This window comes from Pan troglodytes, chromosome 11 (genome assembly GCF_028858775.2).
Source record: "Pan troglodytes isolate AG18354 chromosome 11, NHGRI_mPanTro3-v2.0_pri, whole genome shotgun sequence".
Lineage (NCBI taxonomy): Eukaryota > Metazoa > Chordata > Mammalia > Primates > Hominidae > Pan > Pan troglodytes.
The window spans coordinates 113,192,397-113,336,575 of NC_072409.2; the positions used below are offsets into that span (position 1 = coordinate 113,192,397).

Genomic DNA, 144,179 nt, shown 5'->3' on the forward strand with positions numbered 1-144,179 from the left:
TACACCTTCCTCTTTGCTGTTCCTCATTCCTTCAGTGGCCTCCTCACATGCCAGGAGTGCTCCTACTCCAGGACATTTGCACTGGGTGTTTGCTCTTCCCCAGGATACCTCTGGGGTTCAGTCCTTACCTCCTGAAAGGCTTTGCTCCAGTGTCATCCTTCACAGTGAGGCCCACCCCAATCATTTTATTGAACATCGTGCCTCACTCCAGTATTGTTACTCCTTATCCTCCTCCTATGATTTATTTTCCTCCATTGTACTTAGCAGTAAAATATTATATATTCCTCTTTCTATTTATTCCTCTACAATGGAAGGTTTATGAAGGCAGGGAAGTTTGTTCACTGTAACTCAGTGCCTAGAACAGTGCTTGGCACACATATGGTTATCAATAAGTATTAGTTGAATGAAAACAATGGGCTGGGCTAGGGCTGTATTTTGAACCCAAGTTAGTTGAACTAGAAAGTTCCTCCTTCCCACTACCCCATGTCATTTCAAGAAGAACCACAGATATAAACTAGACTCGTGGGAACCATTGAGTTAGAGGCTTTTCTAGGGGTATGAGTGGGAGTTCAAGGAAGGGATTCCATAAAACACTCCAAATGTGGGTGATTGACAAAATAGTACCAATTAAAATAAAAAAAAAATCAAATGGTTGCTGATATAATGAAGACGCAGAGCCAATCTCATTGCTACTCTGTTCTTTCTATATCCTGCATACACACGCACATGCACACACATACATACATACACATATACATACGTATGCACATATATACATATATATGCATGCACATACATATATATATATGTCTTTCTTTTTTTTTTTTTTTTTTTTTTTAGACAGACTCTCACTCTGTTACCCAGGCTGAAGTGTAGTGGCACAATCAAAGCTCAATGCAACCTCCATCTCCTGGACTCAAGCAATCCTCCCACCTCACCCTCCTGAGTAGCTAGGACCACAGGTGCATGCCACCACACCTGGCTAATTTTCGAAAAATTTTTGTAGGGACAGGGTCTCACTATGTTGCCCAGGCTGGTCTAAAACTCCTGGTTTCAAGCAATCCTCCTGCATTGTTGACCTCCCAAAGTGCTGGGATTATAGGTGTGAGCCACTGCTATATGTCTTTCTATTATCTCTCTCTCCCTCACTCCCTTTCTGCCTCTCATTTTTTTACCTCTTACTCCTTTGACCTCTTTTCTCTTCTCCTCAGCTTTCTTGAAGAACAAAGCACATTATTTTTTGGAAATAATTTTAATTTCCAAAGTGTAGGAAAAATGAAATTGTCCCCCTCCCTGAGTTCTCTTGAGCATCCTGTGCTATAATGAAATAAATGGCCTGGAGGCAGATGTGGTGAGTGGAGGTTGGTTGGTATGTCTGTGCGTGTTTGGGTTCTCTCTCTCTGCCTCCCTGTGTGGACTCTGTAGCTCTAGGAGGATGAGCAGGGAAGGAAAAACTTGTCACTGGCCCTTTGTCTCATGCTACTTATGAAACAGAAATAAGTGACAGACAAGGCTAGAGATTTTGAGGAAAATGAAGGAAGGAGAGGGCAATCCCTTTGGTAGTGAATCTTGAAGCTGGTAGAAAAATATAAATCCTCTTTCTGAGTGCCAAGTTTTAATTTCCATGAAGGGATTAGCCTGAAGGAATCCAATTTTTCTCTCCCTCAGTGAATTAGTCTACAACAGCTCCAAGTGGTAAAACCAGGGCGACGATTCTGAGGTTGGGGCACCTGCCACACCAGTGGGAAGCAGAAATTGTCTGAGGAAAATCTATTGCATGGAATTTGGCAGTCTTTAATGGGTAGTATATGGAGCATTATGGAAAAGACAAGAACTTTGGTTTCAGACATACTTGGGCCCAAACCCTTGTGGCATTATTTTCAGCTTCTGAAACCTTCAGCATATTACTTAATGACTTTGTGCCTTGGCTTCCTCTTCTGTCAAGTGGAGATAATAATAGTCCCTACCTCCCTGGGCTGTCATAAGGACTGGAGATGGTGCATAGTAATGATGGCAGTGATGGTAGTGATGATTAGAATAAATTTGGACATTTACCATGTGCCAGACATGGTACTAAAATGTATACATTAGCTTGCTTGAAGTGCTCAGAAAGAATGCTTGGCATGTAATGGGCATTGGATACATTTTAAGCAGCATTATTATCAAGTACTATGTAGAAGAGTGAGAAAATTACTTTGGGGGACATGAATATTCAAGACATATAAATGTTTCATGTTACCTCTCTGTTATGATGGAAACTTGATGCAAAAAGAGGCATTCATCAAGGTGAATTAGAAACGATTGCAGAATCTCAGTGACTTTACCCAACAGAGGTGTATTTCTCACTTACATGACATGTCCAACAGGGGTCAGCCTGGGGTTCTGTTCATCAAGGTACTCTGCCTTTGGCTGATGGATGCTCCATCTTGACATGTGTTTCCACAGTTACAAAAACATAGAAAAGGAAGACTGGAAGAGAGAAGTAGCAATTAAATGGTTCTACTCAGAAGTAATATCTCTTGCTCTTATTTTTTTGGCCAAAACAAGCCATTTGTCACACATAACTTGAATGTGGTGGAGAAATGCAATTAGAATGCACATATTTCAGGAAAATTAATAAAATACTTGTGAACAGCCTAATGGCTGGGGACCCTGAAGACCACCACAGAAGAGCACACTGTGGATGGTGGACATTCTGTTGATAAAATATGAATAATAAGAGCTACCATGATCCGGGCACCCATTATATAATAGATATTATGCCAGGTACTTTGCATTTATGTATCAGTTAACCCTCCCAATAAGGAAATCTTAATCTCCATGTTATAAGGTGGAAACTGAGGCTTGAAGAGGCTCACTTGGCCAGGCATGGTGGCTCATGCATGTAATCCTCTTGCTTTGGGAGGCTGAGGTGGGCAGATCACTTGAGCCCAGAAGTTGGAGACCAGCCTGGGCAACATGCAAAACCCTGTCTCAACAACAACAACAACAACAACAAATTTTAAAGTACAAAAATTAGCCAGGTGTGGTGGTGGGTACCTGTAGTCCCAGCTACTAGGGAGGCTGAGGTGGATGATCACCTGAGCCTGGGAGGTTGAGGCTGAGGTGAGCCATGATTGCGCCACTGCATGCCAGCCTGGGTGACAGAGTGAGACCCTGTCTGGAAAAAAAAAAAAAAAAAAGAAGGAGGCAAAGAGGCTTACTTAACAAAACATACTAGGTATTAAGGATAACTGAGCGTAGTCTGCACAGGTTTTCTGAATTTACAGGGAAATCCTTCAAAAAGAACAGTGCACTAGGAGACTATAGAGACTGATTTCTAGTTCTTTTTTCTGGTTTTTAACACTCAAGCACATGCTAGGATGACAAACAGGTCTTGAGTGTCAACTCTGAGAGATTTGCATTGGTTGCTAGAGAACTGCAACAAGAAGGCCTTCCAATGGGAATGAGTAATGTGATTGATTAACAATATCTGCTGTGGACATAGGGAGCGGGTGGCAGCATGGGAAACAGATCCATCTCTGGGCATTTCTCTTAAATTCTCTGGGTCTCAGTTATACCACCTGCCAAACAAGGTAAATAAACCTTACCTGAATCAAGGTAAGAGCCTGGTTGAGATGATTTCTTGATGTCCTCAGAGGGCACCAAAACTTCTGTTTCTAGGTGCATATATTTGAACAGATTTTATGCACACGATTCCATCATATATTCACAAAAATCCATTTGTATATTGGGATGAGGTTGTGTAAGGGAACTCAACAGATTTAGTCACAGAAAACTTCTCCTAAAGATGGTGGAGCCGGAAGCCTTTGACAGGAGAGATGAATCATTTATTGGCACTGAGATATGCCGATTATCATTTCCTATCAATCATCTGTGAGTTGGATATGGCATTTTTTTTTTTTTTTTTTTTTAAAGACCAGGTCTCACTCTGTCACCCAGGCTGGAGTGCAGTGGTGCGATGTCAGCTCACTACAACCTCTGCCTCCCAGGTTCAAGAGATCCTCCTGCCTCACCCTCCTGAGTAGCTGGGATTACAGGCATGCATCACCACGCCCGGCTAATTTTTTTGTATTTTTAATAGAGACGGGGTTTCACCATGTTGGCCAGGCTGGTCTCCAACTCCTGGCCTCAAGTGATCTGCCTATATTGGTCTCTCAAAGTGCTGGGATTACAGGCATGAGCCACTGTGCCCGCAGACATGCCTCTTTGTTGATAAATCTGAAGACTGTCTTTCTCAGTCTGGGGTGGTGACTGTCAGACAAACATGCCTCATCTATTTGGTGGCTAGTTGGGGAATATGCACGATATATTTTTCTTAAACAATACAAGATGTATTAAGGTTCCAGCAGGAAATAGATGGCACACTCAAGCAGTTTAATTGAAGAGATTTTAATAAAGATTCCATTTACACACACAGGTATGATCTGGATGAAGAGAACCAACAAGACTCGGTAAGATATTCAAGAGTTAGCAACAGTGGGAGGCCATTACTACTCATAGGCCTGAGGGAACAACAGGAGGGAAAGGTGTTTCTAGGACCTGTGAATGCTGTGGTTAAACAAGGCTACTCAACTGAGCCACGGCTGTAGGAACTCAACTGCTGCTTAGACTAGACAGTGGATAGAGAGAGGGTGAGGAGTACACACCCAGAACATTCTCTCCAAGACCCCTTGGTCATGCTGCAGGGCAGAAAAGGGTAAATAATGGCTGTGGGAGGACACAGGGAGAAGGCCCAGCACACCAGAATAGACATAGAAGGTAGAATACAAAATTCACATGAGTTTTAAAAGCATCACATCAGAGGAAACCAGGGAGGGAAAGGAAAGCTGGAGTGTAGGGACCACCTTCCCCTCGACTTGGGGAACCAGGACATCAGCCTGGGAGGAGGGAACTGGGAGCTCAACAAAATGCAGACTATTTTCTTGAACCTGGAATCTTTGGAGGCAGGTGATAACTAACGCATTCCCCTTAAATTTGAGAAAAGTTTCTTGTGAACATGTCAACTTATTTTTTGAAGCTAAGGTGAAACAGGGGAAGTGTTTTTGGCCCAGTCTGGGTTAGAAGATTAAGAAGATAATGTGTATGGCCTTGGGCAGGCACAAGTGAGGGAGCCCCAAAGCCCCTCGGGATGAAGGTTGGGACCCATTTGAATAATGGAGATGGTCTTTTCACAGCTCTTTTTTGTTGTTGCTTATACTTTGGAAGATTTTCTTTTCTTTTCTCTTTAACAAAGGAGGCCATCCCAGTCCACCAATCACATCAACGCTATCTATTTACAATGCTGCACCTGTTGGCCTAGAAACCCATTCCAGCGGCTGGGCCAGAACAGGGGTACTGTCATGTTTTCTTGTTCTTTTCTTGGTTCTACTCCTTCACAAAAAGCCAAACACTCCTCCTGAGATCCCACCATGAGGGCAGAAGAAGAGGCTACATTGCACTGTACATCTGCATTGTCTAATTTGGTAGCCTCCAGCCACACAAGGACGTTTGAATCTAAAATAAAATTAATTAAAATTAAGTAATAAAAAATTTAGTTCCAGAGTTATGTTAGCTGCATTTCATGTGCTCCCTAGCCACACATGGCTGATGGCTACTGCATCAGACAGCGCATAATAAAATTTCCATCATTACAGAAAGTTCTATTAGGCAGACTCATCTAGATCCTTGTGCATACCACTGGTTGGGCTAGGGGGCTGGCAACAGGATTCAAAAGCTGTCTTCACCCACAGAATCCTCTCTTCGATGACAGGTGACTCTGTCTGGACTTGTATAGTTTTCCTATGCAGCTAGCAAAATAGTGATGATGATGGTGATAATAGTGACCTAAATTTATTGAGCAGTAAATATGTGTCAAATAGTACATTAAGAGATCTATGATATCATTTTATTACCACCACAACCCTGAGAAAGACATCGTTATCATCTCCATTTAAATGAAGCAGAAACTGAGGCTGAGGGAAATTGTGGTCACACAACTATTCAGTTATGCCATGTGAAATTACACTATTCAGACATTTTAAAATGCAAATGGAAACGTCATATGGCTTAACCTCTTAGTCAATGGCAGAGCCAGGTTTCAAACCCAGACCCAAAGACCGTGTCAAGTTAAAGGAAGCTAAGCCTTTGTAAATGACCACCTTGAAACCCATGTCATAGGAGTGTTGAAGGATTAAGTGACATAATGTTGGTTTTGTGCCTGGTACACAGTGAGGCTTATGAAACATTCTTTTTGTTTTAACTTCCTTCGATCTGTCAGTCTTACTTGCTGGGAAGGCCGTGCTGAGCAGATGTGGCCAGTGAGATTGGGAGGAGTGGGCCATTGTCGTTTCCAAGATTCCCTCCCAGGGATCTGGAAAAGTCCATCTCTTTCATCAGACCTCTCTTGACCCTTCCTCCACAGGTCCCTACTCCTTTCTCTCAGGCAGTCTCTTCTGCTGGGAAGGTCTGGACCATTCTGTCTGGGCTTCAAGCAGGGATGGGGTGATGGACATTGGCCCTTCGTAACAGCCCCAGCAGATGCATTTCATCAGTAAATCCCTCCCCTTGGAGACTGCAGAAGGAGCAGGAAGGCTGGAGGTCGACAAGAAGAGGCGGCTGCTGCAGTGAGGGTGTTAGGTGGTTATGTAAGCTGTGCTCCAGACCTGCACGTTGTAACTTTGTTTGCGTGACTGTATCTGGCAAAGAAACTAATTAGAAATTTATCTCTTTTATATTTGGCAAGAGGGGAGAGAAGTCTCCCTTGGCTGAGAGGCCTGTTGTTTGGGTGGGTTTTTTAGGACTTGGGGGTAATTTTCATCCATCAGAGGAAACTCAAAAGCAATAGTGCAGGATTGCCAGATTTAGCAAATGAAAGTACAGGACACCTTAAATTTGAATTTTAAATAAACAGTTTTTTAGTAGAAGTATACGCCATGCAATATTTGCAAAATGCTTCTACTAAAAATTATTTATCTTGAAATTTAACTGGTGCTATGGTTGGGATGTGTCTCCTCCAAAATTCAGCTGTTGCCAATGTGATAGTTTTCAGAGGTGGATCCTTTAAGAGGTGATTAAGCCATGAGAGCTCCTCCCTCCTGAAAGCACGTAAGGTCCTTATAAAAAGGGATTCATGTAGTGTTTGGTAAGCTTGCTCTTCTACCGCCTGAGGATGGAGTAGTCCTCCCGTCAGGAGGATGCAGCAATAAGGAACCATCTTGGAAACAGAAAGCAGCTCTCATCAGACAAGTGAACCTGCACATGCCTTGATTTTGGGATTCCCAGACTCCAGAACTGTGAGCAGTGTCTGTTCTTTGAAAATTACCCAGCTTGTAGTATTCTGTTTTAGCAGTACAGAGTAAGACACTCCAGGCATCCTGTATTTTATCTGGCAACGTTAGGACAGTAGGGCTTCTGTTCACCCTTCAGAGGCCAGGTCACTGCTGATGATAAGAACACTTGGGAGTAAGGGGGAGTGGGATCTAAATAGAGTTTTCCAGTTAGAGCCTCCTTTCATAATCATAGCTCCTTATGGGAGGGCAGAGCAAAGTGATTTAGACCCCTGGCTCTCAACATGTGTTCCCTCGCTCAAGCGCCATCAGCATCACCTGGAACTTGTCAGAAATGCAAATCCTTGAGCTCCATCCCAAGCCTACTGATTCATACCCCAGGGACAGGGCCCAGCATGCTCGGCTTTAACAAGCCCTCCAGGTGATGCTGATGACACAAGTTTAGCCCTCCATCAAGAGCCTTGGGGATCAGACAGACCTGGGCTTGAACCCCAGTCCCACTGTTTACTGGCTGTGTGAACGTAGTGGAATTACTTAACTTCTCCAAGCTTCCATTTCTTCCTAAATTAAAGAGTAATCCAATACCTTATTTAGGGTTGTATTAAATATTAAAGTTATATACTACATATACAGTCCAAATTGCCTCTCATTGTAGGCAACTATTCTTATTTTTTTCTCTCTCTGTTGCTTGAATCATCAGTTTATTCTTAAGACACAAGTATAGGTCCAGCCATGCCCCGAGACAAATTTGAGGGTCTGCATGGCAAGCTCCAGTTACAGGGCAATCTTTGTGTGCTCAGTTAAAAGGAGTCTTTAATTCTCAACACTTCCATTTCTAACAGTCCCAAGGAAGGACAAAGAAACGAAAAGGAAAAGGTTACAGGGAGAGAAAGGACCAATTTCCTGTGGGCACTGGTTCTCTAATCCACCAACAGTGAGAGTGGCGGGCCACACTGATTTAATTCCTTTTGCCCACAGCAATTGTTCAGGAGGTAGGCTATTTTTTTTTCTTCCTTTTGTGGAAAAGAGAGAGAAAAAGGAGGCCTGAGTTGGTGAAGACAGTATGGGGGCTCCTCCTAATGGGGGAGGATTAGTACATTTAGGCATGTTTCACAAGTCCAAGCTGGGGGCTCCCATATGAAATCTAGACAAGAGTTTCTCCAGTTTGGCACTATTGACATTTTGGGTCAGATAATTCTTTGTTATGGGGGCTGTCCTTTGCCTTGTAGGATGTTTAGCAACATCCTCAGCCCCTAGCTCCTAGATGCCAGAAGTCTCCCTTATTGCCCCTCACAGTATTGGCAGTCAAAACCATCTCTAGGCATTAGCTGGCCTCTGAGGAATGAATTTACCTTTGAGAACCACTGGTCTAGAGATTTCACTAGATAACATCCACTTAAACAATTTTAATACCTATCATTTATTGAGCATTTACACATATCTATTATCCCCAGACTCATTTTACAAGGCAGGTGGTTTTATTTATTTATTTATTTATTTATTTATTTATTTATGTATTTGAGGCAGGGTCTTACTCTGCCATCTAGATTGGAGTGCAGTAATGTGGTTATAGCTTACTCTAACCTCAAACTCCTGGGCTCAAGTGATCTCACCTCAGTCTTCCAAGTATCTGGGACTACAGGTGTGGGCCAGCACACCCAGATAATTCTGAATAAGTTTTTGTAGAGGCAGGGTCTCACTATTATTGCTCAGCCTGGCAGGGTAAGTATTGCCTACATTTTACAGTTGAAGAAACTGAGGCTTAAAGGGTTAGAGTCGCTTGCCTAAAAGCATACAGCTGGTAGCTCTGGGATTCTGACTAAGGTTGGTCTAACTCCAAAGCTTGTATAATTTCTGCTGTAACCCTCCCTCCCTCTGGAAAGTTAAGAATTTTAGAAAAATTTAAAGTAAAAAAAATTTTCTCAAGTCAACTCAAGTCCAAAAATATTTATTGAGCTACATGCCACGAGAAGCTACAAGAAAAATCTAAGCTGTTGCTCCCCTCAGGTTTTCAATATCAACGTCATTGAGAAGGTCAGATGTTTCACACAACACAGTCAAAGAGCAACTATGAGACATTCTGAGTTTGGGCCAAAATGAGTATTTCTAGAGGCAGAACTTTGTGAACGAAATGGCCTTTGTGTATGTCTGCTTCACGTTTCCTTTTGCTGCCAATCATAATGATTAAAAAAAGAGCAATGAAGCCTTGAAGTTCATGGAATCTACCAGCCACATGTCCTATAAAATACTAATTCTCTTGTCTTGGGGTGGGCTGTGGGTTGCTTCCAACCAAACACTCAGCTATCTTCTTTCTGGCTCTCTGCATGAAGTTCACCTCTCCCCTCTCCCTACGTATAGCGGTATATTCATAAGCCTTCAGCTTGCTGTAGTAATCAGAAAACTTGTTGTAGAGGATGGAAATGGGCATCCCGTTGAGAATGATCCCAAAAGCAATGCAGAGGAAGGCAAAAAACCTGCCCAGGTGGGTCTCTGGGTACATGTCTCCGTAGCCCACGGTGGAGATGCTCACCTGTAGAGGAAGGAAAGCAGGATGGAATTGTTAGCACTAAGATCGGGGAGGAGAAGAAAGGGAGAGGAGCAAGCAGGGAAGTGTCCTCCCTGTGGGTACACATGGGAAGTGTAATGGCTTCCCATGGAGCCTGCTTTAGGAGGTACCAGGAAGACTCCCTGTAGGACCTGTGTCATGAAAAGAATGGAAGCTATGGATGGAGCTGAAAGACTTTGGCTGAAATCCTGACTACGACTCATGCATATTTGAATGTAAGATATGGGAGGAGGTAATACCTATTTGAAATGGTTGCTGTAAAGAGCATTTAAAATAGTATGTTAAGTACCTGGTGTAGAACGTGCTCAGTAAATGATCTTTGCCTCCCTAACTCAGCGGGCACCAGATTCAGGATAGCAGGTCCCTGGGTTTGCCTGTACACTGTATGTATTGGAAAAATCTTGGGCTTAGAACAGTCAGACCTGGGTTCAAGTCCTGACTCTGAACCTTTCCAGTTGAGTGACCTGGGGCAAAACCTTCAGACTCACTCTCTCTCTTTTTTTCTTTTTCTTTTTTTTTTTTTTTATTTAAAACAGGAGACAACCATCTAACTCTCAGGATTCTTGTGAAGGCTAAATAAGAAAATGAATATAAAGCACTGAACACAGTACCAGGCATACAAAAGCCATGAAACTCCTCCATTGTCTTCCTCTCATCTTTAAAATGAAGACAGTTATAACACTTTTCAAAGTTGTTATGTAGTTCAAATGAGAGACTTTATATGAAGGTGCTTTAATTGCAGATGTCTGGAGAAACACTCTCATTATTTTGTAAAGGGACTTTTGTAAGACATCACTCACCAAAAATATGTTCACCCCTGCATGAAATACTTCCCATTACTCTTGTCATACTGATTTAAATCCCACTAATTGGAGACTTATTTAGGTTAACAAGCTTCTGTTTTAAAATGCAGATACCCATGGGACTAGTTATCAGTTACCACAGAAAACCCTGTGAAAATTCCTTGGGGACTGTTTTTTATGCCTCATGTACTCCCTCTGATCCCCAGAGTACTGGCTAAATTACTAGAAGCCTTTTAAGCAGAGCTGTTGCTCACAGTTGTAAACATTTTTGCGTTGCACTACTCCAGGGGGGCACTCTTTTGCTTTGTGTATTTGGGTAGTTGTTGCCATAATTTTCCAGCAGACGGCAGTAAAGCATATGGTCATCTTGTTGATCCATGCTGAGGTGGCCGTTAGCTTAGCAGTGTAAATATTTTTGTTTTGATGATGTAAGGGTTAGTTTGAACCTGGAATAGTGCAGTTGATTGATTAGAATGAAATGGAGAAGTGAGCCAGCTGGACAGAACTGAGGGCACTGATAAGAACCACAGCTCCATCCAGCCCACGAAAAAAGGAAGGGTATACCTCCTTTTTGGGGCTGATGATGCACCTCCTCTCACTCACTGCCCTGTCTCTTGTGAGAGGTCATGCAGCCTTTTTCTGCAGGCTCAGAATACAAGCAGGCATCCAAGAGAGGTAATGTGGTGTAGATAAGCTGAAGGAAACGGACTACAGTAGACTTATGGGTCTGAATCCACTTCCCAGCTGAATAAGTTGGGCAGATCACCTAAATTCTCTTGGCCTCAGTTTCTACTTTTGAAATGTGTGGTATCTACCTCACAGAGTTGTTATAGGAATTGAAGGAGTGCCTGGCACAGGGTGTGTAAGCAATAATATTATATATATATCATGTATGCAATCCCAGGGTCCCCCATGCTGAAGCTGGCCTCCACTGAGAAGAGGCAAAGACCAACATTTATTGAGTGCATTCTACACCAGCAACTCTATATACGTTGTGCTTATCAGACCCTCAGGCTGTGGAAACAAGCTCCTCCCTGACTCTGCCCTCTGGCTCCAGTAGAGAATCTCCTTCTCCCAACTTCTGGACCAAGGGGTGATGTGAGGCAGTGATAAAGTGAGATTGTGGGTTAATGTCAAAGTCCTCTTGGTTGCATGAGTGGGTGTGTCTTTTTTTTTTTTTTTTATTTAAGTTCTAGGGTACATGTGCACAATGTGCAGGTTAGTTACATATGTATACATGTGCCATGTTGGTGTGCTGCACCCAGTAACTTGTCATTTAACGTTAGGTATATCTCCAAATGCTATCCCTCCCCCCTCCCCTACCCCACAACAGGCCCCGGTGTGTGATGTTCCCCTTCCTGTGTCCGGGTGTTTCTTGTCATTGACCACACCAAAAGTCAAAGAACCCCAGGCTGATCTCTCTCCAGTTGTGTGAGCTGAACAATAGCTTTCATTTGTCACTAACACCATTACTCACACCTCTGGATGAAAGTTTAGTCAACTTTCCCTGGAGGAGGCCTAAAGGGAGTTTGGATTTAGGAGTGAGTGGCAGGAAGGGGTAGTTTAGAACAGCGGTCCCCAACCTTTTTGGCACCAGGGACCGGTTTTGTGGACGACAATTTTTCCCATGGACGGGGTTGGGGGAGGGGATGGTTTCGGGATGAAACTGCTCCATCTCAGGTTGTCAGGTATTAGTTAGATTCTCATAAGGAGCAAGCAACCTAGATCCCTTGATCTGACAGGAGGCAGAACTTAGGCGGTAATGATTGATGGCCCTCCACTCATCTCCTGCTGTGTGGCCGGGTTCCTAACAGGCCACAGACAAGTACCAGTCCACAGCCCCGGGATTGGGAACCCCTGGTTTAGAACATGAGACATCCATGGAAGTCCAATGCAGAGGCCTTGGAGGAAACAAGTCACTTAAGGGTTCAGGATGGCGGGGATGCGAGAGAGTAGGAAGACACTGAGGAAGAAAATAATTAAGATAAACTGCTTATTTTCAACTTTTGATCATTCTGCACACTGGCTTTGCTGGCTTTGCTTCACCCTTAAGCCAAACTTCTTTTTTTTTTTTTTTTTTGGCTGAACTTTGAGTGAAAAGTCAAAAGCAAAGAGAATTGGCTTAAAGAACAATAAATATCTGATGTGTATAATGAGATCCAAATATTTTTGTATATCTTCAATCTCTATTTTTAGAGAACAGATCTCTTCTGCTAGGAGGCTATGTGTGACTGGTCCCCAATAATTTGTTGAAAATGTACAGTTAATTTATATGTTGTCTATTTCGTGAATAATTTGACTCAACAAGTGATCTGTTTCTTGTTCCTTGGCTCCAGGAGGAACTCAGGATTCCTTGGCTTTGGGGAACTTTTTTTCCACATTCCATAGGCCAAGCCATTTCTCCCTAGATGGGAATTAAAAGCTGAAGGCCCCAGACTGACCCAAGTGACCTCACAGAATGAGTTGTCACATTAGCAGGAGTTGGGTTTGGAAATGTGACCAAAATTTCCGCAATCCATCTTAATATACTGAAGAAAACTGGCTAGCTCAGCAACTCTGCAAACTGGAAACTTAACCATTCTGCTGTCAACGTACATACTTTCCTTAGCCTTGGGTCCCAAAGCCAGAATGTGACCTTCCCCTGGCAGTTTACTCACTAAACAACAAATCCTGGCCTGCCATATATTATGAGGATAAGCATCAAATTTTTCTCCAAAACTTCAGAATACTTGGATTTCTCATTTAACAAGACAAGTTTGTTTCCCTCATAAAGAACAAGGAATAGAATCAATCTTGGCACCCAGTAGTCCATGCATTCAGGAATTTATCCTAGGGAATAAAACTTATTTTTCAAAATAACACTCTTTATGTTTTCCAAAGGAATTAGAGGTGGTGAAGATGGATCTTTTTTGGATAAAATTATTATAAGCCTCAATACGTGTTGTCCTTCAAAGGATCCAGCTTCAAAGGCTGTACTTACTCATGCTATTATTGCAACAAGTATATTTGGAATTCCTCTTTTGAATTATAGTCTGCACAGTAGATTCAGTAGCAGCAAGTGGTCATATCCACCTTGATGGTTTACTCTAAGTGTCATTCTTAAACTAAAGTGTCTTAACTATTTTTAAATACTGAATCTAGCCTTAAAAAGACAAAGATTTAACAACATAGAAACAAGTGGATGTGTCAAAAACTCTGAAGGTAATTCCTCAGTGGAATTCAAAGAATGTCTTGATTAGTGGAATCACTGTTAGAATGAGGTCATGGGTGACTACCTTCAGGAGAATAACAACCCTCATCTGTATATTACAGTTCTGACATGTTTGTAAGTGGTACAATAAGCGGTAGGTGTGCACAGCTAAAGCAAAGCCACAAATGTAAGTTTGAGATCTATTAATCTATCCACAGAAAGGTGCGCAATAATGATGCTCTCCACATCCTCAGCTTCCCTGCATTTCTCCCTGCCCTCAATGATGCTGTCGTGTTCCACTCATGTCATATTGGCTAACATGAGGAACATACTTTAAAGACATAAAAGGAGACCACTCCAAAATTGGGAATCCATAAGATCAAACGTAGTAACAATGCCTAAGAGCCTTTACCCCGCCTGTAGCTCCTGTGCTACTTCTGAAGGAGGTAGAACTCTACTAATATTTATATGTTGTCTCTTAGTCCCAAGCCTGACACCCTTCTGTATTTTATTCTATAATTCCAGAACTGGGAGTCTGCAAACTACATTTCCCAGATTCTCTTGCCCACTGTCTTCTAGTTATGTTCTGCCTATGAGAGACTGGAAGATGGTATGAGGACATAAGGGTCTCTAATCCTGCCTCTGGTTTCTGCTGTCATTCCTCCAATTGCAGCCAATAGCTATGGTTCAGGCATTTTTTTTGGCATTCCTGGCATCAGCGTCATGGTGCCAATTTAGGAGTCCTTGCAACAGCTACACAGAGGCCCCTCCTCTGGACTCTTAGCTTCTGGTAGCAACACCTTTTCCCATTTATTCTCCCAATTCTAGGGCCAATAGCTACTCCCTGCAATTACCAATCTCTGGATTATCTCAGTTTTCTCTTTCTGCTTTTCCAGTCTTCTTTTTTTTTCTTCTTCTAGTCTTATAACAACTATCTATTTCCTTGTATTAAATTCCCTGTTTGAAATATTCACCTTGGTATCTATTTTCCTGACTGCAACCTAATTTATTTTTCAAATGGGTTTCCTCAAAGCAATCAATGAACAAAAATAAAATAATTTCAGTGATCTTGTAAGTGCCACCTATTGGCAAGGTAATGAAAACATACCTTAGGGAAACAAAGATGGGAGCAAGGTCTCTGGGACAAAATGATCTGGTGCCTCAACTAGAGATAAATTTTCTTTTTGAGAAGTTAGTTTTTGAAGGAATGAGTTCATGCCATAGTTTCCTGTTTGGTTTCTACAGCTTTAACTTGCCCCGGAAAACTCAGAAGGAAATGGTTCATTCAAAGTCTACTTACTCTTTTCTACTTGAAAACATACCCATGCCCTCCACCCCCCAACCCCCGGCAAAAAAAAAAATAAGAAAAAAAAATGTGGTCATATGTTGAGGCTAAAAAAAAAAAAAGTAAAAGGAAAAAAACCATACCCACACAGGAGGCCAATGATTACAGCTTCATCATAGAGCCCATTGTTCTTGTTTAGCTGTGCCGTGCATTTCCTACCCCCAGGCAATCCAGAGAGCCCCAAGATGGCTGGAGCTGCTTTAGGCGTGGGCCTGTTTATCTGGACTCTCAGAAGTTCTCCCATGAGGGAACAGCTGACTTTCTCGTATGTTTTATAGGTTCTTTCTTTTCCTCAGTAGAAAAAGAATCATTTCTGTTTTATTTTCTTCCCAAATGAATGTAGAGGCAAAGGTTATTGCTTCCATGTGATAAAGACTATCAACTAGTCAGTTATGGTAGCTTCTATTTATTGCAGACTTACTATAGGCTAGCAGTTTACATATGTTTCCTATTACATTAGTGCTCACAAATAACCTCCATTTGACAGATGAAAAAGACAGGTCTATCCTACATCCTAATACATGAGCATTTGTAGACATAAGTGTCCAGGAGGGATTTGTTTTGCAGCTGCAGAAGAATTCACAATAATGAAAATTACTGTATTTTTCTTAAATCCTTGAGTTGAATTACAGAGAAAGTTTGCAGGATCCTTGGCATAGAGAGAAGAAAGATTATTAAAAGCAAGTCAGATTTGGTGTTATCTGAAAGTATTAAAAATACATAAAAGAATGGATAAGAGAAACTCTCTGTAATGTGGGATGAATATTTCACAAAGGATACAGCCCCAGAATGGTGAAATGAAATGCCAATTATATTTTTCTTTATCTCATCTTCAAAGTTTCAATTTGTGAGTGTATACTTTCTGATATGTATAATATATTTGAGCAGTAATATATTACTGCAGGAGAAAGATTGCATTATTGGAACTAATTCTTTACATCTTTCTGTATCTAAGCTGTTTGCCATATAACTTTGCAGTGCCCTCCTATGGTGGGTGGGCTAACCTGCCCTGCCCTTTGACTTGCAGCTTGGCCATGTGACTTACTCTGGCCAATGGGCTGAGCAAATGCCATGAAAAGAAACTTAAGAAGTGTTTGCATGATGGGGCTTGCATTCTCTCTCTTGTTCTTTGCCACAGCCATGGACGTGTGGCTGCTGGAGTCTGCCAGAGGAATGCAGACACGTGGCCTAGTCTTTCCCTTCATGCCCGCTGACCATCAGGCATGTGAATGAGTAACAACAGCCTCATGAAAGAGAAGAACCTTCTAGTTGAAATCATAGTATACGCTGACTTTTAAATTCATGAGCTAAATAAATGCTTGATGTTTTAAGCCATTGAATTTCAGGGTGGTTGGTGATGTATCGTTATTATGGCAATAAATAACTTCTAATTTATTTATAAATAAATAACTTCTAATTTATTTATAAATAAATAACTTCTAATTTATTTATAACTTCTAATTTATTTATAAATAACTTCTAATTTATTTATAACTTCTAATTTATTTATAAATAACTTCTAATTTATTTATAAATAACTTCTAATTTATTTATAAATAAATAACTTCTAATTTATTTATAAATAAATAACTTCTAATTTATTTATAAATAAATAACTTCTAATTTATTTATAAATAAATAACTTCTAATTTATTTATAAATAAATAACTTCTAATTTATTTATAAATAAATAACTTCTAATTTATTTATAAATAAATAACTTCTAATTTATTTATAAATAACTTCTAATTTATTTATAAATAAATAACTTCTAATTTATTTATAAATAACTTCTAATTTATAAATAACTTCTAATTTATTTATAAATAACTTCTAAGTTATTTATAAATAACTTCTAAGTTATTTATAAATAACTTCTAAGTTATTTATAAATAACTTCTAAGTTATTTATAAATAACTTCTAAGTTATTTATAAATAACTTCTAATTTATTTATAAATAACTTCTAATTTATTTATAAATAACTTCTAATTTATTTATAAATAAATAACTTCTAATTTATTTATAAATAAATAACTTCTAATTTATTTATAAATAAATAACTTCTAATTTATTTATAAATAAATAACTTCTAATTTATTTATAAATAAATACACATTTATCATGGGTATGTGCCCCAAATTTTTAAAAATAAGATGCATGATCAATAAAATGCTTAGAAACCACGAGATCAGTTACTTTTAGGAATCCTCTTCTCAGATTGTCATATCTGTTTAGTCAGGTGCATTTAGATGAGTCTCTTTTCATCTTTCAAACTTTATCTCAATGTCGTCTTCTCCAAAAGGGCTTCTCTGACTATCCCACTAAAGACAGACTCTACTACCTGAATCACTCTCAATCTTGTTATCCCACACAAGCTATGCCAATACCTGAAATTATTTATTATCTGTCTTTCTCCATCAGAATGTAAGCTCCACAAGAGAAAAAACTTGATTGTTTTTTCTTCTCCTACCCTGTATCCCTAGTGTTTAGAATACTGCTGGGCACACTGGAGGTGCTCAGAAACTTACTGTTCAGTGAATGAATAAGGTGAATTTTTGTGGGTTACATGACAAATTGGTCCTAATGTTTTGTTTCTTTTCACTTTGCATCTACATACTGGAAACAAGACATTTTGTCCACATCAATTCAAAGTGTTCTTTTCTCTTTGCTCTGTTGAGAATATGAGCCTTTAGTCTGTATTATGGAGTGTAGTTAGAAGCACAGAGAAGAACTGGATTAATAACATAGCAGTCCTGGGGAACAGAGCGGTCTTAGAATATTCAAGGGCAATTGCTCCCATTGTTTTCATAGATTAGTTTAGAAATAAATACAAATGATCAGTCTTTTATCTAATTTGTAACGAATTTTACTGGTATAAATAATTTTCAGAATAAAATGGACAAAGACCATTGATAAAGGGTAAGGTTTGTAAATGGGATGGTTGGAATGTGCAAAATTTGGCCTATGAAAGTAGTGGCTGATAGAGATAATGGCTTCAAAAGGAAATTCATACAGATAAGAGCAATAATTGGTAACATTTATGATTGGTAAAAACTGGTGATTCAATTTTTGTAAAATTTATGAAAAACATTGATTTTGAGTTAAATAGTGCCAGTTAACATAAAAAGAGATAATTTGAAAGGTTTAGACTTCATTGTACATTGAACAGATCAGAAATTTAAGTGAGATCAATGGGTATTCAGTTCAAAAAAATTGACTGGTAAAAATACAACCTGAGTAACATTATTCTTTATGTGTTTTATTTGAATTAAAATTTTTTCTCTAGCCATATCCGTTTGAAAGTAACATAACTTTTATCAAAGTATTTGTTAATATACAAAAGGTTGAAAAAACTTTTGTGGGTTAAAACTGTAGTATCAGAGCGTGTACTAGATCCAGTGCCTTCATGCACTAGCCTTTAAAGATGTTTAGATGAATAGAAATTTGACTCTCAAGTGTTGTATCAGATCATCAGCATGTGGATTTACTCTTCTGCTTTCCTGCTTTAGTCACCCCAAAGTAAATGTCATTTGCTGGGGACAAATCATCAACCATGAGCCTCATCTGTACACATGGTTTATCTACTATACGGATGACCTTTCATCACTTGGAATATGATCAGAGAAGCAGAATTTGCCTAGCTCATTCAGAAGAACATCGTGTCATCCTGCCACTGAAGAAAGCTCACATATCCTCTGTACATATGAGCTCCCTGCTTTCAAGGGAAGGAAGACTCACTGAATTGCAGACTTTTACATGTCCAGCCTCCCCTTTTAGAGGTGAGAAAGCAGGACTGGAAGTGAGGGATTAAGGTTTCACAGTTAATTATTCAGGGTCATGGTTAATTATTGACAGGTCTGGGACTACAATCAGGTTTTCTAAATCTTATATTATGCTGCATTGCACTGTCAGTGGCCTTGGGTTGGTTTGTCTCAGAAGTGCACACCAGACTATGGGTTATAACATACACAATGTTGAAAATATCTACTTTCTGACATGGGAAAACTAGTTATATTTGCTTAATGTCTTTAAAGGTATTACAATCTGCTTTTCAAAAGAAAACTAAGGAAACCAGACATTCAATTCTTTCCTTCATATATGCCAACTTATTCATTGATCCGAGAAGACCTGATTAACATTTATTTCCAGGGATTCAGCTACCACAGCTCAAAATACAGATATTTGAGTAAACAGCACAAGTTATAAAAAGGCAAAGGCCAAAGAAAACAATGACAAAAAATAACTGTCACACTCACTGTACAAATTCAGCAATGCACGCAAAAGAACTAAAACAATGACAAAAAATAACTGTCACACTCACTGTACAAATTCAGCAATGCGTGCAAAAGAACTAAAACTTGAAAGAGACAGTGCTTGGGTGTGGGAAAGGCATGGAGTTTGGAGATGGACAGGCCTGAGTTTCAGTTCTGGCTTTGCCACCTCTAGCTGTGTGTCCACATTCAAACTCTCTGTACTTCAATTTCACTATCTGTAAAATGGGGCAATAATACAGGGTCGTGAAAGAACTTTAGTGAAGTCAGAGCAAGTTTCAGTTTGAGATGCTTCTTTCCACACTCAGATTTAACTGGAACCAGAGGTGGTGGGGATTTCAGTTAGAGTCAACAGGGTTCAGCCAAGTCTCACCTCCTTCTCTGCATAAATCTACAGTTTCTTTCAAAAACTGAAGCCATTTCTGCTTGTCCCCTTAAAAAAAAAAAATGGTGGTCATAACCATCTCAAAGGCTGTGATGCCAAAATGAGAAGCTTTGTCAGGACACTGGATGCTCAATAACTGGTAAATAACAGTAATGATGACGAATCTTCTTTAAAACCTGTTTTTCAAAGGTTTGAAGACTAAATCTAGATTTGGAGATTTCTACGACTAAGTCAAATTCAGTTACTTACTGATCTGCTGAGATTCTCTTTCCAAGACTTTGACATCCATCGCCGTTTTGTTAGCTGTATGCAGCCATTGGGGGTGGCGAGGAAGACGAGGATCAGAAGCCAAAGCCTGGTGGCTGATAACCAGGGGAGGGAGGAGCAGCTCACTGGGCTGGGGAAGAGGATGGGAAAGCCCAGGGCGAAGGTACTCACCGCGGCCCACCACCAGGAGTGGGGGATGGTAGTGAAGTTGGTGCTGGGCACATCGTGCTCCACAGAGTAGACGGCCGCAGAGAAAGTGAAGATGCCCATGGCGATGAAGAGCAGCAGGCAGCCCACCTGCTGGTAGCACTGGCGCAGCGTGAAGCCGAAGGCACGCAGGCCGGTGGAGTGGCGCGCCAGCTTGAGGATGCGGAAGATGCGCATGAGGCGCATGACGCGCAACACCTGACCCACCTTACCCACGCTGCCCACCGTCGGGCCGCGCTGGTGGTCCTCGCCCGTGAAGCACTCAAGCAGCAGCTGAAGGTAGAGCGGCAGGATGGCCACCAGGTCCACCAGGTTGAGGGCGCTGCGCGCGAAGCGCCTCAGGTCGGGCGTGGACACCAGGCGCAGCAGGTACTCGAGTGTGAAGAAGCCCATGCACAGCATCTCCACGTGCTCCAGGACGGGCCGCAGGTCGGGGCCGCCCTCGTCCTGCTCCGGGTGCTGCTGCATCTCCTCCACGGTGTTGAGCGCCAGCGCCACCACGGAGACGAGCACGAAGATGCTGGAGGCCACCCCGATGGCCTTGGCGGCCGCCGAGGAGAATGGCTTCTCCATGAGGTTCCAGAGGCGGCGCCGCTGCGGGCCGTAGAAGCGCATGTCGCGGAAGAGTTCCTCCGCCTCCTCCACCTGCGCCTGGGCGCGCAGCTCGTGCTGGATCTTGAGCCGTTCGCTCAGCTCGTCGCGCCGCTCCTCGAAGCAGATGCGGCAGCAGCGCGGCGTGTACTTGAGCCGCACGCCCCAGTAGCCCAGCTCCTCCAGGAAGCAGCGCGGACACAGCTCGTCGAGCAGCAGCAGCACCCCGGACAGGTAGAAATTGTAGACCAGCTGGAAGACGGCCGGGTCGCGGTCGAAGAAGTACTCGTCCGTCTGCTCCTCGTAGTCGTCGCACAGGCTTAGCTGGCGGCTGCGGCTGGCGGAGGTGGCCAGGCGACCCAGGCGCGTCTTGGGGAAGCTGGCCAGCTCGCAGTAGTCCAGCTGGTAGCTGTGGCCGCCCACGTTCACATTCAGCGTGGACAACAGGGCCGGAGGGTCGCTGGGGCCTTCAGGCTCGGCGGTGGTGACCTCCTGTGCCTGCTGCTCGTCTTCCGCCGGGTCGTCCTTCCACGGGTCCTCCCCCTCCCCATCTTCGTCTTCCTCGATGTAGTAGTTATAGTTGCCGTCTGTCCAGCCTTGGATGCTGGCCTGGGAGCCGGAACGGGCACCCAGGGAGCAAACGCTCCTGCGGTGTTGGCTGCCCTCGCTCTCCGTCGTGTTCCAGGGCTTGTAGCTCCAGGACCGTCTCCTCTCGCTCTGTTTCAGCATGGCTGCGGAACTGCACTCCTTGCTTCTTCCTCCTGGCTGGCGTGGGGGTCCCGAACCTGCTCACTGCCTCTAGGAGGATGGATCACGTGGCCTGCACTGTCTTACAGAGACCAGCACACCTAGGGGCTCAGACATTGCCACCGGCGCTGCCCCTCCTCAGGTCCCGGGCAGGCCAGCCCAGCCTGCAGGGTCTGAACGCAGTCAGCTGTGGACTGCTCTAATCTTGCTGATTTGGAAGAAGCAAGTGTTAGGAGGGATTTAGAACCTCTTAGCCCATTTCCTCCCCCACTCCCTTGACCCTGTGAGGTAGGGGATGATTATGTGGTCTTAAGTCTCTAGGTAATCAGAAGAAGGCAGAGATTGCTGCTAATAAAAATGTCGGTCAACCTTGCTCTTAGGAAGTGCTCAGTGTGTGTGTGCTGAGATGAAATCAACTGAATTAGCTATAGAACACGGATGCCTGTGTCTTCAGCTTCATGGCTGAGATGGTAGCCTCTGCCCTAGGTAAACTCACCATTAGCAGCGATGACACATAGCAACGGAACAAAGCTGACTTCATGACAAGTCAGTTCCCTCTTTGTTTAGAGCATATAAGATCTAAAGCCATCTCCTTCTTGTCCATTCACACGATCATATTTTTTTTTTTTTTTCAGATGAATTCTCCCTGGGGCACTGCTCAGGTCCAGTCAGATCTTTGAGTCAGCTTCAGCTTCTCTCTCTCTCCTTTTTATCTCCTCCCTTTCTCTTAAAGGATAGAGACATGTTTCAAGGTAGAATTCCAGGAATGGTAGGAAGGTGTTTTTAGGGCCTCACAACCCTGCTCAGCAATATTAGGCCATATTTAAAGGGAGCCTGACTTCCACCTAAAAAAAAAAAAAGGGTCTTCTTCATCCTTCAAAACATCACTTAAAAAAAAAAAAAAACCCTTTTCATGATTAAGGCACTGTGCAAATGCTGGTTATGCAAACATGATGGAGACACAGTTGTAGCAGTCAAAGAACTCCTGGTTTTGTTGGGGATATAAACATGCAAGGATAACAAAAGATGCAATAAATACTGGGGAGGAGAGAAGCGGGAGGAATTTGCTTTGAGCAGGGAATTGGTTTTTTGATTCAATTTATTTTGCATAGCTAATACACATTCATGATAAAAAATTTTAAAGGTAAAAAGCCATATTACAGTAGAAAGTTTATGTCTTCCCCAACCATAATTTCAAGACATCAAGTGTACCTCAAGGAAGCAACCACTATTACTACCTTTTGCCTATCCTTCCAGAAAAATTCTAAACATATACAAGCAAAAATATACCTACCTTTATCCATCATCTCAGTACCTCTTCATTATTAATAGAAATCACAGAATGCTATATACTTTGCCTTTTCCAGTTGGCCATATAAAAGATGTTTTCATATTTGAACACAATTATCTACCTTATTTAAAAAATAGCCACTGAGCACTTTCCTAATGACAGACATTCAGGATGTTTCTACCTTTGCTTTTATGGACAATTATGCAACAAATACCTTATATGTACATCACTTTACACATGTTCAAGATATATAAAGGATAAATTCTTAGAGGTGAGATTACTAGGTCAAAGATTGCACATTTGTAATTTTGATTAGTAGTGCTAAATTTCTCTCCATAAAAGTTTTACCAATTTACAATTCACCATCAATGGTTGAAAATGTCTTATCATACTTTTTTAACTCTACCAATTTTGTAAGTGAAAATGATGTGTGGGTTAATTTGTATTTCTTATAAATGTGATTGAACACTTTTTCATGTGATTAAAAGCTATTTCTTTTTCTGGGAACTGTCTGTTCATCTACTTTGCCTATATTTTCCATTGAATTGTTTACATTTTTCTTATTGATTTGTAGGAGAGCTTAATACATTATGAAAAAAGACCCTTGTGATATGGATTGCAAATTTTTTCTGTTTTTCCTTTAATATTTTTTCCATGTAAAAATCTTTATTTTATGATTTCTGGGTGTTGTGTAGTATTAGAAAAGGCTTCACCTCTCTGTAATTAAAACTTTTCTTTTTATAGTTTTAACATCAGAAATTAATTTTGATGTAAAGAGTGAAGTAGGGGCCTAACTTTATTTTCCAAGCTTTTATCCAGATGTTTCAACACATTAATTGCATAATCCATCATTTCCTCACTGATTTGTGGTACTATCTTTGTCATTTAGTTGAGTTTTAACTGTGCTTCAAAGTTGTTGAGACGGGTAACATTATGAGGTCTGCATCTGCTAGTGTGGCATTCACCGATGTTGTTTAGCTTGCAATAGGCCTCAGACCTACAAGCTTATGGTAAAGCTTCTTACCAGGCTTAGCCTTTAAGTTCCTAAATGTATTTCTAGCGTTCCCTTTTTGGTATACAATATTGATGTTGTTTTGCTAGCCACACACTTAATTGCTTTCCAAGTCTATCTTTTCTTTATATTGTGCTGAGTACTGCCATAATAGATTTTGCATGTTGCATAAATTCACCTTTTCTCTTCAGAACCAATTATACTATTATAAAAAGTAAAGACTGGGTGTGGTGGCTCACGCCTGTAATCCTAGCACTTTGGGAGGCCGAGGTAGGTGGATCACTGGAGGTAAGGAGTTTGAGACCAGCCTGGCCAACATGGTGAAACCCCGTCTCTACTAAAAATACAAAAATTAGCTGGGCTGGGCATGCTGGGGGGTGCCTGTAATCCCAGTTACTCAGGAGGCTGACACACAAGAATTGTTTGAACCCGGGAGACAGAAGTTGCAGTGAGCTGAGATCATGCTGCTATACTCCAGCCTGGGTGACAGTGAGACTTGGTCTCAACAACAACAAAAAAGTAAAAATATCACCATTTTCATATTTTTATCTTCTTCTTTTTCAATTGAAATAATATACTACTTTTTTTTTTTTTTTTGAGACAGAGTCTTACTGTGTTGCCCAGGCTGGAGTGCAGTGGCGTGATCTCGGCTCACTGCAACCTCTGCCTCCTGGGTTCAAGCAATTCTTCTGCTTCAGCCTCCCGAGTAGCTGGGATTACAGGCGCCCGCCAGCATGCCTGGCTAATTTTTGTATTTTTAGTAGAGAAGGGGTTTCGTCATGTTGGCCAGGCTGGTCCCGAACTCCTGATCTCAGGTGATCCACCCACCTTGGTCTCCCAAAATGCTGGGATTACAGGTGTCAGCCACCATGCCCAACCCATATACTACCACTTATCCAAACTTTCAACACTTAAAAACTATGGAGTTAGTAATGTTTGTATGGCATCTAGAAGCTAAGCACAAACACCACATCCATACAGTAGATTGAGGAATATTACCTGGGTAGACCACACTTAAGTGACTATTACACCCCCGGTATGAGTAGTTGCTTGGATTTTGCCCTGATGTATATGCATGTAAGTGCAACATTAGATAAGTATAAACATATATAGACACTGTTTCTAATAAAACTGTCCAACAATGGTTGACTCATAATGTGGAAAACACCCTCTTTCTTTTTTTTTAATTTAATTTTACCTTAAGTTCCAGGATACAAGTGCAGAACGTGTAGGATTGTTACATAGGTGTACATGTGCCATGGTGGTTTGCTGCACCTATCAACCCGTCATCTAAGTTTTAAGCCCTGCATGCATTAGCTATTTGTCCTAATGCTCTCCCTCCCCTCACCCCTCATTCTGACTGGCCACGGTGTGTGTGGTTCCCCTCCCTGTGTCCATGTGTTCTCATTGTTCAGCTCCCAATTATGAGTGGGAACATGTGGTGTTTGGTTTTCTATTCCTGTCTTAGGTTGCTAAGGATGATGGCTTCCAGCTTCATCCATGTCCCTGCAAAGGACATAATCTTATTCCTTTTTATGGCTGCACAGTATTGCATGGGAAAGCACCCTCTTTCTGAATGCATTTAAGAATCAGTCGAGCAGGCTGCAAGGGAGACCTGCAGAGGGTGGAAAGTAGGACTGGATGACCTTCATGTCCCCTTCTTGCCTTTAAATTACTAAGATTCTAAGTCTTTGCTTTTGATAATCCATTTATCTTGAATTCTCTTCCAACCTTCTTAAATCTTTGGCTTCCAAAAGTCACCTCAGACATTGTCTTTCTCTTTCAGTGATTCTTCTCTGACATCGCTGTGTTTCTCCAAGGTGAATCAGCTGTCCCATCTCAGTGTCTTCAATTAAGATAGTATATACTACTAGCTTACAACATGAGACACTTGTTTTAACTAAGAGTGATTAAACTTTTTTCTCTAAAAGTTACATAAGTGCATTGTAGAAAAATTTAAAAATAGAAACCAGAATACCAACAATTGATACAATATTAAATAGTAAATAGAATGTCCAGATACTGTTCTGTTAATGTTTATACCAATCCTATAGTATAGGTACTATTATTAATTCTATTTTACAGGTGAGAAAACAGATACAAGTTAAGTGTCTGTTTTACAGTAGCTTGGCCAGAATGTCATTATTATTATTATTATTTGTTAATGGATAGGTGAAAGTTGCATTACATTTTTGCTTTAACCAACTCTATATTAATGATTTATTTACACGTTCCTCATCTCCTCTGAAGTCTTTAAGGGAAAGGATGATCTTGTCTCTGTGGCCCCAGCACTAAGAAGGGGGTCTAGTATGATAGCAGATTTAAAAAAATTATTGAAAGGATATGCAAAATCTTACCATATGACTTCTTACAACTGCATGTGGATCTACCATTATCTTAACATAAAAAGTTAAAGAGTATTACTCTGCATTGACATAGCCCCAGTCCCCACTTTGAAGGAAAGATAATGAATAACCTTTGAGGAACAGTGGCTGGGATTTATAGAGATTTTCCTTGTTGACAGAGATTTACAGGCAGCATAGTACAGTAAAAAGAACACTGGAACGCATACAAACTTGGTTTTGTATTCTAGTTACAAAGTTGGGGCAAATTACTTAGCCTCTTTTAGGTTCTGTTTTCGCATCCATAAAATGGGTTACTGGAACATCTGCTAATATAAAAAGAATACTTCTCTATTTTTCCCTGGTCTATGCCTAAACCTTGGCACATAATAAGTACGCCTCAAAAGATAGTCATCTTTCCCTCATCTAGCCGCCTCCTACCCCAATTCCTGACTCTCCACCTATAACACACAAATAAGTTCATTTTTATTACCTGTAGAGTTTCTTAGCACCGAAGTAATGGTTACATTCTTCCACCATTAACATTAATTCCTTTATGTGAAGGCAGTGCTGACTGATAACATTTTCTATGTGGATGGTAACGTTCTTATGGCTTAAAACATGGCAAGTGCCACAGAGGAATGGAAATTTTAAATTTGATTTAATTTTAATTAATACATATTAAATCAATGTGTATATTAATATAATTAATTAATGTATATATTTTTTGAGACAGGATCTGGCTCTGTCACCCATGCTGGAGTGCAGGGCATGATCTTAGCTCACTGCAACCTCCACCTTCTGAACTCAAGCCATCTTCCCACCTCAGCCTCCCAAGGAGCCAGGACTATAGGTGTGGCCACCATGCCTGGCTAATTTTTTTTTTTTTTTTTTTTGTAGAGATTAGATTTCACCATGTTGTCCAGGCTGATCTCAAACTCTTGAGCTGTAGCGATCTACCTGCTTTGGCCTCCCAGAATGCTGGGACTACAGGCGTAAGCACCCGCACCTGGCCTTAATTAATTTATATTTAAATTTGAACAGTCACATGTGGCTAGTAGCTACCATGTTGGACAGGGCAGTGGTAAGCTATCAGCTGCGTCCAGATCCATCTCTTAAATACACAAGGTTCTTATACCTCTTAATCAAATGAGTTTGCCAGCATAAACTGGCCTGCTACTTCTGAGACTAAAAAGGAATGTGACAGGGAGAAAGGAATTTTGATAAAATGAATAGAATGATGGGACAGGATTGAGAAGCATGAGCAAGTAGAGAGGAGGCTTGGGTTGGGGGCATTTCAGAATGGATTCAGGATGGCTTGGGGAGAATAATATTGAAAGAGTCGAACTAAGGCAAATCGTAGGAATAGCAAGAGTACTGAAAATAAACAACTTTACAAATTTACTGAGACCTATTTCTGAAAGGCAGAGGGAGAGAGGGAGACAGAAGGGAACTTTGGCATTTACTTGGGAAACTACATTTCCTTTAGGGCCTTTGAAAGTAAATGACTAAGATTGTAATTGTAAAATGGGAAGTTGAAATAAATAGCTGGATAATTTGATAGTCAAACAAAAATAAATTATTCTAAAAAACACAACAATCTCCCCACTCTCAATAAAGGAAAAAAGAGTAGGTCTTTCCCCCCCCCCACCCCCCCAAAGCTTGTGTTAAGTCTGGTAAATTTCTTCTAGTAATTGAATTATTTGTTCACTTCCTCTTTACATTTGCCTGTCTCACCATAGGTGAGATGTGGAATGAATGGGAGCAGCAATTGATTACAAAGTGTCCTATTCGGTTGAAATTCTTGCTGACTAAATTAAAGTTGTCTGTGAGTTTAGAAAAAGGAAGAGTAAATGATGGGGAGAAGAGGAGGCTGTAACTAAGCATTCTTTTTATCAATGTCTTGTAATAAAGCTTAAATCTGGAGGGTGCATCCATTTTCCCAAAGCACATCCATCCACTTTAATTCTCTTTTCAAAAGATAAAGAACCTGAGACTTAGAGATGTGGGTTTTCAGCCTGCTGTTGGTCAACAGAGCTGGATCTGGATCTGGGACACATGTATCTGCATCTCTGGGCATCTTTCTGTTCTTTGGACTGTGGTAACTGAACATGAAGCCCCTATTGATATGCCCCTCACTTAGAAAATCTTGACTTTTATTACTGGTCTTTATTTATTGCTCCTCCTAGACATACGTGGACTATCTTTCAACATGGTTCTTTTTCTTCTTTTTGCCCCAGCTGATGCAACAGATCTTGCCATCTGTTTTGGTATCTTGGAAGTGGATGCAAGCTAATTCAACATGAAGTAGGTGTACCTGCTTGTACTGCATGCACGGCGTTGTGCTATTTTCCAGCTGGCAGTGACCCAGGGTTACGTAGTTCCACTGCTCACTTTAGAAATAAGGAAACTGAGGTGTCAGATAGGTCAGGCGACTAGCCCCAAATCTCACAGGTGAGTTAGTACCACCTAACTCACTCTACTCTAGAATCCTTTCTAACTCCAGGTTAGTGCCCTATTCTTCTAACTTGATATTGTTTCTGCTTCCTTGAATGTATTTTTCACTTTGAAGTTGTATCCATGCGGAACAAGCAAGTTATAGATTTAGGGGGAATGTTTTTGAGTAATTTAAATATCAGATCCTGGCATTTAAAAAAGAGCTGAGTTCAGTTATCCAAACTAATTGCCTTCACAGATCTAATTTTGTGGAAGATTTCTGCTCTCCATTTTCTGTTGCCTACATAGTCACGGTTGAATGTCACATACCTTTCTTAAACAATATCTTCTCTTCTGTCCAAACCAGAACTTTGCTTATTTTCTGTTGGGGCACAGCCCCATTGACCTTCAAAAGTTTAGTCTCGTATAATTTAACACTGCTTTACATCTAACCTCCTTTGGTGTCCTTGTGTTCTCTCTTGGTCTCTGGGTCTCGCTGTGTTTCCACTCCCTCTGCTATGAGCAATGAGGTTCTCTCTGACCAAGCCTCCAGAAGAGCAGAAATAAGATGCCTGAGTGCTGCATTTGATGCAGAGAGAAACCATTTGCACATAATGCTTTCACTCAAAGGATTTTTTTTCACCTCAAAATTTGCATTCAAAAGCTCTACCAAGGAAGGCAAATGTGCCAGAGATTATGGAACATCTGCTCTGACACTGGCATTACTGCAGTGACGAGGGCTCCCTGGAGTAGGGGTGACAGGAGCCAGATGATGCTCCTGAGGAGATTTGCCGATTTCAAAAGTGGCATCTGTGAAAACCTAGTAAGAATATAAGGAATGTGCTTGAACAGATGGTATGTGTAGAACATTGGAATAGAATCATTCTCTGAATCTTTTAAGGATTAATAAATGTGATGAAGGAAAAGGATTGCAAATGATTAATGATGACTCAATTATATTATACAAATTTGCTATGCAGTTTTACTCCGAAAGCTGGTTTTTGTTTTTTTTTTTTTTGTACAGGTCAACAGTTATTGGTCATGGCAAAATTATATAGTGTAGATAAATACTTTCCACATAGCTTTCTAAAATATATCTCTGCATTACAGGGGCTACTCATAAAGTCAGAACAGAAGAGTTAGACCTTAAGTGATGAATGTGTGTGTGAGTTACACACACTGAAAAGCATAAATAATATATTTAAATAATTTGTTGTCATATTGTTTTTATGTTGATGTGGATTAAATTTTCAAGCAGTGCAGCTGATTTCAGAGAATGCCATGAGAAAAGTCAGTATTTTGGACTGAAGATCAAACTGGAAATAAATTAGCAAGTAATTGCCTGAAAGGGTTTATGGAGTAAATAAAAATTTTTTACCTAATTGACATAGCAACTATTAGTATGTAACTCTGTGCTGGGTGCTGCGGAAGGGCTTGTGATTAATAAGTAGCTTTTTTTTTTTGAGAAAGGTAATGATTTTCCTTGTCCCCATAATTTCACTCTTGATTTCTTCTAAAATTAATTTGGCAAAAGTCAATTTTAGCTCCTGCTTATATAAGAACATCGCAAACTGTGACTAGATAAAGTCAATTTAAGGACGTTTTATTGCATCCACCTTTTAGGATTATGTTAGGCTGCCTGTAACTGAAAGAATACTAAATATGGCTTCAACATGTAGGCATTATTTCTCTCCTATGACAAGATGCCCAAAGATTGGCAGTCGGGGGCTGGTGGGAGGTGCTAAGGATGTCATCAAGGATCCAGGATCCTTCCATATTTCTGCTTTGCCATCTTTAATACATAGCTTTGATCCTCATGATTGCAAGATGACTTTGGGACCTCTAGGAATTAAGTCTATATTTCAGGCTGCTAAAAAAAAATAAAATAAAATAAAAGAGGGCAGACATGGTAGCCCAGGCCTATAATCCCAGTGCTTTGGGAGGCTGAGATGAAAGGATCACTTTTGCTCAGTAGTTTGAGGCTGCAGTGAGTTATGACTGTACCACTGCACTGTGGCCTAGGTGACACAGTGAGACCCTGTCTCTAAAACCACAAAAAACAAAACAAGAACAACAACAAAGTAATAATTTTAAAAAAGGAATAAGAGGCCCCTTTTAAAAGGATATTGTTTAAGGAAGCCCCACCCAGCAACCTTCACTTATTTCTGATTGGCCAGATCTGAGTTACAAGGGAGTTCAGGAAGGTGATTACTATACTTCCCAGTATTTATAGTATTGTTTTATAGTATGGTTGGGGCTCTAGATGTTTGGGACTGGTTGTTGATACGCCAACTAAGACTAACTGCCACCTTGTGTGTAAATATAAACTCTGAATCTCTTGTATTATTGTGGTGCATACTTACATACAGATAAATCCCAGAATATTTGTAAATTTTAGAAAGGTGCATTTGGTCCTAAATACAAATTCTTTCCCTTATTTCTTTTCTGGATGATTAAGCTCTGCTATAATCTATCCAATCTACATCCTAATATGAACATTTGTTTCAACCCACTGGTTGGTCATGCTTCTGATACCTGGGGTTATTCAGATCAGCCTGTATTTTAATTTTTTTTGCTTTAATAAAGATATGTGATCAATATAAGAAAAAATTAATAGTAGAGAAATGTACAAAGAAAAAATAAAATCCACCTGAAATCTTACAACTTAAAATAACTATATACTGTTTACATCATCATGAACATTCATCCAGAGATCTCTGTGTCTTGCTGTCTCTCTCTATCCATATACACATGTATGTATACACACACACACATATATATTTAATATGTCTAATTTAACACATTTTTTCTTTTTAAGTTCTGGGATACATGTGCTGAACGTGCAGGTTTGTTACACAGGTATACATGTGCCATGGTGGTTTGCTGCACCCATCAACCCGTCATCTAGGTTTTAAGCCCCACATGCATTAGGTATTTGTCCTAATGCTCTCTCTCCCCTGTCCCCCCACCCCCTGACAGGCCATGGTGTATGATGTTCCCCTCCCTGTGTCCATGTGTTCTCACTGTTCAACTCCCACTTATAAGTAAGAACATATGGTGTATGGTTTTCTGTTCCTGTGTTAGTTTGCTGAGGATGATGGTTTCCAGCTTCATCCATGTCCATGCAAAGGACATGAACTCATTTTTCATGGCTGCATAGTATTCCCTGATCACACACATGTATTTAGACATATATAAATGTTACGTCTATGAAATATGGATAAATGTAACATTCTACAACCTTTATTCACTGAACGGTATGTAACAGTCATTTTTCCACGTGTAGATCTGTGTCTAGTTTTCTATCTTTTTAATAGCTGTCTGGTAGTCTCTTGTTTGTAGGTACCTTATTTGTTGCCTAACAAAATATTAATAGACTATGTGCACCATGACAATGCTTAGTTTTTTTCTCCAGCCTGATCCCACTGCTCGTGTGTCGTAACTGTGCAGTAAAATCTCTTTAAGTACTAGATTAGACTATGCTGAGAAGAATAGTTTAAACTCTTCATATTGTAGTTGAGAGGCAGAATGATATGTTGTGGAAGTCACAAGATCTGAGTTGTAGTCCCAGCTCGGCTACTAGCTATGTGAACTTCAATAAAACACATGTACTTTCTGGGCTCAGTTTCTACGTATGTGAAATAATGACATGAGTATAGGTAACATATAAGGTCTCTTCCATCAGACCTTATGTTTTGTGATTTTTAAACGTTATCTTCCATTATTACTCAATTATCAGGTTTTTGGGAACACAGACCAAGTCTAGATTATTATTTATGTGTAGTCCAGAGGCTGGCACTTAGTAAGTGTTAAATATTTGTTGAATGGCCGAATGCAAATGCCAGCTCACATGCATTCTAAATTATTCTGCAAATAGAACAAGACCATTCCCCTGTTTAAAATTTTTACCTGAATATGAATGTAGAGAAACTTTCCAGAGTTGTTTGTCTTTCCATTTGGTCAGATCTTATTTTATGACTTTTGGCAAGATTCGATAGATTATTTATAAAAGTCCTAAGCCTGCCTGTTAAATTTCTCCTGAAATATTTTACTCACTTTGTCTTGTAAATGAAACATCTCCCATTTCCATTTCTTTTCTTTTGAGACAGGATCTCACTCTGTTGCCCACGCTGGAGTGCAGTGGCGCAATCTCAGCTCACCACAACCTCCACCTCCCGAGTTCAAGCGATTCTCCTGCCTCAGCCTCCCAAGCAGCTGGGATTATAGGCACCTGCCACCATGCCTGGCTAGTTTTTGTATTTTTAATAGAGGTGGGGGTTTCACATTGTTGGCCAGGCTGGTCTCAAACTCCTGACCTCAAGTGATCTAACTGCCTCAGTCTCCCAAAGCGTTGGGATTACAGGCCTGAGCCACCATGCCTAGCTGCCCATTTCCATTTCTTGGGCCTTACTGAGAGTATAAAGAAAAGTTATTTATCATTGTATATTTATCTTGCATTTAGCCATCTTATCAAATTTCTTATTAATTCTAGACATTTTTCTTTTTTAACTAGAGTTTTTAGGGCTTCTGGAAATAAAATCTCATCAATCTAGAGTTTTATCTCTACTTTTTAAATGTTTACATAGATTATTTCATTTTCTGGTCTTTTGAATTTCCTCATAACTTTAGGACATTACTGACCAATATGCAGTTAAATTTATCAATCATTTTTATGGCTAGCACTTTTTGTGTCTGCTTAGGAAGCCCTCCCGTAAGGTCACAAAGACATATCCTTTTATTTTCTTTGGCAACTTTTATAATTTTCCATTACATTTAAGTTTAAAATTTATCTGGAATCCATTGATCTGAAAATATGGCCTGAGATATGGATACAATTTTACTTTTTACTTCCATGGATAACCACTTATCTGAGTAGTATTTATTAAATAGTATACTCATCCCCAAGTAATTTGCGATATTATTTCTAGCATATATCAAATTTCTATAGTTGGTCTGTGTCTGGTCCTCTCTTTGCCATTACTTGGTTTGTCTATTGCTGAAGCAATCTCACACTGTTTGAACAGCCATTGATACCAAGCTTTATAAGAAGTCTTGGTATCTGTGGGTCATTTTCTTCAATCTTGTACTGTTTCTCGTGCAAGAGTTTGTTTTCTGTTCTTGGACCTTTGAATTATTTCCATAAAAGCTCTAGAATCTACTATTCTTTTCTACTTTTTGAGACAGTCTTGCTCTGTCACAAAGGCTGGAGTGCAGTGGCATAATCCCTGCTCACTGCAACCTCTGCCTCCTGACCTCAAGTCATCCTTCCACCTCAGCCTCCCCAGTAGCTGGGACTGCAGGTGCATACCACCACACTGGCTAGTATAGTGCCAGGCTGGTCTCAAATTCCTGGCCTCAAGTAATCCGCCCACCTCAGCCTCCCAAAGTACTGGATTACAGGTGTGAGCTACTGCACTCAGCCCGGAATCTACTTTTCAAGTTCCAAACATTTTTTAAAAATCTGTTGGGGCCTTAGATTAGAATTAAATTGAATTATTATATTAATTTGGAATAATTGCTATTAAGACTACTTATCATGTATCTCTGCATTTATTTAGGTCTTCTTTAATGTCTTTCACTAAAGTTTTAAAATTTTTCTCTGTAAGGTTTTAAACATCTTTCATTAGATTTATTTCTAAGTAACTTAAAATTTTTCTGGTTTTGTATATGACATTCCTGATGGCTTTAAAATATGTTCACACATTGTTTGAAATTCTTCCTTTTAATGGGTGGTGGTGCTTCCTTCTTTCAGTCCCTGGCAGGCAAAAAAAAAAAAAAAAGAAAAAAAGGTGGGGCTGAATTCTCCTCCTGTTAGGTGTGGGATAAACTTAGTGACTTGCTGCTGCTAAGGAATAAAATAAAGCAGAGGTAATTTTAAAATGACACCATAAAATGTACTGTGGTTTTGGCTTTCTTCTTTCTCTTTCTCAGAGCACCCTTTGTGCAAGAAGGCAGTGCTATGTCATGAGGATAATCAAGCAGCCCTACAGAGAGGTCCACATGGAGAGAACTGAGGCTTGCTTGAACTCTGTGAGATGTTGTTTTAATTTAAACAACAAAATTTAAACTAAATGTTGGGATAATTTGTTACAGACTAGTATATAAATAATATATCTTTTTAAAAATTATGTTTTCTATTTGTTTCTGGTTTACAGAAATTAAAGTTTTTACATTATTCTCCTAGCCAGTTACCTTATTTAGCTCTCTTCTTAATTTCAGTAATAATACATTTCAATAGATTCTATTGAGTTTTATGTAGACAGTCATCTTCTATGTACTTAATGGCAGCTTTGAGTCTTTCTCTCCAATCCTTATTTATTTTTCTTCTCCATGAAGATGGCTTAGTCTTTGGTATAGTATCGACTAGAAAAAATGATAATGAGTATCCTTGTTCTGTTCTTGATTTTAAGGGGATTTTCTAATATTTTTCCATTTAAGAATACCATCTTATAGGTTTCTGATGGATATCCTTATTAGATTAAGGGAGTTCTTTCTAACTCCTGGTTGCTTCTGTCAACATACATACACACACACACACTCATACTGCTGTAGTTTATATTTCTGTATGGAATTAACAAATCAGAAAGTGCACACACATTTATTAATATTGCTGGATATTGCCAAATCACTCTCTAAAACACTGCACGGATATAAAATCCAACCAATAATATATGTGGTTGCCTACTTTTCCACATTTCACCAACCCATTTTTCTTCAATGCAACTGCACATTTTCTTAATAATAAAAACCAACAGTTATACAGCAGTTACTTTTCCCCAGGCACTGTTCTATGGCTTCATTTATATTAGCTCATTTAATCCTTACAACACCCTTTCAGGTATACTATTGTTATCCTAAATTTATAGTTGAGCAACTGTGGCACAAAAAAACTAAATAACTTGTCCAGGGTCTCCCTACTACTAAGTGACATAGTCAGGATTTGAATACAGACAATCTGACGTCCAAGTTCACACTTATTTATTTATTTTTAGACAGGGTCTCTGTTGCCCAGGCTGGAGTGCAGTGGCATGAACATGGCTCACTGCAGCCTTGACTTTCTGGCTGAAACTATCTTCCTGTCTCAGCCTCCTGGGTAGCTGGGATTACAGATGCATGCTACCATGCTTGGCTATTTTTTTTTCTTTTCATAGAGATGGAGTCCTGCCATTGTGCCCAGGCTGCTCTTGAACTCCTGGACTTCTCCTGTCTCACCCTCCCAAAGTGTCGGGATTACAGGCATGAGCCACCACAAGTTCATTGTGTGAGCCACCAGCCCCAAGTTTATGCTCTTAAACATTGTCCTGAACTGCCTTTTATAGCCAATAGCTATTGGGTGCTTGCTGTGTGGTGAGAGCAATTAATTACAATCAGTACAACTACCTTCTAAGGTACACACTATTATTATTCCAGTACTTTGGATGTTGCAGCACAGGACACACTTTTGCTGCTGAGGGAAAGCATCGGTTTGATGGTGGCTTGACAGAGTGGTTGATCTTCCTATGCCCTTTGATCTCCCAAGAAGTAGTTCCTACAGGTCATCAGGATTTGCCCCTGGGGCTGGAGCTAGGTGTGATATATTGCATGATTAGTGTGGAAGGCGCGCAGTTGTAGTTTGAATTTTATTTATTTGTATTTTTTTTTTTAGAGTTGGGGTTTCTCTCTCTCTCTGTCACTCAGGCTGAAGTATAGTGACATCATCATAGCTCACTGCAGTCTTGAACTCCTGGGCTCAATCAGTCCTCCCACCTCAGCCTCTCAGTAGCTGGGACTACAGGTGCACACCACCGCATGCGGCTAATGTAGTTTGAATTTAGTAAGGATCATATTCATATCCATATTGAACAAGAGACAGTCTGAAAGAGCAAGAGATCGGGGAGAGAAACGCTTACTTTCATCTTGCCTTCATTACTTACCAGCTAGGGTTTATTTAAATCTTAGCCTTAGATTTTTTTCATCTCTAAAATGGGGATAATAATAGCTGCTTGGTGGTGGTGGTGTGAGAATTAAGTAAGATGGTGTGTATAAAGTATCTGGCCTGGTGCCCGGCACGTGGTACTTGCTCTGCAAATGTCCTTCTCTTTTCCCAAGGGCAGTTAACTGTTGAGATAGTAGATCTCTGTGTGTGAAGGGTACCCAACCAGCCCCAACTAAAACCTAAAACCTAGTGAATAATCCACACATAGACAATTGAGAGTAGATTATATACGAGGAACTATTTTCATTAATGTCAAAGAAATGTATGATATCTTATTGTGTGCCAGGCACAGTTCTCAATCCATTAAATATATTTAATTTTCAAAATCCTCAACCAACTCTGTATGTTAGAACATTTATTATTATTACGTTCATTTTGTGGACAAAGAAACTGAGTCAGAATGCAGTTAAGTAATTGCTCTGGGTTGCAAAGCTATTAAGTAGTAGATCTGGGATTCAAACTCAGGCTATGTGGTTTCAGAGTCTTAACGTGATAAGACCAGCTAGCAAATTCACACTTTGGGTTTCGTTTGGCAGTCCATTTCCAGTTTTTATTTAAGTTTGACATCTTCCTTGATTATATCCAACAGTGCATATTAAAGTTAATTTGAATTTTTACCACTGTGTCTGTTTCATAAGAGATCATCCGTCTATCCATCTACTACTTCCCTTATTCATTCAGCAATATTTATTAGGTCCTTAAAAAGGCAGGACAATTGCATAAGAAGACTTGAAGTCAAAAGACCTGGCTCCAAATCATGTCTTTTTCATTTCCTTTCTGTGTGACCTTGGGTAGGTCATTTAACTTGTCTGAGCCTCAGTCTCTTCAGGTTAAATGGAGGAAGTAATACCTACTTCTCTGGGTTATTCTGATGCTTAGGTGAGATAGTAATGAAAAGAAGATCAATTTGGAAAATAAAGTGCTCTGCAAATGTTACTTGATATGACTATTTCACAAAGAGGAGCCAGCCAGAAGCCTCTGCTTACTTAAGCAACAACTTAGCTTTGGGAATTAGATATGAATTAAATTGCTCTCTGTCCTTCTTTTATTGTTGAGTTTGAGCCTCAGCTGTGGCACCCACATGTGAAGAAAAAGAAGAAAAAAGAAGGGAACCCTCTTCTTTGTATGCAAGTGTCTTCATGGGAAAGTGATAGGTTTGTCTGGCAGCAGGGTGTTGCCTCCTCCATGGTCCGGAATGCAAATGGAAATGTTACACTACAAAATGATTAGCATTTCCTTACACAGAAAAGATGTTAAAGGTAAAGAAGGGGCTTGTGGGACTTGGTAGAAGAGGTGAAGCGTACTGAGGAGCTCATGCTGCCGTGCTGCGGAAGACCAGCCTTCTGACCGCCCAGAAGCATTTCAGGCCGCAAGGAACTCCGATTTAAATTGCAGAGGACTTTTTTTTTTCCTTCTCATAAATTGCCTTGTGTGTCGTTGTCCGTTGAGAGAGTTGGTTCCTGGAGTGACTGGCAGCATTGGAATACACTAATTATAAGTGAAAGTTAAATACCAATTCCTAGGCCCACTCCTCAAGGAGACTTATTCTTTGGATCTGATCATCTGCATTTTTAAAAGCTCCTGGGAGGATGCTGATTCACCACGAAATATGGGACTCATGGCTTGAAGATGGGGATGAACTGAAGCATATGGTAATCAGACTAATGAGTTTTGGGGACTAACCAGGTTTTTGGAATGCTTCTGTCCCAGGTCCTGTTCACCTCCATTTTCCATTACCTTCTCTCTATTTTCATGAAAACCAGTTTTCAGAATAGTTTATAGGACAATCGCAGCATGCCAGTTTTAAATCACTTTAATCAATGCCATTCTTTATCAACCATTTCATGAGAGCGGAGGTGAACGATTTTAGGAGGTTTTTTGCCTTATCCTTTCAAATTCACGCCCCCAAGGTACAGCTCTGTGATTGATATTTGAGAACACTGTTTCCATGATAAAATCTCAGTGCTCAGTTCTCTGTTCATCTGCTTTTTTTGTGCTATGGGTGGCAAGTACTGCTGGGTTAGGCTGTGCCTGAACAATGCCAAGAAAGAAAGAGAATAACCTTTGACGTGTTTTATCTTCAAGATCTTTGGAGGTCATGAAATGTAAGGCAAGTTGTTAGTGAAGGCTTTGGAATACACTGTTTCCTAAGAGCTGATGAAAGATGGGGAACATAGCCACACTTGTGACTTAGGAATGCAAGTAAGTGTGTTGACTGTGATGTTGCGATTAAACATAAATTAAAAGATGTGTTCATACACCTGTTTTGGCAGCTTATTTTTTTTTTAGACAGAGTCTTGCTCTGTCATTCAGTTTGGAGTGCAGTGGCACGATCATGGCTCACCCCAGCCTCGGCCTCCCAGGCTCAAGTGATGCTCTCTCCTCAGCGTCCTGAGTAGCTGGGACCACAGGTGCATACCCTACACCTGGCTAATTTTTTCTATTTTTTTGTAAAGATGGAGGTCTCACTTTGTTGCTATTTTGACAGATTACTTCTTAACCAACAAAACCTGTGCATTTGGATTCTGGTTTCTGACATTAACTGTGTGACCAAGTACAAGTGGTGTAACCTCTCTGCTTGCAGTTTCCTCATCTGATGAAAGGATTTAACAATGCCCAATTTGCTTGGCTGTTTTGAAGTTAGGATAAGACAAGGATGTGTCTTGTATATAATAAAAGATAGTTTCCATCCGATCTGGAGCCAGCTTCCACCTTCTCGGTTTGTCCTGGAGTGTAAAGTGGCAGCTACTGCGAGACCAATCAGTCTTGATAGGAGAATCTATTTAGTTGAGCTGATGCGCCTCAGTGTTGCTCTGTACAAAAGATGCTGGGATACATATTGGTGCATATAACTTCATAAAGTACTACGTGACAATGCATAATGTAGCAGCTTGGGAGCTCCAGAAGACAACAAAGGAGATTGTTGAAATGTGCTTTGCAAAATGGCTATGAATCCAGGAGGATGTATTTGTGGTATCCCTACTGGTCCACCCCAGTATTTATTTAATATCAGTGGGTCAGCTGTAGGAAGGTCTCATTATATACTTGGTAACATGATGTCATCATGGTTGGATTCCACTTGCCATATAAGATTCCAGAAGGCAGGGATGTTTAGTTAATAAATTTTGAGCTAAGTAGTAACAGATCAGTTTTTCCTATTTCATGTTGGGGGATGAAGATACAACAAATGACTATTGCTACATGGAAGAAAGCAATCTGAACAGGAGCTGAGAATTTCTGGGTTCCAAATTCAACATCATTTTCTTGGGTGAGGGTCATCAAGATAAGAATAGGCGCTCAACCAAGAAAGAGCACCCAGATAGCAAGTTTTGTGCTGAACACTGAGATCCAGGCTTAGCCCTCTTTGATAAGAACAGAAGCTTAGCAAAGAGGGCTGAAGTCTCATAGTTGCCAAAAGCACTTTTCAAAGCTATTTTCTCATTTAAGCCTTACAACAGCCCTGTGATGTCAGTGTTTGAAATCCTCATTTGGCTTGGGAGGAAGGAAGACACAGGGCCATAAAGTGGCAGGGTTGGGAATGGATTCTTGGGCCCAGGATTTTCCCCATATGAAATGGCCTCTGTCAAAAATAAGGTGAGGTTTTGATGGTAGTATGATAGTATAAAGCCCAGGGGGCCTAGAAATACTGAAATCTTACCTCCCCAATGAGGTGGATACATTTACCTGGTGACACAGGACAACAAGAATAAAAATAATTAAAATTAAAAATTAAAAAACAGCAAAAGATTTTTTTTCTCTTTCTTTCATTCCTTTTTTTTTTTTTTTTTTTTTTTTTTAATTTAGAAATGGAGTCTCACAGTATCAACCAGGCTGGAGTCCAGTGTGTAATCATAGCTCATGGCAACCTTGAATTCCTGGGCTCAAGCAATCCTCCTGTCTCAGCCTCCCAAGTTGCTAGGACTACAGGCATGTGCCACTATATCTGGCTAATTTTTTTTTTAATTTTTGTAAAGTTGGGATCTTGCTATGTTGCCCATCTGGCCTTGAACTCCTGGACTCAAACATTCTTCCCTCCTTGGCCTCCCAAAGTGCTGGGATTACAGCCGTGAGCCACCATACCTAGCCTCAAATCTGAAATTCTGAGTTAGCAGTCCAGGATGGGGCTAGAGAATTTGCATCCTCATGGACCCCAATAGCAAGCAGCACTGACCTACAGGATATAGCCTAGGCTTTTTAACCTCATCGAATAGACTTCCATACCTAATTTTTTACTGTCTCTTTAGCATCATTACATGCCGTCAGGTCACTTTTCACTTCATGTAGCACGTGTAGCATGGTGCTTGGGGAGTACTACAAAAATTTTGTTTCAAGGCTCTATCTGCTGTTTTTCTTACACCTCTTCCTAATTTCTCCCAAAGGAGAGAAAGTTGCTGTGAGTTGAACTGACTCTGGAATAGTTTTTGGGCTATATTTGCCATATATGTGGAAAGATTCATGATTGAAAGTGTCATCTCTCTCTTGTTTATTCTGCACTGATGGGCTAGGACCCACTTCACTGCTCAAGGACCTCTGGCCTGGTTGTTCTGTCTCATTCTCACCTCTCTTCCACCCAAGTGTCAGAAATGGTAGCATAACTATTGGGAAGAGCAGGCCTGACTCCTTCATTATCAGTCTCTCAGTGGCTCTCCATGTTTCTGTGTGTCTCTGTCTTTCTTGTTCACTTCTGAGGCAGGAGGATCAGTTGAGCCAAGCAGGTCAAGGCTGCAGTGAGCTGTGATTGCACCACTGCACCCCAGCCTGTCTCAAAAACAAAACCAAAAAACGAACCTGGGGCCTGGGAAATTGTGTGTTAATTCCCTTGAGGTGACTTTTGCATTGGCTACAGTATGAGAACCACTGGACTGGTTCACCAGAAGGGAACTAAAAGGTTTCAGGGAAGGATAGGGCATATTTGGTATTTTCAGGGTGGTTATACACCCTATCACCCCTTCACCTGATGGCTTCCATCTCCTCAACCCACCAGCCAGGGTTGGGCTTTCAGCCGCTGTTTTAATTTGCCTAATATGGCCTGTACGACTGTAGCTGATTGGGCCATGTGAAGACACCTAACCCAAGCTAGGCCAATCAGATGATCACTCCCACATTCCCTGGTTTGCAGGAAGTCCAGTTTGTTTCATTCACTTACCTCAGAGCCAGTTGGGTTGTCCTTCTATGTCTGCTATGTCTGCTTCTTTCTTTTTCTACTTATGTCTTCCTTACGTGGGTTTCTTCTTTTCCTTGCACCTCTATCTGATCTACCCTTGCCTGGTTTTTCTCTTGTCTCTCTCTCTTGCCTTATTATTCCCTTTTCTGCTTTCACTCAACCCTGTCTTCTTCATTTAGCCTATGAAAATATAAAATGAAATTATTGTATACCTCTAGAAGTTGTATATTTGTGGAATAAAGTTTTATGTTCCTTGCTCTGAATTTAAAAGCAGTGTAACTTCAATTACATAATTGTAATGACCATTCCTATAATAGAATCTATGCAACCTTAAAAATAAAAGGTGAGCCCAATCAATGCCTATTTCCATTTTTCAGATTTTAATTAACATCACCTAAACTGGGGATTAAGTAACTTGTGGCCTTTGAATCTGCTTTTTATACCTGTTACTGCAGTTTTCTTCATTACAGATGATCCCCCAAACACCAATTTCCCATTGGCTCCAGTTGTTCAAGGTAGTAAAACTGCACATAAAAGAGCTTTTAAAAAATAGCCTAAATCTGGAACGTAATCAAGTGTACCACAAACGTACTTGCCTCATCAACAACAAATACTGTTTGTATCCCCTATGGATTGAGAGTCCCTGATACGTGCATCAGGAACCGTCTCTGAGTAGTACATCCTGATTCTTCTCTGCTTCCCTGGTGGTCTATCATCTATTCAATCCAATTTAGTTGAACAAACATTCATTATGCACCTATTAAGTGTTAGGGATTTTCAGATGGTGTGCTACCACTTTTAAATAACAGAGAAGCTTCCCATTAGCGCACACATTGCCCAACTCCGCTAGCTGAGCCTGGTGAGTATAAATAAATGGAGATACAGGTTGAGTATCCCTTATCTGAAATGCTTAGAAGCAGAAGTATTTTGAGTTTTGAATTTTTTTCAGACTTTGGAATATTTACATTATACTTACAGGTTGAGCATCCCAAATCTGCAAATCCCAAATGTGAAATGAGTATTTCCTTGGAGCATCATGTCAGTGCTCAAACAGTTTCAGATTTTGGAACATTTTGGAGTTTTGATTTTTGAATTTGGGGTACTCAAGTTGTATTAGCATTGGGCAAAGGAAAGTTAATGAACGTAGGCTGAGCACCACAATGGGCTCTGTGCCAAACAGTACAGTCATACAGGCCATATTAGGCAAATTAAAACACAGCTGCTGAAAGCCCACCCCTGGCCGGTGGGTTGAGCCGATGGAAGCCATCAGATGAAGGGGTGATAGGCTGTATAACCACTTCCAAAATACCAAGCTAGGTGCTTTTGGTGTATTAGAGTTTAATTATCACAACAATGTTTGAGCTTAGGTGTTATTGTCACCCTTTTTACTAATGGAGAAACGGAGGCTTTAATAAGTTAAATGAATTGCAAAACAAGTAGTAATTACTGTTTATTTTTTGGTGTATTTTTTTATTGTGGTAAAATACATATAATGTAAGCATAATATATAACATAACATAACATTTGGCCAGGTGCGGTGGCTCATGCCTGTAATCCCAGCACTTTGGGAGGTCGAGGCAGGTGGACCCCTTGAGGTTAGGAGTCGGAGACCAGCCTGGCCAACATGGTGAAACTCCGTCTCTACTAAAAATACAAAAATTAGGCGGCGTGGTGGTACATGCTTGTAATCCCAGCTAGTCAGGAGACTGAGGCAGGAGAATTGCTTGAACCTTTTGAACAACAACAACAAATGTAACATTTAACCATTTTTAACTGTACAATGCAGTGGCATTAAATATATCCATGATGTAGTATAATCATTACTACTATTTCCAAAATTTTAAATTATCCTAAACAGAAACTCTATACCCATTAAACAATAATTTCCCACTACTCCCACCTCACCCGCCTTGGTAGCCTCTATTCTACTTTCTGGTCACTATTGTTTCTAATGATACTTAGCTGGCATTACTGGGAAGCAGCAGAATGTGGTGATGTGAATGAGGGCTCTAACACCAGAAGCCAAAGTTCAAAACTTGACTTCTTTAGGCCTAAAATTTATTTTTGTAAATCTAGTACACTAATTGCAATTTCTTTTTCCATTTCAAGCAGAAGAGGCAAGGTCTCAGCTGTATTTTGGTCAGAAAAGCTAGATAACTTCATACATAGGAAATGACTAGTTGGCTTCAGAATATAGAACTCAGGAAGACATTTCTGATGGAAATTACAAGGATATATTAATAGTAGTGCAGTCCGGGCGCGGTGGCTCACGCCTGTAATCCCAGCACTTTGGGAGGCCGAGGCGGGCAGATCACGAGGTCAGGAGATCGAGACCATCCTGGCTAATACGGTGAAACTCCGTCTCTACTAAAAATACAAAAAGTTAGCCAGGCGTGATGGCCGGCATCTGTAGTCCCAGCTACTCGGGAGGCTGAGGCAGGAGAATGGCATGAACCCAGGAGGCGGAGCTTGCAGTGAGCCGAGATGGCGCCACTGCACTCCAGCCTGGGCAATAGAGCCAGACTCCGTCTCAAAAAAAAAAAAAAAAAAAAAAAAAAATAGTGGTGCAAAGAAATTATGAGGGGCCAGGGAACCTTCTGATTTGTGGAAGGATCCCAAAGTATAGGTTATAAGTCTGGTGCTGAAGAAGAAAAATCTTTTTTTTTTTTTTTTAGATGAGGTTTCACTCTGTCGCCCAGGCTGGAGTGTCTCGGCTCACTGCAACCTCTGCCTCCCAGGCTCAAGTGATCCTTCCACCTCACCTCAGCCTCCCAGGTAGCTCGGACCACAGGCATACACCACCACGCCCAGATAATTTTTGTGTTTTTGGTACAGATGGGGTTTCACCATGTTGCCCAGGCTGGTCTCAAACTCCTGAGCCCAAGTGATCCGCCCGCCTCGGCCTCCCAAAGTGTTAGAATTATAGGCATAAGCCACAGCGCCCAGCCTTCAAAAAGAAAAATCTTAACTAGCAACAAAGACACAGACACACAGATACACACATGCATGCACGCACACACACACGTGTATGTGCAACATAAAGGGTTCCAGTGATTACACACACATACATATGTCTGTGTACACACACATCCTTATCTATACATACATCTATCTCTACATCTATTGTGATGGTTAGTATTATCTGTCAACTTGACTGCACCAGGGGAGCCTAGAATAAACATTGCTCCTGGGTGTATCTGTGAGGGCGTTTCCAGGTGAGGTGAGCATTTGAGTCAGTGGACTGAGTAAAGTAAATTGCCCTCCCCAGTGTGGGTGGGTATCATCCAATCCATTGAGGGCCTGAATAGTAGAGGAAGGAGGAATGTGTCTTTTTTCCCGCCTGCCTGCTTGAGCTGTCACGTCGATCTTCTCTTGCACTTGGTTTGGGATTTATGCTATCAGCTTCTGGGCTTCTCAGGCCTTTGGACTCAACTAGAATTACACCACCGGCTTTCCTGAGTCTCTAGCTTGCAGACAGCAGATCATGGGACTTGGTCGCCAAAACCACATGAGCCAATTCCTCGTAATAAATATTCATATGTATATGTGTATGCGCGCGCGCGTACACACACACACACACACACACACACACACGCACAATTGATCCTTTTTATCTGGACAAGCCTGACTAATTATCTACCTATCTATCTATGGACCAATGTGTGGCTTAAAATATTGGTACCCATTCTGCCTTGATCCGAGGGTAAAGAGCTCTCAGAGTTCTCAACAAAACAACTTGAAAGCAGCATTTCACTTGTCAGAGAGCGAGGATAACTGTACCTGATGTAAACACACATCCCGTTCCCTTTGAGGTGCAGCTGAATAAGTGTAGCAACCAAACTACCTCCAAAGTAACAGCTTTACACGACCCAGCAAGTTCACAGCAAAGTCATACAAGTCTAGGGAAATCACAGTGTTCCTTGAGAAGTGTCCCGGCCTGGGTCTTTGAAAGATGGACAAACTTGTCATCTGCTAGAAGAAACCTTGGAGAAAACCAGGTCTCGGTGTGACAGCTGAGGCCAGCCCATATGAGCCAATTAATTTTGGGCTAATAGCTGTACCTGTCTGAACCAGGTTAATAGTATCTATTGCATAAAGCAGATCTGGGGATTAAATGAGGAAACTTATGTCAACAGTGCTCGGCCATTGCCTGGCACAAAGAAAATGGTCAAGAAATACGATTTCTCTTAATGGCAGTAGAAGCTGCTGTTTCTAAAGCATTTCCTATGGTGGCAAAATTATATATTTTTCTTCTTTACATCTTGCAAAGGAAGCATTATCATCTTGGCTTTTTGTTTTTTTTTTTTTTTTTTTTTTGTGTGTGTGTGTGTGTGTGTGTGTGTGTGTGTGTGTGTGTGTACAGATGAGGAAACTCAATCTCAGAGAAGTTAAATAATGGCCCGAGGCGCAGCTGGAAAGTGGTGGGACTAGAATTTAAGGCAGGCCGTGTGGGCTTCCTCAGTCGGCCTGCTCACCAGCCTGCTTTCATCTTTCAACACTCACTGCCCAATCTGACCTTACATAGTGGGCTCTAAAAAATAAAGTCAACCCAGAAGCCAGATATTTATTTCTTAGTAAGGGATGAAGGGAGAATGTCGGGGGAAAATTCTTTAGGATGTGTCCTGGCTTTACCTATTCTCCTCTGGATGGGCAAAGTTATGGACTTTTATTTCTTCAGACTTTTGGCAGTTGTTTGTTCCCACCAACAAGGGCAGTGTCACTACATCAGTGCCACCAACTCAGTGGAGGGAGACAGGTGGTGATGCTGAACAGTTTCAATGACAACATAAATCACAGCTGTTCACCCCATCAGTATCAAAATAGCGATAGGCTAGAAAGCTAATCGGGTTACAGGGTTGTTCAAAGAAAGATATTTGGAGGCAAATAGTTTCTGTGGAGACTATCTTATCCTCCATGACCTTGCTGGTGTATTCCGATGTCCCTCCTAGCAGAGAGGTGTGGAGTTTGGGACCAAAGATTTTGTAACATTTAATTCAACTCTGAAGCATGAATTCGCATTTAAAATAAAAGCAGTTTGGGGCTAGGTGTGGTGGCTCATGCCTGTAATCCCAGCACTTTAGGAGGCTGAGGAGGGCAGATCACTTGAGGTCAGGAGTTTTGAGGCCAGCCTGGCCAACATGGTGGAACCCCATCTCTACTAAAAATAGAAAAATTGGCTGGGAGTGATGAGTCACACTTGTAATCCCAGCTACTTGGGAGGCTGAGGCAGGAGAATCGCTTGTACCTGGGAGGCAGAGGTTGCAGTGAGCTGAGATTGCACCATTGCACTGCAGCCTGAGTGATAGAGTGAGACTCCATCTCAAAAATAAATAAACGAAATTAAATAACATTAAAGCAGTTTGGACTATAAGGTCTTAAAAGTTTTCTGCCTCAAAACTTTGGTGATGCCCTCTTTCCCAGTGGCCCTTGTCTTGTCCTTTTGGCTGACCTATTTTCTTTTCTCCTTTTACTGTGGCCACTCTCTAAGATTCCTTGTTTCTAGGGTCCTTCATTTCTCATAGCTTTGGGGAATTCAAGCCCTTGAAGTGTCACCTCAGGATTGGGTTGCCCTGAATGCCTCCCAACCCATCCTCCTCTCCTCAGTCCTTTCCTAAACTCATCTGCCTTGAATGCAACAACCAGAATTTTCTTACTTTCAACCTTTTACTCAATAGTTTCCAATTATTTTCTCCTTCTCAAGCTTAAGCCTTCTCAAATTGGATCTGACATCCACTTTTATTCAAATAATGTTTTTATCTTATGAACAAAAGAGATCCATTTAGAATAATAATTGGGGCAACCTCAGTCAACTGAACTTGGAATGAGTATAACCTTCAGGGATAGCAGCCAATCATGAAACATTGCATGGATGGGGTAGCACAGAAAAGCAAAAGTCAACTTGAAAGGATTGCAGTAAAGGCAAGAGGGGAATTTACTTGCTAATATAGCAAACTCAATGTTGAAGTGACTATAACATCAGGAGTTATTATTGGAAAGAAGATAATAGGTAGCACTGAAAATGTCATGGGCCCTATGTTTCTTCCTAACCAATGAATCATTTTTCACTGGACTTACAACAGGAAGTAATTCATCCTGTTATAAAGAATGTAACATTTCCTTCCATTCACATAGCAGGCTGGAGTTTGGTGATTTTACTGGAAATGATGTTTTCTTTCCTTGGAGAGAATTCTGTTTCTATGAAGCACATACAGCTGCTGAAACCAATCTGAAACAGGTTAGAGAGGAAGAGAGGCTCAGCGGCATACAGGATAGCATGAGTTTAACTGGGAACATGTCAGAAGCAGCCAGCAACTTTTTTTTTTAAACAGGGAATATTGAGAATAAGCAAAGCCTGCTTTTACAGAATTCAACTGATGCATTCCCAGTTAAAGATATTGAGATGGTATGTTAGCAAAGTCTATGAACTTCTTCTGTTAAGTAACTAGAACAGAGAGGAGAGATTTGGACATGTCAGCCAGACAATGTGGCTCCTATGGAAGAGAGTGAAGGTAAGGTCAGAAGACTATTCCCAGTCCCACTGTGTGTGTTCTTACCTCTGCCTTAGTGATGATGGAATTACATAGCTATTGTGAGTCACTGTGTGCCTGTCCTTTATCACTCATTGTACTGAGGATAAAATCATAAATTGTTCACAGTTTTCATCATAGTCATTGTCAGTAAAATTCTTTTGTCATCTTCATTATGCCCAAAGTTCACCCTTCTCCCTTGCTGCCGTTGATTAGAGGTATTTGGAAAAGATGAGCCCTAGTTGATTTTCAGGTGCCAAGGTAAGTGGAAAGTGCGTCTTCAAAATGCTCATTTCTCCCAACTTCCTTCCATCAGGAGGTGCTGCATCTCACAGAAACAAATTGCATTTTCCATGTGGACTCTCATTGGATATTAGCTGCCATCTGCTTTGTGCCCTCTCCAGAAACTACTACAGGTCCCTGTCATGGGATGAACTGTGTACCTTCAAAATTCATGTGCTGAAGTCCTAATCCCTAATCCCTCAGAATGTGGCTATATTTGGAGAGATAGTCTTTAAAGAAGTCATTAAGGTAAATGAGGTCATTTGGGTGAACCCAAATCCAATCTATGACTGGTATCCTTATAAGAAGAGATTAGGATACAGACACACGGAGAAGGAAGACCATATGAAAACATAGGGAGAAGAGAGCAATCTACAAACAAAGGAGAGAGACCTGAAAAGAAATAAGCTCTGCTGATACCTTGATTCTGGATCTCTAGCCTGCAGAACTGTGAAGAAATACATTTCTGCTGTGTAAGCCACTCAGTCTGTGGTACTTCGTTATAACAGCCCCATATTATACTAATACGGTATCCTTTCTGCCACCTGCATTGCTGACTCCTGAATGTGGGGACATAGGCAATTGTGTTTGTTAGACACACAGAAAGGACAGATGTGATCTACATCAAGCCTAGACTCCTGCTCCTTGTTTTCTAGGTTCTCTCCAATCTTCCTCTCCTCTTCTGCATTCCAAGGCTTATCTCTCTGGCATGAACTTTACAGGACCATCAGACAAGGTTCCTTCCTGTCTTGCTCACTGCACCTCCCGTATACATTGCTAAGTTCCACTCCTCCAGTGTCCTGATGTGGTCCCTTATCCACCCAGCCCCCAAAGCCCAGATTTCAATTGCTCCTCCACTGTTCTCACCTTCTGCTAGACAGGTACCCTGCTTTGTAATTGGTATCACGCCATTTCAGGCTTGAGTTTTCTTTCTTCACAGCCTTTCCAATTTTTTTTAAAAGGTATATTTAGGCTTACACAGGTACATAAAATGAAGCAAGATAGCATACATTTGGCAATGGTGAAAAAGGAAAACAAGGACAGAGATAAATTAAAGGGAGCCAGGAATGAAACAAACATCGGAGAGCACGCTCATCTTGCTACAGATTTGGCTCACTTTTCAAGAAACCAACTTAAAAATGGAAACTTTACAGTTACACAATTCACACTGTATATAAAATGGAAACAAACTGATTGCTCAGAAGTAAAACTGTTCCTGATATTATCGAAAGAAATACATTTCTCCTGAGAGTTCTAAAACTGCTTTATGTAATGAATGGCATTTTCAGCATCTTCACACTGGCCAAGTGATGAGGTTTTTTGAATGCTGTCACAGCATTATACCAAAGTTTAATTCAGTTAGGCTACAGTAAGTCCTCAGTTAATCCAAGGCCTTAGATATTCAAGGTCTTAGAGGAAGAAAGGGATTATGTATGCTGCAGGCAGTTCATCATATTGCTTCTTTTAAATGAGCATCGATCAGTACTGGATAACAATGAGCAATGAATTTAGCAATGGCAAAAGCCTACAAATAGAATTCTGGCTTGCCAAGTAAGTTTTGATTGCTTGTGTTAAAGGCGACAAAAGCCAGGAATAGGCCAGCCATGGTGGCTCATGCATGTAATCCCAGCACTTTGGGAGGCCGAGGCGGGTGGATCCCCTGAGGTCAGGAGTTCAAGACTAGCCTGACCAACATGGCAAAACCCTGTCTCTACTAATAATACAAAAATTAGCTAGGCATGGTGGTTCATGCCTGTAGTCCCAGCTACTTGGGAGGCTGAAGCAGGAGAACCACTTGAACCTGGGGGGTGGAGGTTATGGTGAGCTGAGATCATACCATTGCACTCTAGCCTGGGCGAAAGAGTGAAACTCTGTCTCAAAAGAAAAAAAAAAAAAAAGAGCCAGGAATAAAGATATGATTCCATTTGACAGTGCTCTAAAGCCAAAGACCACCAGGGATGCACGTGAAGTCAAACTGAGTTGGGTTTTTCTTGGCCTGTTGCACTGAGGGAGACTGCATGTCAAGGGGACACATAGGTGGAAGGCACAGAGAGAAGGTGTGAGAGGTTTACATTATGGGATCTGAGGTGGTGTTAGATGATTTTGGAGAGAGTTCAAGGAAGCATGAGTTTGCTGTGGATACGGTGCTGTCAGGAATTGGGCCAATTCTGACTGGGTATCTGAATTTTTATCGAGAAGGCAGGAAGAATAAAGTGTGATTAAAGCTGTGATTATTAAGAAGCTATAGTCTCTCTCATAAGCTGAGAGAAATATTTGGTTATTTTGGTAGTTTTCACAGTGGCCTTATTTTTGTCTGTGCTCAGACATGACTATGGGGTGAATGTATTTCTGTCTCACTTTTTCTCAGTGATAGAATGGCCTTGTCTAGCATTGTTTTCCATAGTAGCAATACCAAGACCTAACTGCTAGTGCCAGCCAGCTCCCAACTATCAGGGGCTGTGTTTCTTTCTCCCACTCTATAGACTGAGGAGCCTAATGAGTAAGTATGGATGAAACGAAGGAAATGCCTTCAGAGAGACAAGATTTTACCCTAAAACTTTGGTTTGAATCGGTGTAAACATACAGGCAAATAAGGAAATTGAGACCTCTCTTATTTCTTCTAATAAATAATTTAATCATCTAAGTCTTAGGGCAAACCCCTCTCCCAGGCAATATCAAGCTTCAACTTTGATTTTGCTCTTGGCATATAGATCCTGGAGCCTTGGATCATCTGGCTTAGCTGCAAGGCATGTGCTATGTATGAACTTCCCTTTAGCATTTACAGATTATAGCTGTGACTTCTTCGTGTTACTTATTAAAAATGTAACTCCTTTTTTGTTTACAAAAGCTGAACTTTATATAAACTATTAACTCAAAAAATTGTTACTAAAATATTACATTATAGAAAGTATGAAACGGGGAATAAAACCTGTAAATCCATCAGCGACGCTAACCCAACTATAGTTATCTTGCTTATTCCTCTAACGACTCTAACCCAACTACTGTAATCTTTGTTTATTCTATCTTTTTCATGAACATTTAAAAATAGTTTTAATTATACTGCATAACATTCTATAATTTGCTATTTTACTTTATAATGTGTTGTTTTTCCTTACATCTGTGCTTTTCCATGTAACTATGGAATCATTTTAATGACTGTTTATGTTGGCTGCATAAAATTTCACATAAATTTACCATTTTCTTACTTATATTTCTGATAGAAATGTGTAATTATTTTCTTTTATTTCTGTTTTACTAGCATTAGGATGAAGATTTTCCAAGTTTATAGAATTATCTTTTTCTTTAAAAAAGATAATTTCTGGGTCCTTTCAACCCAGAACTTTTCAAGATTTTCTCTTCATGCTTGAAGTTTGGGAGTTTTGCCAAAATATGGATAAATGTCTCCCTTCTTTCAATAATAGTGCCTGAAGTTTATTAGGCATTTTCAATTTTAAAAGTCAGTTTTTTTTTTTAAGGGAAGGTTTTTTTTTTAACTTTTGCTTCTTCTCCGTCTCTTCACTTTTTTCTTTTCTTTTTCTTCTAGTGCTGGTTTCCTGGGTCTGCTTATGTTTTTCCTCAAGATTACTAGACCTTTGTATTTTTTTCCTTGAGGATTTACTTATTTTATCCTTTTGATCTTCCAGGCCATTGAATTTGAATATCATCAGTGATCATCATTTCCTTAAATTCATCTAGTGACTTAAAAAAAAAATGAATGCATGTTTTCTAAGAAGTCTTTTGTTATGTGCTGAATTTGAATCGCTTTAAATACTCTTTTTATCATTTACTTTTTCATTTTTTTTTTTTTTAGTACATTGCCCTCTGCCTGTTCCAGTCAGTTTTATTTCATGAGGGACCAGCTAATCCTTGTTTGTTTTTCCTGTCTCTGATTGTTGAGCCCCCTTAGCATCTGGTTATTTTTCTTTGCTGATCATTGGAGTTCAGTGGCTAGGATACCTTAACTGGGATTGAGGGTGGGGTGAGATTGTCTGAGAAACAGAAGGTGTGGTGATCTGACCCTGAGAACTGGCTGGGCTGCAGTGAGAAGTCAGCAACTCCCTATCATGGCATGAGGAAGGGTGGAGAAGGAGGGAGGTTCTCCGTGGCTTTCCCAGCCTCAGGGGGAGCTCTCTGTCCACCCTCACAGCTCCTCATGAGCTTCTCTGGGCCTGGCGAGACTGGCCAATGTCAACTTTGTCAACTTTCCCTACAGAGGTTCAGCGATCTCAGGAGGTCAAGCTATTCCCAGGAGCTGGCTGCTTCAGATCCTTGCTTTGGAACTACCTTCTGCTGCCTCTGCCTCCCAGGCTCCCACTTGGCCCAGAGGGTGGACACACCACACTGGTGTGCAATGTGTGTAACGTGTGTGTGCAGTTTTGCCAATTCACTGCCAGAGTGGATGCTAGGCTGAGGGGAGTGAGAGAAAGCTGAGGAGGAGCTGTGTGTCTAGGAAAGGCAGGAGACACCAATGCACTATCTTTCTAGATTCTCCTGCTGCCATGCTTTCTAGAATTATTTTAAATATTTTAGCTCAGTTATTCTTTCCTATAACTTTAGAAGAATTCATTCTGTGAATTTTTCTTGGGGTGGGGGAAGGAGGTAAGTTAGCATTTTTCAAAATTTACTCATGGAAGATATGGCTCTATATTAATTCAAGCTTTCTTTATTATAAGTTTCATTATTTTTTATGTATAAAGTCACACACTTTTCTCATTAAGGTTTTTTCAGATACTTGGTATGAATCGTATTTCTTTTATTTTTCTCATTATATTTTCTTTTTAAGTATGTTCATATTAATTTCAAGATGCAGGCCGGGTGTGGTGGCTCACACCTGTAATCCTAGCACTTTGGGAGGCCGAGGTGGGCAGATCACTTGGGGTCAGCAGTTAGAGACCAGCGTGAACAACATGGTGAAAACCCATCTCCACTAAAAATACAAAAATTAGCCATGCCTGGCGGTGCGCACCTGTAATCCCAGCTACTTGGAAGGCTGAAGGGAGAATCGCTTGAACCCAGGAGGCAGAGGTTGCAGTGAGCCAAGATCGCGCCACTGCACTCCTGGGAGACAAAGGGAGACTCTGTCTCAAAAAAAAAAAAAAAAAAATATATATATATATATATATATATATAGGTATATGTGTGTATATATATGTTCGTATATATGTATATATACGCACATATATGTATACATGCACACACACACACACACACACAAAAGGGTAGAAAGTAAAAACCTAAGTCTTCTTCCTGCTCTTGTTTTTAAATGCCAGTGCCCTTCCCCAGAGGAAACTATAGCTGTTAGTTGCTATAAATTCTTTTCGACCAGGGGTGGACAAACTTTTTCTGTAAAGCCCCAGGTAATAAATGTTTTACCCTTAGTGGGTCATGAAGTTTTCATCACAACTATTCAATTCTACCATTATTTTGTGGATAGTATGAAGAGTGTGTCGGCCGGACATGGTGGCTGGTGCCTGTACCAACATGGTGAAACCCTGTCTCTACTAAGAATATAAAAATTAGCAGGGCAGAGTGGCACTTGCCACTAAAAAAAAAAAAAAAAAAAAAAGAGTGTGTCTGTGTTCCAGGAAAGTTTCATGGACATTGGCATTTGAATTTCATATATTTCATGCCATTATATTCATCTTTTGAATTTATTCTTCTATTTTTTTTTTCAACCATTAAAAATATTTAAAAAATACAAAAACAGGTAGTGGGCTGGTGTTGGCCTTTGGGCCAGTTTGCTGACTGCTGTTCTACAGGCATTCCCTGCATATTCAAGCACATGTAGATATACTATATTTTTCTTCTGTTTCTTTGTTAATTTGTCTGCAAACAGGCTCCATGTCACATGTATTGTCCTGCACTGAGCTTTTTCTATTAAGGTTTCTTGGTGATCATTCCATGTGGGTTCATAGAATTACTTCTTTTGTTTTATTGGTCATGTGATGTTCAGGCATGTGTCATGATATATTGAGAATTAAGGCTGTTTCTTTTTTGTTGTTTTCTCTTTTTTAAAAAAATCTCTTTCTTTTTTGAGACAGAGTCTTCCACTGTTGCCCAGGTTGGAGTGCAGTGGTGCAGTCTCAGTTCACTGCAGCCTCCACATCCAGGGCTCAAGCGATCCTTACGCCTTAGCCTCTCAAGTAGCTGGAACCACAGGTGCATGCCACCATACCCAGCTAATTTTTTTTTGTTGTTGTTTTAGACCGAGCCTTGCTCTGTCACCAAGCTGGAGTGCAGTGGCGCGATCTCAGCTCACTGCAACCGCTGGCTCCCGGGTTCAAGTGATTCCCCTGCCTCGGCCTCCCTAGTAGCTGGGACTACAGGCACATGCCACCGCACGTGGGTAATTTTTTCATATTTTAGTAGAGACAAGGTTTTGCCATGTTGGCCAGGCTGGTCTCCATCTCCTGGCCTCAAGTGATCTGCCTGCATCAGCCTCCCAAAGTGCTGGGATTACAGGTGTGAGCCACCATGCGGCTGGCCTAAGATTGTTTCTGATGTCTACCTTCTGTAAGTAATGCTGCAACATACATCCTTGTACATTTGCATTTGTGCACCTCTGTGATTCTGTTTGTAGAATAAATTCAAAAAAGTGTAATCAGAACTAACAATTCAGCACAAATATAAGTAAAGTTTCTAACCAGAGACTTGGCTACTTCTGTTACAGTTTTAATGTCCAGATCACAGCAGAACTCTGGGTGATTTTGAATCTTTTAAGCAATCACCTATTAATAGGGATCCCAGAGGATGTGGACAAAATTTGTAGGTACAGGCATGACCTTACTACCAGTGTGCAGAATGGAGAGGAAAAGAGTATACAATGGACCCATCCCTTGTAGGACCCATCCGTTGTAGGACTCTGAAGGCTCCAAATGACCCATCAGGGGTACAGAGTTTCTCTTACCACCCACAGGGGTTGATTGCACTGCACAGATCTGGAGAGGAGAGAGTGATGGGGTTTGAGGTAGGATACAAGTATACAGTTTGAATTTTTGTGATTCACCGAGATTACGTCCAAAAAGATGATGAACTATTTTTATAAATGAAAATGTATTTTAATGGCATAGAGGTACTGTCTAAATGAATCTTATGAATCATTTCATAGAGCAAATAGTTCTCTTGAAACATTAAATGTTTTACAATAAGTCATATTTTGAGTTGGCATGTGACAATTTCTGTTTGCATGTATAAAAAGCCTTTGTACCCAGGATAACAGGTGCCCCAAAAAGTACAAACTGAAGATAATCCAAAATCAGGTGTATCCAGGTCCAGCAAATGGCTTAGTCACTCCAGGCTTGTTTCTTTACCTCAAAAATGAGAGGGTTAAGATATTTGCTCTCTAAGCCCCCTTGCAGCTTTGGGACTATGCACAATGTGGACAGTCAAGAAATGCTCAGTAGACTGAAGTCCATGACAGCAGAGGCAGTATCTACTTTTTCTTGTTATGGTGTCACCTGCTACTTAGAATAGAGTATGGCAGGTTGGGCATGGTAGCTCATGCCTATAATCCCAGCACTTTGGGAGGTTGAGATGGGAGGATCACATTAGCCTAGGAGCTCAAGACCAGCCCGGGCAATATAGTGAGACTCCCATCTCTAAAAAAACGTTTTTTAAAAAAAGCCAGGCATTATGGCATGCACCTATAGTCCCAGCTACCCAGGAGGCTGAGTTGGCTGGATAGCTTGAGCCCAGGAGTTTGGGGCTGCAGTGAGCCATCATCTCACCACTGCACTCCAGCCTGAGCAACAGAGTGAGACCCCATCTCAAAAACAAATAGTGTATGGCACATAGAGAGCACAGGAAACATTGGTTAAATAGATGAAAAAATGACCAGATTGCAGAAACTTTCCTTTTTGCATTTGCCGTAGACTCTTGTCTCATTCAAAAGTCATTCCTCTTTCCTCCTTTGTATCAGAACTCTGTTACTGTCTAAATCATGTCTACCCTCCTCCACCTTGCCATAAGTTTCAGAGGACATGGTCTTCAGACCTAGTGCTAAAAGGTGGCACTAGCCAATTACAGTGGCTTGATTTCTCTTGCTTATGATTGTTGTGAGCATGGTCACATGATTTAATTCTGGCCAATGAGGAACTCTGGCCAATTAGGGAAAAAGTGCTACTGAGGCTGTAGAAAAGTTTCCTCACTGATAAGACAGGACCCCTTGAAGAAAGCAGCCTTCCCATTGCTTGAAAGAAAGCACGTCTACTTCACTCCTGAAGCTATTCAGCCATCCTGCAATCATTAGAGAGTCAGTTTGAGGAAAGCTAAGACCAGAGTGATGGGGCAGAAATATGGAAAGGATCTGAGTCCATGGTGACATGGTGACATGTAGAAGTTCTGAGATAACAAAATCGAAGCAGCTTGTCTTCTAAAATTTTTTATTAAGTGAAATGGTAAATTCTTCATGGTTTAGATAAGTTTATTGTTTTGTTACTTGTAGCCAAAATAATCCTAATAATATATTACCTTTATAGTATTTACGCAGATGGCTGTTGAAAATTAAAGAGCCCTCATTGGCTGTAACATGGAGCTTCCTGGGTAGAAAATAAGGAGGCATTTTTCTTGTCCTTTCTCCTGCTATGGAAAATTTTAAGAAGCAAAAACTTTACTAAAATGGGGAAGAGTCTAGTATTTTATTTTTAAGAAAAGGCATTCCCATTGCCAATTTTATAAACTGCGAAGAAATATTACAGATCCAGGCTGTTTTAAAAATGATTTATGAGGATAGATGTAGTAGAATATTTCCACTTTGAAACAAAGTAACACTGTATTTGGTTAAGAAGTTTCTTTACTTTTATTTTTCTTATGGTTGCAGAGAAAAGGAATCTATTCCAATTTCTTTTTGTGAAATCCATGGCAAGAACAAGATACTGACATCAATAACCAAATCAATAAAATACAGGCAAAGCACTCACATCTGTGTCAGTATCTTCAAAAGAGAGAAATGTCAATTCAGTATTTACTCAGTGTCCCACCCACAGCAGGAAGCTGGGTGCTGAGGCAAGCTTGCTAGAAGTTCAGGCCTGTACATGATTAGCCTATAGTATTATGGGAGCAAATTATAGGATTAGCCAAGGATAAACTATTATTAGACTTGTCAATATTTGTTAATTGCTGGATAATACTGTGGTGAGACAGAGATGAGATGTATGAAACAGTATCTCTCTCTCTATTTCAATCCCAAACACACATAAACACACATAAACACACACACATTTTGGACTTCGGCAGTGGATCATGGTAAGCACTCATCTGAAAGACACTGCAAACTTAATTCTTAGTTACATGGAATTTTCCCAAGATTCTGGTGACAGGTGTCCAAAACTCTGCTCAGATGCTTTTATTTTAAAGCAATCTTTGCTTATCGAAGGCACCATAGAACTCTAAGAATAGACGTCCAAAGCCACACAAAGGAAGGTGTTATAGAAAAACAGAGGCTGGGCACAGTGGCTCAAGCCTGTAATCCCAGCACTTTGGGAGGCCGAGGCGGGTGGATCACGAGGTCAGGAGATCAAGACCATCCTGGCTAACACAGTGAAACCCCGTTTCTACTAAAAATACAAAAAATTAGCCAGGCGCGGTGGCAGGCACCTGTAGTCCCAGCTACTGGGGAGGCTGAGGCAGGAGAATGGCGTGAACCCGGGAGGCGGAGATTGCAGTGAGCCGAGATGGAGCCACTGCACTCTAGCCTGGGAGACAGAGAGAAACTCTGTCTCAAAAAAAAAAAAAGAAAAGAAAAACAGAGCAACGGGTGATTGCATTGAAAGGAAAGGTCTTTGGAACCTTGATTGACAAGTTCTACCAGTTGCAGCAAAGGAGGCTTTCCATCAAGTTATGTGCTCGTGACATTCTTAGTCATGAACTGACTTAGTTTCTTGATCTTAAATAAATAAATCCTTTCTTTTCTCCCTGTTGTGTTTTCTTCCCCACTCATTTGCCCTTCCTCTCTCTTTCTTATAGGTTTGATGGAATGGAGATTTTATATTACCAGAGTACAAAAGTGGGCTTATATCTTTTCACAAATAGAAGGCCTATCTCAATGGTAAAGCTACTGGTTGGAGGTAGTGATACATGGCGTACTCTATTCTGTTAAGGTCTAGAAGTCTTCATAGGAAGGATAAGTCCACATGAGGTTAATCGCATACTTCAGATTCAATATTGAGCTTGGTTCCATGCAGTAGAAGAAGGCTGATGTAGTGAAAAGAGAACGGGGTTTAGGGTCAAGCCAGCCTGAGTTCACAAATCATCTCTGTCATTCATTAATTGTGTGACTGAAATCACATAATTAGCCAATACAAGATAAGCCTTAGTTTCTTCATTTGCCAACAGAGATACTAATACAGACCTTGTGAGGATTAAGAGCAGGCATGGGATGCAGGTGAGCACTTACTCATTCTACAGACATTTACTGAGTACTGCTCTGTTCCAGGCATATTTCAGGACAGGACGTTAAAATCAAATATGGGCTGGACACAGTGGCTCAAGCCTGTAATCCCAGCACTTTGGGAGGCTGAGGCAGGAGGATCACTTGAGGCCAGGAATTTGAGACCAGCCTGGGCAGCATGGTGAAACCTCGTCTCTATTAAAAAATACAAAAATTAGCCATGTGTTTTGGCTCATGCTTGTAATCCCATCTACTCAGGAGGCTGAGATATGAGAACTGCTTGAATCCAGGAGGTGGAGTTTGCAGTGAGCCGAGATTGCTCCACTGTACTCCAGCCTGGGTGACAGAATGGGACTCTGTCTAAAAAAAAAAAAAAAAAAAAAAAAAATACAGCACAGTGCCTGACTCTGAAGAGTTTACAGTCCATTGGGGAAAGCAGATGTGTACATCAATGATTCCAGAAAAGAAACCCAGAGGAGGAGGCGAGAGATAGTGATGATGATGATGGCATAGTGATGGAGAAGGTTTTCTACTGATGGCATCTGAGATGTGTTTCAAAGGACAAGTAGGACAAGGAGAAGTGAGGGAAGTGCAGTTAAGGCTGAAGAAAAAACATGCACAAAAGCTACTAGGGTTTACCAGAGCATGAGCAATGATCACTGGGGCTGTATGGCTGAATTGAATGAAGTGATGGAGGCAGTGATAGGTGGTGGTGAAATAAAAAAAAATTGTCAGGGCTGGGCGCGGTGGCTTATGCCTGTAATCCCAGCATTTTGGGAGGCTGAGGTGGGTGGATCATGAGGTCAAAAGATTGAGACCATCCTGGCCAACATGGTGAAACCCCGTCTCTAGTAAGAATACAAAAATTAGCTGGCTGTGGTAGCGTGCGCCTGTAGTCCCAGCTACTTGGGAGGCTGAGGCAGGAGAATCACTTGAAACCGGGAGGTGGAGGTTGCAGTGAGCCAAGATTGCACCACTGCACTCCAGCCTGGCAACAGAGCGAGACTCAGTTTAAAAAAAAAAAAGTCAGGAATCCCACAGTAAAGGACCTTGTGTGCTAAGAAGTGAAGTTTGAACTTACCAAGTAATATGGTCACATAGCCTGTAAGAGATAGGTAGCTAAGGGTGGAACTCAAGTTATCTAAATCCAAGGTCAGAATGTATTCTCCCATGTAGCTCTCTACTTCCTTTAATGTGGTACGTTAGCACAGTGATCCTAATGTCAGTGCCTGTGGAGGTCACCTATAATAGTATAATCTGGAGTGGAGAACGTTGGATGTGTAGCCTGAGTTTCCCCATGGAGCTGAGAGGCACCCACCTATAAGTCAGTGGCTTGCCTGGGAAAAATAGGCTATAGGTTCTAAAGCAGGGAGAGTCTGAGCTTAGGTACCAAAAGGACCAATAGAAGGAGTAAAGCCCCTCCAAAAGTGAGTGAGGGTGGAATAGAGGATGATACCCATGGGTCAGGCAGCAAGTAAACACAAGAACAGAGGAGGAAGTTAGGAATAAGGATTGCAAGGAGGGAAAGAGGGTTCAGGATCCTCTACATAACCAGGGCTCAGAGGCTGGGAGCCTCTTGTTATTTATTAGGTGCTGGTTGCAGAGGGTGTGCGTGGGTTCGTCACCCTAGTTAAATGCACAGGTTGGCCCAAAGAGCAAGTCATACTTGGCTCCTCCAGTGTAACTGAGATCACCTTGCAGTATACCATGTTTGTACCTCACTGAGGAAGCTTTCTACTTCCTTCCTTCATATCTTAGCTTGTGTTTTTCCTTCTTATGTCCTAAGGCCCTCCAAAGGGAAGGTGTCCGTTGAACATTTTCATTAGAAAATTTTCTTGGGGATAACCCAGGCTTTAAAATTAATTTCAATTATCATTTATTGAAACTTCCTTGCCTGAGGACATTATGCTAACTTGGAAACCTAAAGAACACCACTGTCCCAGAAATACCAGGTTAGATAGAATTTACATTTAGAGATGTTAGATGGCAGAAGAAAAAAAAAAGGGACCCAAGGAAACCCTGTTCCAGCTGCTTCCTGGGCTCAAGAGCAAATCTAATACATGTATTCAGGTAGTGTCATGTTGGTAAACCTGTTTCGGTTTGTTTTGCTGGGGGTTGATTTCCAGTCAAGTTGTTTGGGTATTAGAACATAATGTGCTGACTCTGGCAGCCCTGGTTTGCTTTGGTAGAGGGATTAATGTTGGTATGTGTCACTGAATGTAACCAGTTCTTTGTATTCTGACTCTTCCTGTCCAAACTAAGGAAGCACACTTCTTCAAGATCACTTTTCAGTGTCAGTTTGTAATCTTGATTTTGACCTGGAAAAAATGAAAGTATACTGGTTTGGTTCTCGCCAAATTCTAACTGGTGCCCTAAATATGTCAAGCAACCCCTGCACTGTGTTACCAGCAGGCCAGCTGGGTCTGTAGTCATCCAAGATTCGCTTTTGAGTTGATGTCAGTTACTGGCCCCAAATCGATGCCTTTTGGGGAAAATCTAATGCTCCAGTTTGCAATGGCATTGATGCTTTTTAAGTGGCTTCAGAGCCAAGAAAGACATGGCTCTTTATAAAATCGTTAGCAGATTCAGCAGTGTATCTGCTGTGGCAGGACTTCTTTTTTTTTTTTTTTAATCTTAAAAAAATGTAGGAGGCTGTGCCTTTATATGGAGCAAAGTTGCAAAAGTCTTTTCCAACTTGTTAGAGACTCAAAACTTCCTTTAGAATCCTCAGTGGACTTTGAGTTCAGCAAAAATGTAGTGCCTGCATTCTACTAAGTCATCTAGTGAAACCACTGGGAAATCTCAACTTTCAAACATCATGATGAAAGGATACAGGCACCTTATATCTTGCTCCTGGAAATGGGACTTATCAAAGCAAGTTATGCTAATGCTGGAAGCAAGACTCTTGCTTCATCTTCTTGCTTCTTTCTCCTCCTCTTGCTTTCCTGCTTTCATCTCTTCTCTAGGACAGGGAAGTGAGGGTCAAACAATCACTCACATCCTTCTGAAGGGATCCAAATCTTTTCAGAAGGTTCATGTTTTCTCTTCCATCAGTGCACTCAAACTTGAAACTTGCATTCTTGAATGACTAAGACTCCTTTTCTTCTGTCCTATGAAAATATCCCTGTGATTTGGAAATGTTCTGATAAACTTGAGTCAGAAAAATCAACAGGTAGAATGTAAACTTAACGATCTTCATTTGTAAACTTAATGATCTTTGCAGAAATCTTTGTTTTGTTAATTGAAGTATCCATGCTCTAGGAACAGTGTCAGGCATAAAAGCAGTGCTCAAAATATTTGTCCGATGAATAAATAAAGGAGTAAGTGTGTTGATCATTAATTAAGTAGGTCCAGAGAGTACAAGGAGCTATTGGAAAAGTAGACTTTTCCACTGTTTTTTCCTCATGGGCTGAAGATGTTTGAAGCATGGAGTGGGGGTAGAAGAATGGGTTTGGGAAAAAGTTTGAGAAAAAGTGTAACTTTTAGAGAATAATGTCAAAGGAGAACAAGAGGCTTAAAAATAAATACTATAGAATTGAAAGCAGGTATTTGAATGGTTATTTGTACACCAATGTTCATAGCAGCATTATTCACAATAGCCAAAAAATAAAAATAACCCAAATGTCCATCAACAGATGCATGGATAAAAAAACTGTATTACATACATACAATGGAATATTATTTAGCCTTTGAAAGGAATGACATTCTGTTGCATGTTACAAGGATGAATCTTGAAAACATTATACTTAACAAGCCACATGCAAATTAAGCCGAACACAAAAGCAGGGCACAAAAGGATAAATATTATACAATTCCACTTATATTAGGTAAGTAGACTAGACAAATTCATAGAGTCAGAAAGTAAAATAGAATTTACCAGAAGCTGGGGAAGTGGGGAATAGGGAGTTGTTATTGTTTAATGTACAGAGTTTCTGTTTGGGATGAGGAATAAGTTCTGGAAATAGTGATGACAATTGCAAATATTGTGAATGTACTTAGTGCTGCTGAATTGTATACACTGAAATGGTTAAAATGGTCAATTTTATGTTAAGCATATTTTCCTACAGTTTTAAAAAGCAAACATGCAACAAACCTGACATTTTAATATGCCCAGGAAGCACGGGAAACTTGTTTCTTTGGGTTTCTTTTTCTCTGTCATGGCACAGGAGACTTTGGCATCCGTCAGACTTGGCTCAAATCCAAGCTCCACCGTTCGTTAATGGTGTGGCTTTGGTCAGGCAAGTTCACTCCTCAGAGTTCCAGCTTTCTTATTGGTAAAATGGAGATAATAGAAATGCCTAATTATTGTGATGTGAGAATATATGTTATTGTGGAGGTAATATGCTTAAGCACAGTGACCTGAAACATGGCAGGCAAGCAATAAATGACTAATTCATGATCTCTCCCACTCTTTTCCCTATGCCTATGTCTTCCCTGCATCCTCTTCCATCTCTTCAATTATTTTTTCTTCCATTTTGCAAAATTTGGTTCTCTGATCCAGGCTGTATTAGTCTGTTCTCATGGTACTAATAAAGACATACTGGAGCCTGAGTAATTTATAAAGAAAAGAGATTTAATGGACTCACAATTCCACATGGCTGGGAAGGCCTCAGAATCACGGTGGAAGATGAATGAGGAGTAAAGTTACATCTCACATGCTGGCAGGCAAAGAGAGAGTGTGCAGGGGAACTCCCCTTTATAAAACCATCAGATGTCGTGAGACTTATTCACTATCAGAAGAACAACACAGGAAAGACCTGCCCCTATGATTCAATTACCTCCCACCGGGTCCCTCCCACAACATGTGGGAATTATGGGAGCTACAATTCAAGATGAGTCTTGGGTGGGGACACAGCAAAACCATACCACAGGCCTAGATATCTGACAGATGGTATTCCCTGGCTGGACTCAGGCAAGAGTTCTGGCAGAGAAAGCAGTTTCTGATCCAGGTGAATGTTTTAAAAACTTTCTGTGTAGTTATTTAAACTAGAGTGCATATTCCTTTCTATGTGCCTCTGGCATTGCTGGCACAGCCTACACGTTCCTCAATGCGTCGTGGAATTCAGAGGTCACCCTGTTTCTTGGAATGTCATTTTATCTTCCTTACACCAAAGCATAAAGGAACTTCCTCAACCCTATGTGTTCATGCCATCAAAGCCCTTGCTTAATGCTCTTTTTGAAGTTTTTAAAGAAACAAAATGTAGGCACTGTTTTAAAAATTAAAAAGTTCTACAATGATTATAATGAAAACCTGTGGTCCCTTCTCTCACCTCTTTCCCACCCTTGATCCCAGCTACCCAGAGACAAGTACTGTTAACTTTTACTACCCTTAATGCTAGTATTTCACTTCATTTTCTAAATGATAAAATTTTATTACTAAATCATATTTTTTATTGAGTTAGAGATTATCAATTGACTTGTTACTATCAAACGTGAGAATTTTACTCACTTAAAACTCCTCACAACTCTGCCTCCATATTCTTCTTCTCTATCCTTCTATTACACAATTTTTGATTATAGTAATCGAGTTGTAGATTACTATTATTAATAGTTGTATTTATATTTTTATAACAATGTAAATCTTATTCTTGTTTTTCATAACAATATAAATACGAATTGTGTGTATTTTAATTTTTCTTGTACAATTACTTTTTATTTTCTTGAAAATAATCACCTAACTGGGTTTGGTAAACCTTTCTGAGAGCATGCATGGCTGAAAATGTGTTTATTTCACCCCTCTCTCATTTGATTAATAGTTTGATTGGATACAGAATTCTAGGTTAAACTAATCTTTCTTCAGCATATTAAAGCCATTCCATTTTCTTCTAGTGTCTGGTGTTGTTGAGAAGTCTAGTGACATATGGTTGTCTGATCTATTTGTGGCCTGTTTTTTCTTTCTGGAAATATTTATGATCTCCACTTTGTTCTCAGTTGTCTGAAATGTTGTGGTGATGTATCTTGGGGTATATGCGTTTTATTGTGCTGGACAGTCAGGTGGCGGGAGAGGTCCTTTCAGTCTGAAAACTCATTTTTTTCTCTTCCAGTAAATTCTCATGTTATTACTTCAATGACATTCTTTATCTCATTTTCTACAAACTCTTCCTGGAACTTTGTCTTCGAGTATTGGGCCTCCTAGACTGATCCTCTAGTTATCACGTATTTTGTCTCTTATTTTCTCTTTCTTTGACTTTTGTTCTACTTTTTGGAATTTTTTTTTTTCCGTTTTATTTTAGAATTATTTTACTGACTGGTTTATTTTTGGTTATAGTATTTTTAACTTTCAAAAATTTTTCTTATTTTTGGAATATTACTTTTTTATAAAATCCGATTCTTATACACGCAGTATTTTATGTGTCAAAGCTATGAATTATAGAAAATTTTTAAACATTTTCTTCTGTTTTCTTCATTGACCTGAATTCTTCTGAAGCTATTTTTTCTTGTTCAATTTAGTCTGTCTTTCATGTTGGAAGGCTTTTTAAAAATTTGGGTGATCTTTTGGCTGTTTGTACTTAAGAGTGAGGAACTAAAATGTTGATTAAAACCGTGTGCACGCGTAGGGTTTGCTGACTGGTGATTTTCTCTATACATGGTTTTGTTCAATACCTTGCCATTTTTAGAGGGAATTCTGACCGTCGGCAACTACAGATCCTTTTTCTTGGTCATATCAAAACCTTTAGTCACCTGTCATGTGTGTGCATAGAAGCACGTATAAATCTGGCTGAAATATTCTGGGAATTAAGAAGATTGGGGCTCTGAAAATAGACAATGTTTACTCCCAGTGTGCTCCACCCTATTTTCATCCAAAGTTCTGGTTTATTTCTTCCAGAGTGTAAACTTGGTTATTAAGATAAGAGAGAGAGTGATCTGGGTTATGAGGAAAATCTAATGAGTTTTCTATTTGCTGTGGGGGTGGAGGAGGTGGGAATATTCTTTAAAAACCCAATTTTAGAAAAGTCTGAGGCAAAATCAAATGCTTATAAATAGGGACAAGGTTAAGTAGATGGTGGTAGAGCTATATCATGACATATTATGTAACCTATCCAATAATAATTTAGCCAAACATACATTATGTAGAAAAATGGTCACAATGTATGGCTAAGTGAAAAAATGTAGGCTATAAAATATGCATAATATAATAGCATTTTATTAAAACAAAAAATATTCTCACTGTATAATTCCTATTGCTATAGATATTTCAGTTGTACGACAAAGGATGTGTTAATAAGACAGGCCAGGAAATAGAACTCTGAAAATAAGACCAAACAGTTATAAGAAAAGTTTGTCCCATTTGATGCAGCTATAAGGAAATTATTTTCCCAATAATTTTGACTTTTTATTTTCTACATCATTTAATCTATGTGGCTCACAGAAGCTTTTGCCATAATTATTTGGCCAAATTAGATGTGAAGTATAAGCCCTATGACCCTGAGGTATAAACCCTATGACACCAAGCCCTATTGAGTAACCTACAACAACTGCCTCTGGCATGAACTGAGGAAATTCAAGAGCCCTGGGGCCAGTGGGGACATGTAACATGAAGAATGGAAGTGAGCAAGTTGCAAATATCTTTGGGAAAAAAACCATTTTTTTTTTTTCTTTTTGAGACAGAGTCTTGCTCTGTTACCCAGGCTGGAGTGCAGTGGTGTGATCTTAGCTCACTGCAACCTCTGCCTCCCAGGTTCAAGCAATTCTCCTGCCTCAGCCTCCCAAGTAGCTGGGACTACAGGTGCCCACCACCACACCCAGCTAATTTTTTGTATTTTTAGTAGAGACGGGGTTTCACTGGTTTGCCAGGATGGTCTCGATCTCCTGACCTTGTGATCTACTGGCCTCAGCCTCCCAAAGTGCTGGGATTACAGACATGAGCCACCATGCCCAGCCAAACCCAGCGTTTTTGTTTTATTGAGGCTCTCAGAAGAAATGCTTCTGGTGTATTTTATCATTAAGTATGAAAGTGGCTATTGATTTAAAAGTGCTGTATATTTTTATCATTTTAAAGAAGTGTCTTTGTAATCCTGGTTTTCAGAGAGCTTTTATTTAAAATTGCTTATTCAATTTTACAGAATGCCTTTTGGATGTTTTATATTATAAGGTTTGTCTTATTTGATCCATTGATGTGCCATATTAGATTTCTTAATATTAAATTTTTCTAGCATAGCACAACAATTATGACTTGGTTATGGTGGATTATGCCCTTTATGGTATCTTTGAATTTAATTTGCTAGCATTTTATTTGGAATATTTTCATTTGCATTTGTAAGTGACAACGATTGATAGGTGCCCTCACATGCGTGTGTGTGTGTGCGCATGCGCTTTCACACAAGCTATCATTGTCAGGCACGGACCAGGATTCTTCTTTTTTTTTTTTTCTTTCCAACTTTTATTTTACGTTCAAGGGGTACCTGTGCAGGTTTGTTACACGGGGAAATTGTGTGTTGTAGGGGTTTGGTATACAGATAATTTTGACACTCAGGTAAGCAGAATAATATCTGATACGTTGTTTTTCAGTCCTCACTCTTCTCCCATCCTTCACCCTCAGTTAGGCCCCGATGGCTATTGTTCCCTTCTTTGTGTTCATGTGTACTCAATGTTTAACTCCCACAAGTAAGTGAGAATATGCGGCATTTGGTTTTCTGTTCCTGCGTTAATTTGCTTAGGATTGTGGCCTCCGGCTCCATCCACGTTGCTGCAAAGACTATGATCTCAATTTTTTTTACAGTTGCGTAGTATTCTTTAGTGTATACATACTGCATTTTCTTTATCCAGTCCACTTTTGGTGGCCATCTGGGTTGATTCCACGCCTTTGCTATTGTGAATAGTGCTGCAGTGAACATAGGTGTGCATGTGTCTTCAGGGTAGAACGACTTATATTTCTGTGGGTAAATGGAATTGCTGGGTCAAATGGTGATTCTATTTTAAATTCTTTGAGAAGTCTCCAAACAGAACAGGACTTTTCTGAGTAGGGTGTTAAATATGTGGACAAAAACTGACGAAACTGCAAGAATCAATAGGCAATGCATATTTATAGTTAGAGATTTCAATACCTTTCTCAATAACTGATAAAACAGAAAATCTGTGAGAATATATACAATTTGAACAGCACTACCAACTAATTTGACCTAATTGACATTTGCAGAACACTCCACCCAACAACAGCAGAGTTATATTCTCTTACAATTCATATGTAGCATTTATCAAAATAGGCTACATTCTTACGTTCAGGTCTTCATGTCTTTTGTCAGCTTTATACCTAAAGTTTTTATATTTTTCATGATGTCAAATGTATTGTTAAGTTTCATGTTCTAATTGTTGTTAGTTTATAGAAAGACAGTTGATATTTGTGCACTGCATTTATATCCTGCAACTGCTAAACACATATTAAGTTTAGGACCTTTTTTATAGATTTTGTAACATTATCGGGACAGTTGATAATGTCATTTGTGAATAAAGAAAGTTTACTTCTTCCTTTCAATCTGGATGCATTTTATTTCTTTTTTCTTGTATTATTGAATTGACTAGAATCCCTAATAGAATAGTGAATTGAAGCGGTGAAAGAAAAGACCTTTGCCTTATTCCTGATCTTAGGGTGAGAGTAGTCAGTCAGTCTTTCGCTATTAAGCGTGATGTTAGCTATAAACATTTTGTAAATGCTTTTTGTGAGGTTGAGGAGGTACCCTTCGATTTCTAGTTTGCTGAGATTTTTTTTTTAGGAATAGATGCTGTATTTTGTCAAATGCTATTTCTGTACCTACTGAGATGATCACTTGGTTTCTTTTGTAATCTATTAATATCACAAATTACATTAATTGGGTTTCAATTGTTAAACTAGCCCTGCATCCTTAAGATAAACCCCATATGGTCATGTTGTATTATCCATTTTCTGTGTTGCTGGATTTCATTTCCTAATATAATATTTTGTTAAGAATTTTTTCGTCTGTGCTCATGAGGAATATTGATCTATTTTCTTGTAATGTCTTCATCTGGTTTTGGTATCAGCATAACTTTGATCTCTTAAAATGAGTTGGGAAAGATTCTATTCTCTTCAATTTTCTGGAGAGATTAGGTCATAGTGGTATTATTTCTTTCTTAAATATTTGGTCGAATTTACCAGGAAAGCCATTTGGAAGGCCTTGAATGCCAGGCTCAAGAGCTTCGACTTTGCTCAGAAACCTGAGATAGTTTCTATGGTAAAAAGATGATGTTTGCAAAGTGGGTTTTGGAGAGATGAATCTGGCAGCCATGGGCAGGAAATATGTTGGCAGCGAGGGCAATATAAACACCCAGGAAAACATTATATTCTAATTTCCAAAGTTCCTGCAGAAAAAGCTTTTGTTTAATCATTCACAGGCTGGAAGGAATTTCCTACATAGAAGGGAAAGTGACCCCATTTGATGAAAACTGTGAATAGTCTGAAAGATTTTTCTATATGGGGAGGCAATGAGTGGGCTGCAACCATTGTCACTGAAAAATTAATTCTGCTCCCTCAGGTTTCTAATTCAGCTAAATAAATCCAACCTGGCTTGACACTTACTTTATGAAGTGCCAAGACCAGAGTTAGACTGCAGCATTTTTAAGTGACTAGAATTTTTTAAAGATGATTTTAGACTTTCTTGTCTTTCTAGGTTTAAAGACTCATGAAAGAAAACTGGGGCCGGGCGTGGTGGCTCACGACTGTAATCCCAGCACTTTGGGAGGCTGAGGCAGGTGGATCACTAGGCCAGGAGTTCAAGACCAGCCTGACCAGTATGGTGAAACCCCATCTCTAATAAAAATACAAAAAAATTAGCCCAGGTGGTGGCATGCACCTGTAGTCCCAGCTACTTGGGAGGCTGAGGCAGGAGAATTGCTTGAACCCAGGAGACGGAGGTTGCAGTGAGCTGAGATCGTGCCACTGACTCCAGCCTGGGTGACAGAGCGAGACTCCATCTCAAAAAAAACCAAAACAAATCTGAAGGACCTATTCATAATACAACTCTGTAATATTGCCACCTTCCTTCAATACCAGAGATTTGTCCTTTTGAATAAACATGGTCTCCTGTTCTGGGCATGATATCCAACATATTTCATTCCACACTGTTTATTATTTTTATTAAACAATATTGAAATTCGATTTATCAGATTGCAATGGCCAATCTCAATGAGTTTCACTTTATTGCATTGGCTCTCAGGGTAGGATAGGCCAGGCCAGTGCCAACTTAAAAGTTTAGTAAGTTAAACTAAAAATAATAATATGAAACCATCATATTTTATAAGCCCTTTTCAGCTTATGAAAATATTTCCCCAAATATAAGTTTTATGAAAGCATCTTTCAGCATTTCCTTCTGAACTGCAACCCAAACAATGCCTAAGCACATTTCTAATATAATAAAGTGTTGTTGGGAAAAAACACTGTTAGGGAATGGCTTTCGCTTGGCATTAGTTTGAATGACTTGGCATTGTCACCATGGGCAGTGGTATTTTAAACACAGAACATCCTGCACAGTGATTTTCACTGTAAAGTCTGTGATGTCAAACCTCAATAAAATTTCTTTCTGGAAATTGAACCTGCAAAATGCACCCATGGCAAATGTCTTTTATTCAAGTGCCTTAAAAACAAAACAAAACAAAAAAGCTCACATTTGGGTCGTATACATCTGTCATCCCGTCTGGTCCTCCTAACAACTATGTGAAGCAACTAAGTCAAATTTTATCATTCACTCATTGTACGGATGCAGAAATGGAGGCATGGAGATGGAAGGTAATTGACCACGACTATAATAAGTAAGTGGCAAAACTAAGATCAGAACTCAAATCTCTTAACTCTGGCTTTCATGCTTCTACATATGGCATACTGCCTCTCCAGAGGGACAATACGGAGATGGTGATGAAGTGATTCCTAGTTTGCAAGATTCAAAATATACACACTTGGTATATTCATAGCGTAAGCCAATATTACACTCCTGGAGTTGAATATTTTGTCAATAAGTTTCCAAATGTTACAATTCCGTAAAGAAATGTCTATGTTTTACTTTTAAATAAGATATTTTTTCCACCCATTAATACTCTGTTTTGATGGTATCTCAGAGAACTTACGTGTGGGATTTTAGAAAAAAAAGAGAACAGGCATAGATAATGTGAATTTATTTAAATGTATATAAAACAGAGGTTTCTAACTTCTGATATAGACCTTTTTAGAATCCCCATATACATAGACATCAGGAGATACAGGAATTCCTGAAATTAAATGTAAAATTTTATGAGTTTAAATGTTTTCTGGGAGGATCTTTTGGTTTCATTGGGCTTTTAAAGTGGGGTTTGCTTCTTGAAAAACAATTACTCTGATAGACACAAAAAATAATTCCTCCTGTCCTCCACCAAAGCAGCCCACAAAGATATCTCTATCTCCTGAGCTTTCAGAGAGTGTGCTTTCTGTCTGGCATGTTTATTTGGGACCCACTGAGCTTTGCTTTGCCATTAAACTGTTATACGTAAGAGGGACTTCATCTCAATAATCTGTTTCAGAGTACACAGAACCCTTTTGTGCCTGTAGTAGATGCTTAATAAATCATAGGCTTAAATGTTGACTTTAAACTCTCTGATAACTCAGGTAAGAACCCACGAGGACTGTGGGATCAAGCAATGCTTAATTAAGGTACTTAGTTGGCAAATCAATTCTAAACACACAAAAACTAAGTAACAGGTGTGATTATCAAGCTATAGGATAACTTTAAAAATAACCCCACCAGTGTATAGTAACCTAGATGACTGTTACCATTTCAATGTAATTCCTTTTCCTGGTTATGTGTTTTTTCAAAGATGGTGCTTGTATTAGTCCATTTTCACACTGCTGATGAAGGCATACCCGAGACTGGGAAGAAAAGGAGGTTTAATGGACTTACAGTTCCACGTGGCTGGGGAGGCCTCACAATCATAGCAGAAGGTAAGGAGAAGCAAGTCTTGTCTTACATGGATGGCAGTAGGCAAAAAGAGACCATGTGCTCCCATTTTTGAAGCCATCAGATCTTGTGAGACTTATTCACTATCATGAGAACAGCATGAGAAAGACCTATCCCCATGATTAAATTATCTCCCACCAGGTCCCTTCCACAACATGTGGGAATTATGGGAGCTACAAGATGAGATTTGGGTGGTGACACAGAGCCAAACCATATCATTCCACCCCTGGCCCCTCCCAAATTTCATGTCTTCACATTTCAAAACCAATCATGCCTTCCCAACAGTCCCCCAAAGTCTTAAGTCATTTCATCATTAACTCAAAAGTCCATAGTCCAAAGTCTCATCTGAGACAAAGCAAGTCCCTTCTGCCTATGAGTCTGTAAAATAAAAGCAAGTTAGTTACTTCCTACATATAATGGGGGTACAGGCATTAGGTAAATACAGCCATCCCAAATGGGAGAAATTGACCAAAACAAAGGGGCTACAGGCTCCATGCAAATCCAAAATCCAGTGGGCAGTCAAATCTTAAAGCTCCAAAATGATCTCCTTTAACTCGGTGTTTCACATCTAGGTCACGCTGATGCAAGAGGCAGGCTCCCACAGCCTTGAGCAGCTCTGCCTCTGTGGCTTTGCAGGGTATAGCTCCATTCCTGACTGCTTTCGTGGGCTGGTGTTGCATGTCTGTGGCTTTTCCAGGCACAGAGTGCAAGTTGTTGGAAGATCTACCATTCTAGGGTCTGGAGGATGGTGGCCCTCTTCTCACAGCTCCAGTAGGTGGTGCCCCAGTAGGGACTCTGTGTGGGGGCTCTGACCCTACATTTCCCTTCCGCACTTCCCTAGCAGAGGTTCTCCATGAGCGCCCCACCCTTGCAGCAAACTTCTGCCTGGACATCCAGGCATTTCCGTACATGCTCAAAATTTAGGCGGAGGTTTCCAAACCCCAGTTATTGACTTCTGTGCATGTGCAGGCTCAACACCATGTAGAAGCTGCCAAGGCTTGGGGCTTCCATCCTCTGAAGCAAAAGCCCAAGGTGTACCTTGACTCCTTTTAGTCATAGTTGGAGCAGCTGGGTTGCAGGGGACCAAGTTCCTAGACTGCATACAGCAGAGGGACCCTGGGCCTGGGCCACAAAATCATTTTCTCCCTCTAAGCCTCTGGGCGTGTGATGGCAGTGGCCGGGGGCGGGGTGGGGGCGGCTGCTGCAAAGGTCTCTGACATGCCCTGGAAACATTTACCCCATTGGATTGATGACTAACATTTGGCTCCTTGTTACTTAGGCAAATTTCTGCAGGCAGCTTGAATTTCTCCTCAGAAAATGGAATTTTCCTTTCTGTTGCATTGTCAGGCAGCAAATTTTTGGAACTTCTATGCTTTGTTTCCCCTTTAAATCTGAATGCCTTTAACAGCACCCAAGTCACCTCTTGAACGCTTTGCTGCTTAGAAATTTTTTCTACCAGATACTCTAAATCATCTCTCTTGCCAGACAGCACACTCTCTGAAAGCTCAGGAGATGGAGATATCTTTGTGGGCTGCTTTGGTGGGGGATAGGAGGAATTGTTTTTGTGTCTATCAGAGTAATGATTCCTCAAGAAACAAGTTCAAAGTTCCACAAATCTCTTGGGCAGGGCAAAATGCCACCAGTGTATTTGCTGAAATATAGCAAGAGTCACCTTTACTCTAGTTCCCAAGAAGTTCCTCATCTCTGTCTGAGACCACCTCAACCTGGATTTCACTGTCCGTATCACTATCAACATTTTGGTCAAAGCCATTCAGCAAGTATCTAGGAAGTTCCAAACTCCCCCACATTTTCCTATCTTCTTCTGAGCCCTCCAAATGGTTCCAAACTCTGCCTGCTACCCAGCTCCAAATTCACTTCCACATTTTCTGGTATTTTTTCAGCAGCACCTCACTCTACTGGTACCAATTTGCTCTATTAGTCTGTTTTCATGCTGCTGATAAATACATACTCAAGACTGGGAAGAAAAAGAGGTTTAATTGACTTACAGCTCCACATGGCTGGGGAGGCCTCACAATTATGCAGAGAGGCAAGAAGGAGCAAGTCACATCTCACACAGATGGTGGCAAGCAAAAAGAGAGATTGTGCATGGAAACTCCTGTTTTTAAAACTATCAGATATCGTGAGACTTATTCACAATCAGGAGAACAGCATGGGAAAGACCCACCCTCGTGATTCAATTATCTTCCACCTGGTCCCTCCCACAACACATAGGAATTATGGTAGCTACAAGATGAGATTTGGGTAGAGAAACAGCCAAACCATATCAATGTTATTAGCTCTACATACAGTCTCTAGGACTTCCTCATTAGGACAGCTATGGAGGGTCTCAAAAGGGCATTAACCAGCATGACAAATTACTATGTTCCCTGATGGAAAGTGCAACGATTTTGCTGTTTCAAAATCTTAAGTCTACCTTCAAAGATGTAAGGGTTTTTTTTTTTTAATAACAATATGTATGCAAAAATCAGCTTTGTGCTCCCTGAATATAAATCCACAATAGGACCTGTAACTTGTGCGCTGAGTAGGAAATCACCGGGATAGGCAAACAACCTCTTACGAAAACTTCTTTCAAGAGACAGTGGTTACTTGGAGGCCTAAATACTGGGATGCTTATTTACAAAATAATCTATGGTTTGCAATCATGGGATCAATTTAGTTTTACAATCCAGTATTTGAGCACTTAAAAAGCATTCAACTTTGTGCTATGTACTCAAGGCACAAAGATTGCAAAGACTAAATTCTTATATAAAAGTAGCTTGTGTTTCATTCAGTCAAGAAGTTATATACATATACATAATCTCAACCTGATGATATACATGTTATTGTAGAATTATATGCTGGATATACAAGAGACTCATGACCCAAACTGGGACAACAGGGAAGGCTTCCTGGAAGAAGAGACATCTGAGCCCAGACCTGGAAGAATAAGAGCCAGGTAAGTAAAGGCCAGAAGGGCACTTCAGGCAGAGGGAAGAGGAGGAGCAAAGGCACAGCCTTGTACAGGAAACAGCAGTAAAGGAGAAGGGGAAAGGGGAGCGGTTGCAAAGAGTTGGGCATTACTGAGTTGGGCTGGGGAACTGCAGGGCATAGTGGGGCTGAGCAGCAGGCTCCAGGGTCAGGTCATGGTGATCTTGAGCCTGAGTCTAGGGACCTTGGCCTTCATTCTGTAGGCATCAAGAAGTCATCTTAGATAGGGAGTGACATGGTCATATTCACACTTTGGAAAGATGATTCCATAGTTCAAGATATTCCAAGATCCTACAAGCCATTGCTATACTTAGTTCTGTATCCTGACTAGCAAAATGCTGGGTGTATAGTATTTAAAAGCCACCTGATCCCATCTAACACATTTAATAGCTTGTGACATCATCTGGAGTCATTCTGCCCTTGAATATCCAGATAATACAGGGTTGAACTTCCATTCCACATCCTGCAGAAAGTCCAGTGTCCCAGCCAGAGTTCTAAGAGTCCCTGGGTTGCTTATGTTTTCTGACTCTAAGCTCTTCAGTGACTTAATTCGTTCAGTTAACAAATTGTTCTGAAAGTTCCTTCTCTGTTCTGTTGCCATATCAACCCAGGTCTAGGACTGGGCTCCTATTTATGATTTTCATCAAAAGCCACTCCCACAACGTGTTAGTGTGTGCCACAGACGTTACTGAAGGATCAGGGAAGTGATAGGGCTTACAGTGCCAAAAATGTAAGCCATCCAAAATTGCATATTGGATATTCTTGTTTGTCACCTTGAGCTCCAAATTTCTACGGCACACCATGTGCCTCTGCCCTCTTTTCCACCTTGCTGCTTCACAGCTACTTCCTCATCCCTGACTTGACTTTTCTCTCTGCAGAATACAGAGCAATGCAGCCATCTGTAGCCTACTTTCCAAACTTGGCTCAGGACTTCCTTTGGCAGATCCAGATTTTCCTTCCCTTGTAGCTATAGAGAAATTTCCCTTCCCAGGGGCATTCCTAGCCCTCCTACCAAGGCAAAAGAAGCTACAGTTGGTTTTGGTTTTAGATAATCTTTTTCCACCCCCATTTCGCTGGATTTCTGAGAGACTGGAAGTTGCATACAGACCGGTGTGCCACTTTTGGTGAACTAAAAATATTAAGTAGGCCCATTGAAATATTATCTGTCTCATAATAGAGACAGTTCACAGAGTACTGGGAACACAGTGCCTGCTGCAGGGGAGGGAGAAGAGAGGGAGAATGGTACGTAGTCTCTGTTCTCAGCATAGTACTCCCCGGAGGTTAGTGGATCCTGACGTATGGGAGGTTGGCCTTCTTTTGTGAATGGAAATAGGCACTGGGGCTAATGTCTGGGAAGAGGCTGCTTTCTGTTTCATAAGCTGTTTGTTACTATTTGGCTTCTGTGACATGCATGGATGCATTTCAGAGACTCACCTTACTTCCTAACATAAAAAGAATCCTTTCCTGAAAGTTTTGGCTTTAGGAGGCCTTGTTTTCCCAAACAGCATCCATTCCTGTTTTTTTTTTTGTTTGTTTGTTTGTTTTTTATCTTAAAGAGTCACAAGTTATTGTTGAATTTACAGGCTTACTATGAGAGCAGTTCTTACTCTGTGGGTGACTTAAGACATTGCTGAATGAGGTCTCCTTCCTGGTAATGTTAGGTGGCCACTTTTTGCTTCCTCAATGGGGCCTGTTGCCTCCTGTATCAGACAATTATCAGAGACTCAATGACCTTTGGGTTCCTTTTAACTCAGAAATACCAGGATTCTAAAATGTCTTAGGGAAAGTAGTTTTGATAGTTCTCCAATATTTTTAGAGACCAGACAGGTAACAGGGAAAATATAAAGCAGTTGGATAGATAGGATATGCTGGACCCTGCCTAAAGCCATCATATTTTTTAAAAATGATGCCATTCGTACAAACATTCCTCCAGAGACCATTACTCAAGAGCTAGTATGGAACTCCATATTAAAATGATGCTGCCAAAATATGTCCCTTGGAAGGCCTTTACACTGAAGGTAGAAAAGAACTTCCTTTGAATGGTTGAAGCCTTTGAACTTTTTGGGGGCTGGAATTCATGCTCTGGGCTCTTCTTTTCTTCTGAATCCTGAATTCTTTTGGTTAGAGAAGAGAGGCATGGCTTTTCTCCTGCTTTCCACGCAGGCTTGTTTTTTTCCAGCCTTCCTGGTGTTGAGCCTATCATCCCTGCCCAATCAGGGAGGCAGCCAAACAGATATCCCACAGGCAGAGGGCACAGCTGAGATAGGAACTGGTGAGATTCCCCTGGATTAAGGGACCATCTACAGGCTGAATTCCCCCTACTCTGGGGAGATAGCCTGTGCACACAACCCCTGTGATGGACTGAATCTGGAGTAGAGCTTTCTTTCATCCGCACTGGCTTAGCTCACGTCGTGTCCATCTACCAGGGCCACTACCAGAGTCTTCTGATTTATCTCCCTGTTTTCACCGTTGCCTCCCAGCCGTCCATTCCAAACCAAGCAGCCAGTGTGAGCCTTTTAAAACTGGATGTCATTCTATTGCCCCAAGCCCACTAAAAAAGTTCTGTCACTTAAAAAAAAATTGAGTCCCAACCACAGCTCTTGAAATTGACATCACTTGGTCCTCTTCCTTTCTCTCCTCCCACTCTGCCTCTGCCACCTCCTGCTACCAAGGCCACCTTGCTTCTTCTTAGAGGAATCAGGCATGCTCATGCCTCAGGATTCATTATTCATTATTCATGGCTTCAGTCTTTACTATGCCTCAGTGGGCTCATAACACATTTCCACCAGGTTGTCTGCTAAGTCCTCTCTTTGGAGAGCTTCCTTGACCACTTTATCTAAAATAGCACATTCTGCTATTCTCTAGTCCCTTACTCTGTTTTGTTTATCTTTATAGATTTTATCACTGCCTAACATATAAATGTCTGTTTAGTGCCTAACTCCCAGCTAGAATGAGCACCATGAAGGATGGGGCTCTGGCCTGTCATGTTCTCTCTGGTTCCCCAGAATCCAGAACAATACCTGGTACATAGCAGGCACTAAACAAATGAATGAAGTAAAGACAGCACATATAGGGGATGTCTATGTGTGGCTATAAGGAGGGATACCTTCTGATGTGGCTGATCCATATATCCTTCCTCAATTTTGTTAAAAGTTTAAGAAATGTTTGTGCTTCCCCGTAACTGATGTTTCATCTAGGATGTGCCAATTATAAAACTGTTCTGGAACCTTTTAGAAACTGTTACTTTAAGTCCCTTGAGGTCTGAGGAGGAATGCCAGTTGCTATCTAGTTATTTAAAATTATCTTCCAGCATTTAGAAGTCCTGCTTAGCAAACCACAGGGCTACTTGTTTGGGGTCAGGTCAAAAGGCAAATTTCCCTGAAACTTTAAAGAACAAATCTTTAAAGAACAAATCAGCAAGTCTCACATGTAAGTGAGTAAATTTAAGAAAACATAAACAATGACTAAGGGTATAAAATATACTCTCTGCCCTCAAAACCAGTAGGCAAGAAATGCCTCTGAATTGAACACTATAACATTAAATGTTCATGCCTAAAATCTAGCGTTTCACATTTCCTAGATTGTGGGCCAATCATATTTGATGAGCTTGATAAATCCAAAGAGTGTGCTCTATCTTCTAGAGTGGTATGAGGTATAGTCTGTCTTCTTACCCCCACTAATTAAAAATACATTTCTGAATAATTGGTGAACTTAAACCAATCATCCGTGTTCTTTAATCAGCAGAGGGTCACACACGAGGCTTTCTGCAAACCTAATAGGTGCAGGATGATTAATCATTTTAATTTTTTTGAGTAACAAAAGATCACCAAATGCTAGCATTTCAAGGGGAGATTTAACAAGGAATACTTGCAAATGGAATTTTAATACAAGAGTACAGATCAAAATCAGATCTCCGAATAGACATAAGGATTTTTACTTTAAAAAAGATGAATCATGATTTATTTATTTATTTATTTTTTGGTGCTAGAGAGGGAAAGAGCTGTTGTTTGAATGAAGCACTTTACAGGTGTTGCCTCTCTCTTTTATGAGAACTATGAAAGTAGATGTTGTGATTTTCAGAAAAGAACATAAGCTTGGATGGTAAGCAACTTACTTGCGGCCACAGCTGATTAAGTAGTGGAAAAACATCCAAACTTATATCCACCTCACTGCAAAGCTGGTGAGATCAGCATCTCAAACAAAATGCAACATCTCACTTATTACAGACTCACTGTTGAGCTTTAAAATATTTTTTTGACTGTTTCTCTTTCCTTCGATTTACTTATTTTTCTCCTACTCTTTTGGATCCTCTGAGTCAATTTCAAGGTTTAGTGCCCAACTAATTCAAACAACTGGGGCCGTTGCTTAGAAAAGTTTTAGGTGGAATATATCTATGACTCACAAAAGTTTTAGCCTTATAAACGAATTTCAACACAGACCATCTAAGAACTAACAAGGAGACAGCATCAAAATGATTTTACTTGTAATGTCCTTTCCTGTCCTGCCGCCCTGGGATATGCCCCCCTTTAGCCAGGTGTCGCCTGTTCTCAGTCACCTGCAAGAAGGAAGTGCTAGGCTAACATTCCTAACTAAGTAACAGTAGCTTTGACTTCTGTCTTTTTCATGGGAAGGGTAGAGAGGGGAAATTTGAGAGGATAATATACTGGCTGTCCATGGCGAGGCACTAACTGTACTAAATATGGCAAGAAAGGGAACATCTCTCAGTTTTTCAGCCTGAAGAGTCCAGACCTGGGTGGCCCTACTTGTTTCCTAGAAAGGGGTGACTGAGTCATCTTCAGTGATTCAGTTGAGAAGAGGAAAAAGATTTGAGTAAAAGCTTTTATAAAAGGTCTCTAGAAAAAGGAAAGGCTCACAACAATTATCCCAAAAATAAACTTTTATTTAAATGTACAGTTCATTAGCAAAAAAAAGTTTATTGACAGGTCATCAGGACTCTGCATTCTAACATGTGCCTTTAGAATTCTGAAGATCCTGAGCATGATAATTTGGTTGTATATGCCGGACTCCTGAGGCATTACATGCTTTTAAATCGCATTCTAGTATCAAGTGACATTTAAAAAGAGCAAGATAGTTTTGTCAAAGCCAGTCATTTTGTTCAAAAAACTCTCTTCCTCCTTGCATGTGTGTTAACTGAGAAATACCCAAGTCTGGTAGTTCTACCAATCTGGTATATTCCAGAATACTTAAGATCCAGTCCTGGCGTTATAGCATCATTGAGTTACAAGCCACAGTTCTTCCTGTCTTTTTGGCCATGTTTCTCCCTATAGGAGAGCCTTGAAACTTAAGATTTGTTGTGGTACAGTTTGTTTTCTCCCAATATCTTATACATAGGAATGAAGTTGCCTGCTTATAAATTCCTTTAGGGAATCTTTATCATCTTCTCTGCAATCCAACAATCTACTTCTACTTCACTTGGATGGCCAAGGAGAATAATTCTGGAATGTCTAGCATCTTGAAGGTATAACACGTAACTGAGTTAATCTGTGCTGACCTGATGTAGTAGTGGTAGTGGTACACTTCCATTACACCACCATACTGGATGCCAGCCATAGCTGGCATCTGAGAAACTGTTGAAGGATCCTAACATCAGCAGTGAAGGGGACTCAGCAAACATGCAATGCAACATCCAGCTCAATCTTTGTACAGTACTGCATCCCCTTCTAAGAGAAGACGGCAGTAAGCACATAGGATTTGGAATCATAGATTGTTTGTAGCCTCAGTTTTTACGTATGTAAAATGGAGATACCTATTAGGGTTGCTGTGAAGAGCAAGTAAAAGACTTGGGAGCACTTACTTAGTACAAAAGTAAGCATATGGTAAGAATTTAAAGGAGATTTTAAGTGCTTTGGCAGCCATCTAAAGACTATGCAGGCTCCCAGATATTTGTTTCCATGTCCTAGGAGGTAGTCAAAAGAACTGAGGCAGAAACATTCCATTTATGTTTCCAGGGTTTAAACCATGCAGTCTTTTAAGCCTTCTTAACTATGCAAGATGCTGTCCCTCCTTAAATATCAGACTTAGATCTCTTCAGACAGGTGTAGTGGAGAACACTTCCGTCACCATCTAACACATTACATTCATCATAGATAAAGGTACCTGTGACTTTGACCAGTAAAGTCACTTACCGGTGCCTGTGTGCGAGAGTAAATACAGCCCTAGCATTGATGTGATATTCAGTAGTGACATCTGCCCTGCACATATTAGATGCCAGACACTGTGCTGAGCTTTCTGTGTGCATCTCACTTAAATCTTACCTTGTCACAGTGAGACAGTCCCCATCATCTCTACTTTACAGAGGGAGTTGGTAACTTGCCCAAGGTACCACACACAAGACACGGAAGTCTATGCTGTTAACTGCATTGCCTGCTGCTTCTGAACAGAACCACCCTGCCACCCATCTGACTTTTTCCTTGAGCGCAGTGAAGAAGAAAGCCATTTTTGATATGCCATGAGGTAACCTGCAGAGCAGAAACTCCCCACCCGCAGCTGGTCTCACTCCTGTCTCAGTGTTTTTACATTGAGATTTTTACAGTGACATTTACAGGAGAACACTGGGTCATGCTCCTACTTTGTTCTTTTTCTCATTAGCCAGGCTCAAAAACGTGAAACAGACTCAGGAGACATGATAGAGAGATGGAACACCACTGTTATCAGTTTGTTAGTAGCTTATTTATCTATGGATCCCTAAGTTTCATATCTAGAGCCTCACTGGTAAAATGCATTCAGCTTTCGTGTGTGAAGGTAGATGTGAAAGGGATATGCAAAGATGGCTGATAATCCTTCACATGCAACTGTTTTGGCTAAAAATCCTCCAGGCTGGATTAGAGAGAAATAAGTTCGAAAAACACCATTGTTCCCTCTTCAGATTCATTCCCTCCATATTTGGAAATAAGTACCTTTGAAGATTTTTGTACTTTTATATATTTCTGAACTCTCATAGTTTAGGCCCATGATATGGCTGAAGCATGGATGTACAATTTTTAGTTTTCCCAAGAAAAATCATACTTGTTAGGATATTTACTCGAGTAGTTTTTTAATATTACAATTCTAGAAGAGAAGAGAAGTCATTATAAGCCCCTTCTGGCCTTAGAGACTATATAATACCAAAAATACCTAAAAACCTTTTATTTAAGAGAGTGAAATCACTTGACGTGCCCTCCCACTCTGGTTAGATGCTTAACAGATGACAGCAGACAATGCACCTCAACCAGGGCTAAGTGTGCACACTTGGCCAGCAGCCGCCAACAGAACGGGCAGCAGCAGCAGTTAGCACTGACGCAACTATCGCTGCTATTGCCACTACCATCTCCCCACTAACAGGGCTTGCAGAATATGGAATACCCAGGGGATTATATATATGTGGTTTTTAGGCACCGCCTCATCACCCACAATAAGGGAAGCTTCTTTCTACTCTTTTGCTAGTTGCTACTCCTACTTGTTAGGAGTTTGATGTATCAGACCCTTTTGAGAAATGTCTATGTCACAACTACATTCAGGATAAAACAGTTATGAAACTGAAGGGCTCAGATTTGGGGATCAAGATTAGCAGGTTGTATTCATTGTACTTCAACTTAAATTAGCAAAAGTATATCTGCTTTTTGCGAGTTTTTGCCACCATTGAAAGCAAACAGTATAGCTTTCATTTGGATTCAAAATAATACATTGTTTTACTTGGGTAAGATTTCACTAGTAAGAATTCTAGGAAATTATTCCAGTTAGATTACGTAATAGAGATAAGTGACCCCTAGAATCTTTAGGTTTGGGGTAAAGATTGTTAAAAGGTAGACTTTAAGTTGGTCTACCATTTCTACAGTGTTCTTAACTGAAGAGTTAGTCTTTTAATACCCTATAGTTTGCTATTTAAAGCTTGGCTTCTCATTTTTGAGAAGGGCTACTTGACTTCCACAGATACAAGGAACAGAAGCAAATGCCAAAGTGCAAGCCTCAATTTTTTTTTTTTTTTTTTTTTTGCCTTGTATTCATCAAGAACTAAAGAGGCAGCGATACCTAGGCTTTAAAACACCTACTAGAATGTTTTAAGGGAGCTAGTTGAACAACTGGGACTATTTTTTTGCCAAATAGATTAGCTTGCAAAGGGTACTTAAAAATTTGGACAGAGGAACTTGGCTGGATTTCTTTACCAGAGGCCACAAATCTGTTTATTCATCTATCATCAATCTTTGTGGCAATTCCTAAAATTTCTGGAGGGTCCACTTTGACTTTGTGTGGCAGGCTAATCTAACTCCAAATATTCTCCTTTAGTGTATGATAAGCTTCATATTTTACCTATTCATTATCTTCTACATTGAACTCTAGAGACAGAGCAAACTTATCCTAACACATTTCACATAGAATTCAAGTTATTTTTTGGGTGATAAAGCCGAGGCCTGTTATCATTCATGCACTATTATTGCAAGCTGTATTGACTAGTAGTTTAGTCATATAACTATTTTTTTCTTTTATTTTTATAAATTATTTTTTTGTAGAGACAGGGTCTCACCATGTTGCTCAGGCTGGTCTCGAACTCCTGGCCTCAAGTGATCCTCCTGCCTTGGCCTTCCAAAGTGCTGGGATTATAGGCGTGAGCCACCATGCCTGGCCCACCAGTATATGTATTCTTATTTCAATAGGAATATCTAGTTACTTTGTTTCTACAAATGAGTTTGTACCTCTTAGGTACAATGAGTTGTACCTTGGCTTCTTACTGGGGAGGACGTGGTAAAAAAAAAAAAAATGAGATGTTTTAGACTCTTTGAGGGTTGGAAATTTTACCCAGAACATGAAAGAACATACTAGGGACAGGAATTCAAAAGATGATGATAGAGAATAATACTTTATTTGCCAAAACAAACTTTGGGCCTTATAATTAATTAATACTGTATAATCCTTATAATGGGGAAAGCAATAGTATCGAACTTCAAGCTTCTAAAGGGAATTTGGTATTACTCCAGGTAAAAAAAAAAAAATCCATGTTTTTTATACCACAGCAGGGTCAGAGCAGCAGCCAGACTCTGAAATGGCTTTCAGAGTTCATGATGAATGCTAACCTACTTACCAAACAGGCACTTCAGCTACTCACTGTCAGCAGGCCACATCCTGTTCAGTGTGATGACTAAATGTAGAGTGAGGAAAAGGTGGAGAGCAGACAGTTCTATATTCATGACTACAGCCTTTTCCTTCTACATGCTTGACCTCCAAACCTCCCATGAAAAAAAGGTCCAAGGCTATCTTTTCTTTTTCATTCAGTTGACCAAAATCACAAGGGGGCATCCCTTAAGACAGCAGAACCAACTTCCCCTTCATCTAGTAGGATTAATTTCCTTGCTTAAGCCACAAACAAGATGTTAACTGCCTTATATTTCATATGCAAGTGAAATATGAGTCATCCACTGATTCATGTAGCAACGCAAAACATCTTCTCTTCATCCTCTTGCTACTGTGTTGGTCGGTCATTTAATTCCAGAGGAATTGCTGTACCTTCCACAGCCAACTCTCCACCTCACTTGTGACACACAGCATGCACCCGGTGCTTCAAGTCTTTCGTCTTTCCTTGCTTCCAGACATCCTGAGACTTTAGAGAAAGAAAGTAATGGCCAACCTGATGGAAAAATTCACTAAACTCCCTGTACAATTTTTTCTTTCTTTGTCTCAAACTCCTCATCTGCTCTTCATACTGTAAGTTCCAGAAATTGTCCATAGTAAGAATCTGCCCCAACCCAGCCAGGATAAAAATGTAGGTGATATTGCAATTATATTCTTCATGAAGTCACAGTAAAACGGTGGTTTTTAAGCTTTAGTTTACATCAGTAGCGCCTGAAGGGCTTATGAAAGCAGGTTTAAGCCCTCGCCCCCAGATTTTCTGATTCAGTAGGTCTGGGATGGGGCTGGGAACTTGCATTTCTAATACATTCCCAGGTGATGCAGATGCTTCTGTTCTCAGGACCACACTGAGAAACCTGCCTTAGACTGTTCAAGAATGCCATTGCTTGCTATCCTCCCTGGCCATCTTCACAGTAAGACAGTCTAGACTTTTATTAAGAAGAAAGCCCTTATCCATGCCTTAGAAGGCACTTGTCCTTGACCTATATAAATGACAGAACATGGAAAACAGAGACTTAACTATAAAGAAGCAGAATTCATAGAAATCTTAGCACGTGTTTCTCGATCAGGAAACAAGTTAATGGAAAAGAAACTCACTCCTCTAACCAAGAGGAATTCTAGGTACAGACTAAGCTAGCTTTTTTTCTAGGTACAGACTAAGCTAGCTTCTTTTACACAGTAAGAAATATTTCGGGAGCAAATGTTAAACAGTACCTCATTTTTTAACTGTACTAGGGTGTAAGAGAAACCAGCCCAATTACAGGCTTAGTTATACAACATCAAGAACTACAGCTCACACATTTAGTTAGAACACTTGGTACTACTCAGGATAGGAGTTCATCCTAGAGGAACAGGCACAAACCATGGTTAAGCTGCTTGGTTTAATTTTTTAGCACTTGAAAAAAAATGTACAGTAGTTTGAACACTCAGTCTTTGCAAACCTCCATTGAGGTCAAAGATTTCATTCATACGTACAAAATTAGTTTATAAATTTTTTGGCAATTTCATCTTTGTAACCCGTTTTATCCTATTGCCATTGTCCCAACCATTGAAAAAGTTTACAATAATTTACATAGAAATATTTTCAAAGTGCTTAAGAATAGTGATTGTTCTCTGGGATATTTACAGATGGCCTATACAATGTATGTACAGGTGGTATACACTATAGCACAAGTTTCACTGCTGGAATATGGCTTTCTAGGGAAAGTGCATATTTGGCCAGAGGTGGCAATACTGTCTAGAAATTCAAGGGTTACAGATACTCGGTAACCACATCCAAAGCTGAAGTAGAATGTGGACAAGAATATTTACAAAAGTAATATAAAAACGGTCAAGTACACAAGCTTGATCCACGCAAAGGTATCTTGATGTTCTTCCAGCCGAGAGGAAGAAAAAGAGACTTCAGCTGCTGGCTCGGTTACCATTCCGACGGGGGTATTATTTGTTTAGACCTCAAAGGTCAACACTTGTCACAGAAGTCAAGCTAGATCATCATCTGTGCTTACAACTGATATCTGTGGAAAAGAAGAAGTACAGAATGAGCTTGGTGATCACTCACTGATGGCAACTCTAGTCTTTAAAATGGACCTTGCTTTTGAGTTGGTCATTCAAACACTCAGAGTGCTTAGAAGAAAAGTCAGTCAGATACAGAAGAGTACTGAGTTGTATCATTCATGCATGCGTTTAACTTGAATTCAACTATACCTGCTTGGTAGTGAGATAAGATAGTGTGACTAATTCTGTCTCTTCTACTTAATAATCATAAGTCTTGGGGAAAAATGTGAAAAGCCATGTGTGTGTCAAGAATTGACCACCGTTCCATGTTTCGCCGGAGTTTGAGAGGGGAGTGATCAATACTTGTTTTGTTCAGCCTGTTTCCTACGTGAAGGCCAAATACTTCACTTGGGTTTCATCTGAAGAACAAGTGAGTGACTATCGCTGGAAGAAAAGCTAGCTATACTAAGGGTGGTGGGATACTTTTTAAAGCAAAGCGTATCATAATTTTGGCTAAGTGAATCTTACTCAATACACTGACTTTAAGCCAACTCCCCTATATATGATATGCTAATTTACTTTCAAATATCCAGTAGGCAATGGATTTAATAGTTCAGTAATGAGCTACTTGGTTCATGCTAGTATTTACATGTCATTTCTATAACCAAAAATATCTTAATATAGTGGTGACCTTAAGTTGACCCACTTGCCAGTTGGTGAGGGTTAGATGCTGATCAACTGACTGACTTATGTTCTAACAGGCTATGCTGTCTAATAGCCAGGTAGCACATGAAGTGTTTGGTAACTCCATCATCCTAACGGCTCTCTCTCTCTCACCCAGGTCTCCTTTCTGAAAAGTCTCACTTCAAGCCATGGTGTATAAAGACACAAAGCTGACTTACTGCTGGGTACGTGTGTCCAACAGAAGCACTGTGTCTACCAATGTCTATGGAGAGGTCCTCTTCAGTGGTTTTCAAGTACACAGGATTGTCAAAGTTCATGCTTTTCATGTTCTTGTGTTGCCAATTCCGCCACATCAAGTAGCCACCTACTGCTGCCATCACTAAGAGCACTGAAAAAAATCAGAGGGTAGCTAAGTCTAGTATTGGAACATACAAGAAAGGTAATAACGTTCAGGAATCCATAATAATTGACATTAGTAAAAATGCCATGTTTTATGGAGCTAGGATAACTAGAAGTTGGAATACACATGGGCCAGGAGCTTGAAACAAGTTCAGCCCAGAGGTAGCTCTATGCACTGGAGCTGGACTAGCCACATCCATCCAGGCAAGGGCAGGGTCCTCGGTCCCACCTTAGGCTCACCAAATTAAAATTGCAGAAGGTTCTGGAGAGCTATTCAGGTGGTCCTGGTGTGTTAGCTAAGCTTGGGTCTATAGCAAAGTCCTTATTATAGCAAAGTCCTTATAATTTGCGTGTCTCGTAATAGTTTTAGAGGTCCTTTTCCATAGGTTTGAAAATTCTTAACTGCTTTTAATTTATCCTCAACAAGTCCTGTAACTCTTAGCATTTAAGCATTTGTGCATCTCCTCTGTATGAAGCATTACACACATTTCAAAGGGGGAACAGAACAGTACACTAGTTAAAGAGACTTATTATAAAAGGGGATAAGCTAGGTTAACAGTGCGGAAGTAGAAAGCATTAACCGTTGAACACTTATCATGCCAGTTACTGTGCCAAAGGTACAACTGAAGAGAAAGATATGGGCCTTAATTGAGTGTATTATGTGGGGGAGAAAGCGAACGTAATTCAGGGTCATAAATGCTAGACAGCATAAAGGGCCATGAAAGGGCTAGCTCCAGATGAACAAAAAAATCTTCATCTGGTATCTAAGAAGTTCTTGAACCCAGACTTGTAGGAAATCTACTTACAGAGAGGAAGAATGGCCCATGCGGCAGAAGTCCCTTTTGGGGGAACACTGACCTCTGATACTGCTGTGGTCACATTGATCCCTACAGAGGAATAAAAGGAATCAGTTTAGAAGGATCTGTATTCAGACTTAGAAATTTACCCATCAGGTAAGGAGCCAAAACCTTTGCATCCAATATTGATGTTCAGTATCTACTACAATTGAACACCAGGAACAACTGTGGCTTAGAAGTATTTGAGTCACATGCTGTAGTAGCCATTTCACTGACAGTTCTCTACTAGAAACCTTTAAGATCAGTCAGGAAAAGATATGCAAGTTTTAAGTCTTTGGTGTTTAAATATAGGTTACCAATTGGGGCAGAAATAGTAGTTAAAGGCTGCATTAATTATTGAAGCTATAGATACAAAGAGTGTGGCTGTTAGTTGAGATTAACAGTTTGCAGTACTGAACTCAATACCTCCAGGAACTAGTCCACTAGTTGGTGAAATTTCTGTTGTGTTCGTATCTTTTGTCTCACTGTAAGTCACAGTAGTTGCAGTACCTGAATTATAAAAACCAAGAACCTGGTTAATGCCAAGGTTCCAGCATGGCTAGCTGTTTTGTCCAGACAAGCCATGTAAAAGGTTATTTTAAAACCAGGTAAAATAGACAAACCACTGCTGAACTAAGTTGTACAGCTGATGTGTCAAAATTGAAATAGCAATCTTCATGCAAAAAAGAGATACATGAAACTTTGGGAAGAACAGTCGGTGTTTGGAATTTGACAATTCAAAATGATGGACAACCATATTTTATCCCTCTAAACAACATCCCGTGTTCCTGGAAACTATGAGAAATGTTCTCAAGATGCTCTGGTATACCAGGCATACCAGACTGTCTTGCAACTAATTTCTTGGTAAACTGAGCTAATCCCTGCCTGACCATGAATTACGCTAATAAAAACCTCATCAGCCTCACCATACAAGCTCCTTGATCACACAAATGACATTAATTTGCCACTTAATCAAAAGTTAAGAACAGAAGACTAAACGCAAATTCAGCTTAAGTGTTATTTTAGGGTAGAGTCACCCACTGAGGCAATGAGGTTTCTGTAACCATGGCCTTCCTTAAGCATAATTTCTGTCCTCCTCCTTTTGAGGAAAAATGTTAAGGCCTCGTTTAATTACCTGCAAGTTGGCTAGCTCAGTGCTGTTAAGGGACTAGGTACAAATTAGTGTAAGGTATGTTGACACTTTAGTCTCCTATAAACTCATTTAATGTTGAAATGGGTTAAAGTCAGTTCTAAAGAAATGACATGATAACCCGGCATACAACAATAGCAGGTATCTTCTCAAATCTATTCAAAGAATTAGCTAAAACAGAATTCTTAAAAAATCCAAGCTTGTGTCTTATGATATTGCTTGTTGTAGGTTCTACTTGTGGTTGAAACACAAAATGCCTTACTTTGACAGTCTCGGCCATTTTCCTCTACATTGTACCCATTGGGACAGGAACAGGTATATTTTGGAGAGTGATCATTAATCTGTGGTGCTGGCAGGCATAGGTATTCACATCCTCCATTCTCCATGTCTTCTTCACACCAATTTTTACCTAGTCAGGAAAAAAAAAATACCATTAAAATGGGTATTCCAGTGCCTAGTATATATAAAGCCTTGTTCTACATGTTGAAGACCTGAGTCCTTGCCCCCAAGAGCTTAAACTTGTCTACTCTGCCAATCCTTCAAGTGAGAGCAATATCAAGGAAGAATAAGTATAAAGGTACAGGCACCATGCTCTAAGGACACCAGATAAGGGACCTCTTGGAGATAAGACTGTAAAAGTTATGCCTTTAAGAGATAGATGCCAAAAGAGGAGGCGGGGAAGGGAGGTGAGGGACCAGGACTGGCTCTCACTATTTGCCCGAGGTTTAGCGTGAAGGCTCAGAAAAAGGAGACTAGGCATGTTCTCCTGGTTTTCTCTTGACTTGCTCCAACAAAGTGGAAGGAAACTCAGCCTTAGGAAGGTTTGAAGGTTTTATTTAGCTAGAACCAGCCAAGTGTTTTCAGCAGGAGATAATATAACCCGATGTGTTTGAGAATCTACACAATCCTATATCAGGTGTGTCACAGGGGGAAAGTAGGTGTTATGAGTTGAATGGTGTTCCTCCCTAAAATTCATATATTGAAGTCCTAGTACCTCAGAATGTGATCTTATTTGGAGATATTGAGGATAGGATATTTACAGAGGTAATCAAGTTAAAATGAGGTCATTAAGGTGGGCTCTAAGCCAATATGACTGTTATTACAGCTCAGGCCTGTAATTCCAGCACTTTAGGAGGCAGGCAGATTACTTTGGGTCAGGAGTTCGAGACCAGTCTGGCCAACATGGTGAAACCCCATCTCTACTAAAGATACAAAGTTTAGCTGGACGTGGTGGCTCACTCCTGTAGTCTCAGCTACTCGGGAGGCTGAGGCAGGAGAATTGCTTGAACACAGGAGGTGGAGGTTGCAGTGAGCCGAGATTGTGCCACTGCACTCCAGCCTGGGTGACAGAGCAAGAGTCAGTCTCCAAAAAAAAGAAAAAGAAAGCAAGAAAGCTGGACACGAGCATATACAGAGGGAAGATGATGTGAAGAGACAAAGGGGGAAGAGCACCATCAACAGACCAAGAAGAGGCCTGGAACAGACCCTTCCCTCACAGCCCTCAAGAGGCACCAACCCTCCTGGCACCTTGATTTCAGACTTCTGTCCTCCAGAATTTTGAGACAATAAATTTCTGTTTAAGGCAGTTTGTGGTACTTCATTGCAAAAATCCTAGCAAACTAACAGTAGAGAAAGCTTGTAGCACAAAAGCTACAAGCTTTTGTAGCTTTTGGAGGCTACTGCAATAGTCTTGGCAAGAGGGGCTGAAGGCCAAGGGGACATGAATGAAACAGAAATGAAAGCTCTGACACTGAGGCTTGGGAGGAAAGCTAGGAGCTGAAGTTGAGAAGCCATTTCTCTAAGGCAGCAGAAATAAAAAAATAACATGTGAAATGTTTAAGGTAGGGTACAGGAGGGCAAAAGTTCCCTTTTAAAGAAAACTGAGTTGCCAAAAGCTACTGACATCCAGCAGGTTCTGTGTCATGCTGCTTCCCTTAAAGCAGTTATTAAGGACTGTGCTTCTCCACGGTACCTGATGGCTGTACAAGTTCATGATAGACAATGATGTCTTGGGCATCATTCAGGTTGTTGACTAGAGTGGCTAGCTCTGATCCAGTGAATTTATTGGCACCATAGACTGCTTCATTTTCCCCATCTATCCAGTAGACACGATCCTAAAACAGAAGCCCACAATTAGCATGTACCTCCAGGATGAACACAAGTCCATTTCTAAGGTCATCATCATTTACTTCTCATTTAATGGACTAAGTTTACTGAATGCTGAACGGGGACACTGGATATAAAACTGTAAAAGAATCAAGTTTAGGTTTGGAGTGCTTCTGGGAATTAGTGTCTAATTTGTACCAGGTTTTAAGTGAAAGCAGTTTCTCAAGCCATGTTCAGCTGCTCTTCCCTCCTCCCGCTATGTCTGTTATTTCTTCTCAAAGTGATATAGTAGCTCCAAGGTACACACTTTGATGTGAGACACATCTTACCTCAAATATTGTTAGTGCAAGAGGATGAGCTAGGAACTCCAGAGACTTTAGTACTATCCTACGATCCTGGCCATTCAAGTCCACGCTGGATAACATGTGCAACTTAGAATCAAGCCAATAGAGGCGACTTTTTATAAGGTCTAGGTAGGAAAAGAATTGTCATTACATGACAAGCCACTACTACTCTGGCTTCCATTTAAAATATCTAATGAATTAATCATCTACTTTCATGGTTCTTTCCCCAGCAGGGTTTCTTAACAGGGGTCACACAAACCTTGTGAAGCAGCATGCAGAGCCTGTATCCACATTCATTTTTGGGGACTAACAGGGTACCTGAGATTCTCAAAGCAAATGACTTAAGAAATATTACTCACATTACAGAAAATATTAAAAGAGGCTACCATTTTGTTGTTCTCCTCCAAAAAGCCAGAAGAAAACTGTTAAAAGCCTGCAATTCAGGAAATGCTAAGGCACTCATGCCCAGAATATTTAGTATGAGTGCACCCAAGACCCAACGTTCACTGAATTTGTGTCACATATTAGGCCCAGCTGGACAACAGGCCAGTAATTATGGAATGTGTAATTTGTTAATCCACCATTTTACTTGTGTTGTTCAGTTACTCCCATTGAAAATTCCTGCTAGAATTTAGGCGGAAGCAGTAGAGTCATCTGCTAGTCCAGAATTCACCATGGAGATAAATGGAAACACAGTTGAGTGGGTGGTCGAGAAGGAAGAACATACATACCAAGTGTAATTCCGTTAGGCCACTGGATATCCGCTGTCACCAGTGGACGTCTATCGAATCCATTCATTCCTGCTTTTTCTATTTTAGCTGGTTCACCCCAGTCTGACCAGTAAACAAAGCTGTGAAAAATTAAATGAGAAATAAGCCTCAGTGGTTTAGAAGGAATAAAGTTGTAGTAGCTGGAAACAAAAATTTAAAATTTGAGCAGAAAACTCAAGGCATTCTCTAGTGACAAATAGTAACACTTAAGGGTTTAAATTATGTTCTAGGTAAATAAAATTGAATATTAAGAATCTACAAGCTCATTGTTAACTATAATAATCTATGTTTGTCTGACATTTAAATTTCAGCCCAAAGTCACAAGGTTATGTTTCCTTTTTAAAAGGTCAGTTCTTTCAGAGGAGTGCAAGACGAACATCCTTCAAATTTCATAGCAGGGGTTGGCTGACTGAGTTCTAATGAGGCTGCACGGGGGCCAGTTGTGATGACGACTACAGCCTTAGTCAACTTCCTAAGCTGCTCTTCTATGTTACTTAGTGGCAATTTACAGAACCCCCTTAGTGAAATGTTTCTAGAAAGGTCTGTTTATTTCTGCTGGACTTTCAGACAACTTGCACACTTAGATGCAATGTGGTTACCCAAATCCTCACAATTCAGGCTGTCATTTAGGTTTGATCATCCAGAGCTAGCCCAGCAAAGCATTCAGTCAAAAATTAAAAAAATCACTTGCGTAGAAACTGGGTGGACAAAAGGGTTCAGATACAGCTTTTGGTACACACATCAAATCAGGAATGTTAATTCATTAATGTCAACCAGCAATCAGTCATACGAGAGTCAGACAGGAGGACCTGTCATATAGATAAGGACATCCCAGGGTCACTCAACTGGGGCAAAACTGATATCTTAAATTAGAATTCTAATTCTTTCTTTGTTGCAGAAGGCTCATAAACCTTGAGATTTTAGTACTAATTCAGGTATGAGAAAGCTCCTGACCTACACAGATACCATTCCAAAGGCTATGTGATGGAAAACAGACTACAAACCCAGACAGTGGGTCCACAGCTATGGAGGCAGGCTCTCGCAAGTCAGAGTTAAACAGGAACTTCCTCTTGGTTCCATCTAGGGTAGCTACTGAAATAGTCTTAGAAGCCGCATCAGTCCAGTAGATGGTCTTGTACACCCAATCAACAGCAATGGCTGCAGGATTATAGACATTGTCGATCATTTTAATATGTCTACCAACCTTGTCATCAATTGAGGCACTGAAACAGAATAGGTCACAAGAAATTTAAGAGTTTGACACAATTAGAGCTTGGAGAATGGACTTTTTGCTTACAAAATGGTCAATGACTTTGTTCAGAAAGAAATCTAGTTAACACCACAGCTCACCACTCAAATTATTTAACCATGCTGCTTACTGATCCTAAATTAATAATGCTGTAGATTATCTAGTTGCTGGTATGTATTCTATACACAAGAACAACAAATTTCTAAGTGAAGCTATTTGTTTCAGCATCCATCATCTGAGTTTCTATAGTTCCCATTAAGAAAAGGCTGTACTACCATTTCTATTTGTAGCAACAATGAACAGTTCTCAATTAACTGTAGAGAAAAGGGAGAAAATATAAAAAATATGAAAGATGTCATCTTTTACTTCATAGACAATTGTTAGTTTCTAATTAGGAAGTGATAACAGTTTAATAAAGAATTAGCATTAGATTTAATGTCCCCAGGTAATTCGATGCTAGATGGGGCTAGACACAAAGGAAACTCCTCCGAACTATCCCACAGATCACTTCCCAAGTGACAATGACTTATGTCAAGACACCACAAAAGGAACTGAAAGTTACCTGAAGATAGCCTTTTGGCTTAGATCAGCCCAGAATAGTTTCTGAGCAGCAATGTCAGCATCGAGAGCCACAGTGTTTCTTAGCTGTTCAACTAGTTGGATATATTCTTTCCTCTCTAAGCCAATCTTCCTGATGTCTCTTCGATTAGTGAAGATCAGACTTGGCTCTTTGCCTGCAAGATGGAAGTCAGGGTTACTTAGTTTTGCTTTAAGAAGGCAAGGTCTTTCTAAACCACCTCCTCCCAGCAGAGGAGCACTTAGAAAATAAAGGTATTGTGGAATACCTCAGTAGTATCTGTTCTGGAGCTCCTGCCCCTGGGACCTGCAAGTGCTTCCTACAGTTTAGGAAGGCAGTCGTGGGGTTACAGCCTTCAAGAACAGGGTGAGTGATGAATAAGTCACTTATTTGAGTTGGACTCAAGTTTTGGAAACAGAGCATGCAAACCTGGTAGGTATTCATGGTATCATATACAAAAGGAATGATCAAGGTAGATATCTAGGGGAGAGATCTGCTATTTGACCTATACTGCTGTATTATGAGGTTAGCAGCATTGTTCTCAAGTACAATTTCATGTTTAGTTTGACTATTGTAGTCACTGGCTGTACCTTTTAGAGGCACTTACTCTTAAAGGTACAATAGCCATACCAGTCCAAGTTCATTTACCTACTGCCTTGCACACGCCAGTAGCAAGATCCATTTGATAGCCACGACTACATTCACACTTGTAACCGCCTTTTAAGTTGATACAAATTTGACTGCAGATTCCTGGATTTTGGCATTCATCAATATCTAGGAGGGAAATCAGAATTAGTCTTGCTGCTCCTATACCTTACTAGGTACCTACTATCCTTTCCCATCACCTGCAGGGTCCAGGTTTTCTTCTTAGACTCACCTCCACAGGTTTTCCTATCTATCAGTTCAAACCCAGCTGCACAGTCACACTCGTAGCCTATAACTAGGTCTTTGCAGATATGAGAACATCCACCATTATTTACCAAGCATTCGTTTATATCTGGAATAAAAATGTAGTAGTCACTTGACAACTTATTTTCAATTAATATCTTTCACATTTAAAACCCAGGCTATTTGTGATAACTTATCTAGTTGGCCTGGTCAAACCTATGATTTGTCTAAGACCTAATCATTTATTTTATAGGTATATATTTCAGGGTGGATTATCTAACTCCTTGGCAAGTTACCAGTTGGTCAAGCATTTAGTCAAGTTTCTATATTGATGATCAGTTATCTTTAAGGAGGTTAAACTATAAACTAGTTTGGGCCGGGCGCGGTGGCTCATGCCTGTAATCCCAGCACTTTGGAAGGCCGAGGCGGGTGGATCACGAGGTCAGGAGTTCAAGACCAGCCTGGCCAACAAGGTGAAACCCTGTCTCTACTAAAAATACAAAAAAAAAAAAAAATTAGCCGGGTGTGGTGGTGGGTGCCTATAGTCCCAGCTACTCAGGAGGCTGAGGCAGAACAACTGCTTGAACCCGGGAGGCAGAGGTTGCAGTGAGCCGAGATTGCATCATTGCACTCCAGCCTGGGCAACAAGAGTGGAACTCCATCTCAAAAAAAAAAAAAAAACAACAAAAACTATAAACTAGTTTGTCCTACCTGGGCTTTTAAGTCATAAAGTTTCACTCTGAAGTCTACAATTGAACTTCAGTACATTCAAAAGTTTAACTAGCCATCACGGGGGGTCCACACAGTGTTAGCTATACTGGATTGTATCAAACTTCCAGGATCTGTACTTGAACAACAAGTACACTTACGACACTCTTTCAGGGGCTCATCACTCCAGTCCCTGCAGTCCTGCTCCTGGTTACATACTTTGCTGATATCTATGCATTCTCCACTTCTGCACTTGAATTTTCCAGGGCCCAAGCACTGATTGACTACAAAGAGAAACAAAGAAGAGAGATTCCATGAGTGGGTCTGGTCAGAGCAATCCATTGCTTAACCAACAAGAAGAAACCCTTACCATTTTTGCAGTTGACTTCATCGGAACCATCGACACAGTCTCGGATACCATTACACTGCCTGCTGCCATGGATGCAGCTGCCATCCTCACATTCAAATTGGTCAGGTCGGCAAGTTCGAGAGGCTACAAAGGGAGGAAACACCATGGAATGAAGCCAGCAAATTGTCCCAGTTGATACAAGGAAGAGAACTGAACATGCCATGCTAGAAAGCTACTTACGACAGTTGACCTCATCACTGCCATCCTTGCAGTCAGGGTCCCCATCACATCGCCACTTCTTATGGATGCACTCGCCAGAGCCGCACTGGATTTCGCTGGCTGGACACTTGGTGTGTATAACTGGCTGACGGCCACACTGCTCCAGGGACTCATCAGACTGGTCGGAGCAGTCTGCATCATCGTCGCATACCCAGCTGATGGGGATGCAGGAGGAGGTGCTGCACTGGAACTCATGGGCGCCACAGGTTGGCGGGGCACAGTCCAGCTCATCACTGCCATCGCTGCAGTCATCCTGGCCATTGCATACAAAGTTCCTGGAGATGCAGCGGCCACTGGAGCAGGTGAACTCGTCGGGACTACATGTTATATTGCCTATTAAGAGAGAGGATGCCCCATTGAAAATGCATCAAGATTGGTCCGTTCAAGATTCTTGTCCCAAAATCTAATACATTGATCTTTATTCATTAATCCTAACTTACTAGCCCAACTTAAAGGCTACAATGGAATTAAATCAAGAACTTTTGTACAGTCTCATTGTACAAAAAAATGAAGGCACACAATAAATAAGAACAGAAATAAAGAACCAAGAAAATGGTTGAAGACTGGAAATTAATTTGAGATGAGAACCACAATTGACTCTAAAAGTGGCCATCATAAATAACAAACTGTAACAAGGGATTTCAATTTGGAAGGCAGAGATTGAGTTGTCCTTGAATCAACATACTGCTTGTCAGATCTTATCACTAGTTGAGAATATCATGCAACGTAATACTCACAACAAGCATTAAGACTTTGTCACCAAAAGAGGTGAACCACATACCACCATACATGGTTCCTCTTTTTGGTCCTTTAAATAAGGATCAGGAATAACAAGTCTTAAACACTTTCCATTTTGAAAAAGTCACTGCCAGGGCTATAATCACCATTTAACAATCAGGTATGCTGACAATGATAAGCTAGTCCTACTAGCCAATTGGTACTTTGACTTAAATTCCTGCCAAATGTTTCAAGGTCACAATTTGGTGGCAATTAGAATAGAGACCACGACTCTCTTGGGAAGCAAAGTCTAGATTTATAAGGGAAACACTTGGCAGCACCAGGGCTTACCAATACAGAAAACCCAATTCTAGGATTGAACACTAAAACTCATTGGACTAGGTGCAGTGGTATTGACCTCAGGAGGCGACTTCTACGCACAAGATTGGTGTTTCAACTGTAAGTGCCTTGAGCTCCCTTGACTACTACCATATCAGGAGGCCCATGCTTGTCAGACTTGGGAGCTGTAGGTTTTAGAGGCCCTATAAAAAGGGCAGTAGCTTGAAAGAACATTCAAAGCACTGTTTGTTCAACCTAGTGATTTTCCCAGGCCCTCACCTTCAACATGCAGCATTTTATTAAAGATTTTCCAAGACCAGAAACATGAAAGAATAGGAAGCAGAGTTAGCTTTCAGAGACAGGAACTGCAACAGGAGACAAAGGTATCACCAGTTGGGTAGACTTTTCTTTGGGTATCTGAGGCAAGATGTTAATTCATGCTTCTGTGTCTTTTTTTTTTTTTTTTCCCTGGGAAAGTTATGCCAGAATCTAGTTCATGGGCAAAGAAATGCTTGTATAATACTCAAATAATTTATTCCAATAACCCAATCAAATTTAGACCTATGAATGTGTTTGCCAACCCTACTCACACCTTCTAATTTTATTGTGCCAAAGTGCAAAAGACACATGAATTACTGTCAAAACAAAAGCCCACACAATTGCTGCTTCCCTGAGCTACTTCTATATATAAGTGCCTTCAATGACTTACCTTCTTATTTCTATTTGCCTAAAAGAAACACCAAGCAATGGTCAATTGCCACATGAATGTCTTTTAGGGTTTTAGGGCAGTTATGAAGGACAAGTAATTGAGCAGATAGTGAAGTCACTGAAAAGTGAGTCAATGTCAGTGCGTCTTCAGGCTTAGGTTAGTTTCCCCTGCCCACCCTTCCTTTAGGAAAAGGGTCTTTGGGTTACGTCACTCAACACTGATCTTCTTACCACAGTTTTCTTCATCTTCTCCACTGTCACAATCATTTTCACCATCACATCTCCAGGACACTGGGATACACTGAGTAGAATGGGCGCCACAGCTGATTTCATTTATGCGGCATGTTCTCATATCTGTTGATGATATACAGTCTCAAAAGAGCCTCAGAACTGATCAATGCAAAGCTGCTGCTCCTGTGCTGCCTGGAAGCGCTAATACCTGTGACTCAGTAGCCTGGCACACTGGTGAAATTCTACTAACTGGCTGAAGCCCGGGGAGCTCTTTCATCAGCTCCACTCCTTAGAAGCTGTGCCAACCTATGCTACCTGGCAGTGTACGTGACAGCTTTGACCACGTCACTCCTTCAAGGTCCCATTGCGTGCTGAGTTCTGGCTTTTGTTTTACTTGGCGTGGTGAAGTTTATTGGCTGGCCTGCTCCTAGACCACTATTTATCTGTTGGATGTCAAGTGGGCACACCCAGATATTGTCATCTAATCTCAAATACATGAAAAGTCAGATGGTCAAACACCTACAAAATCTTCTGTTGCCTAGATTCCTCTACGGGCCTCCTTCACAACGTCCTTTAGATTGACATCTTGCAAAGTAGAAGCATGCCCTAATGCTTGACTTGACCAGGTCATTCTCCACTAAAAGTTGAGGCTGAATCTTTACACAACCTGTCTTTAGCTCACAGGCCTTGAACTCACTTGCCTTGACCAATATTACTCCCCTCACTTCTTATCTAGAAAATTGAAAGTAACACCCTTATCTTCCTTTCTATTTGATTTTCTTTCATAATCACACTTTAGACCTAAACTGTGTTCATGTTAGTCCTTTTTTAGTGTTTCTACCAGTGCAGGCCTCTACTGACTCAAACTCTAAGACTTTCTTTGCCTTGACATTCATGTGATCTCAATTTATATGATCCCAAACCATCATTCTTTATGGCCTCATAGACTTTTTCCTAAGGACACAGGTATATACTTGCATACCTATGAAGTTTCTCTTATTTAAGAACATGCTGTAAGATCTCCATTTTAGTAACTTTAGGTTACGTGTGTGTCAGAAGTCACTGTATCACCCAGTTACTAGCTACCTTACCTCTTCAGTAATAGCTTTTTAATAGTATGATAAGCTGTCCTTCTAAAAGCTTTTGCTTGGCCCATAGGGAACCCTCACTTCTTGACTTAGCTTCCAGGACCAGAGTACCATCTGCTCAGTTATTATAAACAAACATTTGAAATCTATGCACCTAGTCAAGGAGTTCTTGATTGAATCTGCTGACTTCAGTTTTAAGTATTCAATAGTGAAGCTACCCAAGAGAATGTCAGTCTTGTTGGACCAGGGAGAACATTCTTTAAAGGAGGCTGATAAACTGGTAATGATTTGACTGCCCTTGGAGTCAATTGACCTAAACTTTAAGGCAGGCAAAGAAAAATGAATACCAAGTAGGAGATTAAGCAATACTTAGAAATGTTAGACACCGAACAACTTGGGAAAGTTCAAGGCCAAAGCAAGTTACACTCACGGCACTGTTCTGGGCTTTCATCTGAACCATCTTCACAGTCAGGATCTCCATCACACTTCCATCGGCTGGGAACACACTGGCCATTGTTGCACACGAAGTCAGATTCAGCACACGTCTTCTTTACTACAAACGTTTATTTGAAGGGTTAAAGTTGAAGTCATTTACCCACAGCCCTAGCTTCACATGAGGGCTCATACTGCATTTTGGCATGTTTTGCTCTAAAAAATAGCTGAGTCAATGGGCACTCAACTGCCAATATCCAGGGGAAACTTCAGAAAAATTATTATTTTTTTTCAGAGGAGGAAGATGCTCATTTGAGAGACTTGGAGGAAACTGAAGTCAAGGTCAGACAGAGGTTGCCCATTATCTTACAGCTCGGAGATACCTTACATTTAACTTCCTGCCTGTTTTATAATGTTGAGATTCAGTAACACTTTCATTTTCTACATGCATTTCTTCCAAGTCATTCAAGTACTTCATTTAACAGCTAAACATTCCATCTTCTGACTGGATCATAGTAGAACTGCTTGCTGGGGACTGAATGTTTGTCTCCACCCAGAATTCACGTGTTGAAATCCTAACCCCTAACATGATGTTATTAGGAGGTAGGGCCTCTGGGAGGTAATTAAGTCACGAGGGTGGAGCCCCCATGAATGGGATTAGCACCCTCATAAAAAGAAACCAGAGCACTTACTCTCTCTCTCTTTGTTATCTACTATGTAAGGACACAGTGAGAAGATGGTCATCTGCAAACCAGAAAGACAGCCCTCACCTGATATCAGATCTACTGGCAGGTCTCTTCTCAGCCTCCACAACTATGAGAAATAAATTTCTGTTGTTTCAGCCACCCATTTATGGTATTTTTGTGACAGCAGTCTGAGCTGACTAATATACTGTTCAAGGGGCATCCCTTAACAACACATGTGTTTAGTGTGGAGAATGAAGGCCAAACCCCAGTACTGAATATTGTCACCCATACTGGTCTACAGGGGCAAAGAAACTCATCAGGTAGAAAGGGGAGAAAACTCAATCAGTGTAACAAGAGATGTTGTATTTAGAATTCAAGGGAGAGAAGATTTTAGCCTTTCTAGCCAAGGGGTAGGCTAACATCAACCAGCTAAAAGTCATTGAAGCTGTCAGTGCTAATATCCATAACTGACTGCTAATGTTAAAACAGCCTAAGGAGAGAAATTGATTCTGTTGCTAATTCTTCCTGGGGCAGGTCTTTCCCCTATACTTAGGGTTACCATGCAATTTTTTGTCCAAACTGGGACAGTCTCAGCAGAAAGGGGACACTTTTAATTATATCTGGAAGATAAGCATAAACCAGGACTGTCCTAAGCAAATCGGGCAGCTTGATTATCCTACCCATGAAGGAATCACGGAGCAGGATGAATCTTGATATAAAGTAGTCACACAGGATACCCTAAGCTTCTCTTTCTTAGATTATATTCTTTCTTGCCTATATGCTTATACCTTCTACCCAATTTCTATTTTAAAACATTCCTCTATAACATATATTCTGTGAAGGTAAATAAGTGAAAAATTCACAATTTGATGAACATTTGAAAGGGACTGTTTCTCAAATCACTGCTTTAAAGCAGGTAGAACTCTCAGAGCTTAGAGTGTGCCCTTGGACCACTCTGGTTGAGAGTAAGATATTGTAAAGGAGAGAGACAGTGATTACAGTTAATTTCTAGAACTCAAGATGGGTTGACAAATTATGATGATCTATAAAGGATTATCTCCTTGAATTACACAGCCAAGGAAACAAGACTGGCCATGCTAGCTTTAGATTCATGCCTGTTTCTAAAATCACTGAAAAACTCAAACACTAATGTGAATGAATTAAGTGCTATTCAAGGTCTATGTTCTCCTGAGCATGGAGGAAGAAGTGAGAGGGTCTGCAGGGTTAGTTGCTATGATTCAACCTGTGATATTCTTCGGAAGCTACAAAAGAGGGAGTAGCGGAATGGCTGTACAGAGACCCCATGATTGATTGATTGATTGATTTTTTATTTATTTATTTTTTTTTTTTTGAGGCGGAGTCTCGCTCTGTCGCCCAGGCTGGAGTGCAGTGGCGCGGTCTTGGCTCACTGCAAGCTCCGCCTCCCGGGTTCACGCCATTCTCCTGCCTCAGCCTCCCGAGTAGCTGGGACTACAGGCACCTGCCACCATGTCCGGCTAAATTTTTTTGTATTTTTAGTAGAGACAGGGTTTCACCGTGTTAGCCAGGGTGGTCTCGATCTCCTGACCTCGGGATTCGCCTGCCTAGGCCGCCCAAAGTGCTGGGATTATAGGCATGAGCCACCGCACCTGGCCCCCCATGATGTTAAGTCTTAGAAAACGTAAGGAGGATGTGAAAGATTGGCTGTATACCACAGTGTTTGAGCAAAAGATAAACAGAGACAGACAAATTGCCGTATGGTTATCTCTCTTCATTTGGAGCATAGACTGGGAGGGTAAAGAAAGGATATGTGAACTGGGCCTTGAGAGACAAATAGGAATTTAGATGTGCTACAGAGGAAGAGAATTAGCAGTTACATATTTAGAGTACTTAGGTTGCTGATTAATTAGCTCAGCCTAACATTATAAAAGAATGAGTTAATGGGACCAACAGAAGCACATGGCTAATAGAATCTAAGGTTAAGTTGACTATGCCCATTGACATACTGGAAATAAAGAACTATGCTAAATATTGTAACCAAGTTCCATATTAAGAGGTTAGACTAAAAATAGGAGGCAGCTTTGGAAGTTTTAAGTAATTCTATGGCTTTCCTCTTCCATAGAGAAACAAAGTAAGCACTCAGACCTTCCCTGATTGTAATATTTCTACTTTCTTTCTCTACTGTCACACATAGGAAGTAGAGACAAATTTTGGCTAAGGATATAATTTTTCCTTCCTCAAATGATCTTGATTAGATATACATCTACCTCTTTTTCTTTGCCAAACTCTCCTACCATGTGGCTAGTAGAGAGTACTTATACAAGACTATTTTAGAAAAATCCCAAGTTGACCCAGGTTAGTTCCTACTGAGTCACATGGTAAAAAAAGACTTGTGCAACACAAAGAGAATAATTACTTTTTAAGAACAAGCAATGGGTTTTGCCAAATATATCGTTTAGAAGAGAGGAAAAAAAATTGCAACTTACAACAGGAAAATAGTTGACAAGAGTGAGGACTCTATAGGGAGATATTTAGTAAGAGAACTAAATTACCTAGGTAACCCAGAAATAGCATGAGACTCAATGTCTTGTGGAATAGATTAAAATCTTAGTGTTAAAATGCAAATGATGCGAAAGTGTTGCACAGGAGAACTATTCTTGGTCCTGAGACTGGATGTAAGTTTCTTCCCTGAGATGGTAGAATGGACTTTCTTATGCTTCTAAAGGAGCTACTGATCTGCTTTACACATTGGCATGAAAACACCTGTGATACTGCTCTGAGAGATCAGGTGTAGAACAAGGTCTGCCATGATGCATACTTTATAGCATTTTAATAATGATGCATGAAGAAGTAGGTAAAGGCATAACAAGATGGCAGTTGATGAAACCTACATTTAGTCTCTACTTTTCTTCTGTATTTCTACCTTGTATAGTGAACATCTTTATATAACATCTTTTAAAAGATAAATGACAATGTTAGCACCAATATTCACATAGAATATTGTTTCAGAATGTTTACAACCCTGAACAAAGGGATCCTAGAGCAAATTTCAGCATGTATTCATGGTATCTAAATGTAATCTTGCCATGCAGTTCTCAGCTATTTTGGCTTGACATGAGGTTGTATAGATTGCATACATAGGCATTTCTCACAATGATCTTTTAATAGATGCTGATTGATGGCTGTGACACTGTATCCCCATTCTCTTGGGGAAAGAATGTCTTCCGCCCTGCTAATGCTTTAGAATTAGCAACTATTGTAGGCAGAGAATTAAAAAAGAATCCTTATCTGATCTTTGATCTGTGCTGGCTTGTAGTTTCTATGTCAGGGGTTAATTAACCCCCTGAAACTTTATGGGATTTTCTCATGTCCATGGCTTGCCTTCTTTTCTAGGATCAGAGCCATTTGAAAATTAAAAGGGGAAAAAAAGCCCCTTCTAAGCAATCTTCTGTTTGTCTCTATTTCTGGTCCTCTTCTCCCTTCTCCCAGATTCCTATTCCACATGTTTGTCTGATCTAAGATAAACTAGGTCCTGTCATTTAAATGGAACATCACCTTATCATTCCATTCTCAAGTTCATAACCCCACGTCAAACATTCAATTTTATTCCTTTACACAGAGAAGTATAGATTCTTTCAAAGCAATTGTTAGAAGTGGATTTTATTTTCAGAATCTCAATACATTTGCAGACTAAGATAACATCATATTCTAACAAAATGCATAAGTCATCAAACTCTTTACTTACCACAGTTCTTTTCATCACTGCCGTCAACACAGTCTTCATCCCCATCACATTTCCACAACAGCGTAATACAGCGACCATTTGTGCACTGGAATTGGGAGGGTTCACATTTGGCTTTTCTCCCTAGAATAAGAAGGGAACATTCAGTAAAGCAAGGATTGGTTATAGATTCAAGATACCTAATACCCATGGATGGGGACCTTCTCTGAAGGATACTGCAGACTCGGCAGGCTATGACATCCTAAGGGCCAGAGTAGGATGGATCTTCAGCCAGTGACTGACGGTAATTGCGTTCTTAGCTGGGTACATGCTAAGACTAAATACTAGATTTTCAAGCCTCTTTCTCAGTGAGGTGCAGCCAAGGGACTACATTCTGACTAATGGAATGTAAACTAAAATGGTATATACAACTTTGGGAAATGTCCTTAAGAGGATAGAGGATCCATTTTCTTTCCATCTGTTCATTCCTGGTACCTGAAAATTGGGCATGGTGGCTGGAATAGTGATCTCGGGCAAATGGAGCCAGACGAAAATAGAAGGAATCCAGATTGCCCAGAGACCACAAGGGGCATCATCTCTGCCTGTGGACTCATTTCTCTCATTTGTTGAAACTACGTGTGTGGCTATAATCAGCCAAGTCCTAATCCTTTAATGGCATTTCTTGTCCACATCCATACTATTATCCATTAATGATGTTTCTATTACAAGCACAGTGAAGAAGATTTAGAAGGAGCAGCAAGAATAGGGTAGAAATAGAGATTTAATACATGATTCCTCCTCTTAGAAACTGAGGTCTAATTGGAAAAACACAGCTTTAAAAAACAGCTCCAAGATAAAAGCAACAAGAAAGTATAGTTAAGAGGGAAAGGAAGATCATTTGTCATTTAAAGACGAGAGGAAAGGAAAGTGAGGTGGAGCTGAAGATGTAGATTCTATTTCTCTGAATCTGGTTTTCTATGCTTAATGTATGGATATTTAATTCACACAATGGTGTGAACTAAGACTTCTAAGTGGGACAGTTGGTGTTTTGCCCGGCACAGGCCAGCTAATGTTCAGGTGCTTCCTATCATTAGCAGTTCTGTCCTTCTGGCGGATGTGATTGCTTCCGATAAAAGGCACAGATGTGGCCCTGAAAGCAAATATACTGCAAATATTTGAGAAAAACAGTGGAATCATATAGTTCACGCAGATTACTTAGGGAGGGTGTCCAAGCAGAAGGCCTTCCGATTTCCTGCCACCTTTCAGCATTTGCAGCTGTGGCATGCTGGCATAAGAACTGATATTACAGAGACAAGCACAGACTGGAACTCTTGTGTTACGTGCACAATACCCTAGTTGGTCTCCTAGTGTCAGCTACTCCCTGCTGTCTGGGAGCATTTTGTGCTTTGTGGCTCTTCCCAGGGAGATTAAAATTTGGCCCAAATCAAGATGACCATATGGGTGTGGTTACTTCCTTGGATATTAAATATGTTGCTTTTAAAACTGCATCTATCACTCTGCTCCCATGAGTCTAATTAAGCTAGGACCCAGCTACAAAGCAGAATGGTTTCCTACCTTCATTTCATAATACTTTTTCATTCTTCACATGTTTTATTGGTTGTAATATACTAGGGATTTAGAAGGGGAACTAGAGGAGGGTAGAGATTGTTGTCAGGAAGCATCGCCTGTGTTGTTTTATACTGCTAAACCAAATCTGAGGTACCTGGTGCCTCTCCCCTCTCCCCTCATTGCCACTGGATTCTTAATATGTTTGCAATATTCTCAATGCTGAGGGTACGTGTCTTGCAGTTCTATATAACCTTACTACCTTTGGGGACTGTGAAAGTGTTAAGACTCTACCTTGAGTAATCAGGAAAAGAATGATTTGTAGTCTGAGAACATAGGTATAAATATACTTGGAAAGAATAGTCAGGTTGGAGTTAAGATACAGTAAAGACTGAAAGCCTTTGATTTTTTTTTTTAAGGTTTTAGTTACCAAAGGTTATTAAGTCAAAATGAGACAACAACATTGACATTGATATCTACATAGTCAAAATGGAAACCTTGTAATCAGATTTGAATAGGAACTTAAAGGTCAATGTCAATTGATAGTTTCCCACCTCAGGGTTAAGGTACCTGGAAGACAACCTCCTTAAGAATGAGTTTGAAGCTACAGATTTCCTAGGCACTCAGAGTGGCCTGGGATTAAATATGGGCATACAGTGTCCCAAGGCTGATATTTACTCTACTATTGCCTTAAAGAGGGTCTCTGAATTTAGTTGTAATATACAAGCTATCAACAGTAATAAATTCTATTAAAATCCTAGCAGCTCTGCTCTAAGAGTCTATATTGAGGAGACTCAGGACAGGCATCAGCATTTTCTACTAAGAAAATATCCGAAGCCAAAAAGGAGTTTAATTTCTAGCTTTTCTTATCCGAGATATTTCCACTTTACTCAAGCTTCTGCCTGATCACATAAAGCTGTGTTTTACCCTCTCTCTCTCAAACACACACACACAGACACACACACACACACACAGACACACACACACACACACACCCTCTCTCTCTCTCTCTCTCCAATAAGGAGTAGCAATAGGCATTAGGAGTACAGTGTGCTACTAAAATGTCCCTGCCTGTTTAAAAGAATGACATTGGGGTGGGGGTGGGAAGACAAGCTGGCTTTATAAAGGACTCTTTAAAGACAGGCAGATAAAGACCTTAAGCTTTATGGCTATGCCTCTTCGTTTCCTAGTTTCCTAAGCACTTTGTTTTGAGGGACTGCTACTGGGCAGAAAGTGCTCCCTAGTTCTGTTTAATTCTCTGCTTCCCACAGAGAGGGAGAGCTCAGACAGTAAATCGAATGCCCAGCCCTTAGCCACCTGACTGGAACACTGTTAAGTTTTCTGTTCAAGTTTTTAAAAGGTTCTACCTATCCACCTCTGGTGCTCAGCTGGGACTGCTGCTGTGCAGAGCTCTAGGAGAACTGAAAGCACCAAGTGAGTTAAGAGGCTTTTGGTTTCCAAAGCTTTGGGATTATAGGATTGTGGACCTGCAGTCTATTTCCATCCATGAAAGTTACGTCTCAAATTCAGTATTATACTTTCATAAAGGGAACAAGTTGAGCTTGAAATCATCTACACTCGAGATTCTTTTAATTCTTAGGGCTAAACTAAAGCCGATGACACCTCAAAAAATACCTTGGAAGTAGAAGTGCTAGGCACTTCTGCTCAGACAGGTGAGAAGATGGGGTAAAATGCAATTGTTAGTGGGTTCCTCAAAGCCATGAGGTTTCACAAGAATGCCTCAGGCTAGAGGGGTGGTTGAAGTGGAGGGAAAGGCCACAGTAGCAGAGGCCCTGTGTGTTCCACCTCTGCCTCTACCAAGACTTTCTTTTGAATATTGGATTTTGGTGTAAGAATTTGAAAAGGGTTCTATTAAGAAATTGTCTAGGTTTTCTTCTAGCTCTAATCCTTAGAATATCTCTGCTCCTTTGGGTGAGGGGGTTGGAAGTCACTTGTACCTACTCACTTATGTGCCTATTTAAATTTGTAATGAATGAATTCCTGGAGCGTCAAAAAATTCTCACTTTTACTGTCACTTATATAGATGGAATCAGACTATAGACTATGCACACTAACTTCAAGGACCTATTTTCCTGGGAGCCTTGCTTCTCTAAATAGTTAACTTTGCTACACAGACACATTGGCAGTTCACTGGCTCCAAGAAAAACAGGGTTCTTCTTGGTGGTGTTTGTATAAATTTATGGGGTACATGTAAAATTTTGTTACATGTATGTAATGAATCTATACTGATGAAATCCGAGGATTTAGGGTGTCCATCACGCAAGTACATTTTTGTTAACTACAGTCATTGACGTTATTTCTTCTACTTTACTGTATGTTTGTATTCTTTAACCCACTTCCTTTCATCTGCCCTCCCTTTCCCCCACTTCTGAGTCTCTGTCATCTTTCTACCATCTACCTCCATGGAATGAAATATTTAAGCTTCCACATATGATTGAGAACATAAGATATTTGTCTTGCTGTGCCTGGCTTATTTCCCTTAGCATAATGACCTCCAATTCCATCCCCATGCTGCTGCAAATGGCATGATTTCATTCATTTTCATGGCTGAATAGTATTCCATTGTGTATATGTACCATATTTTCTTTACCCATTCATTATTGATGGGTATTTAGGTTGATTCTGTATCTTTGTTATTGTGAATAGTGCTGCAATAAACATGCCAGTGCAGGTATCCCTTGGATATACTGATTTTTCCTTTGGGTAGATAGCCAGTAGAGGGATTGCTGGATCAAATGTTAATTCCAGTTTTAGTTTTTTGGGAAATCTGCATATTGTTTTCCTTAGTGTCTGTATTAGTTTACATTCTCACCAGCAGTGTATAAGACTTCCCTTTTCTCCATATCCTCAGCAACATCTGTTGTATTTTGTCTTTTTATTAATAGCCATTCTGACTGGTATAAGATGATATGTCATTTTGGTTTTGGTTTGCATTTCTCTAATGATTAGTAATGGTGAAGATTTTTTCATGTATCTGTTGGTTATTTTTATGTCCTCTTTTGAGAAATGTCTATTCATGTCCTTTCTCCACTTTTTAATGGGATTATTTTTTCCCCATTGTTTGAGTTTGTATATTCTGGATATTAGTCTCCTGTCAGATAATAGTTTGCAAATATTTTCTCCCATTCGGCAGGTTGTTCTTCACTTTGTTGATTATTTCTTTTGCTGTGCAGAAGCTTTTTAGTTTAATTAAGTCCCATTTGTCTATTTTGTTTTTGTGGCCTAAGCTTTTGAGGTCTTTTTCATAAATTCCTTGTCTAGACCAATGTCCTAGAGGGAAACTCAGGGTTTTTAATGCATATAGAAGTCAGCCGCCATTGTCTAATTTTCCCTGTAGCGGTTGACATGGAGGACTAATACATAAGCTTCAGTAAAAAACTGCATAGGCCTTCGAGTAAATACCAAGCCTTCCAAATGGACTACAAATCTCCCTATGGGGCTCCGAGCAGCACCCTGGCAGGAGCACTCCAAGATGCATGCCCAGAATATAGAGAAAGTGTCTCTGCGTACCAGGCTCAGAGCGTACTTCAACCTGCACAGAGGCTCATGCTGCCATACTGCTGGGGCCACCAGGGCCAACCATTTACATCTCTCATGCCCTTACTCATTGCTTGAGCATTTGGGTGTTATTTGCTGGAATTCCTTCCGTCCATTTGTTTTGGCACTTCTGGGGCCACCAAGGGCATTTATTTTTAGTCTAGTTCACTTCTACTGCTTGCCACTTTAATGACAGTGTTTCTATTTGTAAGCTAAAACTCCTTTCAGGACAAGCAAATTTCTGAGTCAGCAAAAAAGTTTTCCTAAGGGGAGAAGGGTTTGTAAGAAGCAAAGTACCACAACAGGTGTTAAGGGAAATGTTCTGAGCTGTCAAGCACAAAGGTTGTGTTCTGGCCTTAAAGTCAGCCTCTGAAACATTGTAAGAACCAGTTCAGGCCAGGCACAGTGGCTCATGCCTGTAATCCCAGCACTTTGGGAGGCTGAGGCGGGCAGATCACCTGAGGTCAGGAGTTCAAGACCAGCCTGGTCAACATGGTGATACCCCGTGTCTGCTAAAAATACAAAAATTAGCCAGGCATTACACACACCTGTAATCCCAGCTACTTGGGAGGCTGATGCAGGAGAATTGTTTGAACCTGGGAGGTAGAAGTTTCAGTGAGCCGAGATAGTGCCATTGCACTCCAGCCTGGGCAACAAGAGTGAAACTCCATCTCGAAAACAAACAAACAAACAGCAACAAAAAAACTAGTTCGGGGGCCACTAAAAAGTGGTGAATATGTAGGCGAATTCTTCTGAGTCATGGAAATAAGTGAATTTTACAGTTCAATTGTCAGTTTTTCCATTTACATCAAATTGATCATAAGAATCATGGATATAATCGAATCATGTTTGTTGTTGGTCAAACACTGCTCTAAGACTTCACATCTCTTAGCTTTTAAAATTCTTAATCCTGCACAGTTGGCCCTATTATTCCTCTTTTACAGATCAGGAAACCTGCTAGAGAAGGAAAGTACAGTCACTTGTCCCAGATTGCCCTGGGCAGAGCTAGGAGTTGAACCCAGGCACTGGCTCTAGATACTGTGTTACTAAGCATCAACTTAGATTTAGCCTTGTTGTTGAGATGGAGGCCTGCTTTCCTTCCTAAGTTTTAAAAATGTTTCTAGAATTCCTCAGCAAGTCTTCTAAAAGGATTACAGCTCTTGGTTTTCTTGTCTAGGGTTCAGGTCAGAGGAAAGGCCCTCCATCGGATATACCTTGAAAATCGTTAGCTTCTGTGAGTGGTAAACTAAGTCAGTCGTTCTCAAGCTCCCGTGTGCATCGGAATCCCCAGGAAGGCTTGTTAAAACACAGAATGCTGGGCCCCAGCCTGGATTCTGATTCAGCAGCTCTAGAACAGGGCCTAAGTTTGCATTTCTAATGCGTCAATGTTGACACATGAACTCATTTAACATTGAATTAATGTTGCCAATTTCGGTCCACACTTTGAGAACCACTGCACTAAGGTTAAGAAGCTACAGCTTCTACCCATAATGTAAGTGGCTCTTTCATTTTCAGGGTTATAGCATATACCAATAACACCCTCATAAGGCCTAATGTTCATCACAGGAGGGACACAGGAGATAAATGCCTCTTTTACAATACACATGATAGTAACGTGTGAGTAAAGCCCTCAAAACTATTTTGCAGAAAAAAATTTATTTGGGTGTCTTACTAGGCAGAGGTTCTTCTAAAATCCATCCTTCCCTCCCTGTGTAGTCTATCTTTGATTGGCCCCATTACTTACTCTAAATCAGTACTCCAGAAATGAGCCCAAATTCTTCCCTGACATTTGGCCATCAATCCCTGGCTATGCCCAAGCCCTCTTCTCACCTGATGTAAATTTAAATGTCTTGTTCCTTTGCCTCCAGGCTGCCACATTCTCTACCCATATCAAGCAACCTAGTGATTCAAGCAACCTAGAATAGCCAAGAATGGGGTCATTTCTCGGCTTACCGCTATCTCTAGGATTAAGTTCCCTACTCATTTCCTCAGACTTTTCCCTATTGGTCACCACCCACCATCTGCTATACGGGCTGAGCTAACAGCTCCAAGGGGACCCACTCACTTCCCCATGGCTTTGCCCTTCCTCATGGCTGCTTTGTCTCGGTTTGTTCACGTTGCCCTTGTCCACCCATTCAGCAGGAGTGGGCTCAGATTGTATTCTTGAATGAGGCCTCAATGCCTTTTTTGGAAAAACTAGGTATGGTCTGGCTGCTTTCTCATAATAGTCCCTGTCACAGAGCCATCACCCAAGGAGATGAGTTCAGCTACCATTTTTCACCTTTAGACACAGACATCCCCTAAAGGCATGGCCTGCAGTTTACATTTGTAACTCAGGACCTGGTGCCTGACATCCTATATTCTCTAGGCACTAGTTGGTAGTCTTGGGTGCATGAGTTGATTTATCACTTTACTAATAAAGCTGGTCTGAACTAAAAACTTTTGTCAAAAACATTTCCCCCAGCTTTTTCAGAACTTGAAACCAAGTGTGACTGGTTGTTTTACTAGCTAGAATACTTTGAAAGACTCTAGGTTATAAAGGTCCCTATTCCCTAGGCCTATGAGGGTACCTTCACCTCATCTTTGTAGCAATTTTTTTTTTTTTTTTTGAGATGGAGTCTCGCACCGTAGCCCAGGCTGGAGTGCAGTGGCGCTATCTCGGCTCACTGAAACCTCTGCCACCCGGGTTCAAGTGATTCTCCTGCCTCAGCCTCCTGAGTAGCTGGGATCACAGGCTCGCACCACCACACCCAGCTAATTTTTTTGTATTTTTAGTAGAGATGGGCTTTCACTATGTTGGCCAGGCTGGTCTCGAACTCCCGACCTCGTGATCTGCCTGCCTCGGCCTCCCAAAGCACTGGGATTATAGGTTTGAGCCACCGCGCCCGGCCTCTTTGTTGCAATTTATCATTTGAAAACAGTGCATTTTCATACACTTGTCTGTCAGAATGAGTGTGTCCCTTTGGGTGTGTTGGCTTCATTTCCATGTGAAAAGAGAGGTTCCAACACCTGAGAAAGTTAGCAGCCGCTAACTGGTAAAGTTGAGTTTGATATATCAGACCCAGATTTTACTTCTGACATGTTTTAATGCTCTTTGGTAATACTGGCAGTAATCCATTGTTGCTTTAATCATATCACTTTTGTAGGATTATCTGCAGAGATAGAATTATTTCTGGCTTTTTGAAATTAAAGTCTAAGTTCTTGGTAATTTTAGGAAAACTTCATAAGCTAGAACCCAGATAGCACATGGAAATTCCAGCAATCTTCAGCTGCTATCTGCCTCTTTTATGATTAAGTCTTAAACACTGGATCTGCTCACTCCTCTTCAGAGCTTCTATTCCAAGCGGTCTTTGGCTGTTTCCTGCTTTGATTCCCCTACTAGACTAAGTGCCACAAAGGAAGGAACCAGTGCTATGGTCACTCTGTCCCCATGCCTGGTGCCATATGGTAGGTACTCAGTAGATGTACATTAAGTGGTTTCAAGAAGATGCACAAAGATGACCAACATCAATCTGCAACCTACTTAGTGAACATACAGATCAGTTAATACCTCAGATCTGGGGAAGTCTTTCTTAAGAAAATGAAAGATTAGAGGCAGTCTATAAAATAGAAACCCTGTTTACTCACAGCATGTGGGAGAACTATTAAGTTCTAACATGTGATGTAACTCACAAATGCTGTCTATCGCCGAGGCTTTGTTATGTCCCTTGGTTGGCAAATTGCAAGTCCCCCCATCCCCACCACCTCATCTACATACATAAAGGCTACCCAGATGGCCCCCAAGTTGGCAAAATCAGCTGCTCTAGCCAGAGGCTCCATCTTATAGTTTCCAGCATCTCTAAACTACAAAGTAGGCAAAGGATCTCTAAGCAAGCATTGAAACATTTCGAACAGAATCTCCACACTTACTCTCACAGGACCTAGCAGGCATTCTCTTGCTTAGAGACTCAAAATAACTATTGGGCCCAAGCTTTCCTAGGAGACTTCACTCAAGGGGAAAAGTATGCTAAATTTATGGTCCAGGTTGAGCATCCCTAATCCGCAATCTGAGATGCTCCAAAATCCAAAACCTTGAGTGCTGACATGATGCCGTAAGTGTGGAAATTCCACACCTGACATCACGTGACAAGTTGCTGTCAAAACTTTGTTTCTTGTATAAAATCATTAAAAATAGTCTATAAAATTACCTTCAGGCTATGTGTATAAGGTGTATGTGAAATATAAACGAATTTCATGTTTAGACTTGGGTCCCATCCCCAAGATACATTATGTATGTGTGAATGTCCCAAAATCTGAAAAAATCTAAACTCTGTGGAACCCTTCTGGTTTCAAGTATTTCAGATAAAGGACACTTAACCTGTGTTATCACCTGCCATCTCATTTGGTTCCTGCAGTGCAGTTAGTGTACTTAACTAAGTGGTATTAACAGTGTTTAGAGTTTTTGTTGCAAGCCAATAGAAGAACTTAGCAAAGAAACACTGATTTAGTTTGAAAAATGCAGACAGTAAAATTGAGATGATTTTTACTTAAAAGCCAGATTCTCCTATAGCTAGGTTAGACTCTGCCCCAACTCTTCAGAAAAACTATCAGTCCTCAGATTTTCTAGCCCAAAACTCTTTAGGTGGCAGAAAAAATTGTCCCTGGACTACTTACTTCTGTTAACAAGTATATCTCGCCCATAACCTCAGCAGACAGTATTTTTGGACTGTTTGCCTTGAAAGTAGTCTATCACTCTGTTGTCCAAGTATTCTTTTGAGATTAAATTAGTAGGGACCAAACTAAGCAATTTTGAATTTATCAACTAACCATGTAGAGGGCAGTTGTATTAGCCACCACAAGGAGCTGCCTAAGGCAGGTACATTTACAATGAACATCATTATAGACCTCATCAAGCCCTTTAATACATTTAATTTCTTATAGGCTAGTATGTGAAGGTGGTTTTCCAAATGAAAGTCAGTATCCAAAGTGAATGCAATCATTACTTTAAGTCATATAGGCAACTGCCTTGTCTTAAACACTTTTCCCTGCACTGAAGAGAATAAATTTACATTCTGTGAGAAATAGAAAATGGGCTAGATATTTAAAATGAATTAGCTGTATTTCTATGCTGTGTGCCAAGTCTTCAAGGTTTGGGATCAAAACCCGAAGCCATACGGCTGGGTACTATCTGTTCCCTTGATCTTATGGTCATGTTCTACTCTAGGAGTTCTTGTTAAGTCTTATCGGTTTGATACCTCTCCTGGAGCAGAAGGGGCTTGTAACAACTTTTTTCCTCTTCCAAAACTGTAATGAAACTACTCAAGTCAAGTTTACGGTTATTCAATTTTATGACAGGTAGAGACACTTGGATCAGGTCTTCACTTCTTTTGAGCATGGAGACTGTCACCTTTGCTAGCAATGTTTAGTGTTAAATAGCAGTCTATTGTACTAAAGTCTTAATATTTGGCAGCTCTACTTGACTTTTATACATGCTTTAAGTATCTGGGGACTCAGGCCATAAAAGCAAACAATCAAAATGACACAGGACAGGCACTATAGGTAAATGCCACATAAAGTGGGCAAGAGGGTGATTCAGGGAACAAAGCTACACTAGATTTCATGAAGCCGTTACTGCCAAGGAGGGCTTGGCTGGTGACCTTCCTTTACACAGTCCCTGCTCACATGAGTGATCAGTCTTTGATAAGGGCTACTATCATCGTCATACCTTCATTGGTGCTATCTGGATGAGCCAAGTTTACTTTCCGTGCCAACCAGTTTCCTACCTCCAGGTCTATTACTACCACCAGTACCACCAACCCACTTCTCACAATGAGGGAATTTTCTTTCTACTCTTAGGCTAGTTGCTAGCCATATATGAATAGCTCTCAAAAAACCTTGGTTCTTTTAGACTCTGGCCTTAAAGAATATATCATACCACAGATCTTAATCTTGACTACTTAGGCTGGAGGAAAATGTCCTAGAACCCCCAGGAATTGTGCAATCAGGTATACCAACTTCTCGTTAGCCTTAAGTTCCTTGCCAGAGTCTCAGTGCTCACCTGTCTTGTCCAGGAGTATTGTGGAACAGCACCATGTGCCAGTGGACAGAAGGGGTATGTGTAGAAGCTCCAGGGTAGAAAGTCAGCCCACATGCCCTGAGACTTTGAACTTAAGACAGATGCCAGTTGGGGTTGGTTTAGGGTCAATACCTGCCTCAGCCCAAATTTCCTCCAGTTCTGGAAGAATCTGCTTCCTCTCCTTTGAAGAATTTGTTTTTCCATTGTTCACGGCATGTCAAATATTTCACATGTGACAAAGTGAAAAGGATCCTCACCTGCCTAATACGAGGTGAACATCTGGCTTTGACTAACTCACGTCAGTAGTTTAGGTGCATTCCTAGCATTCTATAAGGTAAAGTTAACCTCTAGTGGAAGGGACATGCAGCAAAAACGAAACTTTTCTCTCACCTTGCTGGATAATTGTCCCTCCTTCTGGTATACCTTAGTGTTTTGAAATGTTACAAAAGGCATAATGCAAGTCATGGCACTATACTGAGAAATCGTTTAAGAAGTTAGTATTACTCATCTATTAATGATTAATGCTAGCGTTTGGAAACTCTTGTAAGCAGAGCTTTTCTAGGCTCTCAGGCTTGTTACACATCAGATTCCATGTTCACTACACATTCGTCCTCTTCAAAGAGTCCAGGCAGGGGAAGGCATTTGAGAGAACAGCCCATAAGAGCCTGTGGAGTCTCCTACTGTCCATTGAAAATAACACTTCCCATGCTGCTCACTTAAGAGTCCGCGGAACCATGTGACCAACCTAAACGTGATCGCACCGCTAACCAATCGCAGAGGGCAGAAAGGCCAGTCCCAGTTCACACGCTCCGGACAGTGGCAACCAAAGGGCAGGGGCACTCGGAGACGTAAAAACCCCAGGCATTGCCCGACAGGCTCCTTGACCACATACTTTAAAGTTCGCTCTCACTTCAGGAGCACGTGACTGCAGGCAGGCAGGGCCCCTTCAGCCACCTGGCGACGGGAGCTAGGGACTCTGGAATGGGTGTTAAGGGCCTAATTCCCTGCAGCTGGCAAGCAGGCCCCTTGGCGTCACATCTGAAGATCACTGCGGGGACGCGCTAGGATTCCGACTGAGTCCTCTTAGAAAGGCTTCCTGTCGCTCGTCCAGGAAAGTTATGAGGCCCCAAGTGGGAACGTGGCTGACGACCAGGCAGGGCCCCCAGGCCCCTGCGGCAGACTCTAGGGACCCGACAGTAGTCACCAGCGCCCTTCCCAACAAGACAGGGCCACACACTCGCTCTCGCGCTGCTCCTTTGATCTATTGTTTAGAACGAAGGCTAATTACAGTCACTAGCCTAGGACTCAATTCCTCTCGAGGAAACGTCACCGGGAAGGAGGATCAGCAAACTAACCTGATGAAGTCTTCCTTCCACTCCCCCTGCGCGTTCAGCTACACGAGAGACCCGAGAGGTTTCCAAATGCCGCCCGAGGCGTGCAAAAGGGAGAGCAGAAGCACCCAGAGGAGAGTCCTGCGTAAAGCCCCGCTCCTCCCCTACCCCGCACGCCGGAGAGGCGGCCCCGCGCCGGGGGAGTCGCGGTCTGGGTGCGCGGGCTGCGCACTGCCCTCGGCTCCGCGGGGCCTCCCGGCTGCCGCCCACCGAACGTGCCCAGCTCACGGCCGCCGGAAGGCTCTGCACCCCGGCCGGCACCTGCGCTCCGCGTCCCCGGAGGCGCTCACCTTCTCCCACCGTCCGCTCCCACACTCCCTGAGCTTCGAGGGGTGCGCCCGAGGCTGCCGCACACGTCTTGGCCCTCTGCCTCCTTCCTAACCCTCCGCCTGGCAGAGGCGGCAGAACCATTGTTCAGTGCTCAGAAGCCGACATACCTCAGCCCCTGTCAAGAGGGCGAGAAACGAGGCAAAGCAGCGGCTTTGGGGCAGGCGGTGTGACGGATCGAAGACTAGTTCGGGCGAGGCGTCAGGACACCCCGAACCCCACTGTTCCCCAAGCCCGGCTCCCTTTAGCCTCGGCGCTGACAGCTCAGAGGCGCCACCACGGAGGGGAGGGAGAGAAGGCGAGGAGAACCGAGAGGCGCCTCCTAGGAGGCGGGTGGGCAAACGGAGACCTGCGCCTCGGGGTCTCCCGGCGCCCCGGCTGGGTCCCGCCCGCCGGCCGAGGGGCGCGTCCTCACTCACCGGTTCCGGTGGCGCCGCTCTCCCGGGGCGCCCAGCACAGCGCGAGCAGCAGCCAGAGCGCCCAGAGCGCGGACGTGCCCATGGTGCCCGCCTGGATGGTGCCGCCGCCGCCGTTCGCTCCGCACAACAAGTTACCAGCCCTTCCGAAAGGAGGAAGAAGGTGGGGGCGGGGAGGGGAAAGGGGGAGAAGGAGGGGGAAGGAGTTGGGGGGGGAAGGGAGCGGGGAAGAAGAGGGCACCCCCTCCCCTACAACTTGCACAATCTCCTCCCCACCAACCCACCCACCCACCCACCCACCTCCCCGGGCTGCAGCAGCAGTGCAAGCCGAGCCTGCGGGCAGAAAATAATGCAGGCGCTGCAGAGGAGGGGAGGCAAGGGGAGAGGAGGGAAGGGAGAGGGGGTGGGGAGCCGAGAGCAGAAGAGAGGACAGAACAGAGAGGAGCCGGTAGCGGAGCACCCACAGCGGCGGCGGCTGGAGAGCGGGGTGAGGAGCGGGGAGGGGGCGGGAGGGGGAGTGGTCAACGGGAGGCGCGGCGGGCGGGCGGGAGCGCGGCGGCTTCAGCCCTCCTTTCCCTCGACGCGCTCCTCTTACACGCGCCGGGCAGCCGGGTGCCCGCGCGGGGAGTGTGCGAGTGTGAGCGCGCGTGAGTGACCGTGGTCGTGGCCGCGGCCGCCGCCACCCGGACTGCTCTAGGGGCCCGGCTGCTCCGCGCTTTGGCCTGGCGCTCACGGGGGCCCGGGGCGGCCGCTGGTTGGCTCGCGCACCGCCCTCGCCTCCAATCCCCGGTGCCTGCCCTAATTTCCTGATCCAGGGAACCTGCCGCCGCAGCAGCTGTGCGCTCCCTACAGTCATTACTGTACCCTCCCGGCAGCCTCCAGCAGAACATGCAGCAGCAGCAGCAGTTAGCGCTGATGCAACTATCGTTGCTATTGCCACCGCCTCCCCACTAACGGGGCGTGCACCTGGGGGGTACTTGCAGTTTCCAGGGGCAACAAGCATCTCTCTACCACCCTCTCCTGCGCCCCTGAGAGAGGCTGGTAGGTAGCATCTCCTTCGGGCCTCCTCTATCCACTCAGAAAGTGATGAAGCGGAGGGGCTCCAAACGTTTGGGCTGCTCAAATGTGGGGTTTGGGATGCCGGTCTCAATCGCACGCTGAGATGCCATTTTGCTAAAAACTAAATGTGTCTTTAAGTGAGAGAGTGTGTGTGTTTGAAAGAGAGTGCGCGCGGTTGTGGCTGGTGCTCTGTAATAGAACAAGACTGAAATAACCCAGCCTGGGATGAGGAGAAGGGAAATTGCTAGCGCAGCTTTGCATTTGCTCATCAACGATTATAGTTAATTGCTAATTGCACAAAATGATAGTTTGAGGGCCTGTAATTAAAAGCTTAACCTTTTCTTGTTTGGAAGAGAGGGGCCCCATACGTTTATTCCTCTTGATATACTTTGTAACATTCAATTACAAGAATCGAGGAAAGAATAAAGGAAGCAAAGACAAGACTCCTAGAAAGGGTTGATTCTTCTTTTGTGCCTGACAGTACCTGAGTCTATAATTTGCTTTCTGTGTACTTCAGTTTTCTTGCACACTTAGCCCTGGTTGAGGTGCATCGTCTGCTGTGGTCTGTTAAGCATCTAACCGGAGTGGGAGGGCACATCGAGCGCTTTCACTCTCTTAAATAAAAGGTTTTTGGTATTTTTAAAAAGTTGTTTTTATCTTAATTCAAACTTGGAAGGTTTCAATAATATCATATTCTGACTCTATTCTGTTGGTGATCTGAAGAGCAGCGGGCACTGCCTCACTGTCTTCTCCTTGCCCTGCTTCTCCTGGAAATTTGTTAAGGCTAGCAATCAGAGGAGATGTTTATTAGGAACTTAGTATATCCAGGAGACACACAGGAGAGGAAAATTCCAGTCAGGATAGGTTTCCGTGGGCCAAAGATATCCTGATTGTGACTGCTAAGCATGAAAGGGCTTAACTCTACGTATGGATGGGATCTTGCACTATAGCTCATTTTGAATGCTATTTTGCCCACCCTGTGGTTACATAGTTGATACAAACTGCAGCAGCCACACAGGTTGCATGTGAAACAACTAAAATTTATTTGTATGACATTTAGTAGTGAAGATGCATGCCGGTGTTATTCACCTAATGGCATTGAGATGTGACACGAAAACCTTACTGCATGATGTCTTTCATATTCTCAGGGTTCTGAAATGCCATCTGATGAGCTATTGCTTTACAGAAGAGGAAAGGAGTAGAAGGGATGGGTGGAATCAATACAAAAAGAGGCAGCATTAATAAACAGTCATATGATTTGTTTTTAATACTTTACTCAGATATAGGTATACTACAAGCTATACATTGTTATGGTATAATAAGACTTAACTTTGAAAAACGTGTGTGAGTACTTTCTAATTCTCCAAGGGATATAAATAAACTTTCAGTGAACTTAGCTGCAGCTCTGTATTCAATCCTGTAGCTTTTTTGTTGACTCAAAAGAAAGCATAACTTTTGGCTCCATCTCTGATTGACTGTGTAACTTGGGAAAAATCACTGTGCCTCTCTGTGTCTGCCTTTTGGCCTGTAAACTGAAAAGAAAGCCAACCCACATTATATCAAAGTGCTCCGTGGCCTCAAGGACCAGCTCTCTGCAAGGTGTTGTTTATTAGAAGAAAAAGGTTGTATGGAGAAATTCATTGGATTATGATAGAAAGTAGCTAATAACTAAAAAGATGACGATAAGTGGATATTGAAGTGGTTGAACTAACAGAGGTAATTGATCATAAGTGGAGACTGAAATGGTTGAACTAACTGGGTTCAGAGAAGTTGACACTGCTGGATTCCCGATGCCTTCAGGTAAATGCAGAGGCAATCCCATTCACTCCTACAATCCACCACATTCATTTATTTGTTGAAGCAACACATACTGAGCATCCCTGGCTAGCGGGCACTGTGCAAAGTAGTGGGCATACAGAAGTGCTTATCTAGGAAGCTCAGCATCTGGTAGGGGAGGCAGGCAAGTGGGCAACTGTAGTACCCTATGTATAGCACTCTGATTAAGAGATGCTTAAAGTGCTATAAGATTGCAAGGAAGAAGCAGCTATTCTGGCTGCAGGATGAAGGTATCAGAAAGGGCTTCACAGAGCGTTTGTCTCTGAGCTTTTTTCATAATTTTTACCCAGTAATCTGAATTCTCCCTACTTCTGGACACATGGTAGGATTGGACGTCCTGGCCCCCTTATGGTTGGATGGGGTCGAAAGACTAACTTTGGCTAATTATTTGTGAGCCTGAGTTACAGGGTGCCACTTTCAGACTGGAGCATTTAATCGCTTATGTGAAACCCTCTCTTTGTGTCTGCGTGGTGACAAGAAATGTTTAAGAGGTGGCTGCTGCATTAGCCCAGGTCTCTGAGTGATTAGATTCATTTAGAACTACCCATGTGAGTAGTTCCCTGCTGTCTATGTGTCTTTAGCACTGGTCACATAGAGTAGAGGTTAGCAAACTAGGGCTCAGGGGCCAAGTCTAGCCAGTCACCTGTTTTTGTATGGCCGACAAATAAGAGGGATCTTTACATTTAAAAAGAGTTTTACAAAGAAGAGGAATAGTGTGCAACAGAGACTGTATGTTGCTCACAAAGCCTAAAATATTTGCCATCTAGCCCTTTAGAAAAAAAAAAAAAAATCAAACAAACTTGCCAACCCCTGACATAGAACGGGTGAGAGAGTAGTAAATCTTTGTCATCTTCATCTACTGAGATTTTGTTACCTCAGCATAACCTAGTGTTAACCTGACTGATACACCAGGGGAAGAGGGAAGGAAAACCATGGTGAGCAGAGGGCACAAAGGCAAAAGAGCAGTATATATTCAAGGCAATGGAAGGGATTCAGGGTGATTCAAGGGTGGGGTTCAAATGGACTAACAATGTGAAGTAAGGCTGAAGAAGAAAGGCAAGGACTGGATTAGCTGGAGTCTAGGATGTCATGCTAAGGCTTTGGATTTTATCCTGTGAACCATAGTAAGGACTTGTGATAGATTTTGATCAGAGGCCTGACATCCAGTTTCTTTTACTGTGATAATGGTATGGAAAGCAACTTGTTTAGGGTGTGGGATAGGGTCAGACTAGAGGAAGAAACATTAGTTAGAGGCCCCAGTAGTGAGGGAGTGCATTGAAGAAAGTAGAGGAGGCTGGGTGTGGTAGCTCACACCTGTAATACCAACACTTTGAGAGGCCGAGGCAGGCAGATCACCTCAGCTCAGGAGTTCAAGACCAGCCTGGGCATCATGGCAAAACCCCACAAAAAATACAAAAAACTAGCTGGACGTGGTGGTGCGCACCTATAGACTCAGCTACTGGGGGTGGAGGGGGGCCTGAGGCAAGAGAATTGCTTGAGCCCTGGAGGGTGAGGCTGCAGTGAGCTGTGATCATGCCATTGTACTGCTGCCTGGGTGATGCAGTGAGCTGTGATCATGCCATTGTACTGCTGCCTGGGTGATGCAGGGAGCCGTGTCTCAAAAAAAATAAAAATAAAAATAAGGGGAAGAAACTACCGTTTGATTAGTCAGAAGCATTCAAATAATTCCTCCATGAGATTTTTCTCCTTGATTTTTTTGGCTTTATCTCCTTGAAGCATTTTCCAAACATATATAATCCCTGTGTATCACTGGCTATGTCTGCTAAAAGTACAGATTCTCAGGCGCCTCCATTGATGATCCTGATTCAATTGGTCTAGGGTAGAACCCAGGAATCTGTATATGTAACCCTATTCTAGTTGATTCTTAGGATTAGTCATGATTAAGAAACTGTTTTAGAGAATGACTTCTTCAGTGCCGTTTAATTGCTAAGTAGGTTTACTTCTGTCATATTTGTGTAAATTAATTTGTCAAATTTCTCCTAAGGGAGTAGGTTAGGACCCATAGAAAATACTAAGGTTGATGCTTGTCATTATTTTTCTTCAAGGTCCTTAGACTAATAATATTGGCATCTGAAATAATCTTCAAACCAATTTGCTAATTTGTAGTACTCATCACTGTGATTTCTACCCCACAGCTTCAGCATAGAAAGTAAGATGTGAAATGAGCTGTCCTCTTCTGGGGCCATCCCCTTCTGAAGTGTTTCGATGGTAACTTCACAGGCCTCCATTCCATTATTTTCTAATTGTGTGACAGCCCAGGGAAATGAGTGGGATTCACCCCTTCTAGGCTCCATGAGTAGGACCTGATGGTCCAAATCAGTGGGTCGCGCATTTTAGCTTCCATCAGAATCACTTGGAAGGCTTGTTAAAACATAGATTGCTGGGCCCCACCTCCAGAGTTTCTGGATCAGTAGGCCCAAGAATTTGCATTTTTAGTAAGTTCCCAGATGATGTTAATGCCACTGGTCAGGGAGCATACTTTGAGAACCACCGTTCTAAACCCATTGACATTACTTTCCCCCTTAGCTACTGTAATTGGTTTAAGGGCCTCAGCCAGTCAACCTATGGCCTTCCTCTGTTGGCATTGATTGGATGCTTCAGCCTTAGGCACATTACAAAAGCTAGCTCAGTTACGATGAAGCTCAGGGCTTTTGCTTGGCTAGAAAGGCATTATCTTCTAAGTAATGAGATGTGTGGACGTAAGGCCAGAACTGCTTCTGCCATTTTGCCACCCTGAAGGAAGCCAGTTGGAAGACGAAACTGACTTATGGAGAAGAGGAAACTGAAATAAATGGCACTGATATTTGTAAGCCCAAGCCCAGATCAGCTTGTTTCAAAAGCTGCCATTCTGTGGGACTTCTTTTTTACCTGCACCAAAAAATTCCCTTTGTTGCTGAAGTCGGTTTAGATTGCGTTTTCTCTTACTTGCTACCTAAATGACAGAGGTGCCCTCTTGAGGGATGGAATGTGCTTACCTGAAAGCAATAGGCAGAACTCTGCACATGGCTAACCCCTCCTGGAGGGCATTCAGAAGAGGAATACAGGTATTAGTAAGGACTGTTTTGAACAACTGTATTCTTGTGTAACCTGGCCAAATGAATTCCCCACTCTAAATCAGGGGTTAATGTGGACGTATTATAAGTGAATGCCGATTGAGGGTTACAATCTGGTAACGACAAGGTTTTTGAAATTCCAAGGCCAAAGACAATTTTACACACTGCTTTTGAACAATTTCAGAAAGTAAAAAATGTGGCCAAATGTAAAAACAGTGGAAATTCCAAAATGGGTTGAATATGAGGCTAGACAAATGATTATTAACTGGAAGCAATTGTAGACCCAATAAATGTTCGTCAATGTCTTGAGACATGTTTCACTGTCATGCCTGGGAAGAGGTACTCCTGGGAGATGTACCCTCTACTGGGTAGAGGCCAGGGATGCTGCTGAACATCCTACAGTGCACAGGACTGGGCCCCACAATGAGTTATTCAGTCTAAAATGTCAATGGCGCCACAGTTGAGACATTCTGAGCTAGACTTAGGAGAAGTCAGATGGCTCTGTATGCGCGAGACTTTTATCTGGGTTGGGTGGAAGGAGATTACTTAGGACTTGGGTGGCCTAGTAGGAAGATGTTCTATCTCACGACAGAGCAAGGACAAGCTGGGTTTTGTCCAGTCAATGACAGATGTGAATGCAGTGTCAGAGGAGGTTGTGGGTGGATTTACAGAACGGGGAGGTGTAAAGCAAAACACACGTAGTTTACATTTTAAGTTGAAATAGGTCAACGTAGGGCACATTCTAGGCTACATTGTGAACTCACCAGGGTTCTTTGTTTTGTAGCGTTGAGTTTTGTTTCCTTTGGTTTACAATGCAGGAATGAAATACTGTACCACTTATTTTTGGAAGCCCTGATAATTAATTCCTATGACTCTGGCCCCAAATTTGATTGTTCTCACTTGTCATAAATGTAATTTATAGGAGGTTTTAGAATATAGGGCTATAGCATTTAAAACACTCTTACAATGGGAGTTTCTATGGAAATAGAGGCATTGTGGCCTCTACCAAGTTAGTTAAGCATAGATTGCTTATTAGAACATAAGAATTTTAATCTGCAAGTTAGAGTAATGAAGCAAGTTCTTTAAGTATTACCATTTCACCATGATATTTCATTTTTGAACTTTTAAGAGTTTTGTGGAAGTAGATAGTCGATTTATTTAATGTTTTCTTACTTGGTTATGTAAGGAGGTTTAAATTCATATTATACTGCTGCTCACATTCCTTGAAGGGCTGAGTTTCTGAATGAATATACTTCCTTCCAGCCTGGCTATTTGGGAGGGTTATGTCCTAGCATCTCTATATTGTTTTGGAAACACATTTATGAGGAGTTCTAATGCTGATAATGACCATGTCTGCAGAGTGGAGGGGAGGCCCAGTTTTTGAGCCTGGCTTTAGGGTTATACGGTACATGTAAAAACTGCAAGTAACTCAGAATTTTTGGAGGACAGATTCCAGAGGAGATACTGGAGAGGAAGGCAAGTACCATTAAGGAAGGCATTTGTATATTGTTTGTTTGTTTATCCGCAAAGCATTTAGTAAGCCATTGAAGGTTTTTGATCAAGAGATGATTTGTTTGGATATGAGTATTTATGAATATGACTATCTGAAAAGGTGATTATGGCTGTATGGGATCCAGAGGGCACTCTTGTGGTACCTGAAAGCCTTTGTGTGTTGAATGAATGCAGAGAGGCAGTATTGGTTAATGGTTAAGAGAGTGGGTGCTGGAGTGAGTCTTCCTCAGTTCAAAGCCTGGCTCTGACCCTGTGAAATCTTAGGCAAATTATTTAGCCTCTCTTTATGCCTTAGTTTTTTCACCTGAAAAATGGGGGTGGGAAGAACACCCACTTCTTATGAGGGTTGGATACATTTATAATAAAGCATTTAGAACAGTGCCTGGCATATAATAAATCAGCAGCTTCAATGTATAAGAGAGGCAATTACAGGTATGGGCCTAGGATTTGAACAACGTAAGACAGTGGTCCTCAACCCTGATGGTACATTAAAGTCTCCTGGAGAGCTTTTAAGAATATCAACACACGAACAGCTCTATCTAGGCCAGCTGAATAACACGTCTGGAGTGGGGCCTGGGCACTAGCAGTTTTTAGCTTTCCAGGTGAGTCTAATGTGCATTCTAATTGTGACTCACTCGGTGTCAAGCCTGAAGCTGTGGCCACTGGGGTATAGAAGGGGAGCTGTGTGGTAGGTTTGGAATGAGAATGCACTCTTAGGCAGACAGGGATGTTGTGGTGACTGTGGCAGGAGAAACAAATGCATATTCCTCCTAGTGTTCCACAACAGCCTCCCAGTCGTCGCTTTATGCATCCTGCTCCTGGCCAAAGCATCTCACATCCAGCTAGATTTGTCAGCTGTAAGGGAGCCAAGAACCATGGGAGGTCAGAAGCTGGGCACAGCTAGACTGTTTGGAACCCAGCTGGTGTCTACCTATCAGGTGATGGATTACATATCACTGGTCTCATGCCTTTACAAATCAATCTACCAACAAGGACTTGTTGAGCACCTTCTTTTGGGACCTACAGTGTGCCAGGTGACTGGAGGGCAGCAACCAGATAGCAATGTGGCTGCTCTCAGGGGTGAGTTGTTATTGTTTTGTTTGCTTTTTCTGCAGGAGCCAAAACTCAGGCTTGTTAAGTGGTAATTGACAGTCCTTCTAAGGAAGTTTCTCTTGGATTTGCTGCCAATAGGAAGCGAATTATTTCTCAGAGCACTATAGCATTCATTTATCAAGTGCCCACTCAATTATGAGGCATGATAGAGTTTGCCATCTGAAAGAGGAAAGACCACTTAATGATTCCTAGAGTCAAAAGTCTGGAATAAATGGATAGACAGATCAAAGAGTTAAGGGGATTCTATTGTAATTGGAGAAGCACTTTTAGCAGGAGCCAGGTCTTCCACTGAGATCTTAAAGGAGCTCTTGAATGAGTTGTGTGTGAGGGAAAGTATGCTTTTGAACATAAAGAAATAGTGATTTGGCCAGGTGCGGTGGCTCACGCCTGTAATCCCAGCACTTTGGGAGGCTGAGGTGGGTAGATCACCTGAGGTCAGAGTTTGAGACCAGCCTGACCAGCATGGCAAAACCCCCTCTCTACTAAAAATACAAAAATTAGCCAGGCGTGGTGGCGGGCACCTGTAATACCAACTACTCACGAAGCTGAGGCAGGAGAATCGCTTGAAACTGGGAGGTGGAGGTTGCAGTGAGCTGAGATCGCACCATTGCACTCCAGCCTGGGTAATGGAGCAAGACTCCGTCTCAAAAAAAAAAAAAAGTGATTTTCAGCTGTTCCTGTGATAGGATAACAAGGTGTAGGCTGTGGTTTTATTGCTAAACCACGGTGGGAGCAGATTTAAGATCTGGTAGAAAGTGGAATTCTATTTTGGAATTCCGTTTCCCCGACCTCAGGAGACATTTGAACTCTCTCAGAAGGCGTGTTTATCAGAGCAATTTTCAGAGTCTCATTGTTTTTCTGAAGGGACGAGGCTTGCATGTGAGAGAAATAAGAAGTTTCACCCTTTGGGAGAAGTTTCCTTGTATAGTTGAAGAACTGGTCATGGTTACTGACCCAAATTAAAAGATAATTGACTGTTAATGACCCAAATCAGACCTCGTTCCTAAATTGACTTGGATTTGCTTTGGGAAGAAGAAAATGAAAGGTCATTCGGAAGCACCAGAGAGGTCTCTTTGTGGATAGAGATGGAGAGGGGAAATGTTGGGATAGAGATGGAGAGGGGAAATGTTGGGATAGAGATGGAGAGGGGAAATGTTGGGATAGAGATGGAGAGGGGAAATGTTGGGATAGAGATGGAGAGGGGAAATGTTGGGATAGAGATGGAGAGGGGAAATGTTGGGATTGGGAGAGGAAACTTGGGGAATGAGACATACCTGAGACTGCTATTGACTCTAATATTTGCTTTTTGCATTCTTAGCCATAATACCACAATTGATATTGATAACACCACAATATCAACAGTGTCCTTCTTTGCAATCAAAGCTTTCTATTTTCCTGCTATGAGAAGTAAATACTGTGAAGGCAAAAATTATGATTTAAATACTTGAAGGGCTTACAATGTTTGTGGAATTGAATTGGAATACGGGAAGAGATCTTTTAATCAGGTTTTCTTGGTGAACTCTAGGCACCTTTCAGGGCATCTACAAGGAGGATGGATCATTGTTTAGTTTTCTCTCTTTATATTTCTTCTTCCCTCCCTTCCTCCCATTTGCCAGGGACTGCAAGAAAAGACAAAGAAGAGATGGAGAGAGAGTTGGCTGGCATAAAGACTGCTCAAAACAAAATGACAGATGCTGGCAAGGATACGGAGAAAAGGAAACCCTTATATGGTGTTGGTGGGAATGTAAATTAGTACAGCCACTATGGAAAATAGTATGGAGTTTCTCAATAAACTGAAAACAGAACTACCATACTATCCAGCAATTTCATTACTGGGTATTTATCCAGGAGAAAAGAAGTCAGTATATCAAAGGGATACCTGCACTTGCATGTTTATTGCAGCACTATTCACATTAGCAAAGACATGGAATCAACCTAAGTGCCCATCAATGGGTGAATGGACAAAGAAAATGTGGTATAGCTACACAACGGAATCCTATTCAGTTATAAAAAAAGAATAAGTTTATGTCATTTGCAGTAACATAGATGGAACTGGAGGTCATTATGCTGAGTGAAATAAGCCAGGAACAGAAAGACAAATACCTCATGTTCTCACACTCATGAGGGAGCTAAAAAAGTTGATCTCATGGAGATAGAGAGTAGAATGACAGATAGCAGAGGCTAGGAAGAGAATGGAGAGACAGTAAAGAGGGGCTGGTTAATGGATACAGATATACAGTTAGACACAAACAATAAGCTCTAATGTTTGATAGTAAAGTGACCATAGTTAACAAGAACGTATTATATATTTCAAAATAGCTAGAACGGAGAACTTGAAATGTTTCCGACACATAGTAATGATAAATACTTGAGGTGATGAGTACTTCAAATACCCTGATTGAACCATTACACCATCTATGCACATAACAAAATATCACACGCACTCTATAAATATGTCAAGTATTCATATCCGTAAAAACAGTTTTTAAAAAGACTCCTCAAAACAAGCAACAAAAGATACATGAAGGTCATGGGAGATCTCGTCTTTCCTTTGCAGTGATTTCATCATAGACCTTGCCTGGCTAGAGGGGCAGTTTTCTAAATGTGAAACAAAAAAATGATCACTATGTCTTACATAGTATGAGAAGAATGTCTTGAGTTTGTGTGTTGCCTTTCTTCTGAGTAGGTTCAAAGTACTTTGCAAACATGACATCAGTACTCCCTGGGAGGAGGCTGCAGATGAATTCTGAGGAGAATAATCCCTTTTCAGCAGTTAGGAGGAGCTAAGGCACAGATCAACTTCCTCAGTGAATTTATGCAAAGTGTCCCCTGACTGTTCTAAGTCTCATACACAGAAGGATGGCATTAATACTTAATGTGGCTAGATGAAGTCTAAGTGAGATCCTTGATGAACTCCATGTCTTATACTTCAAAAAGGCACACTGTAAACTTTTATAGTTTATTTTTTTCTTGCCAGTGGCCATTCTTAGAACTGGCCTTCCTCTAACATCTGTTTGTGGAGCAAGGCAAAAATAAAATGAGAACAAAACAAGAGATACCAAGTAGTGTTTATGTTAGCATGACTTGGTACCAAATTGGATCACCTCAGGGAAAACTTGGAGTCTTAGAGGATCCCCTGGAGAGGGAAATGAAGCATCTTTTTTCCCTCTGTTGTTTTGATCAGGATCTTGTAGCAAAGTATGGCAGTTAAAAATTCTGTTAGTAACTTGAAGGAAAAATAAATCAATAGTTATAATTTGCAGCAGTTACAACTTCTTTTTCTGTTTTTACAAAGAAATTTAAGTCTCATCCACTAAAGCTGCTTGTATTTTCCTTTTTTGATTCTAGCCCCCCTCCCTTAATCTCTGTCCTGTCTTCTGTTTGGCTCTCTTAAGAAATCTCAGGAGGCCCTACCCATGGAAGAAAGTTTATAGAATATGAAGAGAAATGGAGCTGTGCCTTGTAGATCTAATATTGTTTCCTCTAATCAAGTTCACTTCAGGAGACAATTCATTGGAGAAATTACCGGAAATATTGCAGCAAGGATTATTTGGAAATTGAAGGTGGAAAGAGGAACTATTCATCAGGTCAAATTCTTTTCCCATTTCCTTTGTCTCTGATATGAACTGGCTTCAGTTGGTTTGTACTAACAGGTCTAATATACTGTCAGATAGGATAGCTCTTCTATTAGAATCTTTTTTTTCCTTTTTTTGTGTATTTTCAAATTTATTAATATTATTTTTAATTGACAAATCATAATTGTATATATTTATGGAGTATGATGTGATGTTTTGATATATGTATACAATGTGACATGGTTAAATTAACCTAATTAACATATCTATTACCTCACTCACCTATCATGTTTTATGGTGACACATTTGAAATTCACCCTCTAGTTATTTTGAAATGTACAGTGCACGATTATTGACTGTAGTCACCCTGTTGTGCAATAGATCTCAAAATCTATTCCTTCTGTTTGATATGTTCTTCAATTTGATCAACAACTTTCCATTCCCTCCCTCCCCACCTCCCCCAGCCTCTGGTCATCATCAGAATCTTTCTTTTCTTTTTTTTGAGATGGAGTCTCACTCTGTCACCCAGGCTGGAGTGCAGTGGCGTGATCTTGGCTCACTGCTACCTCTGCCTCCTGGGTTTAAGCAATTCTCCTGCCTCAGCACCCCCAGTAGCTGGGATTACAGGCACGTGCCACCATGCCCAGCTATTTTTTTGTGTGTGTGTGTATTTTTAGTAGAGACAGTGTTTCACCATGTTGGTCAGGCTTGTCTCGAACTCCTGACCTTAGATAATCCGCCCGCCTCGGCCTCCCAAAGTGCTAGGATTACAGGTGTGGGCCACTGTGCCTGGCCAGAATCTTTTCCTTAATCACCAAAGTATTTCCGGTAGGAAAAGTTACTGGCCATTTAAATTTTGCTCAGCTATAAATACTTGTCCCGTATCTAGACTTGGCAGTGTACATATTTGAATTTACAACCAAAGTAGCAAGTTGACTGTGCCTTTCATGTGGTTATCTGGATTTGGGGGGTGGGGGGTGCAGGGGTGGGGTGGGTCTTTGTATTTTTCTCCCCAAAGACTCCCTGGTTAATTTTTTAAAATCTTCTTGGGGGTTTGGTGGGAGTTATTGCTTTATATGGATTAAATAAGATACTGTGATGTTTTGTGGCATCTATTTAAAATTTCACTGCCAAATTCATCTTCTCAACTTTTTTTGTCATACACATTATCCTTGCTGATAAATTTTCCGTGTCTTCCCTTCCCAAGCCTAAATCAACCCCTTGGTGTGGGCACTTGGAAACTCCTACCCCCACAAAAACTCCCTTTTCCCCCCAAAAATGATGTTCCCTTTTCTCACCCAGAAATACCTGCTACAGTCGTGTGTTTCCTTTGTTCTTGATCTCTAGTATCATGTGGAGTGAATCTGTGGAATTTTTGTCGTTATATACATGTTGTCATGTTTAATAAGGTTGGAGATCCCAGGAGCATTTCTCTTTTTGCCGTGGAACTTTGTCTTCCTTTTGTTGTTTTTAACCTTTTCTTCAAGCGCATTGACATTTGTGACGTTTGGGACCGTAACCAGAGAGCCCACAGTAGGAGGCCCCAGCATGCACACACTAAAGCACCCTTTAAGTGACTAACGAGGGTAATCTGTATCCAGACTATACTTATCGTGTCTTCCATAACCACTGAAATTCTACTGCAATCAGAACTTGGACTGAAAATGCTTAAAGCCTTGATAAAGTTGTGTCCTTTGGAGGACATAGCATGAACCTCTCATAGACATGACACTTTACTGTAATTCTTGTGTAACATGGCAGCGCAGAGTCTTGGACCAGATACAAGAGACACTTATCTTGTACTAAAGTTGTTTCATGAAAAGAAGTTAACACTAAGGATCCACTGTGTGTAATTTTAACCACTGAATGTGAATCTATGGTACTTGTTCATTGACATAGACAATGTGGATCAAGTACCAGTCTTAACATATAAACCCTGACAAGTGGGCACTGGGGAGGTGGGGGTACCCATGTCTGTCCTATGTTCAGCCTGAAGATGCTCCCATTGGTAGTAGCAAGCACCAGTTTTCCAGGTCCCAGAAGCCTGTAGCCACTCTCCCTTGCAGAGCTGCATGTGGTTCTTGGATCTGGGTGAGCTCTCAGAGGTGCTCAGGAGAGCATTGCTTTGCTCTCCAGAGTTCAGAGGTGCCCTGAGAGGAGACTGGTGGGTGCCCAGTGTTTGTTAAGGGAAAGAAAGAGTGGCCCTTGTCAAAGCAACATGGGATTTCAGAGCATAAAGAGACCTTAAGCTCCCTCATTATGAGCAGGAAAACATACTAAAAAATGCGCTCTTTAAACTTCTGGCTCTTCCTCAGGCTCTGTAGGACCTTTGAGTTCAGGAATGCAGGGGCTAATAAGCTGGAAATGTTTGATAATTCCAATATGAAGTCTGCAGCCCCCAGATAAGATTTTAGGTTGTGTAGGTAAATGTCCCATTCCATTAATAAGCAGCCGAGCATGTAACAGGTGGGAGTTTGGGTATGAGTGTGCATGAGTTGTGTGTGTTAGAAGGATTTCTGGCCCACATTCAATATAAAGTGCCATCTAAATTGTAAGTAATATTTTCTCTGCTTATCTAGAGGATGACTCTAGTTACCTTGCTTAAGAAAGAAGGAAAAAACTTTCAAAGACGTGTCGTAGAAGGAACTTGTTTGACTCTGAGATGGCTTTGCAAAATTTTCCATCACCTTACTATGGTGTGACCCATGCTGGCATTTGGATTCAAAAGCCAGGGGTTTTGTCCAGGCTCTGCCATTCATGAGCTCTGTGTCCTTGACAAAGTCCCCTAACTCCTTCTGAGCCTCACTTTTTCAGTTGGGGAAAGGAAATAATTCTTGCTCAACCTCTGGCCTTTTATAGCATTTCATCTGGATCCAAAGGGAGAATGAGTATATAAAGTGACTGTCAGTAGTTTTGGTGGAGTGTCCAGTGAGGTTTTCACTGGGACAGTGTACAGATATTAAGAATTTAAAATTGTAAGGAAGAAAGCAGGATAGAGGTAAGTAAACCTCCATAAGGATTTTAATGGCCCTCCTGGGAGAGAAGGGACCAAAATCTCTCAAACTCCTCTTCTTGTAATTTCAGGTTACAGAAACCTTTGAGCGGGCTGGGTGATCCAATGCCATAGGAATATAAAAAAGGTCCCTGTATTAAAGTGCCTATGAGGACAGACAGAGTTGTGCTGGATGTTAGCAATGGCATTGGATCCTGCCTTGTTCCAAAAAGTGAAGGATTCTGCTTTGAGCAAATGGCTTGGGCATTTGAATCTAAAAAGATGGCAGCTGGTAGCCCAAATCACTTTTGGCATAGAGCATCCTCAGCTGAGATAACAATGAGTAAAGAAGCCTCCTTTTTTTAACCTGAAGATCCACATTACTCATATTACTCACTTGCACTCTGTTAGGTAGGAGAATAGAGTGATTCCCAATGCTATCAGTTGCCCCTTCAGGTAAGAAATATCTTGAAATGCCCTTTCCCTGTCCTGAAATGAAAATCATAGATAAGATATATGTACATATATAATCTATAAAAAATAATCAAAATAATGTCCTGAGTATAATATAAAGGAAACATGAAGGGAAAATAATTTATAAAAAAGCAATATGGCCAAACCACATCAGAAAACAACATGCAGTGGTCAGATATTGCACATGTAGGATCTTCATGAATGTGGAGCCCATAGGCCATCGTATCCATCTGATACTGGTATAGTAGAATAGAATGGACACTGTCATATCACAAGTAGCGTCACTGTTAGTGACATGATTTTCTGAAATGGTGAGCCACAATTGGTGATGTTCCAAGTTAAATACATAGCAATCTTCCCTTTTCTAGACAGAGTAGCTGTAATCCTGAAAAATTCAGTTATCATAAAATTATAAAAAAGTAATTTTTGCTTGTATATAAGACAAAATCAAAACCTTTGCTCAGATAATTATAAATAAGTGGGAAACCCTTGATGCCTATTGGAACATCTTTGGATATATGAGGCATGTAGATCTTTTTTTTTTTTTTTTTCAGGTTCTCGCTATTTTGCTCTGGCTGGAGTGCAGTGGCATGACCATAACTTACTACAGCCTTAACTTCTGAGCTCCCAGCCATCCTCCTTCCTCAGCCTCCCAAGTAGCTGGGACTACAGGCATGCGTCACTGTGCCTGGCTAAGGTTTTATTTATTTGTTTATTTTTTGAGACAAGGTCTTGCTGTGTTGCCTAGTTTGGTCTTGAACTCCTGGCCTTAAGTGACCCTCCTGCCTTAGTCTCCTGTAGACCATTTTTCTTGATATGTAGGATGTGTCACCTGCTTTGCAGGATGTCTGGAATCCTGGCCCACTAAAAGCCAGCAACACAAAACCTTCAGTCATTATGACAACTAAAATGTGTCCTCATATTTCCAAGACACCCTCTGGGAATGCTAACATTGTCTGTCATAAGAAACTCGAGGGTAGAGGCCTAGCCTCACTTAAACTGTTTTGGACATAGCTGGAGGTGACCATGCCTTCTAGTGAAGTCAGGGTTAGTCAATGGAAGACCTTTTTAAACTTCATGGGACACCAGGTTTCTGGACTAATTTTGTTTTCTAAAGCAACTGTCTTCTGTTGCAAGCTATTATGGTACTCTGGAGATCAAAGAAGCATGACTGAGTTCTGGCTCTGGCGGCTAACTGGGAGAAAGCAGGACTGGCAGACCCTCTGCCCATGAGCAAGTACCTGGAACTTCTTAGCTCTATTGGGGTGAACAAGCCATGGAAAGAGGATTTAGACTTTCTGCTCTTCTGGACAAATGGAGTCCCAATGACGTCACGTTTAAGAGTATTTATTTGGGAGTTGGACAAATCTGGGTTTGAATCCTGTTTCTGTTCATATGATAGCTGTTTGACTTTGGACAAGTTACTCAGTGGTCTGAGCCTGAACACTAAAATGGAGATAGACCTACTGTCTTAGTCCATTCCTGCTGCTCTAACAAAATACCTTAAATGGAATCTATAAACAACAGAATTTATTGCTGATAATTCTAGAGGCTAGGAAGTCCAAGATCAAGGTGCCAGCAGATTTGGTGTCTGGTGTGGGCCTGTTCCTCGTAGATGGCAACTTCTAGGCATCCTCATATAGTAGAAGGAGCAAATCAGCATCCTCACACCTCTTATAAGGGCACTAATCCCTCATGATCTCATCATCTCCCAGAGGCCCCATATTCTAATACTATCATGTTGGTAATTAGGACTCAGCTTAGGAATTTGTAAGGGACACAAATATTCAGACCACAGCACCTACCTAGAAGGCTGGTGGTGAAGGACAATGAGATCTTCATAAAGAGCTTTGCATTGTTCCAGGCACATAGTAAGAACTTAATTAACTCCAGTGAACTCCAACAACTTAACTGTTGTTGCTTACAGTCATACAGTCATCTTTTGGGGGCTTTTAAAAACTTTTAAATTCAGGGATACATGTACAGGTTTGTTACATATGTAAACTTGTGTCATGGGGGTTTGTTGTACAGGTTATTCATCACCCAAATATTAAGCCTAGTATCTATTAATTATTTTTCCTGATCCTCTTCCTCTTCCCACCTTTTGCCATCTGATCAGCCCCATTGTGTGTTGTTTCCCTCTATGTATCCATGTGTTCTTATCATTTAGCTCCCACTTATACCTGACATCATGTGGTATTTGGCTTTCTGTTCCTGCCTTAGTTTGCTGAGAATGATGGCCCCCAGCTCCATCCATGTCCCTGCAAAGGACATGACCTCATTGTTTTTTATGGCTACATAGTATTCCATGGTGTATATGTACCACATTTTCTTTATCCAGTCTATCATTGTTGGGCATTTAGGTTGATTCCATATCTTTGCCCTTGTGAATAGTGTTGCAGTGAACATACATGTGCATATGTCTTTATAATAGAATTATTTATATGCCTTTAGGTATATACCCAGTAATGAGATTGCTGGGTTGAATGGTATTTCTGTCTTTAGGTCTTTGAAGAATCACCACACTGTCTTCCACAATGGTTGAGCTAATTTTTGCTCCCACCAGCAGTATATAAGAGTTCCTTTTTCTTGACAATCTTGCCCCCATCTGTTACTTTTTGATTTTTTAATAATAGGGGGCTTATGTTTGTGGGGAAGGGCATTAGTGACAACTAAGGCTCTATAGAACAATCCTGCGATAAGGTACAGGTCCATTTCAGCAAAAAAGGGTGAGAGTTTTTCTAGAAAGTCATTGGGGGGTAAAAACAAGCCAGCTCTGGATTATATTGAAGGGAATGTCTTAAACATGATAGCACATCTTCTCTATAACCCTTAATACTTAAGATTATGTACTTTTAATACTTCCTACTGAGTTCCAAAGAGCCTGAGTAACAAGGCAGTATGATGATCACACAATAACATTTATACAACAGGAGGTAAACACAAGCTCTGCCATGAAATTCCAGGTTTGCTGTCTCATGTGACTTCTCCCCAGCTAAGCAGAGCTAGAACCTATTACTGCTCTGCAAGGGCCCTGGAACAGAAACTCATGTGATTGTTTCTTATATGTGTGCTTTTCCTAAAAAGTGAGTATTAAGGTGTCCTTTTGTTGATTCGAAACAAGCAACCAGGTACGCTCATGCACACACATTTTCCTAGGACAAACCACAAAGAAAAACTGTTTGAATATGTTTAATGAAAACATTTCCCAGCTCAAAACTTCTTAAAGAGATCCAGCTTTCCTATGGAAAACAGCCCAGGATTCATAGAAAAAATATTGAAGTATTCTTCTTTTCCTTGATCAGTGTTGTTTTGCCAAAGAAGATGCTGTCTGTCTTTTTCACTGAAGAGTAAAAGGAAGTTCTGACCATATGTCTCCATCACTCCATGGGCACTTGTTCAAATTTGTTTTCCCTTATAACAGTGGGGCAAGTGCTTTTCTTATAACTGTCTTGGTTCATAAAAACTTTAAGACAATACAAAATAAAAATATAAAATCAATGAGGACTAAGGGGAAGGATAAATATGGCAAAGGTAAGTATGGAAAATATATACCTGTGGAATAAAAATTTGACTGTAGGCTTCCTAGTGACTAGAGCAAAGAGGAAAATCCCATTTGGTTATGTGATTTAAAAAAATGAAGTTTTTTAGGAGGATCTCAGTTGTCCCTGGTGTTAAGAACAGAAGTGAGTTTTCTCACAGTTACTCATAAAAAGTATTTTGAGCTCTGATGATCAGTTTCCTAAAATGCCCTGCAGCGACTGCGACTGAATTGTGTCGGACCTCTTTGTATAACGCCCCTCATTCTTGGCATTTTGCCAAAGTATAATTCTATAAAGGGAAAGAAAGAACCTCCAGGCAATCTTCCATTTATACTATTTATTTTCAACTGAAGTTTTGCGAAATGTGGAGCAGCACAGAGTTAGAGGTCATCTCTGATAAGTACCTGGAATGCAACTCTTCTCAGCAGATGGGAAAGTGCAAAGCCACAGGCTTGCAACAGTTCACTAAGCTGGGCAGAAATGACATTGCATTATAAATATGAAAAGGAAGCCCAAAGATGTGGGGGCTGGAAGAGAAGGTCACTCACCTTGCCATGTAGAGAGGAAAGTGCATCAAAGAAGATGTAGAAAGTTTGAGAGGAAGGGGAAGAAAAAAATGAATAATAATTTTATTAACTTAAGATAACCACTAGTCACACTTTTGTATATTTCCTTCTTTTTTTTTTGTCCTCCTAGTGGGTAATGTTAACAATCAGAATATGCACACAGGCTGGGTGCAGTGGCTCACACCTGTAATCTCAGCACTTTGGGAGGCTGAGGTGGGAGGCTGTGGTGAGCCCAGGAGTTCAAGGCTGTGGTGAGTCGTGATAGCACCACTGCACTCCAGCCTGGGTGACAGAGCAAGACCCTTCCCCCTGACCCCCCCCAAAAGACTAGGCATACAATTTTATAAATCACTTTTCCCTCAGTTAAGCACCATAAAATTAGTTATTATAGTTTGTTTTATTGGGATTTTTGGGCTGCTGTAATATAATCCCCATCATGGCTTCTGACCTTCTATAAAATGTATCATATACCCCCTGCCATGAGTAAGTGATGCTTTAGGAAAATTAGGAAAAGAGGCTGTTTAAATAGACTGGGAATCAATAAAGAGGCCGGAGGGGATGTAGGAGGTGAGAGCTGAGTGTGGGGAGTTATTCAGCAGAAACAGAGAATCAGAAGGGGAAATGACTGGGAGAACATAAACCCCAAGAGAATTTACTAACCACGTGGGGCTCCCCATGAATGTGGCATTAGTGAGTCAATTTTATCTCAAGACGGAACAAGTGCACCTTTTGTAATGTTTTTTAAAATATAAACATGCCTAAGTTCTGCCCTTTCATAAAAAGAGGTAGAAATAGAACAGTGATGGGTCATGATAATATGGTAGTACAATTTGGCAAGATTTTTCTCTTTTAAAAGCAGCTTTCCAGAAATCACATTTTTCCATAGTCAAGAATTTCTCTTTTTTGGGGGGGTGTGGCGGGTAGCAAAAGTATTACTTTTTTTTTTGAGATGGAATTTCATTCTATCACCCAGGCTGGAGTGCAGTGGTGTGATCCCAGCTCACTGCAACTTCTGCCTCCTCGGTTCAAGCGATTCTCCTGCCTCAGGCTCCTGAGTAGCTGGGATTACAGGCACGCGCCACCAGGCCCAGCTAATTTTTTGTACTTTTAGTGGAGACCGGGTTTCACCATGTTGGCCAGGCTGGTCTCGAACTCCTGACCTCAGGAGATCTACCTGCCTCGGGCTCCCAAAGTGTTGACCTCAGGAGATCTACCTGCCTCGGCCTCCCAAAGTGTTGGGATTACAGGCGGGAGCCACCAAGCCCGGCCAGTAATCTGTTACTTACAGAGGAAGACTGGTGTTTACACTCAAATCAGCCCCATATGCAGACACTTCTTAATTATCTACCGCTTACTTTGTTAAATTTTGTATCTCTCCTTCCTGAAATAGAAATGTTTCTGATGCTTAAATACAACCACAAAGTCATTGAAGACATATCTTGAATGACCATTAGGCTCTCATATTCCTTCTTTGACCTTGTACAGACTTTTTTCTCCTCTTATTGTTTTGAAATGTGTCACTTTTTTCCTTGCTACTTTGAATTACCTTCTGTTCCAGGAAGGGACGGGTAAATACATTTTCTTCAATCCTAGTAGTTTTCTGCTGGCCAGATGTTGTGGTAAAATTCTACCTTCTCCAGGGACTAAAGTGTGACTATTGAATGAGGAGGCTAATCTTTTTTTCTTTTGATCATATGTGGCGTATAGGAATCAGCCCCACTGTGTATGATGATTGCTTTGTCCTCTGACAGCCTTCAAAAGTACTGGGAGGGAATCTGTCAGTTGATTGTCTCAGACAATCCCTTTCTGCACTAAGAGATTATGTCTTCTAAAGAAATTCAACCAAATGTGACTTTAGCCATCTAAAATCTTCTCCCAATAAATGGGTTTGAGTATCTGAAAAGACACAATGAAATTAGCAACTTCCAATTGATTTAATTAAGCAGCTGGGATTAATGAATGTATTCTTTCTGCAGTTATAAAGTCTCTTTCATTCTCTAGTATTCAGTTAATGAAAGGAAATGATATATATTTGGAATTTTTTCTTCTCTCCAGTACTGCAAATTTTATAAGCTGCTAGTTTCACTACTGGATATTAAAGTCTTATAAGGAAAAAAAAAACCCTTTTTTATATCAAAAGGGAATGGATTTTGTGTTTCTAGCACAACAGGTAGTCTGCCACTAGGTGGTATGTTTCCTTATTGCCCATACTTAGGTTTCGGAGATGTAAATGCGGTATAGGTACCCCATCATACAAAAGTCCGATTTCCTGAAAAATTCATAATTTAACTGTAAAGAGAATTCTCTTTCTTTATTGGCTCCTGTTTTAAAGCCAGAATAACATTTCCTTACTGAACTATATAAATGCATTGAAAGTGTCTGGTGGGAGGTTCTGGTGTTGACCAGGTCCCTGGAATTCTGGGAACATGGGTGGAATTTACCCATCGACTATCATTCTCTTCTCTCCTTTGGAGCCTCTGGTAGTACTTCCTAGAAGGACTTCCCTGGGTCCTTCCCTGTATCCGAAGAATTTCTGTCTCATATTTGTGGCTTCTAGAACTTTATCTTTGTTTATTCCTTACTTTGAGTACTTACAACCTCTGACAGAGCTGGGTTCCATATCATTTCACCATGGGGCTTACTAAGCGCCTCATAGAGCCTTTCAAATGGAAATTTCCTCCCCTTCTTCATCAGTCTCACTCCCTCTCTCTCATTTTCCCCCTCTAGTCCTACCCCTCTCTCTCTCTCCCACTCCTTTGCCCTCCCTCAGTCTCATCATCCTTTTGGTTTCTTCTTTTGCATTTTGACATATTTTTAAAAAATAGCAATGCCATGTAAAATTTAATTAACAGTTTATACCCACAATTTTATTTTTTTAATACAAGAAAACATAACAAATACAATTAAAGTCCTTTTTGATGCTCAGGCTCCATTCTCTTCCTCTTGCTCTATTAAATATCTCACAAAGCCAAAAGATCCATCTGATGACCCTTTGCGCAGCTGTGTTACCAGAAGCCTCATGGGAGGGTGTTCTCTTGCTTTAGGTCATTAATTTATTAGATGTTGATGGGGGTGCTTTGCTAAATGGGGGCAGTGAGTAGTCCAGAAGCAAATTGTATGGGAAAATAAGTAGATTTGATGTGCCATGGGGTAAACTTGTGAGGAAGAATCAAGTGCAGGAGACTTTAGCAGAATTAGTGACTGCTCCTAATTCCCATTTCCTTTCCAGGAAACCTGACTTGGGTCTTCAGCATTCCTGATCTCATTCTTCATAGTTCTTTTTTTTTCTTTTTTTAATGGTTTTAATGTTTATATATCTAACCCTGGCCTCATGGCTGTTTTTTGATTTTATGGCTATGTGATGGTTTGAATTTGATGTTCTTAAATCTACACCATCCCCAAGCTCTGCTTAATTTAGTTGAAGACACAATCAATGGGCTCAGATACAGTCTCCTCATCCTAACCCATCAGGGCAAGCTTGAAGGTAGACAGAGGTTGGCTATATAACTGACTTAAACGTTGACGGTGCCCCTAGATCTGCACAGCTTTGTCCCATTATTGCCAATTTTCCTGTCCCTAAGGGTAAGTGGGTACCCAAGAAGAAAGGCACCAAAACTTAGCAGTGCCAGGCAACCTAGAGCCTGAGGTGTCAACATCAACTTGTTGCCTACCAAGACGGATCTTAGTGGGAGGCATGTTGAAATTGGCCACAGTTCCAAGGTTCTCTTCTAGGTCCTCTCTTGGTGTTGACTCTAGGACCTGAAGCCACTGTCATCATTGATAGTGACACAGATAATGAGACTGATGATGCTGGGCTAGTGCTGGGTGTATGTGGGGACACTCTAGTCCTGGCTAGACTGGGTCCACCACCTTCATTGTATGTGCAGTGGTGAATTTGTAAGCTTTTTATGAGCTTCTTGTCCTTCTTCTCCTTCTCATTCTCCTCCTCCTTTTCCTCTTCCTCCTCGTCCTCCTTCTTGTTCCTTTTTTTTTTTTTCTTGAGACAAGGTCTTACTGTGTCACCCAGGCTGGAGTGCAGTGGCACTAACATGACTCACTGCAGCCTTGACCTCCTGGGCTCAGGCAATCTTCTTGCTTCAGCCCCCCAAGTAGCTGGGATACAGGCGTGCACTATCATTCCTGCTTATTTTTGTACTTTTTGTAGAGACAGGGTTTTGCCACATTGCCTAGGCTGGTCTTGAACTCCTGGGCTTAAGCGATCCTCCCTCTTGGGCCTCCCAAAGTGCTGGAATTATAGGTGTGAGCCGTCATGCCTGGCCTGTTTTGCTTCTTTTAACCATTCTTGCTTCAGCTTCTTTCCATTACTTTTTTCCTTCTCTCTTTGCCTTGACTTGAGTATCTGCTTGGCTTTCTGTCCTATGCTGTATCCGGTTAACTTGTCCTCTCAGCTGTGAATTGTAGTGACCCATAAATGGGGAAATGAAAAATATTGATCAGCCTTGTATAAAGCCTGCCAAAATTTTCATCATCCCTTCTCACTTTGACTGAATACCAGGGAAATTATGTGATGGGTAATAGACTCCCACAAGCATCTGAGATTCAAGGCTCCTGCTGTAGATGGTACTTGCTGTGGGGGAAAAGACTTGATGTAGTCCATGAAAAATAATAAAACTAAAGAACAATCATCTGTTTGTTTTTACATGTTCCATTTTTAGCTTTCTTTGGTCTTATTACTTCCTAGTGATTGGACTTGTGTTCCTGAGGAAGAGTAATTGATCCACTTTCTCTCCGTGCTGTTAAGCCATCTTTATTCAGGATTAAGTTATAGTGTTTGAGGGCGTTTAACCCCAATTTCATGCTTTTTAAGGAAAACAAACATAAAACATCAAACAAAGTGAGACTGAAGTGAAAACTTTCCTCATCGTACTAGAAGTTAGAAGATCCTCAGAGTTCAAATTTCCAGCCAGACTGCTCAGTAAGTGCCTCTTCCTGGCAGCAGCAAGAATATGAGTCAAATGTCACTAGAGCATCTGCCTGGATTCTAATGCTAGTTCCAGCGTTTACCAGCTGGGCGTCATGTAATCCCTTAAAACCTCCTTTTCCTCATGTGTGAAATGGGGGGTTGATGAAACAAACTATCTTAAGTTGTTATGCTGTGTTATGACAGCAAAGAGGTTGGCATAGAATTAGCGCTCAGGTGTGGCTGCCTCACAGTTACTGTTCTTCTGCCTCCTCTTTCTCCCACTCCTCTCCTTCCTCCTACAGTGGTTCACAACACAGCCCTGTCACGGGGCTGCCTGCATTTGATCTTGGTCCCACCCATTCCTCCTATTTGGTTCAGAACAGAACCGTCCACCTTTCGGAGGTCATTTTTGCATCTCAGAATTGATGATGATGCTGATAATATACCTATCCAAGTTCATTTAAAGTTGTAACATAGTGCTTGAAGCATAGTAAATGTTCAATAGTTATTTATTATTGCATGATTATTAATATTTTCTCCCCAAGCAAAGTCTTAAATCCCTGCTGAATTTCTGGGGTCTGGCAGAGTTGAGATGGGGGTAGGTTAAACTATAAAGTTTAGATGAACAGTCAGCAGCTTTTCTGAAATGACAGTATTGTCTTGATTTGTTCATTTAAATTTAAGTGAGGTCTCAAGTCATCTCTAGGTTTCTTTCATTGTAGCATAGTCCCCATCTCCCCCTAATGTCCTGGGATGATGACAGTGAGATGGAGCTGCTTTAGGCCCCTTCACAGAAGCCGCTGATCCTGCAAGGCCGCAGACAGGTTCTTTTTTCTGGACTTCTCCACCTTCCCCTCTCCTCTTGCTCCACAATGTGAATAGACCCGAGGGGCATCACCACTTGGGGTGTTGCCAGCCAGCCCCTTTGCTGTTTTAGAGTTAGTGGGAATTAGGCAGACGATTGTTTGAAAGCAAAAACAAGATCTCAGGATTGGTGCTGGAGAAAAGCCAGCTTGTAGAGCAGGTGAGAAGTGCCCAGAGACAAACTGCCTGTTGTGTAGGTTATGGTGAGCTCATTTACATGTCGCTCCTTTGCTAGGCCTCCCTAAAATACAATCGATAGCCCATTATCTTTGCCCTTAACACATGTAGACTCTCTAATCACACAGCTTTTAGTTTGGCTGTTTCCATGCACTAATTAGGCTGACCTTAATCCATATAAGCTGTAATATTCCTCTGTGTGTCTCGTGGTAACTACCCACCCCTTCCCTTTAGCGTATTCAAGCCTCATGACCTGAATAGTAGAAGCTCAAGTCTAGCTCCCCCAAATCATTGAGGAAGAGCCCCTTTTCTTACTCATGGCTGACAAGTTAATAGCAAGAGGCTCTTACACTACAGAGGTAGTAGTGTGGTCAGGTTCTCCTCCTAAATTCTCAGCCTGGCATGGAAGTGGAGGCTTTTCTCTTCCATCTTTTGTGTAGCATGGTGACTCAGACTGGACCCTTGTCCATACCCAACAGCGTCTGTGTATGTTTTCTGAAATCCTTTAAATTAAAGGGTTATACAAGTCATTACGCCAAGTCATCAAAACAGCAATTAACTCAATAACCATGACATGAAGCCAGCTGTCTCCTTTGGGAATGTAAAATTGAAAACCAATGCTACAGTGTGCTTGGCTCAGCCATGAACTCCCATGAAGCAAAACTAAATATTGCAAATGTAAATGTTGTAAATATTTACATTCAGAGAGGCAATGTACTTGATTTCTTTTTGGGAGGAAGATGATTGGAACAAAGAGAAACAAATAGGAGAGTAAGAAGTAAAAGTATCTATGTCTAGGGGAATATCTTCACAAATGAATAT

The 144,179-nt window shown here is 41.1% G+C and overlaps 2 protein-coding genes and 1 long non-coding RNA gene across 10 annotated transcripts; 1 reads left to right on the forward strand and 2 right to left on the reverse strand.

The window, feature by feature from the left end:
- The first annotated feature begins 7,125 nt into the window (after positions 1-7,125).
- Positions 7,126-87,094, forward strand: LOC107976598 (uncharacterized). Its single transcript, XR_008536992.2, has 4 exons — positions 7,126-7,274; positions 71,854-71,977; positions 74,843-74,949; positions 86,938-87,094. It is a non-coding gene; the product is annotated as an uncharacterized LOC107976598 (long non-coding RNA).
- Positions 9,201-22,526, reverse strand: KCNV2 (potassium voltage-gated channel modifier subfamily V member 2). Its single transcript, XM_528530.9, has 2 exons — positions 20,269-22,526; positions 9,201-9,798 (listed from the first exon to the last, which is right to left on the reverse strand). The coding sequence occupies exons 1-2, from the start codon at positions 21,622-21,624 to the stop codon at positions 9,517-9,519; spliced, it is 1,638 nt and encodes a 545-aa protein (XP_528530.4). The 5' UTR covers positions 21,625-22,526; the 3' UTR covers positions 9,201-9,516.
- On the reverse strand, positions 85,465-118,667 carry VLDLR (very low density lipoprotein receptor). 8 transcript variants are annotated; one of them, XM_054657902.2, is made up of 20 exons: positions 118,245-118,333; positions 117,653-117,792; positions 104,361-104,480; positions 99,949-100,071; positions 98,431-98,553; positions 96,397-96,768; positions 96,178-96,300; positions 95,969-96,091; positions 95,089-95,208; positions 94,860-94,985; positions 94,197-94,368; positions 93,390-93,608; positions 92,347-92,465; positions 91,601-91,740; positions 91,138-91,279; positions 89,428-89,574; positions 88,442-88,525; positions 87,986-88,066; positions 86,999-87,168; positions 85,465-86,116 (listed from the first exon to the last, which is right to left on the reverse strand). In XM_054657902.2, exons 2-20 carry the CDS (start codon positions 117,732-117,734, stop codon positions 86,081-86,083), a joined length of 2,622 nt encoding a protein of 873 aa, XP_054513877.1. In that variant the 5' UTR covers positions 117,735-117,792; positions 118,245-118,333; the 3' UTR covers positions 85,465-86,080. The 8 variants fall into 8 exon arrangements, with proteins under 8 accessions (XP_054513877.1, XP_063644077.1, XP_016816023.1 ...); XM_063788007.1 differs by having other exon boundaries at positions 117,653-118,667; XM_016960534.2 differs by lacking the exons at positions 117,653-117,792; positions 118,245-118,333 and adding an exon at positions 117,197-117,335.
- Between the last annotated feature and the right edge of the window lie 25,512 nt (positions 118,668-144,179).

Bases quoted from the DNA above. Each gene is read 5' to 3' on its own strand.
- KCNV2 (XM_528530.9), bottom strand. From the start codon at position 21,624: ATGCTGAAACAGAGCGAGAGGAGACGGTCCTGGAGCTACAAGCCCTGG. The intron at 9,799-20,268 runs GTGAGTACCTTC...CTTCCTCTACAG, and splicing joins ACTCCTGGTGGTGGGCCGCG to GTGAGCATCTCCACCGTGGG.
- VLDLR (XM_063788007.1), bottom strand. From the start codon at position 118,652: ATGCTTGTTGCCCCTGGAAACTGCAAGTACCCCCCAGGTGCACGCCCC. The intron at 104,481-117,652 runs GTGAGTGAGGAC...TTCTTATTCTAG, and splicing joins GAGCGGCGCCACCGGAACCG to GGAGAAAAGCCAAATGTGAA. The intron at 89,575-91,137 runs GTACCGTGGAGA...TTTCCTGACTAG, and splicing joins TGAACTTGTACAGCCATCAG to GTAAAAATTGGTGTGAAGAA.